A 143,382-nucleotide genomic window follows, 5' to 3' on the forward strand; every position below is an offset into this window, starting at 1 on the left:
CACTAGGTATAGAGTTAATCGGGAGTCGAAGTTGAGCTGTTGCCAGCTAATGAAATGGGGTCAGGAGTTGGGATGTCGCATGCAATCCGTGATAAGTAATTCCGAAGGACTTGGTCGGAAGATGGTATCCAACGTAACGCTGCGCAGACGCTCGGAGTAGGGAAAGTAGGGATGTCAGAACAAAGGGTTGTGGACCTTTCCCTGAGGCTCCTTTCATATTTTTGGTTTGAAGCACTAAATGCTTAACATTTCATAGGTTTGGGCACTAGGTTTTTAGGGTATAGGATAGATTCAAAGGAAGATTGTGGTTCCTAAAAATTTGAGATAATGGTCCCTCATTTATGAAAAATAATATATCTATCATCTTGGTGGGGGACCGAAATTAATCTCGACACCTTTCTGCTGATAGAGGATGAAAAAAAAATTTATGAAGTCAAGTTTGATAATCATAGTTACATATGAATTTTGAGATTTATTAATTAATTTTTTTAAAAAATATAAAATAATGACTGAAAAATATTGACCGATGTGTTGGTGTCATTTAGGACTCGTTTAGTTTGCGAAAAAAGAAGGAAAAAAATATGGTCAACAAAAAAATAAATAAATATTTCTTGTTTGGATGGAGTTTTTAAGGAAGAGGGATATAAAAGTATCATTTTCATGGAAATAAAATTTTCATGTTTCATGAGAAAGAAAAATTCATGAGAGACATGAGAAAGCTACTTTCTTACTGCTTTATTAAAATTCATGGATAAGATCTTTTTCTTTATTATGAGTATAATAAAATATTTACAACATTTACAAAAAAATTAATGCTTAACCAAATATAAGCCACTCTGAAATATGTTACTTTTTAATAATTAACCAAACATGCTAAAATCATTTTTTCAGACATCATATTTTCAAAAATTATTTTTTCAAAAAAAAATTCAGTGGGAAAAAATTATTTCCATGAATCAAATGTGAGGAGCCGTGCGGGCATGTGTTTAGTCCCACATCGGTTATTTCCTGGGTAGATCTTGGGTATTTATACATGATCAAGGAACCAAATAATACATTTTGGCTAACCATTTTAGATGAGGTCATGAGTTGTTACAAATGGTATTAGAGCGGACCTGACCCATAACCTAGGTAGACTCGAAAATACTGCAGCACAGATCCATTAGAGTGACCACGGGCCGATCCCGATATTTGTGACTAGATTTGAATGGATTTGAACTCTTAACCTAATGAGAACGTCAGAGCTTGAAGGAGGAGTATGTGAGGATATGTGCGAGCATGTGCTTAATTCCACATCGATTATTCGCTGGATCGATCTTGAGTATTTATACAGGATCAAGAAATCCTAATAATATTTTTCGGCTAGCTATTTTGGATGAGGTCCTGAGTTGTTACATCAAATAAGTTCTTAAGTTAGATATCTCGAAAAGCATCACTTTATATTGGCCGAGATGATAAGAGCCCAGATTTTATGCATATATATTATGTTTGGTGAATGCTTAGTACTAATACAAATTGAAATCATGGTTTACATTAACACTTTGGGGAAGAACCTTGAGTATTTTAAGCTTGTTTAGAATATCACTAAACTTCAGTGACCCTCCTGGAACAAGTCTTGCAACAAACGGAAGTGGGGGAATTCATGGTTTGCGTAATTATAGTCGTCATGTTGAAAAAAAAGACGAGATATAAGGGTGGCTGTCCAAAGGGGCTCCTAGCGGTGCCCATTGCTTGGTAGCGTGTGACCGGCACTTTTGGCTCTACCCTTGTAAACGTCCTTCTCACCGCGCCGTTTGAAAAAGACCACAAGGTCCAATAGGTCATGCCACTTTTAGCACGATTCCTCAAGTGTGAGTGGACGCCACAAATACTGCATTATTTGATGGCACTTCATCTTTACTATTCATTGATAGACTAAAAATAGTTCATAGGCTATGGACCGAGTTCATTTTTATACTATTTATCACAATCCAAAACTTTGCCCAAAAAAACTAGCCAAAAAATATTTTTTGAGTTTTTTAGTCATGTATAAATATTCAAATCTTTTCGGTGAATAACTGATGTAGGACTAAATATACATCCGCAAGAGTCCTCATACTACCATTCATCCGCCAGACGATCGACAGGTGTACGTATAGTTTATCCTTCTTTTATGTGAAGCATACAGCGGGCTCTCTCTTTTATTCTCAATTTTTTTAAAAAAAAATTATGTGAGGATAAGAGTCCTGTAGTCAAGGGCAAGAACAGCAATTATCTCACATCTAGTCGCATAAGCAACTTCTATGATGCCGTTCAAGTGGTGCCCTGATTTTATATCAACAAATATTTTTCTTTTTGAGAAAAGAAAGAATGAGGTTCCACATGATTCATTTAAATTACAAGAAGCAAATTACATAAAATTTTCAAGGCTATTTCTTTGCGACCAGTTTCCTCTTTCCTACAAAAACTTCTTCAGCCTGCTACTTTATCATTCTGTGGCAGAGATTGAAGCCCTTCTCGAAGGGCCTAAATCACAATTAATTTATCCAATTCATCATGGAAAAAAATTTGAAACAGAGTAATACTTTTTAGGCTAAATTCATATTTATGAGTTTTAAATCCTGAAATTATCAAAACATATAATATGTTAGAAGAGTGTGCTTCTTCTCCAAAAATATTAATCGTAACATTATGAAACAAACTATTAGGATTTTTTTTTCAGTGCATATAAAATACATGCAAGCAAAATGCATCAATATATATCTGTTGCTGGTGGTCCAAACCGAGAACGATTGACACGACGGTGTGAACGGGGTTCCGCCTGAGTTGTCTTGGTTGGTGCTGGTTGCGCTCCACCTTCCGCCAAGGAACCTGCAAACAAGCCTTGCACCACCACCAGGGTGGTGATGGCCCTCCGACGGTCAAGTCAGAGGAGATTGGAGGAGGAGAGATGATAATCCCAAGTGGGAGAGAGTGCTCTGGGAGGTATTGCTTACCCCCCCCTTCTCCCCCCAGCCGCATATATGCCTGGCTGGGAGGTCTCTCAGGGAGGTTTGTCGTCGTGGGGCACGATAGAATGGCCACTGACATGGCCGTTACGGGGCGTCGTGGAGCAGCGCCGGGTACGGTCATGGCAGGGCGTAGTGGAGCTCCGCTTTATACGGTCGATAAAGGAGATCGTGGGCAGCATCGGGTACAGCCGTTGCAGGGAGTAGTGGAGCAGGAGGCCGCGGCGTGCCTCTGGAGAATAGCCTGTCGTTATCAAAAGATCTCCGATTCGGGGTCGGAATGCTGGATCATAGGGCAGCCGACCCGAGGTCGGGCTGCGGAGCCGAGGAGGTCCGACTCGGGGTCGGAGTGCTGGATCATAGGGCAGCCGACCCGGGGTCGGGCTGCGGAGCCGAGGAGGTCCGACTCGGGGTCGGAGTGCTGGATCATAGGGCAGCCGACCCGGGGTCGGGCTGCGGAGCCGAGGAGGTCCGACTCGGGGTCGGAATGCTGGATCATAGGGCAGCTGTAGCTTTCCTGGATACGCGTGCCGATCACGTGGGGCATGGCGGCTCAATTCCCCCATAACAGTAGCCCCCCACTTCCGAGCCTGGAACCAGAAGGGGAACAGGTGAAGGGAGTGATGTTTCGAGATTGCCGCCATCCTTCGGAGAGGCGCGCGCGCTTCAAGCTTCCCGCCTTCTTTATGGCGTATGGCGGTTGCTGCTGACCTGGCAACCTGAGGATTTCGGCGGACATCCTTCCTTAATGGTGTCGATTCGCCTTTGGGGTGCGAGCGACCCTTCGGCGGCCAGGCGTCTTCTGGCGTCATCGAGGTGTCACTTGCCCTTTCGCCTATTTAATCGGGGGCCCTCCCCCGTCCGTCTTCTTCTTTACGGACATTTTCGAGTTTCTCCTTTGCGCTACCGTTGTTGCCGCCGAAACGTTCGCTTGCTTTTCCTTTGACGCTCTCGGAGCCGTTCTTCCTCCTCTTCAAGTGAGTTTCCCACTCTTCTACTTTGAGCTCTTCATACTTTTTCTTTTTGTACTAGTGCACCCCAGTCGTTCCGGCCTTTCCCTCCTTCTTGACCCCGTCCTGACCGTAGATTGGCCATTAGGGATGGGCGAAGTGGGAGCAGATAGCATCAAATCAAAACTGGTCGCCGAGGACTTAGACGGATTTGTGGCTCGGTACCACCTTCCCGAGGCCTGCAATGTCACGCTCCCAGGGCCTGAGGAGAGGATGTCTCATCCTCCCCGAGGGAAGATCGCCATCAATGAGGGCATCCTCCAAGCCGGGTTCCGCTTTCCCCCTTCAGACCTAGTCTTACAGGTGCTCCGGGGTTTAGGAATGGCACCGACGCAACTGGTGCCGAACTCGTGGCGTGCTCTGACGGTCTTCCAGGTTCTCTGTCGCTTGCATGCGATTCCCGCCACCTTGAACGTTTTCTGGGAGCTCTACGGCCTGAGCGGCCACCCCCAGGACAAAGGGTGGTGGTGCTTCGCAGCGCGGCGAGGGTGCGGCCTTGTCAAGGAGGGTCCTACCTCCATTCACCACTGGAAGGAGCGCTTCTTTTTCGTTGATGCAGACCCCTCCTGGGAAATCAGGGCAATCTGGGGGACGCCGGTGAAGTCCCCAATTGGCCTGTCGAAGTTGTCGAGGGAGGAATCCGAGGGCGTCGCCGCCTTGAAGGGGTTGGTCGCCGAGGGCCAGCTTCCCCCGGTGGGCCGCCTTATTTCTGAGGATACCTTGGTGAACGTCGGTTTGAGCTCGGTCCCCACCGACCGTGAGTCCGCCATCGTTTCTTTAGCTCTTTTCTTCTCTTTCGTTCCTTTTCCTTTCGGTTTCTCAGTCCCTGACCATCCCGTCCTTCTTGCAGAGGTCGACGACGTCATGCGGTCGGTGAAGTCGAAGGCTGTTGGTAGGGCGTCCCTGCTGGAAGCAGTCCGGAGGAGGAAACGAGCTCTTCCGAGCGGGGCCCCACCGGCGAAGAAGTCCCGTAAGGAGATACCTCCGATGCCCGACCGACGAGTCCGGGCCCACCGGTCAGGGAGATGTCGTGGGCACCGACCGGCAGCTGACGCTGTACCAGCCCTCCGGTGGTAAGGTTGCCGCTACTCCGGAGGTGCCACCTGAGCCTGCTCAAGACGGACGGGTCGGACGTGATCGGTCCCCGACCCGGCCTTCGACTCGGTCGGCTCCTGATGACTCGAGGAGGGACGCGCCGAGGCCCCGGCCGAGCGGGACCCTATCAATTCCTGGGGCGACCCCCGCCCCGAGCGCGATCAGTCGGACTCTTCCCCAGGCGATGGATAAGGGTAAGGCTGCAGAACCACCATCCGGCTCCGGGGAGAAATCGGGGTCTGCCTTCACTACCGATGGCGCCCGAAATCTCATCGAAACAGTGTTGCTGGAGAAGGACCGTCGGCGGGTCCGGGAGTTGGATGTCTCTGACGTTGGGGCCGCCAGCTGCGTCTGTCTCATGTCGGTGAGTGTTCTTCTGGCCGTCTTTCACCATTTATTGGCTCTGTTGTTCTCCGCCTGACTCCCTTATCTTTCCTATTTCTTAGCTCGCCCAGTACATGATCCGTCTGGAGGAGTGCTACAAGGAACAGGCGGGGCTTTTGGCGAAGGCCGAGGACCGGCTGAAAGCAATGGAAGAGGGAGGCCGGGCTGCGGCAGGCAGGACGACCGGGGACCTCGAGGCGAGGCTCCGGGAGGCCGAAGAGCGGGCACTCGGCTTCGCCGCCCTGGAGGAGCAACTGTCAGAGGCTCGGGAGCAACTCAAAGCGCCTCGGGCCTCGAAAGCAGGGTCAAGAAGGCGGAGGAACGGGCTGAAAAGCAGTCCCGGAAGATCGCGGACTATCGAGAGCGGTGGGAGAAGGCCCAGCGGTCTGCCGACAACGCCTGCGACCGAATCCGCTCTTTTGAAGCCAAACTAGGCGAACTGGAGTCGGCCCTGGAGAAGCCATGCACGGACGTCCAAGAGCTCCGTTCGCGCCTGAAGGAAGCCGAGGCCGCTCGGGTTGCTACCGAGGCGAAGCATAAAGAGGCTCAGGCTGATCTGCTGAGGGTCTCCTCTGAGGCCGAAGGCCGGATTGTGGCGAAGGTCTTGGAGGCCAAGGCTCAGATTATGGAGCGAGCTGAGGCGGAGCTGGCCGAGAAGAGGGCGGAAATCGGGCGTCAGGCGGTAGAGGCTTATCGCCAGTCCGCCGAGTTCGCCCATGATATGTCGGAGGCAGTGTGGACCTATCGCCAGTCTGACGAGTTTGTCCATGACGCGTCGGACGCGGGGGCCGAAGCCTTCACCTTGGGCTTCGAGGAGGGCCTGGCAAGGGTGTCGGCTAAGTATCCCGAAGTTGACCTGAGCGAGATCTCCCTCCTGGACTCCTCTCCGGCGCCATCGCCTGCTGGTTCTCCTGCTGCTTCCCTACCTCCCGCTGACGAGCCCGGCGTTCCCGACTCGGGAGTTCCTCCAAGCTGACCTCTTGTACCTTCCATTGTCTTTTTTATTTTTGTATGTCGGCGTTTTGCCCAATTGTATGGGCCTCGGCCCTGAAAATTAATGCACGTTGAATATTTCTTCATCTCGCCCTTGTCCTCTTTTTTTTTTTTTTTTTAGCTCTTGGTTGCTTCTTGCTGACTTTTGATTCCCGAAGTTCTTCCGGCGCTAGGCCAGGCATCCGAGGGTTAAACCTCAGGAAACTCTTCCGGCGCTAAGCCAGGCATCCGAGGGTTAGGCCTCAGGAAATTCTTCCGGCGCTAAGCCAGGCATCCGAGGGTTAGGCCTCAGGAAATTCTTCCGGCGCTAAGCCAGGCATCCGAGGGTTAGGCCTCAGGAAATTCTTCCGGCGCTAAGCCAGGCATCCGAGGGTTAGGCCTCAGGAAACTCTTCCGGCGCTGAGCCAGGCATCCGAGGGTTAGGCCTCAGGAAATTCTTCCGGCGCTAGCCAGGCATCCGAGGGTTAGGCCTCAGGAAACTCTTCCGGCGCTAAGCCAGGCATCCGAGGGTTAGGCCTCAGGAAACTCTTCCGGGCGCGTAGGGCCAGGCATCCGAGGGTTAGGCCTCAGGAAACTCTTCCGGCGCTAAGCCAGGCATCCGAGGGTTAGGCCTCAGGAAATTCTTCCGGCGCTAAGCCAGGCATCCGAGGGTTAGGCCTCAGGAAACTCTTCCGGCGCTGAGCCAGGCATCCGAGGGTTAGGCCTCAGGCAACTCTTCCGGCGCTAGGCCAGGCAACCGAGGGTTAGTCCTCAGGGAATTCTTCCGGCGCTAGGCCAGGCATCCGAGGGTTAGTCCTCAGGGAATTCTTCCGGCGCTAAGCCAGACATCCGAGGGTTAGGCCTCAGGAAATTCTTCCGCTCGCTGGTCGACCAAGGCTGGCGCAAGCCGAAGCGACCGGTCGGGGCTTCCGGCTAGTCTGCTCCCGGGATGATCATCGGGTTAGCCAGGCATCCGAGGCCCGAGCCTCGGGAGATTCCACTCGTTGGTCGGCCAAGGCTGGCGCAAGCCGAGGCGACCGGTCGGGGCTTCCGGCTAGTCTGCTCCCGGGATGATCATCGGGTTAGCCAGGCATCTGAGGGTTGTCAAGCCTCAGGAAAATTCCGCTCGTTGGTCGGCCAAGGCTGGCGCAAGCCGAGGCGACCGGTCGGGGCTTCCGGCTAGTCTGCTCCCGGGATGATCATCGGGTTAGCCAGGCATCTGAGGGTTATCAAGCCTCAGGGAAATTCCACTCGTTGGTCGGCCTAGGCTGGCGCAAGCCGAGGCGACCGGTCGGGGCTTCCGGCTAGTCTGCTCCCGGGATGATCATCGGGTTAGCCAGGCATCCGAGGGCCGAGCCTCGGGAGATTCCACTCGTTGGTCGGCCTAGGCTGGCGCAAGCCGAGGCGACCGGTCGGGGCTTCCGGCTAGTCTGCTCCCGGGATGATCATCGGGTTAGCCAGGCATCCGAGGGCCGAGCCTCGGGAGATTCCACTCGTTGGTCGGCCTAGGCTGGCGCAAGCCGAGGCGACCGGTCGGGGCTTCCGGCTAGTCTGCTCCCGGGATGATCATCGGGTTAGCCAGGCATCGAGGGGCCGAGCCTCGGAAGATTCCACTCGTTGGTCGGCCTAGGCTGGCGCAAGCCGAGGCGACCGGTCGGGGCTTCCGGCTAGTCTGCTCCCGGGATGATCATCGGGTTAGCCAGGCATCCGAGGGCCGAGCCTCGGGAGATTCCACTCGTTGGTCGGCCTAGGCTGGCGCAAGCCGAGGCGACCGGTCGGGGCTTCCGGCTAGTCTGCTCCCGGGATGATCATCGGGTTAGCCAGGCATCTGAGGGTTGTCAAGCCTCAGGGAAATTCCACTCGTTGGTCGGCCTAGGCTGGCGCAAGCCGAGGCGACCGGTCGGGGCTTCCGGCTAGTCTGCTCCCGGGATGATCATCGGGTTAGCCAGGCATCTGAGGGTTATCAAGCCTCAGGGAAATTCCACTCGTTGGTCGGCCTAGGCTGGCGCAAGCCGAGGCGACCGGTCGGGGCTTCCGGCTAGTCTGCTCCCGGGATGATCATCGGGTTAGCCAGGCATCCGAGGGCCGAGCCTCGGGAGATTCCACTCGTTGGTCGGCCTAGGCTGGCGCAAGCCGAGGCGACCGGTCGGGGCTTCCGGCTAGTCTGCTCCCGGGATGATCATCGGGTTAGCCAGGCATCCGAGGGCCGAGCCTCGGGAGATTCCACTCGTTGGTCGGCCTAGGCTGGCGCAAGCCGAGGCGACCGGTCGGGGCTTCCGGCTAGTCTGCTCCCGGGATGATCATCGGGTTAGCCAGGCATCCGAGGGCCGAGCCTCGGGAGATTCCACTCGTTGGTCGGCCTAGGCTGGCGCAAGCCGAGGCGACCGGTCGGGGCTTCCGGCTAGTCTGCTCCCGGGATGATCATCGGGTTAGCCAGGCATCCGAGGGCCGAGCCTCGGGACATTCCACTCGTTGGTCGGCCACTTGTCGCTCGCCGCCCATCGGGGTTTCTCTGTGCCCAGCCGCGACCGTGTTTCTCCTCTCCTCCAAGCGTTGCCTGGGGGGAACACGAGAAGGGTATTAAACGCTAATTAATGCGTTACCTGGGAAATCGGATCGCCAGTTGCTGCTGGTGAGGAGTGTTAGTTGAGCGGCCGCGATACGCGGGTTCTTCGAGGAGGATGCGGCCTGGGCGCGAGCGGAGACACGTGGACCTAGGGGTATACGTCACCCGGATCGTCCTGCACAAAGAATGCGATTTAAGGAGAATGACGCTTAGGAAATCGCGGGGAGATACGCCTCGGGAGCCGGAACGGCTCCGGATTCAGTGCGCCTGCATTTATTGGAGCCACCCGTATCGGAACTACCAGGGGGCCGCAGCTTGGCTATAAATACAGGTGCAGGTACGATGGAATTTGCTAAGCCGGAGCTGCAGGTTGCCATGGATCGCGGACCTCCTCCTTGGCATATGACTGAGAGACTCCTGTCGAAGGAAAGGGGAGGCGCTCCCCTTACAACTTCAGCCAACTAGCCGTTTCATCTGGGATCAACAAGGAGGGTCTCCCCGGCGGAACTCCGCTCTAGGCGTTTCATCCGGGATCACATCTCCCCTCCTTGAAGTTCAGCCTCCCGGTTGAGCTCTGCGCCGGACGCTCAATCCGGGACCGCGCCTCCATATACTCTTCCCCCTCGAATCCCTTCTCTTTCCTACCACTGGGGAAGATGGGAATATCCTTTGGAGGCGGCGTTCCCCTGGGGGCAGCGGGAGCTTCTTCTGCGGCGGCTCCTCCTCTTTTTGGTGAGGTGCTGGATGGCGCCTCCGGTTAGAAGCACCCACTTCTGGTGGGACTGCAGCCGCCCTGGGTTGAGGGTTTGGGTCCCCACCTCTTCTTTACTTTCTTTACTCCCTAATTCCCCTCTGGGAATTCCTTGTAATCACACGAGCACGCCACTGTAACCAGAAATTATTGAAATGAAAAGTATTGCACCTTTTTAAATTGTCTTTCTGGCCTTGTTGTTCTACTGGTAATACATCCGCAGGTTAGCGGAATTCCAGCCCCTTGGAATTTCTCGGCCATCTAGGGCTTCCAACTGGTAGGAGCCAGGTCGGTTTACCCAACGAACTTTATACGGGCCTTCCCAATTTGGCGCTAGCTTCCCACCTTCCGTAGGTTGAGATGCCTTAGCTCGCCTCAGCACCAGATCTCCAATTCTGAAAAGCTTCGGTCGGACTTTGGAGTTGTAATACCGGGCCACCCTCTGCTGATACATTGCCATCCGTACCTGAGCCATTTCCCTTGCCTCTTCCAAGAGATCCAAGTTCCCTCGGAGTTGCTCTGAATTGGCCTCGGGTCGGTGCGCGGCCACCCGAGGCGAGGGGAGTCCGAGCTCCACGGGGGCAACGGCTTCCGTGCCATAGGTTAGGCTGAAAGGCGTCTCTCCAGTAGGAGTCCGTTGTGTGGTCCGATACGCCCAAAGGACATTCTCGAGTTCCTCGACCCAAGCTTGCCCCGTCCGGCCGATCCGCGCTTTGATACCTTGGAGGATTGTCCGATTTGTGACCTCGGCCTCGCCGTTGGTTTGGGGATGCGACACGGATGTGAACCGATGCTCGATCCCGAATTCCTCGCAGAAGTCCCGGAAGTGCTTGTTATCAAACTGTCGACCGTTATCCGAGATGAGGACCCGAGGTACTCCAAATCGGACAATGATGTTCTTCTTCACGAACTTCCGGACTTGTGCCTCCGTGATGGTGGCCAGTGGCTCTGCCTCCACCCACTTGGTGAAGTAGTCGATGGCGACAATCAAAAATTTCCGCTGGGCCGAAGCGACGGGGAATGGTCCGAGGATATCCATTCCCCATTGTGCGAAGGGCCAGGGCGCGGTGATTGGCGCCAAGGGGACAGAGGGGACTCTCTGGACGTTGGCGTGGCGCTGGCAGGCGTCGCATTTCCGCACGTGGTCCTTCGAGTCCTCCATCAAGGTCGGCCAATAGTAGCCTTGCCTCATGATCTTATGCGCCAAGGACCTAGCCCCCAAGTGCGATCCGCAGATGCCTTCGTGGACTTCGCCGAGGGCGTAGGCCGCTTCCGCGGGGCGGAGGCACCTTAAGAGGGGGGCGGTAAACGAGGTCCGATACAGCCTCCCTTCATAAAGTACGTAGTGGGCGGACTTCTTTACAAGCCGCCGGGCCTGATCTTCGTCTTCAGGGAGGATTCCTTCGGCGAGGTAGGCGACGAGCGGGTTCATCCAAGACGGCTCCGGATCAATTGCCATCACCGCTCCAGCCCCGTCAATGCTCGGGGCATCCAGGGTCTCCAGGTAGATTGCCCTCGACAAGTTGTGCGCGTCTGCGTCCACTAGGCGGGACAACCTGTCGGCCCTGGCATTTTCGCTCCTCGGGACCTGCTGAATGTCAACACTGCCGAGGTCGGGAATGAGTGTTTGCACCTTCCGGACGTAGCTCTGCATGGTCGGGCTCCGCGCCTCGAACTCCCCTCGAACCTGCCCGACCACCAGCTGGGAGTCGGTGAAGACTTTCAGACGCCGGATGCCGAGCTCCTTGGCGAGTTTGAGTCCCGCGACTAGGGCCTCGTACTCCGCCTCATTGTTAGTCACTGGAAATCCGAACCTCAAGGCATACTCGGCTATCACTCCATCGGGATTGGTGAGGACCAGCCCAGCCCCTCCACCTTCAGGGTTCGACGATCCGTCAATGTGGAGCGTCCAGATCGGGAGATCGAGGCTGGGTGTCTCCGGCGGCTTAGGTTCCGCCTCCTGCACAGTGCACTCAGCGAGAAAGTCCGCGAGTACCTGGGCCTTGATGGCTGGTCGGGGCTGGTAGCGGATGTCGAACTCACCAAGTTCTACTGCCCACTTCACCAGCCGTCCCGCATTCTCTGGATTGCTGAGAATCCGCCGCAGTGGTTGATCGGTCAAAAGAGTGACAGAATGAGCCTGGAAATAGGGGCGAAGCCTCCTGGTCGCAGTCAGCAGCGCGAAGGCGATCTTCTCAGCCTTCGTGTACCGCGTCTCGGCATCCCGGAGGACTCGGCTGATGTAGTATACAGGCTTCTGAAGTCTTGCCTCTTCCCGAACCAGTACTGCGCTGACTGCGGTTGGGGAGACCGCCAGGTAAAGGTAGAGCATCTCCCCTTCTTGCGGCTTGGACAGCAGGGGAGGAGACGCCATGTACTCCTTGAGCTGGTCGAACGCCGCATGGCATTCGGCCGTCCAGAGGAAGTCTTTTGGGCGCTTCAACACCTTGAAGAATGGTTGGCAGCGTTCGGCCGACTTTGCCACAAATCGTCCGAGCGCGGCGACCCTTCCAGCGAACTCCTGAACCTCCTTCACTTTGGTCGGAGGGGACATATCTTGGATGGCTTTGATCTTGTCCGGGTTGGCCTCGATCCCGCGCTGGTTGACAATGAAACCGAGGAACCTCCCGGCCGAAGCACCAAAAGCGCACTTCGCTGGGTTTAGCTTCATGCGAAACTTTCGCAAGGTGGTGAAAGTCTCCTCCAGATCTGCAATGTGCTGGTCTGCATGGCGGCTTTTTACCAGCATATCGTCCACGTACACCTCCATATTCCGGCCGATCTGCTCCTTGAAGATTTTATTGACGAGGCGCTGGTAAGTGGCGCCAGCGTTCTTCAGACCGAAGGGCATTACCTTGTAACAGTACAGCCCCCGGTCTGTTATGAAGGCAGTTTTCTCCTCGTCCTGTGGAGCCATCATTATTTGGTTGTAGCCGGAGAAGGCGTCCATAAAAGACAGTAGCTGATATCCGGAAGTCGCGTCGACCAGTTGGTCTATCCGTGGAAGCGGAAAGCTATCCTTGGGGCACGCCTTGTTCAGGTCGGTGTAGTCGACGCACATCCTCCACTTCCCGCTCGCCTTCCGGACAAGTACGACGTTTGCCAGCCACTCGGGGTAGCTCACCTCTCTTATGAAACCTGCCTCCAAGAGTTTGTCTACCTCCTGGTCGACCACCCTGATCCGATCCGGGGCACAGTGTCTCTTCTTTTGCTTTACCGGTCGGTGGGTCGGGTCGACGTTGAGGGCGTGAGAAATGACCTCCGGGTCGATCCCAGGTACATCGGCCGCCGACCAGGCAAACACATCTGCATTGGCTCGGAGGAATTCCACTAACCGGAGCCGAGCTTCCAAGTCGAGGTTGGCACCGACCCGGACCGTGCGGTCCGGGCGGCCTTCTTCGAGGGGAACTTCGATTACGCCCTCGGCCGGCTCCCCGTGCCGCAAGGCCACTTCGTCTCTGGCGTAAAGTGACTCGACGCTTAGGGCCTCCATGGGCTTCTTCCCTTTGAGAGTTGCTAGGAAACACTGCCGTGCGGTCGGCTGGTCACCTCGGACCTCTCCAATCCCGGCCGCTGTGGGGAACCGCATGAGCAAATGGTAGGTAGAAACCACCGCGCGAAGGGCGTTCAGTCCGGGTCGTCCGAGGATAGCGTTGTAGGCCGAGGGGACACGGACGACCAAGAACCCGAGCCGCACCGTGGCTTCTGCGGGTGCAATGCCCGCAGTCACAGGCAGCTCGATGACACCTTCGGCCGAGATAGCGTCTCCAGTGAATCCTATGAGGGGGGTGGATGTTTTGTGCAACAATTGTCGGGGAAAGCCCATCTTTTGGAAGGCCTCGTAATACAAAATATCAGCTGAGCTTCCACTATCCACAAGAACACGCCTTACATCATAGTCCGCCATAGTGAGAGAGATCACCATGGCGTCATCGTGGGGAGTCTGAACCCCCTTTACATCTTCATCACAAAAAGTGATTACATTTCCGACCCGCTGCCTCTTCGCGACGGCCACTCCTGATACTTCCGCCGAGCCCCCTGCGTTCCTCACGGGCCGAGAGCAGCCCCCAGTGATGGTGTGGATCACTCCCGCAACGGGTCGATTCTGCTCCCGAGGCTCCTGAGGGGCCGGGTCGGCTGGACGCGGGTCTGCGGGGGGACGTCGGTCGTTTACATATCGACCGAGACGTCCTCGGCGAATGAGAGCCTCGATCTCGTCCCGAAGCTGGAAGCAGTCTTCGGTATCGTGGCCGTGGTCTCGGTGGTACTCACAGTACGCCCGAGAAGGCTTCCTCCCAGGGATCTTCTTCATCTGCCTCGGAACCGGGAGGTCCTCCCGCCCCTTGACCTCCATGAGGATCTGGGCCCGGGGGGCCAGGAGTGGGGTGTACCGGTTGAAGCGTCGGTGCGGAGAACGAGGGCGTGTGGCGCCGTGGTTCCTTGCTGGTGACGGGCTTCTGCGCCGGCGTTGAGGCGTCGGGCTCCTCCTCTGGGGTGCCTCTTTTCGCCTTTTCTTCCCGGGCTTTAGAGGGGCTTCGGCGGCCTCCTTGTTCCGGTGGGAGGCTGCCTCCTCGGCGTCTGCATACTGGTTTGCCCGAGACAACAGCTCCGGGAAGCTCCGCGGCAGACGTTTGTCCAGGGAGAAGGTGAGTCTGCCCTTCCGGAAGCCTCGCTTCAGGGCTGAGAGAGCCACCTCCTGGCTCAAATTCCGGACCTCCAGTGTTGCCTTGTTGAAGCGGGTGAGATAATCCCGCAGGCTCTCTCCCTCGTTCTGCCGGACATCGAAGAGGGAGTCGGAGACCAGTCTTCGCCGGCTACTGACGGCGAAATGGCTGATGAAGAGACGGGTGAACTGGTGGAAGGACTGGATGGAATTAGCCTCCAGGCCGGCGAACCACGCCCTTGCCGGGCCGCGGAGGGTCGCCGGGAAGGCCTTGCAGAGGAGAGGATCCGATGCTCCATGGAGGAGCATAAGAGTCCTGAAACTCTCCACGTGGTCCCGTGGGTCCGCCGCCCCGTCGTAGGGTTCGATCGCCGGCATTTTGAACCCCGGCGGGTTTAGGGTTCGCAGGATCCTTGAGGCAAGCGCCGGCTGGGAGGAGATTTCCAAGTCGGCGAAGGGATCTTTGGAGTGGCCCTTCAGGACCTGGAGCTGTCTGTGGAGATCGTCCACCCGCCGGTCCAGGGAGCGCGACCGGTGGGTGGGAGACAAGGAGCGGCGCGAGGGGGACCGACTGGAGTGCGGGCCCCTCGAGGACTGGGGTGTCTGAGAACGCGCCCGGGTCCGCCTCTCGTACCCCGCGCAGCTCCGATGAGAAGGTCCTGGCAGAATGGACCGCACTCGAGAATCCTCCCCGCGCCGGCGCTCCTCTCCATGGGAGAGGAAGGAGCGCGGGTTGTGAGGAAGAGGCGAGTGCTCGGGGAGCAGCGGCTCCTGAGCCCGCTGCGGCACCCGAGAGATCACACCCTGCAGATTCTGCACTGCCTCCGCGAGGGTGCGAACCTGCTGGGCTAGCTGGTCGAACTGAGCAGGTTCGACCGTCTGAATGGGAGGAGAAGCGGTGGAATGCTGCTGAGAGTGTGTTGGGGACGCAGCAGCCTCCCGGCCAGAGGCGCGAGAGGCTCCGCGACCGGAAGCATTGGAAGCTCCGCGACCACCTCGCCGTGCCATTACGACCGTTCTGAGATTCGGTGCCCTCCTTCTAGCGCCAACTGTTGCTGGTGGTCCAAACCGAGAACGATTGACACGACGGTGTGAACGGGGTTCCGCCTGAGTTGTCTTGGTTGGTGCTGGTTGCGCTCCACCTTCCGCCAAGGAACCTGCAAACAAGCCTTGCACCACCACCAGGGTGGTGATGGCCCTCCGACGGTCAAGTCAGAGGAGATTGGAGGAGGAGAGATGATAATCCCAAGTGGGAGAGAGTGCTCTGGGAGGTATTGCTTACCCCCCCTTCTCCCCCCAGCCGCATATATGCCTGGCTGGGAGGTCTCTCAGGGGGGTTTGTCGTCGTGGGGCACGATAGAATGGCCACTGACATGGCCGTTACGGGGCGTCGTGGAGCAGCGCCGGGTACGGTCATGGCAGGGCGTAGTGGAGCTCCGCTTTGTACGGTCGATACAGGAGATCGTGGGCAGCATCGGGTACAGCCGTTGCAGGGAGTAGTGGAGCAGGAGGCCGCGGCGTGCCTCTGGAGAATAGCCTGTCGTTATCAAAAGATCTCCGATTCGGGGTCGGAATGCTGGATCATAGGGCAGCCGACCCGGGGTCGGGCTGCGGAGCCGAGGAGGTCCGACTCGGGGTCGGAGTGCTGGATCATAGGGCAGCCGACCCGGGGTCGGGCTGCGGAGCCGAGGAGGTCCGACTCGGGGTCGGAGTGCTGGATCATAGGGCAGCCGACCCGGGGTCGGGCTGCGGAGCCGAGGAGGTCCGACTCGGGGTCGGAGTGCTGGATCATAGGGCAGCCGACCCGGGGTCGGGCTGCGGAGCCGAGGAGGTCCGACTCGGGGTCGGAATGCTGGATCATAGGGCAGCTGTAGCTTTCCTGGATACGCGTGCCGATCACGTGGGGCATGGCGGCTCAATTCCCCCATAACAATATCTTTTTCAATCTCAGAAGCAACTGTAAGAAGGCCTTAGCCCTATATGCTTAAAAGAAATACTAAGCATATAATGGTGGAGATCTAAAACACAAAAATGCATCAAGTGGGTCTGGGGTCGGGGGTGCGCGACTGAAAAGCAGTCGTTGCTTCACGATATTCGTCGACTACTATGGGAGTGCAGTTCCTACCTGACCGCACATATTTATCGAGAGGCAAACTGTGCTGTTGAATGGATTGTCTCCTTTGCTGCTCATCACTTGAAAGGTTTTATTTAGACGGACCACGTGTCTGCGCCGGAGCCTCTTTGCAGCCTTCTATTTTCTGACTTTCTTGGCCGCATTCACACCCATCGAGTGTGAGAAGCTGTTGTACCTAAAAAAAAAACACAAAAATGCAAGAATAATGCTAAACTTTGGTTTACATCATGCCCAATGGGCTTAAAATCACATGCCAGTGCAGCCCCTAGTCATGTTCGGGGCTTCTTTTTTTTTTTTTTTTTTTTGCTTTTGCTAAGGTGGGCAGGTCAGACTATGCGAGTACAGACACATCCAACAAAATCAAAAACAACACATCCCAGAATGCCCTGGGCAACTCATCATCCGAGATCCACAATGTGTTACCAGAATGATTAGCCACATAAGCGGCTACCCAGTCCGCCGAGCCATTGGCATTCCTAAGAACGTGCTTTGCTTGGAACGCCACTCCGTCCCAGCCATCAACTAAATATTCCGAAGCAATGGGTGGTCCCCGTTCAGACCACACGGACCCCCTGAATCCATCCTATCACTGTGGCCGAATCATCCTCCACAATGATAGAGTCAGCCCGCAAAACGCGATGAGCGTTAGCGAATGCCCGCCTAAGTCGCCCGCAACTCGGCTCCGAAAACAGTGGTGTAATAGAGCTGATATCCATCAGCAGCCATCATTCTCGTATGCGAGTCCTTGATGACAAAGCCCGCGCCCCTTCTGTCCCCGCCATCCATAGCCGACGGGTCACTTCAACCAAAGCTCAAACCTATCAAGCAACTTTGGAAGGAAAGTTCTGCGTACATCCCCCCCTCAACGGCTAGTTTTTAGAAAGAAATCCTTCCCCTATTCCAATACAGGAAAGGTGTGATTTCCAGCCATGCACCTCTCGGCCTCCAACGGTTATATTACCGTTGCACACCCCAATTCAAATCTTTTAAAAACCTCAGCACCTTTTTCTTCCCTTCCCCGCTTCCTTCTTTTAACAGGCATATTTCCCACCTATTCAGGTGAGGATGAGAACCCGTTAGATCCCTCGCCTGTTTAGCTCTTTCGTTTTCAGTCTTCTCCTTTCTCTCCGAAAAAAAAAAAGCTTCTCTTTTGCTGGTGATGATTCTTTATTTTTCTGCGTGCAATGGTTTTGTTTTCTAGGTGACCTTTTCCTCCGGCAATGGAAACCCCATCATCCATGAGAAGGGTCACATGGTCTCAGGCCTCCGCTGCCTCTCGTAAGCAAAAACCTCCCTCTTTTTATGGGAAAGACTGGTCTTGCTCTCTCTTCTTTTTGTTATACGACTTTGTGGGTAATTCTTCTTGCTGCTTCCCTCTTTTTCAAAAAAGCAGAGAAGAACAAGAAAGATGATGCCTTTGCAAGCTCAAGAAACGGTGAGAGTGCGGCACTGCTCGACATCACGAACGATTCTCCCATCGTAGGCCTTGCGACGGGGAGCCTGATCGAGAAGACTCCTTCGTCTTGGGCGGTGAAGAGCAGGGTTGGAGCCAAACGGACTCCTGGGTCGGGCGAGGCGTTGCTCCGGGGCCAGGTGAAGGCACTTCTGCAGAAGGTAGAGGAAGAAACTGAGCTTGTCAATAACCATCCTTCGGGGCATCCAACAGCATCGTTCGGGGCTCTGTCGGGCCTTGTGGATTCATCGGCGCAGCAGCTTTCGTGCCCCTACTCCAGGCTTGTTGAAGGAAGATGGTGTTCCGGATGATGCCAAGATGCCTTATGCTATTAGAGATGCCACAATTCCTCAGCAGGTCTGAATTACTTGTTCTTTTATATTTTCTTCCCTCTTTTCTTATTTGTTAGTTTGGAAATTACGGTTCTAAGTAACATTTCATTGCTTTGTTCCATGTTTGTTTGTTTTTTTGTTTTTTGAATTATTATATAACTTGGTGCTGGAAATATTCGAGCTTTCCTTCAGTTGTTTTTCCTAATGCCTAGATGGTGGGCTGCTGAAAGTAGAAGGTTATTACAATTGTTGAAAAAAAGAAGAATAAGAAAAGAGAATTGTATTTCTGTCTGTCAATTACAATGTAATATTAGAAGGTTGACGAAGTTTGATAAGGCTGACTAAGTTTGGCACACTCAATCAATCAATAAATTCTAACACTCATGTTAGTTAATTTTTTTATCTATTTCTTAATTACTCGGTAAGGTGCATCTCTAAAACTAATTTCACTTATTATGTCTATCATTTCATCTTGATCAAATTTTTACGTAGGATTTAAAATTCCTTCATCAAATTACTTAAGTACGTACTGTTTCATCTGTTTATCTGAAACAGGAGGAATCTCTCGATTTGCAAGAGTGTCTGATTAGCCGAGCATTGCTATTTGATGACTCCCCTGGGAAGTCAGAAATATCCGATGCTTCGACGATGTCGTCGTCTCTAACTTGCCGAGGGAGTGAAAGCAGCAGTAACCCAGAGAAATCACCCGAGGATGATGACATCTCTTCTATCCGGTCCCTTCAGGTCGGTGCAAGTATTGAAGAGGACGACGGCGAAGATATCGTGGAAGACGAAGAGGAAACCTACGACGAGGAAGCCGAAGAAGATGTTGTTGATGAAGAAGACGGTGAGGTTTTCAACAATTTGTGTGAAGGTCTGAGCAAGATGTCGGTGCAGGAGGTGGTGAGATTGCCTGAGTTCACTGGCAAGCACACACGGTTCATCTACAACAGCGACGACGAGATCGAAGGTCAAGAAGCGGAAGTCGGCGCAGGAGAAGGCTGTTTCGCCGAATGTTTTGGTACTGAGGGGGCTTCCTGCACCTGAGGGAAGCACATGCGCTTCCCGGAGGAAGAAGAAGACTGATATCTTGGACTTGTTGTTTTGGTTGTCTTTCCCTGACACCATTTTGACCGTCTTTTGTTTTGGTGTTTGTTAGTTCATATTCCAATTTCATTCTATTTTAGTTTTCATTCCTTCATCAAGCATTGGTGGTTCCAATTCTATTCTAATAAAGCAGCATTTTGGAGGTTTATATTTTAGACTGGAAACACAGATATTTCTCAAAAGAAAAGAAGAAACTAAAGCTGTTATTGCAATGATTTGAAGCTCACCGTATTTACCTTCCAGGAATAGGGTAAACCACCATTTTATAGATGGTTTATGTTTTTCAGGATTCTAGATTCAAAGTGGTTCAATGGTACTACTGTTCCGCTGATTGAGGTGTGAGAGGTGCTCGGAGAAGGGGGTTTGATTATGCCATTACACTATTTGAGAACTCCTAGTATTATCCTAGGGGAAGACTCAAGGACTGTCATCTGTTGGCTTACTAGAGCGCCGTTCGACCTAATTTTCTCTCATCTCACATTGGATGCCATCATGAGGGTCCCCTTGGATGTTTTGAGGGTCACCCCCATTACTAGATGTTCTTCGTACTAATGTTACATATGCTGTATCTACTCTAAAGCCGTAGAATTTAGGTTAACAGCACTTATCCCAGTTACGAGATGTTTTTCATACTGATGTCATATGTTGTATCTACTTCAAATAAGGCTACAAATGGGTTGGGTTGACCCATGACCTGACCTGACCCGATTCGGTTAGATCCGACCCGACCCATTTTAGAGGACCCGTGGGGCGGGTCGGGTTCTAAAATTGAACATGTTCTATTTTTTGGGCCAGATCTAGGTTTACTGAATATCGATCTGACCTGAACCCGATCCGTTTTTTTGGATCGTTTATCCAACGACCCGATCCAACCTAACCTGAAATCGGATTACCCATTTAGGCATGCAGGCCCACTGACGAGTACCGAAGCCCATCCACTGCTTTATTAAGCCTCCAACCAAGGCTCACCCAGAGCCATACGCCCATTCGCTCTCTCTTTCGAATCTTGATCTCTCGAGTCTTGATTCTCCCCAGAGGGCTAAGGCTGAGGAACAAGTGGCGCTCTATTCTCCCATGAGGTCGAGTCCCGATTCTCTCTTGCCCCCCTCTTTTTCTTCCCCTTCTTCGCTCTCCTCTCTCCAGATAGCTACCAACCCGATCCGATCTTCAATTGAGTTGGGTCTGGATCTAAAATTAAGACCTAACAAGAAATCGGGTCAGGTAGACCGACCCATTTGCACTTCTAACTCTAGGGCATCTACTCGTGCCACCTAAACAAAGAAAAAAAGAAGAAGTAGCGGCTCAGAGATCCCTTACATCCATTCCTCTATGTCTCCGTTTCTTGAAAGAAACTATTGCTTGAAACAAGTTATCACATAAATAAACAATAACTGGGTTTTTATCCACGGAGTCACGGAGATAGGGAGGGCCAGTATTTTGAAATACCATATTACGGGAGTGTACGTACGGACATGGCCATGGAAATGGGCCACATGGATGTACCTGACCCAGCCATTCTTCAATTCGAGTGGCTAACTAGCCTTCTTCATTGCTTTGGGCTGCTTTTAAGATAATTAGATAGTTGAATAATGATCTATTGTTGGTGTTTCTGGATATAATTAAATTTTTACGTATGCCATAAGCTAGACTTGATGTATACGGTCAATTTCAGTTTACATCAAGGAATTGGTCCAAGTAGACTATGTATGGATCAATCCTTTTCTTTTAAATGAGGGAACATGCATGGCTCAATCATGATCGAGGTTATGATTCAAGAATAAAATTATTTCTGCATGAGAGATATTCGTCAAACAATGCAGTTATAACACTGTATTATTGTATTTCTAATAAAATCTTTGAAACCCTGAAATAAGATTGCTTTAAATGTATTTTCGAGGACTAATATTACTACTTATAAAACCTAATAAATTCGCAGACAATTTCGCTGCCCTTCCCTTACAATCCATAGTCAAGTTTTAAAGGTCCAAAGACTTGCTCGTGTTGCAAAACAAGATCTAGAACGGTGAGGAAGATAAATATCATTTTTGGTTACAAAGATAATATCATTGATATTATCGAATAAGATCCATAAAAAAAGAAGAAAGAACACCACAGCCAATCTTCTTGTGTGCCTTTAATCTTATACATTTGGATTCCTCAGGTTTTAGCCATCTTTGAATGATAAAGCTCTTGAAAAAGAAGGAACTCCCATGAGCATAGTCAACTACATCGCTATCAAGAAGACTACAGATTTAGACTTTTCATGCTAATATTTGTGGTTGATGACAATGAAAATTATAGTAAATCATGATAAAAAAATCATTCTCTTTGCCGTCTAATGTAAGAACACCAATAATTTAATGACTATTATTTAGCACATCAAGTTTTTAATTTATTCCTCTAAACAGAGGTCAGATGATTTTAGAAGGAAATTTAAAGTTGCAGAAAACAATCGAGAAATAGCTAAAAACATTAAAATAATGATATTATTCAATTCTTATTGTTTAAAATTATTTTTTATGAAATGAATTATAAACTTACTTTAATTAGTTGAATAGTGAAATTTGATAAAAATCGGCTATTATAAGAAGATAATGGCCAAAAAAATCCTGTACCATCACAATAACTGCCATAATATTCTAGCAAGTGCTATCACATACCATGGTTTCAACTTCAAGACTTAGTGGAGCTACAAGTATGTGTAAGAAGTGATGGCGAGTGTTCCAATCAACACGGCAAGAATACTCGATCTCTCGAGTTCAAATGGTGTTATTGCAATGATTTGAAGCCCACTGTGTTTATATTTCCAGCTAGCCAATCTATTGGTTGTGCCTATTTTAACGTTGGATGGCGATGTGCTCAAAATCCGACAATTCAATTACAGACGGCCACATGGCACAGCAGAGGATAAGTTTCAGTTGGATTTATATTTTTGGATCAATCTATAAAAGGAAAAGCATAAATTAGCTCCTAAATTCTAAATTTTATGGAATACAAACTCTTCATTTATAAAAAGAACTCAAGCCCAGGCATGACCACAAAGCTACTAGCCCTCTGCTTCTTCTCCTTTATCCTTTTATATATCATATTCTTCAGAGCCCTATCTGACTTCATCATCGGAGGTCCTCCGGCCGGATGAACTTGGCAACCTTTTTTATTCTTCTTTTTGTATGCAGACCGGCGCTTCACCTTCCATTATAGCCAAATCGATTAGCACCCTTCTTGTCTCCCGATTATCAAACCAGATTTTGATGGCAAAAAATAGCTAGACATGTCCCATGTTAGAAATGAATTACCATTTTCCAACAAAAAAAAGATGTGGTGACATGTGGAGTAATCGAAACAATAATAATAACTCTTTTCATATAAATCTTAGTTAAATGGGATGGAGAGTATGCTAGAAATGTAGATAATATAATCATGCAAGTAACTTCTACCACTCACCTTGTCATTAAATGTTGCTTCAGATTCATGGAGACCGCCAATAGTCCATTGACAATTAATATGACATCCAATTGCTTGGAGACTAGAATCTTTGTGCCTACAAGAAGAGTGGAAATACTCTGTTGCTTCAAATGAATGCTAAGATACTATGTTTGTGATATCATTATGTACTTGCTCGTGCCTAGTCGGTCCTAGCTCATCACAGACTACAAGTAAAAGCTATCAGCATTAAGGGCTCGTTTGGTTCGCGGGAAAAGAAGGGGGGAAAGTGTGGTCAACGGGAAAGTAATGAGATGCCTCTTGTTTGGTTGGAGTTTTCAAAGGAGAGAGAAGGGAAAGTTATATTCCCATGGGAATATGATTCCCACATTTCATGGGAAAGTCTTTCCCATGAGAAACATGGGAAAGTTACTTTCCCATGAGGTGGGAATCACTCCATTTTTACTTTTTCCCAAAAAGTCCTTTCAGCATTAAAGAAGCATTAAAGAGGCATTAAAAACCTAATTTTTATTAAGGGCATAATAGGAATTATATATAACTTTCCTAGGAAAGTGGATGGCCAACCAAACATAAGTACCTTGGAAATTTGTCACTTTCCCATGGTCAACCAAACATGCCAAAATTACTTTCCTAGGCATCCTCTTCCTAGGAATTTGTTTCCCAGGAATCATATTCCTAGGAAGGAAAATGCTTCCCGCGAACCAAACGAGCCCTAAGAGACGAAGAGGAATTTCTTTTAATTCGATGTGCTCAGCAAGACAGAAGACTGCAATGAATTGTGTATCATTATGCAGCAAAACTTTATACCAAGGCTTCCAGACATTGTGCATTAGAAAAATATATCTACTTTGATCTTTTTCTTTGAAAATATTATCCGGATATCATAGGGGTCTTACTTTAGCACACCCACACTGCTAGTGGAAGATCTGCCATTGGGCCTTTTGCCACAAGAAATGCTTATATTTGGAGGAACAAGGAGCTTCTATAATTTATTTCGTTGAGGACTCATTTGATTTTCAGAAAAAAAAAATTCTTATAAAAAAATATTTTTTCTAAAAAGCTAATAGTTGAATATATTATCTGAAAAAATAGTTTTTGCATATATGATTGATAATGAAAAAGTAGTATATTTTAAAGTTACTTATATTTAGTTAAGTATCTACTTTCATGAAAAAGTTGTGTTAAATATTTATTGTGCCCTTAATAAACAAAAATATTTTATCTGATTCTATCTAAGAACTTAAAAATATTTTATAAAAAAATTATTCTAGTTTTTGACAGGCAGAAATTGGAGTTTTTATATCCAATATAATTTTTTTTGATAAAATATAAAAATTTTAATTTCATTGGATTTTTTTAAAAAATTTAAGCCAAATATATATATATATATATATATATATATATATATATATATATATATATATATATATATATATATATTATTGATCCTATTATTTTCCTTCATTCTTCCTGCAGAGCGTTAGCGGGAAGGCGTACCCATCGAGCTTCTAGATACTTTGGAGTTCTACGGAAATCCTTTGATGGGACGGGACCATGCATGGTCCCGCGGATTGATGAGGCCAAAGACCACTCCGGCATCACAGTATTTACGCCTCTTATAGTTCGATTGACCTGGAAGTCGACCCAGAACCTATGGATGCTTCTTTGGAAACCCACGACTACTCGCGTTGGAGACATTTATAAATAATGGGGGAAGTATCTTACTTCTTCCGTCTTGTCTAAAATAAAATAAAAACAATGCAAAGGCAAAATTTAGTAAAATATCTTGTCCGTATCAATACTTTAAAATAATAATAATATTTACTTCTACCAAGATATCCGATGGATTGATGGATCGAGAATTCGTATGAGCATAAATTTTGCCGTATATAATTTATTATCTAAAAAAAATTTGGATAAACAAAGAACCAAAAAAATATCTTTCGAATAGTTTTTTGGATGAGATCTTAAGTTGAAATAAATAATATCAAATCGGACCAGATCTACAGCCTATGTCCACTAGAAGACATTACAATATAGGTTTATTGAGCCTAACCGTGAACCAATCATGGTGCTTGTGATTATATTGGAATGGATTTAGGCTCTTGACATGACGAGGACGTCAAAATTTAAATAGCGGAAGTATGTGAGGATTGAGAAAGTGTAGATGCATATTCAGTCCTATTAAATTTTTTTTGGATAGATTTTTAGATGTTTATATAAAATTAAAAAATCTAAAAAAAATATGATTTTCATTTTTTGGTTAGCCTTTAACTTTAATTTCTGAGATCTCCGGACAACATGATGGGGCTCTGTCCAAATTATGGGCACCGAACATTAGGGCAGTTTGGCTTTTATTTTTAATGTTTTTTTGGTACAACGGTAGCTTATGTCAATCTAGCATGAGCACTACCAGCAAAATTAAGAAAAATAAGATGACACATGGGTGAAGAGGTGGGGATTGAAAAAATTAGTCAACAGACTTGGATTCCGGAGCTAACCAGCCTCTGTGAGCCGGCACGCATGTGCACTATTTTTCAATCGTTGCAAGTTGATCTCTAACGATATGTGGGATTCCGGCCATGAATTCAACTAACGAAACGTACAAAGGCCATTACAGCCATTGGCCAGTTTTTTAGGCTCCAAGCACATATAAAATAGGTCCTAGGAGGATTGCCTTCATGCCCTTGATACAGCCTATGACCATATGCGCCTATACTGAGATTTTTTAAGAGTTCTTTTAGCTGTTTTTTCTTATTTCTTTTTTGAAATCAAGAGGAATTTTCATTGAGGGAGTGCCCCAATTATATTTTGCACATAATCCAGGTTTTTTTGCCCGTGAAGAAATCTCATCTGCATACGAATTACTTGAATCAATTCTTTAAAGATATGTCTCTCCAGATTCAAATCTAATGCATTAAATTGCAAGCAGAGATGTATGAGCACTTAGCAGATCATTTTGACCAAAAATAATGCCCTATTTATTAAGAAAAGAATAAATGATATAAAAACAACTACACATTCGAACACATTACAACTACCTAATTGTCGGCTGACTGACCATTACACCATTCTCATCTAGCTGTCATTTGATTGTGAGAGCGCGCAGAATTTATCAGTTTTCCAAGCAACCAAGATTTATGTCAAAGAAATTTTCGAACTAGTAGAAATTTTGGGCTTTGCCAAGACTTTCTAGAATGTTAATAGTGTCAATACACTCTTCATGAAAGACCAAGACAGCAAGATATGGACCAATGATGAAGCCTCTACCACTTCTCTTTATCAACAGACAGCCAACCACTCTCAATCTTAATAAAGGGAGAAATATTAGATCAAATAACTAAAGACACTTTTGATATTGAAATATTAGATCCTAGGCATTATGTTAATTGACGAAATCATTGCCATTCATAAAAAAAATCTACCTCTTGAATCATCTCCAGCGTCTACCAAGCATGCAATTGACACCAATAGCTCAAAAGTTCCAGCTTACCATTTGGCTGGCATCAGGTGAGCTTTTTACATATAGTAGGAAGATTTTTTACCTCACATACCAATACCATATTCCACCGCCCTGTCACGAGCCAAACTCTATCCGTGCGGTGGAAATGTGGCACATAGTACGCCGCATAGGCCGTTTTCTATGAATAAATGAATGAATGAGACGACGAAGTTGGGAAATGGGAAGGTGTGAAGCAGTTTTGAATTAATGCAGTCGTAGTAGACCTCTAAAAAGGATTTCTTCTCTCTCCTCTGTTTGGCGATGATGGTGGCTGGCGTGAAGATTCCGCTTCGGGATCAGGTATCTCGAAGATCCCCTCCCCTTCAAAATTCCGACCCCGAACTTGGACCCCATCGCAACTTTCTCCCAAGAAAACGACCGCCGGGCGATTATTTAGCAAGATTCTAACCATAATTACAGATATAAAGGCAAGTGACGGCAAGATACTTACTCCACCTTATAAATATAACTAAGTATACAAGTCAAAAGTATCTGTATTAGTTTTTTTTTGGGAGGCGGAGCACAATTAAATTGGTTGCTTAAAAACTTGTCCAATTCAAAGCAGAAGTGCTTAAGTAACTCCAAAAATCACTTAGCAGAACTGTACCACATAATAAAGTAATATAAAGGCCTAGTAATTGAGTGGCTTTTTATATGTGATTTTTCTTAGTTACCATAACATTGCTGATTTCTCTATTCACAATGCACATAAAATATCTTTTCCAATACCAAACATCTACTTATTGAGGCACCATCATGGCGGCGATTCCAGCTAGAATCCAAGTAACGAATCATTCCAAATCGTTAAAAAACCGCTAGACCTTTCCACCGATGTCGTTTACTCCACACTCGCGCGAAAGAAGGATTCGCAGTGGACAGATCTCAAAGCAATCGGAAAGCTCTCATTCATTCTCCTGCACGTATCTCAAATCTAGATTCGTGCGAAGGAAGATGAATCGTTCTTTCGCGCGGAAGTTGCAACCCGAGTCCCACCCGTGACCGCGTCCCCAATTTCCGAAAAAAATTAATACATCGTATACATAAAGGGGCACCATCATAAATTCAAGTCGACTCACAAGAGATTCGCTGCCCCTGTCCTCCCATTCCTCCACGCGCCCGGCTCCTCTATATATCCGCGCCCCTCCCAATTACCCAGTGTCCTCCCAGATTCGGACCCCCAATCGAAGCCACCGGCATAAAAAAAGATGGAGGGCGGTGAAGAAAGAGAAGTAGAGAAGAGAAGTCAGTTACCGGCGGCGATGGATGGCGGGTGCGGGGCGATGACGGCGACGGTGTCGGCGATGGACGTGGAGAAGACCGCCGGCGGCGACGAGGAGGAGGTATCCCCGATCGAGCAGGTGCGGCTGACGGTGCCGACGACGGACAACCCGACGCTCCCGGTGTGGACGTTCCGGATGTGGTTCATCGGGATCCTGTCGTGCTCGCTGATGTCGTTCCTGAACCAGTTCTTCTCCTACCGGACGGAGCCGCTCATCATCACCCAGATCTCGATCCAGGTGGCGTCGCTGCCGGTGGGGCACTTCCTGGCGAGGGTGCTGCCGGCGGCGAAGTTCCGGCTCCCGGGGTTCGGCGATCGGCAGTTCAGCCTGAATCCGGGGCCCTTCAACATGAAGGAGCACGTGCTGATTTCGATCTTTGCGAACGCCGGGTATGCCTTCGGGAACGGGCCGGCGTACGGCGTCGGGATCGTGAACATCATCAGGGCCTTCTACAAGAGGACCATCTCCTTCACCGCCGGCTGGATTCTCATCATCACTACTCAGGTTAGTTTCAACTTCATCGTCCTCCCTTTTTTTCCTATTTAGAGATCGGGTTGGGGATGATGCTATCGTGCGCCCGGGGGGCGGGTTTGTTTGGCTTCTGGTGCTAACGTGAACGATTGGGTGGCCTGGTTTCAGGTGTTGGGTTACGGGTGGGCGGGGCTGATGAGGAAGTACGTGGTGGAGCCGGCGCACATGTGGTGGCCGACCACACTCGTGCAGGTCTCTCTCTTCCGGTACGTTTCTTCTCTCTCTCTCTCTCTCTCTCTCTCTCTAAATCTATTATTTTTCCATTTTCTTACTAGCTGCTTGTGTTCTTTAGAACTCGTGCTGTTCTCCTAATTTTTAAGGCATTTCAAGTTTTTTTGTTGAATTGGTTTAGTAACAGACTGTACCTTTTTCATATCATTATAGTTGATAGACAATCTGGTAGATCTGACATTTATGGGGACTCATAAAAAGTCTCACATGATATCTTTCTTTTTTTTGAAAAAAAAAATCCATTCTATGATAGGAAATCATAATAATATTTGATGGAGGTTTAATCCAGTTTTATTTATCTAAGTCTTAGAATTTTTTAAGTATCATATATATCAGATGTATTCGGTTATAATGGACTTTACATTCTAGTGTAGTTGTGGAGTACTTAAAATACAAAGTTTTGTACGGTTTTGCAACACAATATTCAACCTGAGCGGTGCAGGAGTGCTTGCTGCCGATGGCTTGGTTGGTGAGAATGTCTTTGCAAATCCTTGTAGGAGAGACCACACGTCATCAAAATGCATGGTATATCGTGATGATGTGCTATATAAATTACGGTCCAATTCACTTTATTAATCTACTCTTCTTATAATGGCGAGATAAAAAGAAATCTGAACCACAAACCAGATATCACACAAATTTCCAACCAACATGCATGGCTAGAGTCCTATCAGCCGCACCAAGGTTCCAGCAATTGCATCAGATATGACCCACCCACACCAGCCAGTTTGACTTTCAAAGACTTTACTTTTTATGGTGGCTGGCTTCGCTAGGAACCACCAGGTTACTGGTTTTTTTTCTGCCGTGTTGTTTTCTGATTTTCTTAGTCATGTCCATACTTACCAAAAAAAAAAAAAAAAAAAAAAGCGCTCCCATCCTTGGGGTCCGTCCATTCCTATCACAGGCCCAAAAGTTCTGCTGCAGGCCCACCATTTCGTCGATCATTGCATCTTATCCACCCCGATGTGTCAACTTCTCCTAAATGTCTTCTTATCTTTCTTCCTTAATGACATTTAACATCGTCTACCTAAATGTCAATTCAGAGAAAGCTGCTATAAAGTTGGGCCATGGCAGTCACCATGAGTAATCCATTCATATACAGCACTATAGTTGGTCCCCAAAATTAATAACTTATACCACACTAATCGGCCAGTCAACCTCCTGTACTAGGTGTTCCCACATAATGACAGTACCAAATTCATCTCTCTCTTCCTCCAGTCTAGGCTACTACGACACCTTGAGGCTTGCATAAGAAAACTTTATACCCTACATTTGTCCTCGTAGTCTGCGAGGTGTTCGCACATTTAACTTGTTGCGCATGGAAGTCTGCACCTTCCAATATGAGAATGCTGGGCCACGGGGTTTGTCCACGGTAGTAAGATGCAGGCTGTCCCAAATAAAATATCTCAATTCGAGTCCAGGCATATCTAACAAATTTAAAAATTGAATTTATTTGTGATAAATGGCTTCATTCGTAAATAAGAATCAAAATTTGTAAAATAACTAATATTGTATAGATTAGTTTTTAGACAGTTATTTAGATATAGAATTCAACATCCTTCTATGAAGGCTGGCAGGCGCAAGCGCGCTTGGCATTGGATGAAGTATAACTTGCTAACTTTTATATTCGGACAGCAAAGCTTTGGAAGCATATAAGGCCAGCAATGTAGATTATGTCATTCTTTGGTGAAAGAGTGCCACATAACCAAGGGGCTTAGATGACATGACACTACTAAATATTACCAACTTTAAAATTCTTAGAATTAGAAAAGGTCAATGTATCAAAACATGCAGGTCAGGTTTTAAGTTGCATTTGAAACATTCAAATCCATCTAATAATTAATAGAGCACGTTAAAAGTATTCAACATGTCAGAAATATTTGAATCTATTTAAAGATTTATATAATAAAACTTCTAATTTTAAACTGCTCTCTCTGTTCATGTATCTCACCTCCACTGTATTAAACTGTGTCTAGTGCCGACTTCATCTGTTCCGCATCTAATGCTACATAAACATTTCTTTTAATTCTTTTCTCAATTAAAATAGATTCACGAAGTGATCGCTATACAATCAAGGAGTTCCTGTTTACCACAATAAATCCTGAAGGTTTAAGGATATTAACTTGGAGTTTCTGTGTAGGTTTTTCCGGTTTTTCAGGTTTTCATTGTCAATTTTGGTAATAATATTGTTGATGTCAAATTCATGCACACGGCAGTCAGGTAACTTTTTGATTAGACAATGTTGCACATAACATCATCACAAGCATTAAATAAATCATCAAATGAGATTCTGCTAGCCAATTTAGTTGATACTTGAGACATCACCAATCACCACAAAGTGAAAATTAATAATTTTTACATATATACCATATTTGCAAATTCAATTTCTAAGATCACTATAGTGCATATGAACAAGTGTAAGATTTCAACGGATCCATAATTTACTTGGGAACAAACTTAACATTATTTAATAAGAAAGGGTCTTACAATCATGAATGAATCTACAGGCTTAAAATAATAGCTGCGTTTATCTGATATACAATGACCCATATTAAGCCTGTTTACTTTTAGTAGCAGAGAACTTTGTTCTTTCAGCTGATTTAATGATAAAACATATTGTATAAAATTCATAAACAATTCTCAGTAACATGAAGAATACAACTTGGGATCTGCAGGGCGTTGCATGAAAAGGAAGATCGCCGCATGACAAGAGCCAAATTTTTTGTCATTGCACTCGCTTGCAGCTTCGCATGGTATGCTGTTCCAGGGTACTTGTTCTCGACCGTCACCAGCATGTCATGGGTCTGCTGGGTGTTCTCCAAGTCCGTCACGGCCCAGCAGCTTGGATCTGGCATGCACGGCCTGGGCCTCGGCGCATTCACCCTGGACTGGACAGTGGTGTCCTCCTTCCTGTTCAGCCCGCTCGTCTGCCCCTTCTTTGCCATCGCCAATGTATTTATTGGTTATGCCTTCACGGTCTACATTATCACCCCGGTGGCCTATTGGGGTCTGAACTTGTACAATGCCCAGACATTCCCCATCTTCTCCTCAAATTTGTTTACCTCTACCGGCCAACCATATGATATCACTTCTATTGTGAATGACAAGTTTGAAATCGACATGGAAGCCTATGAGAAGCATGGAAGGATCAATCTGAGTGTTTTCTTTGCCGTGACTTATGGTCTTGGTTTCGCTACCATTGCTTCTACAATCACACATGTCGCCCTTTTCTATGGAAGGTACGTTTCCATATAGGAGATTATAATAATTTACCCTGCCTTTATGTGATTCGGATGATACTTTCATCATACTTTCATCGTTCACCTTCTAATTGCTCTGTGGAGGCATAATCATCCTGGCATGCCTGACATGCCTGAGAGTTTCAATAATCTAGCCTGTAAAATATCTTTTGAAAGTTTCGGAAGACACCATATTTGTCAATGGCAACGCAACATATTACATAAAATTATTGAAGGTCATATGACAAAAAAATCAAATATTTTCTAAGACAAGTAACTACTTGATGGTTTTTCCAAAAAACATGCTGACAAAGCCAATTTTGACCACAGTTGGTTCAGCACAAATGTGATAAACTCTCATAGAACTGCTATTGTGTATATAGAGTTTAAAGCCATCATATACTTATGCAAGATGCAAATATAATCACTCGTTGACTGAGAATGGAGAAAGGCATGAGAAACAAAAACATCTGTGAGTAGAACAAAATCTTTGGACGGTGATTCATGGTAACTGCTGTCATCATGTCCTATTTAAAAAAGCAAGCTGCTGCATATTCTGTCCATGCTTTTTTGCATCCGTAAAATTCTGAAGGAACAAGATATTAGAAATCATGATTTAAATCCTACCACTACCTTTGAGTGGGAGACGAAATGTCTAAGAGATGTCAGATGCAAAAGATTGTTAAGCCATTCTGCATCCTCTCATCTCTGAAGCACATCTTTTCAGTGTTTTGGCTGTATTTAAATGAATAGTGTTTTTCTTCACAAGTAAACTTGATTACCGTGTAGGGAGATTTATGACCGTTTTCGTGCTTCATATAATGGCAAGCCTGACATTCACACCAAGTTAATGAGGAAATATGAGGATATACCTGGGTGGTGGTTTCACTTGTTGCTAGTATTGACAATTGTAGTCTCTCTAATCCTCTGCACTGTGCTAAAGGACGAAATTCAGCTCCCATGGTGGGGGCTCCTCTTTGCCTGCGGTATGGCTTTCTTTTTCACTCTTCCGATCAGCATCATAAGTGCAACTACAAACCAGGTAAAAGTTAATGCCCATCAAACTTCCTAACAATTTACATGTGATTCATGCATTGCTGAAAGAAGCATTCAAATGACATCTTTGTTCGAGCAAAATTCATTCAAAATGATATCAGCCACCACCTTTACATACAACCTGTATTATTATTTGATCTCTACTGCCCTAGTGTTTACTGTTTCTTGCTTTGCTCTGTTTTCAAAAGACCCCAGGTCTCAACATTATTACAGAATATGTCATTGGTCTGATCTTACCGGGGAAGCCGATTGCTAATGTCTGCTTCAAAGTTTATGGTTATATGAGCATGTCTCAAGCTGTCTCTTTCCTCGCTGATTTCAAGCTCGGCCATTACATGAAGATTCCACCCAGATCAATGTTCCTAGTTCAGGTACATTCTTCAAATTCATTACGTAGTCGCCCTTCTTTATTATATTTTGCTATCGCAGCAATCTCCAAAACATTTCATATCCACCCAACTCCTCTCTCAACAGTTCATTGGAACTATCATAGCAGGTACATTCTTCAAATTCATTACGTAGTCGACCCTCTTTATTATATTTTGCTATCGCAGCAATCTCCAAAACATTTCATATCCACCCAACTAACTCTTCTCTCAACAGTTTATTGGAACTATCATAGCAGGAACGATCAACCTTGCTGTAGCATGGTGGTTGCTGGGGTCCATCACAAATATATGCCAATCTGACCTCCTTCCAGAAAACAGCCCCTGGACATGCCCAAGTGATAGAGTCTTCTTTGATGCTTCAGTCATCTGGGGTCTGGTTGGACCCAGGCGTATCTTTGGGCCACTGGGCAACTATGCAGCACTCAATTGGTTCTTCGCTGTTGGAGCTTTGGGGCCCATTATCGTGTGGATCTTCCATAGGTTATTCCCAAGCCAAACTTGGATCCCCCTGATAAATCTCCCAGTGTTGTTTGGAGCCACAGCTTATATGCCTCCAGCCACAGCACTGAACTACACTGCTTGGGTTACAGTTGGAACTGTGTTCAACTTCTTCGTCTTCCGCTACCGAAAAAAATGGTGGGAGAGGTACAACTACATTCTCTCTGCTGCACTGGATGCCGGCGTCGCATTCATGGGGGTACTCCTCTACTTCACGCTGAACTTGGAGAACACAAGTCTCAACTGGTGGGGAACTGGCGGGGAGCACTGTGACCTTGCTACTTGTCCCACTGCTAAAGGGGTGCGAGTCGATGGCTGTCCCGTCTTCTAGTCCGCTATTTCCTTTATCCATAAATTTCCTGGTGAAAATGTCTTGCTATAGTTCATTATTGCAATTCACGCCACTCATGCTTACCTACTGGAAAGCAAGCTCAGATCTTATTATTTTGGCTCCAAAGTGAAACTGCAACCGAAAGTATGTATATAATATGTTTAATATTGGTTGCTTTTGGATCGGTTTAAACTGGATTGTAGTGTCGGCTTTTTATCTACAATGTTACGCACATGCTCCTCAAATTTCAGTTTTTAATAGAACAGTACACTGGTGGAAACATGGGGACTTCTAGCGGCACACTTCTATCTCGCTGCTCATGTTCATGATTCCCTAAAATGTTTGTACTTTGGTTGCCGATTCTTGGCGAGCAAAACCAGCAGTTGCCACATCAAATCAAATTTCTTGCTTGTGTTCCCCCAAGTTACAAAAGCATGAGTTTTTATCTATTCTCTATTATGACTCTTCAAAACAACAATGAGCTCCTCGAACCTTGCTTAGATTTTCATTGCATAGGCTCCCATTATCAAGTGATTGACCGTTACAACTGCAATTACTGCTATTACACTTCCTCTAATTTGCTTGGTTTCAATTCTAAGCACCTATATCATGAACCTTGGGGGAAGTGACACACTTCCTCCATATTACCTCAAAAAATTCTAACCACCTATAGTAGTTATACCTTGTTTACACACTACCCCTAAAGAGGGGCAAAAATCTCCTGCTGAGGCTCCTTTTGTGTATCATATGAGGAGGGCCTACTGGCATGCCACATGCCCCATTTCATAGCTTCTGAAGCACTATCTCTTTTCTTTAAAACCCATTAATGGAATAGAGAGCCATTTGTTTCCTCCTATTCCTTTTCTCTCTCCCGTTTCGACTTTTCTCTCTTCAACATATCAGCCTACCTTCAATGACATTGAGAACTCCACCGACTCGTTATAACTCATTATCACTTTTATTCTCTTCCTATCAAATCCAAACCTCCAATCTACTCAAACTTTAAGTCTTTGTCTCGCCGTCTGCCTCACCACATAGCATCACCATCTTTTCCTATCAAGAATGATACCACGAGCAATAAGCTGAGCTCGTTGTGGGAAACCTTGAGAAGGTACCCAAAGTCAAACTAGCATGGTTGAGATATTAAGGGAACTTAGGTAATATCATCTGGAGTTCTAGACATATACGATGTATTAATAAAATAACCGTCTGTATTACCTTGGTTTGAAGTGTGCATTGATAAAATATAAAATACATATCAACAAAATGAGTAATGCATATCAATGAACTGTCGAATATGTATCAGCACACTGAGAAAGCTTCAATACGAGATGTGTATCAATAAACCATAAGATATATATTAACAATACAGTGGGCTTGTGTCGATAGAATATTATGTACATATCAGTATAGCAAAAAATCTGCATTAGAGACAACAAAGAAGGCAAATAGATATAGAGTAATTATTCAGTTTCTCCATCGACCAGCTAGTTGGTGAAGGTCTTGCCGTTGCTCTTGATCTTGATCTAACCATGGATGACGCTAGATTCAACCAGACTACTTGCATAATACCAAATAAAGTTTCAACCAGACTACTTAAAATTATATTTCTGTGGCTAGATTCTCCATAACCTTATAGTTTAACGACATTAGATTGTTCACAGATCAGCCATTAAAAAGTTTACAAAGGATTGAAATCTTTACAAAGGGTTGAAATATTCATGTGACAAATTAACAGTTATTTCTATCAGATTCAAGATGTTGATCAATGCTTCTTTTCTACATTTTTGGGCAAAGGCTGATGGTCCACCAATTTTTTAATAAAAAATTAAAGCTATTAGATTTTTCATAGAACAGTCATTGAAAAGTTTACAAAGGGTTGAATTATTCATTTGACAAATAAAGAGTTATTTTATCAGATTCAATACATTGATGCTTTCCATGTATTTTTTTTAGTAAGGTCGATGGTCCACCAAATTCTTAATACAAAATTAAAGCTAACCTTATAAACCATAATGTTGATCTTCTGGAGGTAGCATTAAACTAGATAAGATTCCAAGAATCAATTATCAACTTTAAGTTTGTCCAAGTCTTCCACTACCATGCTCTGAATTCTGAACACCAGACAAAGGCACAGCCTAGAAAAATTTAAGGCATCAGGTTCTCCTAAATATGTCTTTTATTCTCATGAAACTCCTTCCTAAGAACTATATCACTGCATGAGATTTTTTTGACAAAATCATCACCACATACAATTTGGTCTTTACATCTTCATTTTTCCTGCTGCAATCATCAAACTTTGAAGAGCTCCAGAATCAGATCTAGAAATGCCCATTGAACACCACATAATCCAACCCTATGCACCAAATATCCATGGGACGCATTAATCATGCGTATAATGAGTACATAAATATAGGTACAAAAACAGGATACTAATCCATTAGCAACTTCTTTAACCCTCTTCTAAACAAGCACCAGGGCTTCATGCCCCCTAGCAGTGTACCTCAAGGTCCACATGTTGAATGAGACATTAGAAGAGACCAAACTTTCCTTTTTAAAGAATCATATACCAGCATTGTCCATTAAGTTGTGTAAGCATCTGAAGTAGAGTTCCGTGCCCCTAAATATCCTAACTCAGATACCATCCTCTGAGAAGCTCAAGGCAAGCTGTAATCATCACACCCCTGTACACTGCCATCTGAAGCAATAGCCACTAATCTTTTTTGCGATCCTTTACTTCAACATGTCCTAAATCACATACCTTCGTCTGAGTAGCTTAAGAGAATACAATTGTTTTGCTCCTGTGCATTCCCATCTGAAGTGAGAACAAAGACTAATCTTTTTTTATGCAAAACTGTTATCCGCAGGGCACATTTAAAACAGACTTTTTTTTATAAAAAGAAAGAACATATTTATCAAAGGCCAAACTGAGCTAACTACTTAGTATTGTTTATTCATGCTATCTTTCATTAATAAAGTAGAAAATGGTGTAACAATTTTATTAAGGTGTCAAAGACACATGCACTCTCTTCTTTATTGTATGTGTATATACATAAGCAATATGGGATCAAGTTTAATTCAAATAATTTGTGCCTATCTATTCTTTCATCATGTTCTGAAAGTATGTTAAATGTACCACATACAACCACCAAATAGTTTCTGCACTTTATGATATTCTTTTATATTTTTGTTGAAAAACTACCACTTCCTTTTCTTGTTTTTTTATGACAGCAACTTCCTTTCTCTCACTTATAAATATGCTTTTGCACCCTCGTGCATTTCATAATATTAAAGTGCCATTAACTGCATCATGCAATTCACCACCCTCTGCCATTTTAAGGAATAATAAGAGGAACAAGATTTTAGAATCTTTAAGGGCAGTATGAGAACAAGGTAAATAATAGGACAAGGATTTTAATGTATGGCCAACTTCCAGTCATCACGGACCTGTCTAGCAATCTTACCTGGACATGTCCAAGGTTTGCAATCCATTATTTTTGATCAAACAACACTAACCCTTATCTTTTCCAAGTGTTGTTCCCTTTCACAAAAGTCAGAGCCCTGGTTATTTCAGGATTTATGTAGAATGAGAAAGAATCTTGTTTCTTCCAGGTTATTCTGCATTGTGGCCCATTTTATCCCATTAGCAAAAGGGGTATGTGTAAAAATAAGCTGCCACCTTTTCCTACCTAATCAGGATAAACCAGGATAAAGCTACACTATCAGAAAAGTAGGATTAAGGGTGTTAAGTAATCTATTCCAGGCTTACTCATTTAATCTGGGTCTGTTGAATCATAACCAAACAGGATCTAGGGATGCACAACAGTTCAAACTAACTTTTTAAGCTTAAATGAATTATCCAGCCCTATCAAGTTTATATCAAGAAGCATCTCTCAATTGTTGGGCACCTGAATTGTCCAATGAGCATCAACACGACCAGCCCCCTCATATCAACTTGGTAAGATGAGAAAGCTCTTTTATCAACTTCATATGTTTCTGTATCTCTGGCATTTTTAAACTCGTCAAACCAATATCATAATCTTTATAGATAAACTTCACCTAGTAAAATTTCTATGAGTGCATCACACGATCACAGATCACATAATTAAAATTTTCAAAAATCCTTGGATCAAAAAGAGCATCCTTCAATCTTTAGAATAATGGAGCCCAACATGAGCCAGTCTTAAGACTAATTCAATTCCTAAAATGCATTCCTTCTCCTCTGTCCACATGAAGGAATGTTGTTAGCACCACTGGCATCAGTTCTTACAACAATATAATTGATCTTCTATTACTAAAGCTCTTTGAAGCATATCTCCTCCATTATGAGCATGTGGACTAGAATACCTCATAGCTTCATTCTATCCACTTTTATCATTTGATGAACTGACCAACTAAAAATGTGCAATAGAAACCAAAAAAAAAAACAACACCTGAGCTAAGGTGATTATGGAAGAAGCAGTCACATAGCATGCATGGGAGAATAGTTGATGAGTTTGTGTGCCCAAGAAATTAAATAATATGTATCTACTGCAGCATCATGTCTACCATATGCACCTAAAATAGCTTTGTTGGGTGAAGCCTCTCTCTTTGGTAAATATGTAATTTATTAGAGATGCACTTCCTTTAGTCCATGACACTTCAATGCTTGAGAGAGACAGAGAGCTCAACTTATTAAAGCATAGATTTATAAGTACAAAACCTTTTAATGTGTATACTTCTGCTCCCTAGCAAGTGCAGTAGACTAATCTATACTAAACAGTATCCTTTGTTGACACATCTAACATGACTTTATCAATTCTCTTCTTCAGGGACATACTAATGTTATTACATGTATTAACTGTTGCAAACATGATGCTTGCTCCGTTGCGACTCTCTTTTCTTGTAGGGCCATGTTTTACTTGCAAATTACCATCAACAATCAACTATCTCATAAAAGTGAAGCCCTTTAATGCTCAATTTTCTTTTTTTTAAAAAAAAGCATTCTCAAGTAAGAATCATCATAATGTCACCTTCCACAATGCATAAAACCCCAAACCATAACATGCTGGGCATTAAATCTTGATCTTGGAGGTTACTCACTCCTTACAATAAAAAGTGAAAGAAAATAAGATCTAAAGAGAGAGTCATGATGGAAGAGAGAAGGAATGGAAATTCTTTGGATCGATAGGATCGAGTCAAAAGGTAAAAGCTTCCATACCTATCATTTGGCTGCTCCTACATCGCACTTTCCATTCTAGCAATTACCTACTGCACCAAAACATAAGCATGTTGTTTACAACAAGGCACCCTTAAATCTTTAACTAAAATGCTTTTAAATATTCTTTAGAAAGATAAGATTGAGGAATCGCGGTCATACATTTCTTCCAGCTCTAGACAACCAACTGTCTACCTGCATAACCTCTGCCAACCCCACCTAGATACATAAAAGAATATGCATACATGTAACTTCAACTCCACCAAGCCCAACAACCTACAACACAAAAGTAAGTTGAAGAGACTCTTGTTTACATTTCTGAAAAAGATTTTCTTGCTTACCTAGTTTGTTCAGCAGAAAGTAGAATCTGAAAAATATTAAAGAAACAAAATAAGTTCAGCTTAGCAGTTATATTTGCCATTTAACTCCAACAAAATGCTTACCTGATGTGCCTTTTCAATGCCCCCATTCCCTCGCAAGCTTAAACAGTTTCAACACACGCTACCATCCACTGGTCTATGGCCTAACCAAGTCCAATATATTTTAATAGTCTACCTGCATAATTACTGTCATCCCCCCATGCACGCACATATGCATGCATGCTCGCAGGCAAATGCAAGATAAGAAAAGGAGGGATAAAAGAAAAAAAAAAGAAAACTTTTGATCTAGCTAGTTTAAGATCCTCCAACCATGAGAGGAAGACTTTCTCTTTTTCCCGATACCCCTTCCACAAAAAACCTAATCTGATTGCCCTAGAAAGAAGCTGACCACTATATTGTTGGAGGAACTAGTTGGACCAAATCTAATAGGTTGGAAAAACTTAAATTACAACCCAATAAGCATATTGAGCATGCATAAGAGCACTTAGATTAAAATGCGACATAACATAATCAAATTCTAACACATTTAGTCCCATTATTGCAAGGACCATTATCATCAGAGCGCACCCTCAGCTCACGTTGAAGGCATGGTTTGATTTCCTTCATCTTCCATTCAATTGAATGATCACAAGATCAATAACCTCAAAAGAAAGACAAGACCGAAACTACTCTTTACCGAAATCTTGGAGAAAGTGAGAAAACTTCATTAAACAGAGACATCAGGAAACCTTTACAAAATTCAGTAACAGAATGTCTCCGTGAAAGCTTTCAGCAATCATCACAAACATTCTCAAAGACCGTTATTGTGCAGAAATACAGGCATCCCAATATTAGCATCTAAATCGACATTTCGCTTCCAGATTCACCATATAATGCATGGAATAAAACCAAGCAAACTTCAAAGACATAAAAATGAAATGCGAAAGATGGAAAACTCGCAAGAGATGTATACCTTTACGGAAGGCGTCCCTTCTTAAGAATGGAGAGTGAGTACTCCGCAGCATCGATGAGATCCGCAATGTTGTGGAGGGATCGCTCCTCAGATCCGAACAAGAAGATGGTGCGAACCTCTGCTTTCTTGGCAAGGCGGGCAGCAGGGGTGAGCGGGAGATCCGGGGAGTTGAGGCTTCTCAGAATTTGACGGTATAATGACAGCACCTTCCCTCGATTCCTTGCCAAATCCTCAGCAGTCGCCCATATCACTCCCTTCGCCATTGCTGTACACGAAGCAAACGAGATATGCGACATTAAGTCTCCGGAATCAAGAAGCAAAGAATTCAAAAAACGATCGGCCTATGGGATTTTAGCTTAAGTTTCGTGAGCAGGATCGTAATATTTTTCGGAACCTCAAGCAAAAAACTCCAAGGTAAAATTAATCAAACAAGAAGAGAAGCTCATGGGTCAGATTAGAAAAAAAACTAGGGCTTATATTAATTCCAGACGATCCCTAACTCATTTGATCTTCGAGGTATTTTGCCCCAAATCCAAGGTCAGGTCAGAAGACGGGAAATAATTATTATAGTTCTATTCTAAAAGAGAGGGCGAGGAAAGGGGCTTGCCTTTGCCGAGAGCGCCGGTGGACCGGCCGAGAGCGAGGAGGACGTCGAAATCGAGAGATCAGAGAGGAGCCGGAAAAAATTCTCAGGTCCACGCTAAATAGAGAAACGGGTTCAGGCCGCCGACAACGGCACCTGGTTGAGTCGTGCTGACGCAGCCAAAGCCGGAACCCGCTCCTGGCCTGAACCGTACTGGCTGATCAAAATGACACAAAATTTTATAGACTAATATATAAATCTACAAGAAATATTTCTGTAAGAAAAATAAAAGTTGCCCCTTGTTGTAAACTGGTGATAGAGCAATTTTTTTCTAGCACCTACAAAGCAAGATTTTAAAACTTATAGCAATCTTAAAAGGAGAAGAATAGTTGAACTTTTAACGACTTGAACAAATTTAAATAATTGTATACAATGCACTTGGGCAAACTAGTTATGCCTAATTTGAACTTGATTATAACGAAGAATTATATCCTAGTCCAAACCATTAACTATTTAGATGGTCGTGGATGAGGTTGCCAATTGAACAATTTTTCAGAATATTCCCCATTGAATAGGAGGCTCGATTTTCGCTCATCAAAGATAAAGAGAGAGGCTAACTCCTACCAGGCCATGCACGTATATCGAAAGACGAACGGTGCTGCAGATTGGGTTGCTTCCTTCGTGGCTCATCACTCAGAAGGTTTTTTTTGAATAGACCACGGAGCTGTGCCTATGTCTTTGCACAGCATTTTGTTTTCTAATTTTGTTGGTCGTTTTCACACTCATCAGGTGTGAGCCGCTGATGTTCCAAAAAAAAAAATATAGAGAAAGAAGATGGGAGAGTAAGGAGGAGAAACTTCACAGAAATAATGACCACAACGAAAATGGTTATAACAACTGCATATAGCAGCAGAATCACTCTTTTGTTAAAACAGTCGGTTTCTCAGATAATGGTGGATACCATGTATGCCTAGAGTTTGAAAGGGAGCAGATGAAGAGAAAGAAACCTCTTCTACTTTTTCTCTTTTTGCCCCCCAATTTTGGCACACCCAAATCTTACGCCATTTCTGTTCATTTTTCTATATGTTTTAAACTGGCTTCTACACTAGTATCAAACATGCTGCATGCTATTCTTAGGACTAGGGTTATCCCCTATAGTAGTAATGTAAATAATAAGCCTTCCATTACCTCAACACTTTACGAAATCAGCAAACCTGGTCCCTTCTACAGAATGTGTTATTTAGGTTCTTAAATATTCATTTAGGTGCCTAAAGATATCCTTTCCCCCTCAACATCAAATTGGTAGAATATGTCAACTTAATGGGGTACTTGTAGAATAGAGACCAATATGTGAATCTACTTGGAGACTTCTTGATAATTTTTCATTTAGCAACTCATCCTAACTTATATCAAAGCAAATTTAATACAATCTTGAAAGAAAATTTAGTACAACCCTTTAGTTTATGTCATTTACTCCCGATCTTCATACATATAGTCTTGCACAAAATTACACTAGTATTTCACACACTTGTATCTATTTACATACTATGCCAGTTTTGCACACCGTATACCAGTATTGCACATCCATTTTGTACATACATATTCACGGTGCACAAGGATAGGGACCTAAAACTAAACGATTGCATAATTATTATCTACTCAGGGACCTAAAAATATATTTTCCCACCTCTTACTTTTGCACATTAATTAGTTTGCACTCGCAATGTGAAACTTGTAGCTCAAAGGCTGGTAAGTAATTACCAGTTCAAAGAGGAATCTCTACATGATATTTCCGCTACTTAAGATATGTTCAGCTCCAATGAGACGGTTGGCCTTCTCCTCCCGTCCCGTCTTCCTGCTTCTTCTAGGCCTTTAAACCGCAGATCATGCATTATCCGGACCCACTGCCATCTTCACTGACTCCTTCCAAACCCAAACCCTACACCGGCCACCAGCGATTACACTGGCCCCCTTCCCTCCTCAGAGCCAACACACACACACACACACACACACACACACACACACGCAGAGAGAGAGAGAGAGAGAGAGAGATCAGATGTTGCCATGTCCAGGTGCAATCAGTATTCGATATGATTCTCTCCGGGACCAAACCGGGCTATCGATTCATTCCCCTGGTACAGGAGGTCCTCTCATAACAAAAACCGAGGAGAGGAATCGAAGTAAGGGAAATAATTAAAGACCCAACATAAATGGTCATAATAATTCCAGAAGCATTAAGACCCCAACTACCAATCCAACTTGACAGGAAGGAAGCAACTTGGAACCAGCCAAAATAGTTACGGCAAGCCAAACTAAAAGGGTAAGCTACAGCCTACAGAGGCTGTCAGCAAGCAAAAAAGAAGTCAATTCCCGAACCAACACCCTCGTTCCCTGGTGAGACCAGATCGCACAATATGAAATCCTTGGATCTCACCAGAGAGCAAGGGTCACGGCTGGTGCGCTCTTGACTCCCCTCCACCACCTCTCTTCTTCTTCTTCTACTTAACTATATCCCAACTAAAACTACTATGCCTCTCGTTCTGTCTCTTTATTACATGGACTCCTACATTCAATGTTCTCATGGCAGTTCTCTTCCCTGCCCTAAGCTGGCGATAACCCGAGCCCTTCCGTTCCGCACTGTAAAGACCACAATGCCCTCCTGAAATAACTAGATTAAAAGTCCACAAGCGAAGATTTGACAAAACCCACAGATAAATGGCCAGAATGCCCTTAAAATCTTAAGGGCATTCCAGTCATTTTCTACTGGGTTCAAGTCATTGTAATCCTTCTCGTGACTACTGCTGCAGCAAGGCGATGACCGGCTCGGCCTTGGCCCCAGCACCGAGAGCGGCGCTGATCTGTTCCACTGCGTTGCAGAGATGGTTGTTGATGGCGGCGACGCTCGACAGGTTAAGCTTCGCAGACGGGACTGTGCTCGCCAGCACCTGAACGGCGACTGTAAGGAGGCATCCGGTGGCAGACCCATCGCTGCCGCAGCTGGCGGCACCGGCGTCGGTGGAAGGAGAGGGGAGCGCATCGGTGGCACCGGTGGTGGGTGGGTCGGCGGGCGAGATGATAAAGCCGGTGGGGAGGAGGGGGATGAAGGATGGGTCCTCGCCGCTCATCGCAACTTGGACAGCATCAACATCAATGGTCGCGTACACCACATGACTGCCGCCGGAAGGATGGGTGCTGCTTTCTTGCAGCAGGAGCTCCATGTTCTGAGATGAGTTGCTTGCAGCCTGCAATCCACGCAATTGCGTGCATGCAAGAATGCAGGAATTAGAAACATATCAAGTTTAGATTAATGGAAGGTGTACGAGTGTATGGTGTTGGCTTCCAGGTGGAAGAAATCGTCTTTGCATGGGTGTAAAGATAATTAGGGAAGAATATGTAAACTGATTCATATTTACGAATAGTCTACTCTTTCACGTGGAAGTATACATGGAGTAATGATCGCTTGCAAAGAATAGAAACAAAACAAATAAGATTAACATTGATAAAACTCTAATCAATTATATGCATCCAAGAAAAGTTAAGACTTGAGATATCAAAGAAAAAGGGAAAACATACGGCACATACGAAAAAAGAAAATAAGTAAAAAGATATCAAGCCTTCTTCTTTTTTTCCTCCCCCCTTACTTTTGAGGATAATTTTTTTTGCTTCCAAGGGACTTGAATTTTTATGGTCGACACTTTCAATGACATATACTGATGATGGCACCAGCCATTTAAGCATCTACAAGACTAGAATCTAACTTTTCAACTTCATACTTTCTCCCTAAGGTTAGCAATTGAAGTTCCTTATAGGCACGTTATGTTATATTATGCAAAACTACCATTAAACTAGCAAAATTATGTGTTATTGTGGAGATCATAAAGGAAACTGTGGACTCTCTTTTTCTCCCTCTTCTTAGACCAAGAAACAGCATAACAATATACATTATCAAAACCATCTAACTACGAACTATATTTCTCCTATTACTAGTTACCCATTTCCGAGCCTTAAACATGATAGATCCAAGTAAAGATGATTTAGAGATGACTAAAGCAAGAATTGGACCTTATATGATGTAGAAGATTTGAAGGCACATTAAGATCATTAGGTAGGACAATATAGTCAATCTCATTTTATGGAATAAAGCTTAGGTAATTGTCTTATTTTATGTTCTAAGAAGCCTATACTTTGTTGGCAAAATAACCTAGTTACAATGGCAATGTGTTGTCTGAGGAATATGCAAACTCACATCTATGCGCAGAAGAGTAACACAATTTCTTGGATGTAAGCCATTTGCAATGTGAGCCACCTCATGGAATGAGTTTCCACTGGAAAGAGCAAGCTGCAATGCAAACCCATGCCTTAAAACAAACAAATGTAATCCTACATAATTTAAATTGAAACCAAACCAGGGAGATCATAATCTTTATACCTGAGATCTGCGCTGCTCATCCGCCAAAAGATCAAAGACTTGCTGGTGTGGAAATGGAAGCCACGTTGTGGAAGCTGCACTAAGAATTACTCCATTTGGTTGGCCTGGTTCTGTGTTCTTCCTAGTGGTCACCCTAATGGTGTCATCAGAAGAATCAGACAGCGCTGTCCAGGATTGGACTCCAGAGGCACAGATACTAGCACAGAAGATTCTTATCATTCTTTGTGATAGCTTCATCATATTCTTTCTTGCCTCCGGGGAGGGAACAACTGAAATGATCAAGGACATGGATGAGATGGACATAATATAGTTTATCTCATAATACTAGAAGATCCACATATTATCACATATCAAGATAAATATCTAATCAAAGATTAGGCCTTAGAGGATGAGTACCTCCAAGATCAGAGATGTTTCTTGCCATGAGGCTTGCAAGCCACTCGCATTGTCGTTGCAAGATTGAGACCCACCGTGTTGCTCCGAATGCCATCCCACTGCTAACAAATTGATTGAAAACCTGATGCAGTGGCTTATCCTCCACCTCCGCATGTTCTACCCATATCACCTGTCCAATAAAGATGAATAATTAAGCAGTGTTGCAAGAGATACCTTCCAATACCTCTTATGCTTTCATAATGTACTGCAGGAAGAAAATAGCATTGGAGTTCTGTTACCAAAACAAATAAATAGCATTAGGTTTGATATTCTCTGGTTGTTTAATTGTACTCCGATTTCACGTATAGTAAGCATATCGAATTCTTTGGGTGAAAAGAAGAAAAAAAAAAAAGGTAAACATCGCCTAAGCATGCTTAACTGCAGAATTCTGATGGGATCTGATGCATCAGTGCTAGTATGATTGCATCCTCAAAACACCACCCCAAAAAAAAAGTAACAAATACAAAATGGCATAAAAAGGATGAAAGATGAGGTAAATCTCGGTTGATGATTCAATAGTGTCACAAATTGCCAGTCCAGGTGAAAAGCTATCATACCATAAGTCGCACATCTCTATTGGAAATTATTGGTATATATGACTTTGATTCCTTAGAATCAATCTAACTAAGTCGTAACCATAAATGAGAAGCCCGACGTTATTCTAGAGATTTAAAACCGGTCTTTGAAGTGAACAGATCATGTGTTTATAAATAATCTTTCTCCAATTACAGAAACTTACATCATTTCGCTCAATGAATGGAAAAACTTCCTGTCGATGGTTTTTAACATCAATGATCATTGTTGATGACACGTTTCCTTCAACTTCAACTGAATCGAGGGATGTATACATGCACGTAACTGTGTTAGATTTATTTATTTATTTGTTCTTTGTTGGGGCTTAGTTAGCGGGAAACACCTAGTTCCATATAAAAACTAGAAATTCACATTCAAGAGGTCCTCAAAAGAAGAAAAAAAAAGTTCGATAGCCAATTTATGGAACAAAATAACGAAATTTATTTTTCAGATTATTGCAATTGAAATTTCATTTTTATATTAGACAAGTTTAACTATTCCTACAAATCAAAAACTTCAGCCTAACAATATTAGATATACCACTAGCAAACTATAGGCTTTAGATAACCATAAGAAAAGCTTTTTATCATCTTTGATGTGAAGAATAATTTGCCTAAAAAATTGAATTCCCCCTTCAAAAAAATCAGTATGCACTGCAGTTATGCCAGATTAAGCCAAGTATCATACTTAATATGATATTAATATACCTCTTAGATAGTTAGACATAGCCATTATCATGTTTGTGTCGAGATTTCATAAAAAAGGAAAAACGGTCTTTACTCCTCCATTTGCAACATTTCATGTATTCTGCTGAGTACTGTTACATGCATTTCTACTTTCTACTTGGTATAGAAACATATCCACCAATAACATTGGTGTTCAATAACTATAGTGCAAAAAATAAAGGATGAGCTCTATACTGGGGAGAAATGGAGAATTTGAGTCCAACCAAGAAAAGACCTCGATATGCAAGTCAGAACCTAATTCAACTTAAACGCTTGAATTAATGGTTAATTTTTGAGCTCAATGATCCATACTAATCCATCAACCTCCTACTAAGTATTCCATATGGGACTAAATTTTACATGTGATCCTAGAATCTCGACATTCTCCAACCAGTTGAACTCTCCTAGAGTTCGTTCCACTACAACTCTCCAATCAAGCTTTGCCCCCCATTACTCTTGCATAGACGATGTGTTACTACTCCAAGTCAAGAGTCTACACTTCAAGAGCCAAACTTCAACCATCGTGTATTACCACTTAGACCCATAAGAGTTACCACTCTAGCTCACTATAAGACCAAAACTTCATTGTAGTCTCTTATCGTTTAAACCCAAGAGTCATCTGCTCTCTAAGAGCCATATTTAACTGCACCCTGCAAAATTCTGCTTTTTCGATAACCATTCTCAAGCCCATGTTTAAATCCACTGCCTTACTCTATTGAGTCCACTTGCCGCACCCACTCAGCATATTGTGACCACCATGACTTATCTCTATCAACTCAAATATTGTCGTTCTTCACAAGAGCTACCAATTCTTGCAATAACGCAGGACGTCATCCAAAAAAGCTAGTTGAAATATAGTCTTTTGGTTCCTTATTCTCGCACGAGTATTCAGATCTTTCCAGTGCACAATTGATATGGGACCAAATTCATGCTTACACATACTCTCACATACTCCCTCCAATTTAAGACTTGGCATTCTTGCTAGGCCAAGGTGTTAGATGTATGCCCTAGAAGCCAATTTGGCTGACACATTGTTGATTCTAGGGACATAATTTTGTACTTGACTATTTATTATTGAATAAATAAAAGGCATCTTTTCATTCATATTATTTATGTGTCTATGAATCGTCCAAGGAATTAATAAGATGATGATACATATTCTCAAGAGTTGAGAATTTAAGGCATGTATCATTGGTGATTAATTTCTAAATGCTCCTGATCAATGGATCATCACGAGGACGGTGATCGATCCGATCAGTGCACAGATCACTTTTCTTCTGGATGGACGAGACTTGAGTCCACAGTGTAGGGACACTGAAGTGATAGTGCAGGTGCTTGTTAGAGAACAAGGGTACTGAGCGTGACCAAGACAAGAAGTCACTTGGATGTCTATCCACTCGTCAGTGACTTGCTTGATGTTGCAGTAGTGTGACTGGTCCTTTGACCTGCGGTGCTTCGGCTACTCACAGTGAGGTTATTGTAGTTTGACTGCACACATACATGGTCTCTAGCCATATGGGTCCATGCAGTGTAGATTGGCTGTAGTAAGTTCACTGTAGGAGTAGGGTATGCACCTATAAGGAATCTATCGACCTTGATAGAAGAGGAGTGATCCTATGTGATTTGTTAGACTGAGTTCTAAGACCTTGGCCAGGGCAGTAATATAAAGTGGAAAAAGAGTTTTCCATTAGCGAACTCAAGTCGAATAAATCTTGACATATGACAGACGATGGGGTTTGACGAGTTGTCCATGACCTCCGCCCTGTAGGGATCCACGATAGTAGGACTGTATCACACGTTAACTGCACCTAGAGGTTCATCATTCCATTCTGCTGGGTAGCCACTACATGCTGCTAGGTGTCACTGGTGGATGGTGGGACTCATAGGGATTATCTTGATGATCGATAAACCCTAACGAGTTGAGTTGGAATCGTTCCAACCCATTGAAAGGAGTTTTCAATAATATTGAGATAGAGATCACAATATATCTCACTACCAGTCAGAATAGAACCTATGGGGTCACACACACTAGAAGTATTGATCGATCCGATGGTTGAAATCGTGATTAGGAATCACAAGTAATCAATTTGATTGATAAGAAGTTGAAGAATGAACAAAGGGAATTAATTAATTGGACTTAAACACAAATCCTACTTCGGGTAGGATTCCTAGAGTCCTAATTGGATTAGGACTGGGAATCCTAGTTGGAGTAGGACTGGAATTCCTACTTAGAATAGGATTCCTACAATCCTAATGAGATTAGAAATTTTGAATTAAAATTGGATTCCTACTTGGAGTAGGATTCCTACAAATTCTAATTGGATTAGGACTTCGGATTCAAATAAAGTCCTAATTGGATTAGGACTAAAATTAAATACATCCTAATTGGATTAGGATTCCTTAAGTCTAAATTAATTATTAATCTAATGAATCAACATGACTCCTAATTGGATTAGGATTGAAGAGTTCAATTGAGTCATGGTTCATTCAAGTCCTAATTGGATTCGGACTAGCCTAGATTGGATCCAAATTGGTTCACCCTTGGGCTAAGCCTAATTGGATTAAGGCTAAACCACATTAGGGCCTCCCAATCCTCATTAGATGAGGATTAGGGCAACATGAGAGGGAGGGGCTCACGCCCCTCCTCCTTGGATCTCTTGGTGCGGCAACAAGAGGGGCCGGCGCCCCTCTTGGTAATACATCAAGGGCTCCTAACTTGTAGGAGCCCTAGATGTTATAAAAGGAGGACTCTTGGGGGCTGACCTAATTGATAGATGAATCCCCCTCCTCTCCATCACGTGGCCACCCTCTCCCTCTCCTCCCTTGGTTCAGCCGCCATCAGCAAAGGGAAAAGAAGAGGAGGCGTCTCCCTCCTCTTGGTCTTCTTCCTTGGCTCCAACGCATGAAAAGAGAAGAAGGCTGCAGGGGCTTTTGATCTTCTTCCCATCTTCATCCTTCTTCTTTCTCCTCTCAAGTGCAATCAAGAGTTGATTGAAAGAGAGGACATCAGCCATCAAAGCTATCTCTGCAAGGGAGCTAGCACCCCGGTGAGATAGAGAGCTTGGATCGGATCCTGCTTCGTGTGGATACCCGTAGAGGCCGGACATTTGAACGGCTTCAAGCGAACCCTCTTCCAAAAACCACGAATTCAGATTTGCGGTGATCATCTACCCGCGCAAGGTGAAGATCTGATCTTCCTAATAGTTTTAAAGGTTTTAATTCTTACCTAATTATGAAAGGTCTCGAAACAACGTTCATGCGATGAACGTCGATCCCGCACATGCCTCTTCCGCTGCCACCTGATTTAATTTTTGAAATATCAGCGGCATGGGCGGGTTCCCAACACAAGGATCGAGTCGCAAACACCACGATTAGTTTATGGTCCATTCTACAATAAGGCCATTCTAAAAATTTTTCTAATCCACATAGACAATAAGCTGATTCGCTTTAATATATTTATAACAACTAAGGATCTCATTTAAAAAGGCTAGCCAGAATGTATTATTTGAGTTCATTAGTCCTACATAAGTATCCAAATTCTTCTCAGTGCACAACCAATGTGGGACTAAATACATGCCTATACGGGCTCTGACATACTCCCCTCGTTTCGGCCTTAGCATCCTTACTAAGGTGAAAGGTTTGAATCCAATAACATCTAGTTACAAACACCACGATCAGATAAGCCCTAAATGGGCCCGTATTGCAATTCTCCCTAATCTATAAGAGATATGAGTAGATATTTTTGGATACCATTTGGATTCTTTGATTTTATATAAATATTCAAGATCTTTCCCAATGCATAATTAATGATCAATATAAGATTAAATACATGCCCATATAGGAAAGTTCACTTGCCACACTCACTCAGCATATTGGATCGTCATTCAGTGGCTTTGATACCACATGCTAGGAGAAAATGAAAAATTTGAATCCAACTAAGAGTAAGGCTTTGATATACAAGTCAAAATCATTTCAACCTAGCTAAAAGCTTAAACTATTCAGTTTTGGACTCAATCTATATCAATCCATCAACCTCCCACTAATTATCCTACATGGGACAAAATCTCACACATGATCCTCAACACTCTATGCACGTATATAAACATTGTCAATGTCTATAGCAAAATCAAATATTTCATTGTTTACGGTCACATTGATACGAGACTTTCAACTGACTATATTTCACATATTCTATCTTAAGCCTTAATTCTCCAAAGTTTTATATTATCCCTTTTGAAATTAAGAATAAGTTTCTATGATCAACTATCAATAGAAACAAGCTGGGAGACATACCCGAGAGTACCCATTGGGCAGATCTTGAATGACGCAGCCGGAGGGCCTTCTCCTGTACTGAGGGAAGGACATACCATGGCCATCATGGAAGCCATCGACAGGGAAGTCAACAATCATCCATGTCCCCCCCTCTGAATTCTGTTGGCAATACCGGAAGAAGTAAGCCTCCGCGTGCAGGCACCAAGGGAGAAAGGAATTGCAGCTCTGCTTGCATCTGCCCATAAGTACAAGATACAAGCACATAGAACGGATAATTAGCACGGAAGGCTTTTCATTAAGTATAAATTCATGAAGTCTGTAATGGGAGCTTGCCAGATGAAGGGATCCATCGCCATGGGCAGAGATACCAGGAGTTATAACCTGAACTGTTTTGGCCTTTGAAACAATGTAAGGAAATAGTTCCATCCATTTGTTCTAAAAGACGTCATGTAGCAGAGAAAATTAGACATCATATCACATGATACTGAATACATTAAGAGAAAAACAATGAAAAGAAACAGCTGTGGAGGTTCAACTTACAGCATCTAAGAAGGCATCCACCAATGCGATGCTATTCATTACAACTAATGCGGTGTCCCTGGTAGCTTCGGTCCTAAAATCTCCATGGAGTTGCTTCAAATCCATTGGCCAGGGAAACATCCTCGAGTGCTCTTCCAAGTCGAGGACCTCGTTAGCAGTGCTGCCATTTCGAACCCAGAGCGGCTCGTTGGTGTGGCACTTTCTAAGGAGTTGGTCGGCGGCAGTCATTGCAAGATCGAGCACCAATGGCTTGTCATGGTCCATGATGAGGATGCCAGAGAAAGGCTGGTGGCCGTCAGAGATTGCAGGCGCAGGGATTCTATCGGTGCAACTCGCGATGGGGTGCCCGTTGAAGTGCCTCGAGGATATGCCCATGTCGAGGTCCAGGGACGATGGCAGGTGAGATGGCGCCGGTCCGAATGGCTGCACTGCCCGGCTCCCATATCGTGATATGATGCAAGATACACGTTCCAGCTGCAGTAAAAGTAAGTAAAACTTATCATCTAAAGCATATATAATCTGTACCAAAAAAAACCCCATATATAATCATATATACTTTAATAACTTATTATTCGTGGAATTCGGACTTTTTGGGGCATTAGTTTTTAGAAGTTAAAGAAATTGAATAATGAAGAATAAGCGGTGAAGTATTGATATTGCTGGGATTATCGGAAGAAATTTCACACCAATAATCATCGAATGCTACTATAGATGGATCATTCCACTTAGGGGTGAAAGTAGATCAAATAATATCCATTCGAATCTGTTTTCATATCCAAAACTATCCATATATGGATAAAAATTTGAACATTATATCCATATCCATATCCCTCGTAGAAAAATGGACATGGATAGATAACTATCCGATTTGCATCTTAATATTTGATTCCATTTGTAACCCTATTTATTTTTATATAGCACTCATAAACTAAGAAAGATAAATGATCATACTAGCATGCTATTAACTTAATTTATTATCCACTTAGTAATATATTTGATTCTCTGATTATAAAATTTAATTATCTAATTTGTATCCGTATCCATTTAAAATAAATATGGATATAAATTTTTGCACCTGACTAACATCCATGTCTGTATTTATATTCATCAAATAAAATAAATATGTATATATATATATACTAATATTCAATCTAATTTCAGCCCTAATTTCATCATTAGAATATGTTGGGAGAAACCTATGTATTACAAGTGCTAAATTTAATTTGTTTATTCTTTTGGAGCTATAAAAAAAAAAACTATCACTATTACTCGTTTATCTTTCTCTCTCTCTCTTACTGGTTTTAAGGTCAAATGGTGAGTTGGTGACATAGATTAAACAAATTAATGAGGTTACGGTACGAAGAACATAGATGTTGTTTACTAGAAGTGATGTTGATTGAAGTAAGGTCTGTTCGCACGCGTCTCAGTTGGTGCACATGCCGAGCACACGTGTGCAAGCTGTGAGGTTTGGGATCGCGTTGGAACCGCATCGGGCACTTCACACGCGACGGCATTGGGGTGGGGTAATTCCGGGGTTTGGTCATTACCTCCTCCTTGAGGCGGGCGTTCTCAATCCGGAGGTGGTGCTCGTCGAAGGACATCTCGCCGAGGATGGCCGGTCCGCCGCAGTTGGGGCAGGCCACGTTCCGGATCGCGGCCTGGAGCCGGAAGTTCTCGTCCCTCAGGCTCTCGTTCTCCGCCCGGAGCATCACATTGCCCTGCCGATCTTGTTGCGCCTTTTTGGTTTTGCACAAAACACGACCATCAGCGATTAAAAAACCAAACAAAAATAAGACACCTTTTATTTCTCACGTGGGGGACGCCCGTGCGTGTGAATATTTTGGATATAGAAATAATAATAATAATAAAAACGCGTATGATGGAATAATTCTGTGCGAAGGGGTTGGTAAATTGCGTACCTTCATCTGGGTCCGGCGGTTTTGGAACCAGAATTTGACTTGGCGGGGTTTGAGGCCAAGTTCGTGGCTTAGTTTCAGCCGCTGCCTGTCGTCCGGGTGTGGACATTCTTTAAATAACCTATTTTTAACGTCATTCCAAGTCTTTAGGAAAACTTGAGACATAACCACACTTCTTCCTCTCTATTTTATTTAAAGAAAGCAAAACGAAAGGAATAAAAAAGCTTCTGAAATCTGTAGAAGGGGAGAAATCAGAGAGAGAGACAGAGAGAGACAGAGAGAGGAGATGGAGAAGGTGGTGGTGGAAATCTCACGCTTCCATTTCTTGAATCTGGTGAGCGGTGTGACGGTGGTACCGGCTTCTTCTTCTTCGCCGGCGGCGGCGCCGGCTGCTGCTCGTTGTCTTGCTCCTCGCCACAGCTCACTCCGTCCACGTGTCCGCTCCCGGACCCACTCTCCATCTCCTCTTCCTTCCTCCCTCCCCGTCGCATCACCATCACCTCCTCCTCCTCCTTCTGCACCGCACCAAAAACCACCACGAGCTTACACTCCCCTCCCTCGCCACGTCTTACCATTTTAGAAGATTATAAAAGAAAAAAAATATGGAAAATATTTAAAGGAAGAGTACTGACCGGGACTATAGAGGAGAAGGGGTGGAAGGAGGGCATGTTGCTCAAAAACCCGAGGCTGGGGTTTTGGATCGGTGATGAGAAGAGCGAATCGGGGGAGACGACGTTCGCTCCGGCGCCGCCTCCAACCATCGACGACAGCACCTGACAATCTCCATACATCCTTACTTCCCTCCCTCCAGATCCCAACTCCTCTCCTCCTCTTCCTCCCCCTTAAAATAATACTGAAAAAAAAAATCGAGATGATCCAAAATATCAATCACTCTCCTTATCCCATGACCGCCGCTGCATCCGAGACTTGAACTAAATCACAGAAAAGAAATATACAGAAGAAGCGATCATGAAATAAGTGAAAAGAGAGAAAAAGAGAAGGGAGATCTGGGAGCCGCTGTCAAGAGAGAAAAGAAAATAGAAGGAGAGAAGGAAGAGAGAAAAAAAAGTGGGGACAGGAGAAACAAAGGAAAAAGTTAATGGAAAATAAATACCTCTGTTGGCGTTTTTCGGGAAAAGGGTGGGGAGGGGAAGCCCTTCTTCTTATCTTCTTCTCTCCCAAGGTTTTTTCTTTTTTATAATTCTTCTCTCCGGCCCACAGTTGTTGCTTTGCTTGCTTGCTTGCAGACCGGCCCTTTGGTTTCTTTCCTTCTTCCCTCCCTGTCACACCCTTAACTATTTCTCCTCCTCTCAAAGGCAAAGGCAATGGCCTGCCTTTCTCTCTCTATTTTTCTTCTCTTTCTCTCTCACTTTGCCCACCACATTTACTAGGTTATTACTAGTTTTTACCGTACGGGGTAAATGCGACGTGAACAGGACGGGGCAAGAAACCGATCACCCGCCCGAGAATCCGCCCCCGAGATTAACCGCCACGTGCCAGCGGGCAGGGGGCCGTTTTCTCCGGTCACCCACCACTGGAGCACCCAAAGTCAAAACCCCCTTGCGTGCGTTACTTCCAGCTTTGCTGTCGGGACTTTCTTCGCATGGTCTTCTAATCCACCGCATGCCACGCGGATAGGCTCACCCGGAAACCGCCACCCTAGAGATTGAACAGCTCTCTTGATTGAACGGACAAGATTTGTTTGATTGGACTCCGCGCACCGCATCAGCGGATAGATAAGATGAAGGTGGAGGACCCATGGAGACTATCGTCTAATATAAACGGGTTGATTGATTAAAAAAGTCAGCTTCAGATCCCCAAGTAACCGACTGGTATATGTTTTGATTTTTTTTTTTAATGAAATGTATGGTCATAGTCTTCAGAGCTTTGACCGTTGAAAAGTTAACTGATTGGCTGCTAAGTTTTACCGTCATGATCATGCAAAATGGCCCTCTTTTTTTTTTTCCCTCCAACCCGGAGAAACACAATCTTGAGGGGCAAAGACAATGAATCATGCATGTTTTGCAAAACTGGAGTATGATATTGTTGCATTCTTACCATTTATGTGTGACTCCAATTTTGAAGCCTACCATCCGACTTAACGTGTTTTTGCCGGATTATTACCACTGTAATCATAAAAAAGCGAATTTTTCGAAAATTTTAGATCAAGCTTCCAATAAACTCAGATTGTCGGCCTCGCAATATATTTTTCTTTTTCCGATACGGCTCGCGACCTAAAAAAAATCCAGCCCACTCGCCACGGTCCACTCGTTCACTCACTGCTTCAAGTAAACCACTCGATGCTCTTTCGCAATCGATTAGTCTCCTGACCATCCAAAATTCTCCGGCTCGACAACATTGAAGCGGTTTTCATCCTATAGCCGACTTTCCTGTTGAGTTTTGTCTTTCGAATTTAGCTTACAATTGAGGTCAGTGAGAAGCTTGTAAGTTTTGCCTTAAGCTATAGGGCTTCCTAGGGATCATAGCATGTCGGGAATCGGGGGGGACATACTGGACATAACTTCCAAAAGCAGGTAATTTATTACATGCTTAATTTGCTGGCAAAGTTTATGAAATCTGGAGATATTGAATACTGATTCTTGAGCTCATGCATAGTTGCCTTAACATGCTGGGGGTGAGGGGTAAGCTAGTTATCTCTGATGATATAAGATCATTATATTTGATATTGATTAAAAATCTCCAAATATCTACTCCGTTTAGTATTTCATAAGAATCCAAAATCACTAACCATAATATCAAAACTACCTCTTATATATTCCATCAAATATATTTATTAATTTTATTAAAAAATACATTAATTATTATGATAAAATTAATAATAATTCTATAATATAAATATAAAATATAATCATATATATATTTATTATAATAAATAATAATATGAAAATAATATGATTAATAATACATTATAATATAATATATAGCATAAATATAATATATGTAATATCTATATAATATTGTACTCTTTTTTACTGGATAGAGATATTTTTATTTCCAAGTTCTAGCCCAAAATTATTGTCCGACAATGATCTTGGATAGCCAACCTCAAAGACAAGTTTCCCATGCCACTAAAGTGGTAGCCTAGTGGAACGGAGCCTTACTTCCAACCAAGTAGTTCCGAGATCGAAACGCGCGGGCGTCGATTAAATTGTGGAGACCGGATGCTCCTTACTCGGACACGGGGTCTATAAGGCTACTGGTCCGCTGGTAGTCTCGGTGGTGCCGAATCTGACGTACTCACACGAAGGGTCCGTGCCGGAGCCTAGAAGGATAACCGAGCCGGGCCCACGGGTGGGGAGGGTATGAGTAAAATCGGCTGAGGTACCCAACATATGGTCATTTTTGCCCGCATCGAACATTCTCATGATGAGATGAGGGCCCAGTGGGGGCTGCTACGTTAGGGTGGGCTTGTCCCTCCCCCCCCCCCCCCCCCCCCTTTCAGCAAAAAAAAAAAAAAAAAAGAGACAAGTTTTCCACTATTAGATTGGACAGTGATTTGGAAAACAAAAGTAATTTGAAATCACTACAACATATAATCATCATGATGCAAAGAAACAGATCTTATCACCTCCACCAACGTTACCTCTATCTACATCATCCTTAATTTTGAAATGATCACTCCATATCAAACAAACCCCACATGTTTAAATGCCTTACTGTGAGCATAGATTGGTGGACCTTGGAGACTTGGCTCTATCCTGGTAGTATGGGATAGGATGGAGGGTGAGGAATTGTCCCTCCCACTTTTCAATTTTTTATTTTTTTTATTGTATTCTACCTACCTACGCTATGTTATTTATTTATTTATAGAGAGACCCATACAAAAACTACACATAACTTTTACGGAACGATATCTCAACCATATCAATAAGTAGCCAATGCCGAGGCAAACCGATGTATCGGTTTATCTCGATTGAGATTTATCCCATCTAAAACTGCACAAAATCCAGCTTACTCAGCATAATATGCTTAAAATAAAAAATTATGCCCCGATTTAACCTCTCATTGTTCCCGTTCGCGACTGCTCTCCCTAATGCATCTCTCCCTTGCTGCAAGCGAAAGGCGTTGCTCGCTGCTGACGCTTCTCGCTGATGATCTACCGTCATCCATCCACCGTCGCCGCCCCTTGCCTGCGTCCTTTTCTTCTCTCTCTCCCCATCACTTATATCTCCACTAGCCGCCACCAAACCCATCTTCATCGGACGGGTTGGGGAGCATTTAAGAAATATTTGCCAATATATTCGTACCATATTGATCGATATCTCTGGATATTTAGGTTTATAATGGCCAAAAACAAAAAAAAAAAAAAAAGAGGCAATATTTTTAACTTGTATACTACTAATACAAACCCGCATGCCAGAACGGCTGAACAAGTCGAATATGCAGTCCTACCGGAACGAGTCATGTATGAATTCCCACCAGGAGACATCTGCCTGAACGACGGTAGAAGTCGAAGCAGCGGCCCGGACCGCCTGAGATGAGCAACTGCGTTCCTCTAAATACAAATCCTCCACATCTTAAAGAAACAAACCAAGCCGCCCCATGTACCACAATCAGGCCCTGATTAGTTTTGTCGCAAATGAGATACTGTTGTTTCTGTCATTCTGCGAAAAAGACCGCACCTAGTATGGGAACGTCACAACCCTAAAACAACTTAATAGTTTATGGAATATACACCAAAACCATTTAGAAATGGTGCATTTCTTTCAGAATATGTACAATTTATCATGTAAATACTTCGGAGAGCATCCTTTTAAACACTATCTCCACTGACAAGGGATCTACATCGAAACCAAAACTTGCTCCTCCATACTGCAGATACAGGTAATCCTTTGAAGACACTGGAGGAGGCAGAAGTTGAGACATCCCAGTTAGATCCAAGGCCGGTGGCGAAGGTACATCCTTCTTATTCACGGAGTAGTATACATCAGCTAGAAGAAGCCAAATAAGGTCAGAATCCATGTGGGCAAGTCCTGATAACGCCTTTATAGAAGCATCACGGAGACCTGTCCCACCACAGTAAGCAACCCCAACTACAAGGCCGCTAACCTTCTTGAGAACTGTTCCTAATGCCGAGGCACTCCTTTTATTTAAAGATATCTTTGGCAATCATGTCCAGAACTGCTACCTGGATTTTCTGATTGGAGATCTCAGCCATTGGCTCTTCTGAGGACCCAGATCTACTTCTATATGGAAGAAGTAATGAATTTTCATCTTTTGCTTGTATGGGTTTTCTCCGAAATGGTGAACACATCAGCAGTTTCCAAATGATAGGTCCATCGCTATGGAATCGGCGAATGAAGAAATCTCCACCAGCTATCTCAACTGCTTCGCTCAGCACAATTGTGCATCGCCTGATGACAGCCTGAAGACAGTAACAGATTCCGGTTGTACTAAATCTTGCGGAAAGAAAATGGAAGAAACACCTAACAGATCAGCTGTATATATGGCATTTGAGGAACAACAAACAAGCATACAGGAAATTTCCATCATTCCCCATTAAATATTAGCTCATGCATTACAGAGATCAAACAAAAGCTCCAATAGCACAAACATCCTGTAGAAAGAACTGACTGTTTGATGTTTAACCATAATTAAAGGGTGCCCATATATCTCACTTATTTTCACAGCTTGCGTCAATCATCAACCCTATATACCACTACTAAGTCTGTTTTATCTCGATTACAACAGCTTGCAAATACCTGTTATCCCAGTCCTTTGAGACACGTGAATAGCCTGTCCTTGTCCCTCCCCAAATACTTCTCACAGAATTTTAAACAATAATTATATTTTAGGATATAGTTTTAAAAAGGGAGTTTTGCAGGAAACATCCCCTATTTTCATTTTCACAAAAAAGGCTCACCTTTTATCTTCTCCGGAAACAGTCCATATTTTGAACTTTACTGGACCATCATATTCCTACAGACATGAGTACTAATAACATTTTCCATGTTCATCACCCAGTATTGCATGCATCTGTCACAATATGTTCATGCCCATTGGACTAAACGTGTGCATTCATTTGAAGAAATGGCAACAGACCATTTTTTTAAAAATAAATAATAGAGGCAATGTATATTGGTAAAAATAGCAATCAATCGTACTTTTCTGCAAAATACCCTTTTATAAGTTATTATCTATGTTTTCTAATTTCTATTTCTCTTATATTCTTTCTATTTCTTTACAATCTTTTAACAATTTCTAAAAGGAGTCAAACTGCTGCTACCATATATGATAAACCTGTAGTTTCCAAACAATACAAGATGCTCTAATTGCTATCAATATTTTGCTTTAATTTCTATGTATTTTATGATTTTTAACCTTTTTCCCTCTTTTTTTTTGAAGGGGGGTTCCAAGCAAACAAAATTGCCGCAAGTGCTATTATAGAAACTCCTGGCCCAGCCAAAACCAAAAACATAACCAAGTTTCAAAATTTGCAAACATGATATACATTGTTCATAAACATTTATCTTCAGTCTCGATGAAGGCAATCATGTAAAAGTTTCGTAGAATCTGCTTCACACTATGGCAGTCAGAGTTTAAATGAATTATGACGTTGGCAACGTGTAACTACAACTGGACAAGGCTGAAAAACTCCATTAACCAAGTAAATTCTTAGTCAATGAACTGGAAAAAGAAGTAATTCCAGCAAAAAAGTTCAAGGCTACAGAATAATTACTGATTGGGAGCAAGAGATATGGGAATGCTTAATGAACAGCAGGCGAGTATTTTTCACACATTGCAAAAATGACTGGACCGAGATCAAGAGCATTTAGAGCCAAAGGGCCAAAACCACATATAGAAAGTTGATGCAAGACAGAGCACCAAGAAATTAACTAAAAAAGGGCTAAAAGTAAACATACGATAAGTCAAAAGAATTAACTTAGATTAAAATTGTTAGGTGTACCCAAGGTTCGCTATACCAGTACCGGACCCCGTACTGGTGCCACACTAGCATAGTATCGGTATGGTACAGTATAGAATTTTTTTGGCGTACCAAGGATTGGTACGCCACCAGTACTGAACCGGTACTGTATGCCCGGTACTGTCCGGTTCGGTACGTTACGACATACCATGGGTGTACCATAAGGACAATATATCATTACAAAAAACACATTATATTCTAAATGTTCCTCAATCATGCCACTGTCCCTATGAACAAAACAATTAATAATGTCATTATGATTTACCTGTGTATTTTAAGTGTTCATTAATCATGCAATCTTCTATATGAGCAAAATATCCAAAATACTCTTTATTGATTAATAGTCTACCAATTATGTTATTATGAATTTGCTGTGTACTTTAAGTTCACAAATCTTCCATATCAGCAACACATGATCATTGAGATTATGATCTTCTACATGAGTGCCTTATTCAGTAATAGTCTACTTCGAGAAAAGATGGGGTCAAGGTGGATGATAAATGTGCAAGAACCCATAGTCTAACAGTCATATAGTGCTGAAGAACTTTTGTATGGAATAAAAAGCAAAGTGCAAGGATGAGCACATTCTATCCAGCTATGCAAGTGTGTAAATAACCCCATATTTCTCGAAACAATGAAAGTGTGTACTGCTTTAGACAAACATAACCGAACAAACTGTGACCATCTCAACAAAAGTTGGGCACTGGTGAAATAGAAATTAAAGTGCAATAGTTTTTTATTGAAAATATTCACAACAATAAAGTACAAGATAACTCACCACCGATATCTTATTTTTGAGGCAAAGAATGAAGTAAGGCCAGATCTTGTTCATTGCTGGAAGCAATCTGTTTTCATCTTCTTCATCTGCAGCATCAACAGTGTCTTGAAGATCATTTAATAACAATAATTGCATTGCTTCCTCAATTGCTGCTTTTGTTTGTTTCTCATGCTCATAAGCTTCCTCCACTTTTGCAAGGGATATAGTAACATCCTGCAAAAAGATTCTTATTTTAAATTAGTAACTCAAACACTAAGCAACGAACTACTGAAATCTAAAAAGAGAGAATAAATGATAAGGATGTATTGTCCAAACAATGTTACATAAGGTACGAGTTTGTCAGAAATTAACAAAGATATTCACATTTTGCACACATTAAAAAGAAGTTTCAGATTACAACAAGAGTCATCATTACATTATATAGTTTAATAATTCCATAAATTTTATCTTACAATCACTAACCCCAAATTCAATACAACTCTTTCATCATATTAATATTTAGGGAAAATTACAGTTTGACCCCCCAACTTCGCCAGAGTTCCACTCATGCCACCTCGAGTTTAAAACTTTTTAATTGGGTCCCCTCAAGTTACTCGTTTGGCCCAATCTCATCCTTTGCCCAATTAGCCACCTAATGCTATTACAACAAGATTCCAAATGACATAAATACCCTTTCTCTCTTAAACCCCAAAATTTTCCTTAAAACCCAAGCTCCTCTCTCCCCCTTGCCAACCAGTGAAGCCTACCGCCATGGCTGCCAAGCTTCGCCTCTAGCTGCTCCCAAAGCCCACCACCCATCTTGTTGGAATTCGCTGCTACCCTGCTGGATTTCCCCACCCCACCTCCATGACCCTTCATCCCACCACCGCCGCTGCCACCCTCGAGCAGTTTGGAAACAACCATGGATCTCTATTCCTTTTTCATTAAAATCTTATCTATTCCCTTACCTCCTCCACGCCAAACCCCCCACCACCTCCCTTCCCCTCATCCTTGCACGAGTCTGATAACCATCGAAGTGGAAGTGGTGCCTATTATCGATGATGATGGTGGTGACAGTGATGAGGTGGAGAGGGTGAATGTGGGGAAGGGTGTGAAGATGAAGGGTAGGGTGATTTGCTAGGACGACTCCCACAATTCCTCGACTGTGTGCAACTCACGCTTCCCAAAACACCACGTTGGCACTGTCATCCTGCATCCTCCACCACCACCGTGAACACCACTGCAAGCTCGCTGCTGTCCCCCTCAGCAAGTTTCTCACAACCACCACTGCCCTGGCCATGATCTCTGCCTTAGCTCCTCATCCCCCCTTGAAACCTTCCACCACTCGATTACCTCTATTCCACCCAATCCATCTTCCCTTTCCCTAGCTTAGAGCCCTCCATGTAAACCATTGACTTTGCTTGCTAGGCCACCGAGTACCCATTGGTTGTTCAAGCAAAGTTGCTTCCCATCATGTGCCATGAGATTGGAAAGCATGTTAGAGAGATGGTGGCGCCAAGCCTGCTCCTCTTGTTGCAGTGCTCATAATATGTTTGATGAAGTTAGTGAAAGAAGGCTTGATTAACGTGATTTTTATTCAGAAGGCATTTCATTGTTCTATAAATAAGAATTTATCTATTATGATACCTAAACAAGATTGTTCTTTTAATATTCTCAATTCTTTTTCCTCAATTTTATTACAATTATTATGTTGTATTTGGAGAGGTTACATGACTTAACTACAGTTTTTCGGCTTCTAAAATAAGCTCTAGTCTATATAAATGTACCATAAACTATAGTTCATGGATCCTTGTAGGATGAATTTGGTTGCTTTTACGAAGTGGGTAGGAATAGAGACCATTCAGTAGCAACAGGTTTTGTTTTCAATTTCATTTTCCTTCAATGTGCTATCTAGGCACATACTTCTATTTGCTCTCTCTTAATATTTGCCATCAGTTAGTGTTGCTGAAATCTTATTACCTTTCTGTTCAGAAGCATAGCTTTAGACCATTATCTATACCATGTATCATATATCATTAGTTCAAACAGACAAATCACACACACTCCATTTTCTGTTTACTTCTCAAGTTCTGTTATGTTTGTAATTCATTGTACCAACCTTCTGATTTTGATTTAGTGTTGGTAGTAACCTTCCTGTCTCTCCACCAGCATTCCCAAGGCAGTGGGCATAGAGGGCGCAGCCTTGGAGGGGTTAGGCCATGAGTTTGGAGGAGCAGGTGAAAGTGTTGGGGATGACGGCAACGGAGAGCATCTAGGAGAGGAGGGTAGTGAGGTGGAGGCCATGGAGGGCATAGGCGTGGATGGTGGCAATCTAGAAGAAGATGATGGGTCAGGGTTGGAGGATGTTGTGGCAGTCGAGGAGGCCAAGAGAGGAGTAGGAGCATTGGAGCTTGAAGTTGAAATGGGGTGGTTGTGGAGGCCAGCACAAAGGACGGTGGTGTGGATCTTGAGGTGGCGGCGGATAGTCCGACACTGCTCAATCAGGGAGGCGGCATGTTCGAGAGGGAGGGGTGGGTGGGGTGTAGGGGGTGGGTGAAGGTGGCTGAGAGAAATGGGTGGTGGTAGCAGAGGCGGTGGTGGTAGAGGTGAATGTTGTGGCGGACATGGTTTGGGGGGGGGGGGGTGGGAGAGAGTTTTTTTTTTTTCTCTTTTCTGATCCATTTCGGTCACGTGATTTCGGTTCCCCTATGCCAAGGGTGTTTTGGTCCAAAAAAAGTCAGAAGAATATCACATGATAGACACATGATACAATTCCTAAAGACCATGCTAACAGAGATGGACGGAAGGATGACAGTGGTTCAAACAAGTAACTTGAGGAACCCAATTAAAGAATTTTAAACTAGAGTGGGTCTACGTGGACTTCGGGCTAAGTCGAGGCAGGAAAACTATAATTTTCTCTAATCTTTATCACTTGTCTCAATTTTAAACACAGTCACACACTTCTTAAAGATGCATTAACAAGTAAAGAAGATAGCTAGAGCCTGCATGATTAAAGTCAACAAGCAACATCCAAGTTAGCAACTCCAGAGTCTGCATTGAACAGACAAATAAACTATAATGGGACTAATAACTGAAACACAAACAGTTGGCTGAACCTAATCCAAATTCAAGACCAGTTCAGAGGTTTCAATCAGTTCGTGACAATTTTAGTCAATTCTAAACAGAACTGGCAATAAAGTATACCAATCCGTCTTAGCTAGATTTACTTATTTTTCAATTTTTCATGTCAACAATGAAATTGTTCCAAAGAAAATGTAAAAGCTCATTATTTAAAGTTCAATTTTCACACATTCAAGGATTTTAGGAGGGAACCAGTTTTTCTCTACAAGCAAGACTTCCTCCTAACTAAAACAAAAAAAAAATGAAGCATGACAAAAACATATCCAGCTAGAGAAGATTCCCTGAGCTCATGTCTTAAAGGTCCATAATCTGCATTTTTTCTAGCGTACTTAATCCATCAACAACTAATAAATATTTACTACTTCAGGACTGTGAATGCCACCTCCTTTCCCTCATACTATCCAGCCTCAGCTACTAGTAATAACAATGAACTTCAGGAATTTCATAAGAAAAGTTAGCTCACACTATCTACCATTGTACAAGTTAATTTTGGCATCATATCTCACCTTGAACAACACCCAACTGAGAAATGCCCATGCCCCAAAATGCCTCTAGGACCTCATGACCAAGTTATTTATTTGCCTGTTCGATCTACCTTCATATATTTGATATGATCTCCTGGTGACCACTTACTGTAATACCTCATCATCACCATCTGACCTTGTACTTATTTGCATGAAGTAACACTGAATTTATACCCACTCAAAGTAAAGAAGCAAAACCACTCTATCCATAAGTTGATGTGCAATGCCAGTAAACTTACTTGAACCTCAACTTTCTCCAAAATGCAATGGCTTGTACCTTTTAAGACAAAAGGATAATTCACCAGCAATAAGATAACACTATTTTAACCAGAATAGCTATAGCTCTAGACAACAGAGCTTGCCAAACAAATGGAGGGAAGCATGACTTGAGGGAACAGCTACTCCCTTCTGTATCTCTGAATTGTGCCTATTGAAAGGTTTCCTCTTTGTTTTACATCTTACGAGTGTCCCTATAGGCTGTGGATTACATCTTACGAGTAATTAAACATACCGGACAAAAAATTAATCAGACTGCTGAACACTGCAGACACCATAAGTCAACTAATAAATAGGATTTTAAACATGCAAGCATACATTAATTGAATAAAAGTTTTACAGGTCATTTTTTCTTATAGCATGGAGCCTTATGCAGATAGAAGCTTAGCACCAGATTGCAGTACTGATAGTTAAAGAAACATATACCATATGCTGCAAGTGGAAAAGAATCAATTATGAAATGGAATAAATGAAACACTTTATTTACACATGAGCGCCCTTGGAGACATTACACAAATTTCAGTCCAATTTTACTGTGCAGGAGATATTTTGCACCATTCAAATTAAGTTACCTATAGAGAATATCCTCAAGAAAATACCTCCACAATGTCCAGTGCCGCCAGACAAGCTGACTTTTCTGAGAAGAAAGAAGTGGGGTTGCAGCTTTTAAGCATGATCCAACAAGAGATCCAACCGTTCGTCTGTATCTTTTCATCTCATTCAGCTTAAAGAGAAATTCCTCCCAGTATTCTACACTGAGACTGACATTCACCTTATCTGATTCCATTACAAGGTATAGCTAAGAAGGCACTCATAAAAAAAACCGTAAACTTGGGACACAATGAAAGTAAGAAAGCTAAGATAAATGGCATTTTCGAAGTAGAAAATGAAGAGAGAAGTGTAAAAGACTGTACAGCCAGCACTCAAAAGAAACATCACCATATTATGGCGTATAAAATGAACAAAGCAGGTATGGGAAAATAGAACAAGGTCCCAGAATCATCACAAAAGTGGAACCACCTGAAGAATGCAACTGGATGCATTAAAAAAATAGTAACATGTCAAAGAAGTAAATAGATCATGCGAAAGAAAAAACTGTAACAGTGACTGTGTGCAACCAGATGCAAATAAAAAGTAGGAACTTGTCAACCAACACCATGATTAATTTACAAAAAGGAAATCTATAATGTGCATAGGGTGCATCGGCGGTACCTTACATGCCGTACTAAATTCAATAATGGTGATTGCAACATGAAAAACTAAATCATCAGATGTGATATGCAAGGCCTAGAATATCTGTTAAAAAAAATCATGTGTTTTGGATGTATCTTGCCTATCCATCAAAGGGTCCCTAGTTAGCAGTTCTAATGGCACAATATGGTCTTTTCACTTTGCATTGGCTTAGTGTTTTTGCAAAGGCATCACCCGATGATATAATTTTTTTAGGCATTTTAGATCATGACAATGATATCTGACACTCTAGAGATTTATCATGCAGCCCACAGTTCGATTTTTGTAGTGGGTTAAAGACATCTATTTGCACCTTGCATATATTATAAACAACCCCAAATATGCACACCTTGTGAAGAGAATAATAACATGACAGCAAAGATATGGGGCTGAAGGAGAAACTACTGCAATGATATGGGCATGTGCACAAAAACTAAACAAGGCCTCAGTACTTGTATTGTCCCTGAGCAGATGATGAACTCATTTAAGGACCACAAATAAAGGATTCATCAAGCTAACATCAAGTAGATTGGATAAGGGGCTTGTTTGCATGGTTTCATTAAGTAAATTAAATGGAACATATTACCACTCAGCTTTAAGTTCAGCTAGCCTTTTTCAACATCTTTGGTTCATGAACTTTATATAGTGGAACTATTAGACAATACATATGCCGTACTAATCCAATATGCTTCTATGTTGTATCCCAAAATTTTCATCTAGACAAATCAGCTACTATAACAGTTTATTTTAGTTGTTAAATTAATGAAAATGCTTGGCATTGATGCTTCAAATAATGTAGATGATGTCTAAGACCATTTCCTTTTATTAATCTATGAATTATTACAATTTTTCACAATATTATTAACACATATGGCTTTCATGTACTGAATGAAAATCAATACTTTTTTAGACTTTGAAGATAATATTTTAAACCTTAACATTGCCACAAAAGAAAAGTAGCCATGCAAAGTAATTCTTTCCAGGAGATCACCATGAATAATGGTTCCACTTCCCATGTATCTGAGTACATAAGTTAGATGCTCCTACAAATTCAAAGTCTTCACGAACCAATAAACTCATTAAAATGAACTAATCTTACAAGTGAATAAGAAGGGAACAAAATTATCAAGGCTCTAAATAAACTTACATGTAAATGGCATTTCCCAAGTATAAGTCCGGTTAACTTGGGTGATTGAATACCAATAAGAGTCCACAAATGATTTGCCTAAATAATTAGCAGTTAAATATCAAGAGCATCAAAGTTAGAGATGAGGAACACATTTTTCTAATTGCAATTTCACATGTATTGGGTCAAAGGGACATGCCTATGTAAATTTGGTTGGGCTATCACGAAATTTCCTTTTCCCCCAATAATAAAGCTTAACTTTGTCAAGGTTATTATTTCAACTGGAGATAATCTAAACTAGACTCCATATTGTTTAGACATGACGAATGCAGTTTTAGACAAAATGTACAGAAATCAACTCGACTGAACACCACTTCAAAAACAGTATTTCATTAACTAAAAGTTTATCTATAACTTTATTACTTTATCTATCACATTTAAATTGAACATTTCTTTTTTTTCTTTCTGAAATCATGTCTTGATCAGATGGGATGGAAAATCCAACCGATGTCACCCTCCCAGGGGTACATCCATAGGTCTCTAAATATTGGGACTCTCCCTCTCAGAGGGCATATCTTCTCTCTCTCTCTCTCTCTCCCTCCCCCCCCCCCCCCTCTCAACTTTCTGTTATGGTACTCTGTTTAGATAAAAACCCAAAAAAAGAGATTTTTTTCCTGTTTATCTTTTGATTTTGAAAGAGTTTTTAGAGTGACTAGAGGCTGCCCTTTTGAAGCGTTTCTAATCTTTGCTCATGCACACTTTGGGTTCTGACAGATTGTAGTCACATCTCTAGAGGGAGCAAGCACTATAAACCCTATGCACCTAGAGGGGGTCGATTTACTTCAGAGACAGTGTTATAAATCTGTAAATAAAAATCCTAGAAAAATCCTAGAGTTACTACTTTAGGGAGAACAACTACATTGCAAACTGAACAAAATCCCCCTCGGCATGGTTTTGGGAAGCAGGATTTTCCCATTCGTCTATGTGATCTCGCTGTTATTGATAGGGTACCACATTGAGTACTACTCTATGTAATCAAGTATTCCGTCAAAAAAAAAAAAAACTCCATATAATCAAGTAATACTCTATGTAATCAAGAAAAAAGGGAAAGCTTATCTTAATTTTCATTTTTTCTCTCGTCCTCTCCTCAGGGCACAAAAGGAGTAGATTCTGCCCTTGATCCTCTATGCTCACTCAATACATAGCTTTCACATGTAGTTACACAATGACCACATGGGTTCATCCTGATGGGGTAAAAAAGTTGGAAATTTGATGGAAGCAAAGATATAGGCAGGTTGAAGTTTGTCCTAGGGGAAGAAGCTCATTCCTAGATCCATTTGTGTATTATGTGACAGGTCTTCCAATAGAAATTAGAATTCTAGGTTTCTATAATAGCTCGCATTGAATCAGGGGAAACTTCTGAAAACCAATGAAGCAGTCGAATAGTGTAGAGCAAACTACTCCATCTCACCTTTGCAAGTCCATTTGACATATGGTCTCTGTTATTAGCCATTTCATGCATGCCTCTACTAAGCACTTAGAACACCTCAAGAAAGGCACTCCAAGCAAATAATTTACACAAGCAGAATGATCATCCGGTGTAGTCAATGGAGATCCAGTGTAGGCTAATGAACATTGACAAGAGGCAAAGAGTAGTTTGACAGATTAAGAAGCACATGCTGTTACAAGGTAGACTGTCAAAGCTGGATCTCGAGCAATGGCTCCTATTTTACGTGATCCCATATGGGTGAACCCACTTTTGTTTGAACTTCTAACTTGAAGGTCGTGATCTGCAATATTATGCTCCATGGTTCATGCCCTATCATCATTTTTTTACTTTTTTATTCCCTTCACTTGCTTCTTCATCGAGGCTTCCCACGGATATTGTTTAATTATATTCTTGCTTTGCTTTTCCATTTTATCTTTTACGGACGGTATGTCAATCAGAATTCCAAAGACGGGTGTGCACATTTTTAACATCACATTTCAAGTCTTCTTTTGATTGTAACCAGAAACCCCATTGTAAGCCCTTAACGACTAAAGCACTGCATAGTCGCGTATTGCACTCACGCTACCTGAGATGGACCATGACCTATCTAATTTAATATGTTCAGTTAATGCCCACTTTACAAATCATCGCACAATATATGCCCTTCAATAATTCTTGAAGTTATGTATCTCTCACATAGTCAAGATTAAGATGAAATAATTATATAAAATTCTTCATACAGAAGCATATGACAAACTCAAATGTCATATTTTCCTTCTTGCAAAAATATATGATGTTACATAGGAAAAGATATTATTTTTTTTTTACAAATAAAATCATACTCACTTAGCTATATAATGCACAATGCTTTAAATGCATTAAAGCATTCATCCCAGCCGGCTCGCTACAGCTAGGTGACTTTTTTGATGAGCGCGAGCCGCCACTCCTTTACCGTAGGTTACCCCCTCTAAGAAAGGGAAGTAGGCATGCCAAGGATGAACGACGGTGGCTCCATACGGGGGAAGACGGTTCTTAGGGCAAAGACAGAAGGTGGCATGGGACACTTTTTCATCTTTTCCGCACTTGTCCGCTATTTAGAGTTGAAAAGCACTTCCTCTTATTAGCGACAACGGAAAAAGAAGATAGAAGGCTTTCGGGCGTAGAAGGTTTTGTTTTTTTCACAGTTTTGACTGCGGGATCGTTTCGCCATTGTGGTTCAATAGAGGGATTCCCCTCTCCTTAGGGAAGCTTTCCCCCCTATGAAGCAAGCATTTGAAGGACACAACCAAGAAAATAGAAATTTCTGTAATTATTTGTGTAACCCACTATAACTAGATAAAATTACAAATTAAATGCTTAATTAGAAATTAAAATAAAAATATTTACTAAAGTAAAAAATAAATATGCACCACATCATACTTAATGTATTTCAGCAACAAGTTTTTTTTAATTTAGTAACTTGCAAACAATAATTAAGAACTATCCATAAAAATTATAAAACTCATTATTTAAATTACAATTACAATTTACTAAATTATGCTTGGGCTTCTTGGTCGCAGCCAAATCCTCCACAAAAGTGCATTTAATGCAAATTAAATGCAATTCTAAGGGAAAGTTTTTCTTAAATGTAGTGAAAGAAATTACCTGATGCCACAGAACCAACATATGGTTCTCTATTTTCTCTGCATTCCTCTTTGATCATTTTTCGCAATACAAGAACCTCAGGATTGACATGCGATTTTAATGACTCTGCTTCACTGGGCAACTTACAAGCCTCGCGCCTGGATGCCTTGGTGATCTCACCCACCGCCTAAAGTAAAGGAATTGTAATAAGCAATGCTGGAAGAAGTGCAAATCATAGTCAAACAGAAACTGCATTGTACAAAGTTTAGTAACACAATGTGTGTTTGGAAAACTAATCCGAACATAACTCTTTAGATGCAACATGCATATGCATAACACGGGTAAAAATTCAATTAATTCTAATTGGAGTAGGAAGATGCAGCTGAAAATGATAGCTATGTGAAAGCCTTAAGTACGTATGAGACCAAAATTTCCTCACTACTCACTCATAATTCATTTGCAGAGGAATGCTCATGGGGGGTTGTGCACAGGCAATTTTTAACATTCTGACACATTAATGTGCTAGAGGATGTGCATTGATAAGTTTGGTATTAAGAGTTATCTTACAAAAGATTAGAAGTATGGAGGCCAAATTTGCAAGTTACATGATGGTACTAGATTGCAAATGTTAGATGGAAAGTGAATTCCACAAAAAGATTCCTAGTGGCATTGTTTGTTTTGTATACAAGGGGACCAAACTGGAGGCCAAGCTAATATTCAGACAAAAGCAGAATTAGTAATTTGCTTCAGAAATAGAAGCTATGCCAGGGGCCTGATTGCACATGCACGCGTGCACATATAGACATACACAAGCACACACACATGCACATGGGCGAAAAGACCTGACACACCTATAACCTGACCCGACTCGATAACCCAAACTCTACCCAACCCAATTGCCTTCAGGTCCAACATGATCTAACTTGACGACGACTTGACAAAAATTGTTTTCTTCCCTATTCTCCTCTCTTCCTCACATGGCCACACCTCCAACATGACCAATCCAAGTTTGTTGTCTAGGAGAGATGGTGAGAAGTACCATGCACTTATTAAGTAGTCAACAAAGATTAGTTTGAGCTATAGTACAACTATGACTTATATTTCCCAGTGGTCTTGTGCTTTGACAGGTCTTATGATAATGGGTTTTTTGCATGTATACCTTCCAAAATATATAAAATTGTATGAATACCCTCATAAAATTGCTATTTGCATGTATACCTTTCTTTTTTTTTTATATGTACCCATACCATCTAACACCGTTAAAAAATAAACGATTTAAATTTCAAATGATTGAAATACTCTTATAGGTAGATGCGCAAAAAAAAACTTTATAAGGATGCACATGCAAATAGCAACTTTGCAAGGATATTCTTACAATTACACATATTTAGGAGGGTATACACTTAAAAAAATTCAATAAAAAATGGACAAAATTCAGCAAAGATAATTCAATTGTTCTTAATAAAAAAAGGGCAAAAAAAGATTAATAGTATCATGTCACATGATCTCATGTTAATATCAAGTCTTATAGAATGAATCATATTGCTTTTACAAAATTCTCGCCTCAAAAACAAATAACTCGATATTTACAAATCACCAAAAAATATTTTACTAATCTAAGCATCTATAATTAATTTAAATTTGATTGCTTTAATCTTTTAAAAATAATGAAGAACATATAGACGTCATAGATTCAATAATGATAATTATATTAAAATTAAATGGAGAATAGCATTACCAAAATGAACACCTAATATTCCAACTTGACCGAGTCATGATCGTAAAAAAGAAAATTGACAATGTGGCTCAATCTTTTTTTGACTTGTCGATCCAACTAAATCATAAAAGACTTAGCAAGTTCCAGCCGAGTTTTGATCTTTTTTTAATAGATTTTTTGAATGTATACCCTTCTAAATCTAAGAAATTGTACGAATATTCTTATAAAGTTGCTATTCGCATGTATACTGTTACAACTTACAACTTGTTTTTGCATATCTACCCATAAGGGTACTTCAGTCATTTTAGTTTTTATGCCGTTTATTTTTTAACAGTGTTAGATGGTACGAGTACATATGCAAAAAAGAAAAAAAAAAGAAGGATATACATGCAAATAATAATTTTACGAAGGTATGCATGCAATTTCATAAATTTAGGAGGGTATACATGCAAAAAAAAAAACCCTATGATAATAGTGAAAATTAAACTGAATCAAAGCCTCAAACTTTTATTTTTTACAAAAAACATGAATTAAAATATTAGTCTAAAATTTTTGAATAACTAATTGAGGAGGTAGAAACCATATATATATGCATGCATATATGTGTATCTAGATGCATCCTTTAATAGCATGTTAATGGTAAGTTGGTGCATGATCCCTGGCCCACAAACACCATGCTGTTGCATCTGGAATTTGCATGTTAGTTGTGTACGAGAGGGACATCCACATACTTGTCAATCACATCATTGATAAACACTAAACAGTGTTGCACTAGGTGAAGAATAGGGTAGAGAAATTTAATAGCAAAATGGTTGAAAACTAAATGGATATAATTATGGGAAATTTTAACTCTTTATGTCTGCCTCCTTTGACCATACAAATAATGAGATGCCGTTGAGAATATCCAGCATTCTCCAAACATGCACATGATTAATTTATGTATAATGGCACTAATGTGGTCCAGAGTTAATCGTCATATTAATTGATATGCTTCTTCGTCTAACTAGAATGGATAATGTAAAGAAAGCAAAAATTGATTATTAAAACGCAAATGAGTACAACCTTTAGAAATGGAATAGTTAAATTTGGGTGTTGGTGCCTACCAAGGACCTCCAGTTCTGATGAAACAGCACGCATCTGTGGTAATTTACAACACCAATTAAACAAAGACAATAAAATAGACATGAACATTTGTGTGCAAGCATCTTTGTTTAACATAGCATGAAAAGGAAATGAAATTAACAGAACAATAAAGACATTCATGGCAATTGTCATGGTTCAAATTTTAATCTACTCAAACTCGTGAAATGAACCTAGACAAACAGCATGTAAATCATAACTGTATACATACATGCAAATGTATGCAAGAATTTTTTCAGGCAAGTATTAAAGTGCCCATACTTTCTACAATATACCTAAGAAATATACTTGCAAGTTGCAACCACCCATATTCGATATAATATACCTACAGCAAACTACAAACTTTAGCTGCCATATGCTGATATCTTAAAAAAGCACTATAGGGCACCATACTTGCATACCATCAATTGCTAGCCTGTATCATTCTGTATCAAATTGTATCAATATGTATCAAAACAATGCACATCAGTACTGACCTATGTGTGACTGTACAAGGTTGTAGCCTAATTTCAATTTAAGCATTGCCCAATCATCATAAACAAACTTGTTTTATTCAAGATGGTCTAGAGCTCCTTCAGATTGATTTTTTACCATTTTGCTATTTCATTCCTACAATAATCACTGGTATTAGTATTGGAAAACAATTGAAGAAAAAAATTGATTACAATTGAATAAAACAGGGCATCTTAGCATGCCTGATGCCAGTAGCAAACCTTGTTACAGACTTCTGTAACATGCCAGTCTGTGACAACTGTCAGCATATCACTTGTATGATGCCAACTCCAGACAAGCTAGGGCATCATATGTAATACTTTAATCCTTGAATTAATGATAGCAAGCACTTGGCACTAGTGCAAGTATCCCAAAGTGTCTGATATTTCCAACTTCCAAAACTACCTAATTTAGCAACAATTCCATAAAGTACGAGGAATATATGTGGCATCGACATCATCATCCGAGGCTTTTCCCTTCATAATGAAATTTTGAGCAACTCAAAGCTGATAAGGCTCCAAAGAAGGATTGGGCAGATCTTTAAGAATTGTTGTAAAATTACTAGACAAAGCAACTTTGGGCAAGAAGGGGGACCTCCATAAAATCTAAAAGGCCTGCTGCATATTAAGTTCATAAAATAATGCAGCAACCCTCCTAGAATTTTCTATACTGAAAAATTTTAGATAAGAGAAAAGATGACAAAGTTTAATATAAGGAATTGTATTCATCTCTACAACACAATCATTACGAAAACATTTAAATTTTATAAAAATCCCATATAGGAAAACATATACATAAACAAACAAATATTATTAACAATTTTACTTGTTTGGCTAGACAATGTTCACATTTGAAAAATTGTATTAATGATATGGCATCACATTAATCAAAAAAAAAAGAAAAAAGAAAAAGTTCGTCCGCATAACTAGATATGTTCAGTTTAAATCAGTCTTAACTGGCACCAGAAATAGTTGATTAAGAATCTATATTTGCATTAGAAAGTCCTTTAGCAGGACTGTTAGCAGGAGACTACAAATTCTATGCCAAGTGTTGAATCTTCTGATGGAAGTAAGCAGGATGGCCCATTCCCAGAGTACCAGATGTGTTAATGCTGGATTGCATCTAATTTAAGGGAACAAAAGTGCTGGTGCAGTTGTGTTCTAGCTTAGGTTGCAGGCATACACTTAATGCAAACACCTATTTTAAGGATTGGTGTAGTTTGTCTTTCAGTCACCACTTTTTTTGGCCCTAAAATTCAAACATCTGTCTCCAATAAAATAGTCCAAGATGGTCAGGAAAAAAATGAAGAAGAACACTAAACAGTGATTCAGACACATGCAAATGAATAAATAAAGTGGCATATTGACAAATAACAAGACATAAAGGTACTGATCATTTGTACGAAATGTTATACCGGCTCCTCCAATAATGGCAAAATATCATGAGCAGCTCCAATATAGGAAAGCATAGCAGCAATTACATCAGGAACATGTGGATTGAGATCCAAATGACGCAGCTGTCGACAAAGAGAGTCAACAATATAGTCTGCATTTGCCACAACTAAATGCCCTACCTGTTACAAAAACAAATAACATGTATCAGAATCCTAAAAAAGTTGATTTCAAGGATAAATTACAGCTGTACTCACTGTAGGATAGCTACAAGATGCAGCAACCGCTCTTAAGACAGCATCTGATGCATTTCTTATCTGGTTGTTTGAGCAAATCAAATTTTGAAGTAATAAATAAATAGAAGAGTGCATAAATCCACTACACACAAAATCTTTTCCGAGAACTATACTGAAAATGCCTATCCCATCTATGATAACCTGAAAAACAGGAGAAAAAAAAAGAATAATATTCAATATGGAACAAAATGCAACACACATCCTTTTAATCAAAATAATCCTACAGGACAAGAAACAATAATCAAAGTCGTGCTTAAGATGGTAACAATATATTTCCTGATGAAGCATTGTCGCATCACGAAAAAAATGCAACGAAATATCTGTTTCTATTTCATCTTCTAGCAGAGGTGACTTCTGATCTATTGGAAGATCCCAAACTTCAGGAGACATATATTCATGTAGAATGCTACCAACACAATGGATTACATGGTCTCTGGTATCCTTTCCCTGTCGAACCTTCCAAGCTGACCCATCATTTCTAAATCCACTAGGCTGATCATTATTGCGTGTAAATTCCACTCCTTGTGCCTCTTCTACTTCTGCTCCATTCTTCATGAAAAGTTTAGAATTCAAACTAACCGATTGGTCTGATAACCCATATATCATTTCGTTTAGCATACAAACTGCAACGCTTGTCTGACGCAGTAACTTTCCTGAACCACTTCGATAATACCAGCTTTGCCAACTTTCTTTATTATATGCCCTAATACGAAGCTCTGAAATCAACTTATGAAAATAATCTAGCAGTATATCCACAAGAACTGAAAGAGATACATCACTCTTGTGCCCTAACAATAAGACAAACATAGGGGGAATTAATTATTAGAGCCAAAAAAGTCACAGGCATAGCCAGCATGCTACCTTCAGTAGACTTGCTTGTAAGAGAGAATAAAAGGGAAAAATGCAACTGACTAAAGCAAAGCACCGAAAAAAAAAAAAAAAAAATATATATATATATATATATATATATATATATGAAAAGAACAAATCTAAACAGCTTAGAGTACCTGCAGTCATGGATAAACCTATAAGTCGGAGTATTCCAGAAAGAGCAGCGTACAATCTGTGACTACCAATATGTGAAAACCAAGGAGGCATATGAGGAAATTCATGGCTGTTGCTTACATTTTCTACCAGATTCTGAAAATCCTTATCTTGCACTAGAGAGATCTTGGAGTTGATAGAAGCAGAAGCATTGTCAATACTATGACTTGCACCACTCATGAGAATGCCAGTTTTTAACTCAGCAACTGATAGCAGGTATCCAACTGATAGTGGCTTTGATGAGATAATCTTATCAACAGAACCAGCAAATTGTGAATTATGGCTCAAGGATAAGCTCAAACAATCAAGGAAGCGTGCAGCTTTGATCTGCTAATTCCAATTAAAATAGGATATTAGCAAGTAGTTTTCAGTCCAAGAAACATGATTCTGATAGCTAAATTTGCATTTTGGATAAGATCAGAAAATATGAAATAGTATTCAAGAGAAACATTTCCATCCTCATCAAGAGCATGAACGACATCAGCAGCATTTATACTGAAAGTATGACCCACTTATCAAACCAATCAAAAGGAACTAAATGACTTGGGTGGACAAAATGAGGCGGAAGAGGCACAGTAAATTGACAACTAATATGATAGGCTAACACAGGAATAGAAGGTTCACGGCTCGATAGATAATTTGATAAGCCAATGATTTTTTTTCCGTGTTTCATAATACGGTTAACCAACATGTTAACTAATCGATTACGATAAATTGGATCGGATTTTGCAGCTAGCTAATGAATGAACTAACCCATGTTAGGTACTGCTGTTAGACAATTGACACCACATAGAAAATTATAGGAGTCTTATGAACCAAATCACATTACCATTTTTTTAGGCCATATGTTGCAATCATGTGAATCACATTTCAAAAAATCAGATGTTTTCTTTTAGTGTTTGGCTAACCCACTAGTTTACTTTGTCACAACTTGTAAATGAGGGCACACAGCATATTTAAGAAGCACAAAAATCAAATTTAAGAATGTAAATGATCTCAAAATAGGGTTCATGTGAATTTATAAATCAATGGATCAATGTGCATGCTCCTTTCCCCAGTTAACCATAACCATGGTCACTTTTTAAGTCAAAGTTTATCATCACATCCAGCAATAAAATCATACCATATTGCAATGAATGCCACCACCTTGTCATCATGACTTTCTCTCAAAACCACCCCGTTGTTAATCTTCCATAATCATACCCTAGGTCTATGTTTTCCATGATGTTTTAGAAAATGGTCATCTAGATGCCCCCTTAAGGTTTTGCATCATGTTTGATTACGGAAAATGAGACCAACTTGTCAATTAGTATCATATGTTGCCAAGTTGGTATTTCTCATTACCTTACTGAATCTTAGGCATGTTATGCCTCTCTTTTTTTTGGACTATAACTATGCTGTAGATTTCTTTTTATTTGTTTTAGTTTTTCTAAGTTTTTCTTTTGGGCCTCGCTGGTATCTAAGCATAAAATCTAAAGATGTTTCTCAATAAAGATGTTTCAACTAGCTAGTGCACTATATCTCAAGTATCCAAATTGGAGATTTCAAACGATATAAATCGAATAGCTGTCCAAAACGTACACAAGGATTTCCTTGGGGAGTAAAGATGCATTAACCGCATGCCAGATTTTTGGTTTATGAAGGATGCTATCCTTTAGATGAACTTTCAGAATAACAAGGACTCAAAATAATTCATGCATCTGCCCCAGACACGACTAGAGTAGAATAGTCAAGCAGAGAGAGAAAAAAGGTTATGATGCTGAATCCTAGAAAGTTTCAAAATTCAAAATTAATTCCCAAAGTCATGACTTTTGCATCAGGTTGGTAGGTCAAGAAATTGACTCCTCACACACAGGACCACTAAAAATAGGAAAGGGTTGAATATGCATGCAAACCTTTCAGATAATATAAGGATTGAAAGTGGGGCCTTATGCCAATAACTTCAGCCATTGTGTTATTCAAAATAAAAATTTAATATAAAAAACAGCATGCTTCATTTAGATTCAATATGGCCCAAGATTTACTTGTATCCATATTCTTCATGACTTGTTTTTACTAATTTATAGTTATTATATTTCAATTCTCTCACATTTGAAGACCAAAGTCTCAAACTGTTATGTTTTGATTTAGAGTCCTAGCCAAAACATGTTCAAAATCAAGAATTTAAATTGTAAACATAATAGTAATATGTCTATGACAAGTGAGCACAATTTTTTGGTGCAACGCCAGCTTCAAAAAAAAAATCCTAATTGCGCTTGATTCATCTTTTTAGTTACAAAAAAGTTTGGGATGATCAAGATGTGTCCAGTAATTATCTGTTAGCATACTCGGCAATTAATGGGAAAACCCTCAAGGACAGAAAATAACGCTTCAAGTTGTTCCATCCGGCCAAACAAATAAGAATTGTAGACTTCGAGTTGCATCAGCATCATGCTCAAATGATATGAAAATTTTGGAAAAAATTATATTAATGCAACAAAAACAACATTGAGAACTTTTAGGAGAGAAAATATTCAGAGGATAATATCTTGGAGACCATGATCCAAAACAGCAATTTCATGGTGTACACGAGACAAGATGAAAGATTCTGATCCATGCTAGCAGAAATTACTCCAAAGGATAGAGCATGTTAATAAATAATCTACACTTACAGGAGAACGAAGAAGGTGATTTGTTACAAGCTCGGGACCTGCATAATACATTAGAGCAAGTAGTCTCCGGGCATGTGACAATGCAACTGTCTCCTCACTTCCAAGAATCATTCGTGGAAGCCTTTCAATGAGGCTGTTTTAAGAAAAAGAATTAGGTCTATTCCAGCTGCAATTGAGTAACTGCAACCTCACAACCTAATGAAAGAACAGACCTGGTAAATATCTCGGAAACCTCATTTTCTGTCAAAAATTTCTCACCCACCCTGAACAAAGATTCAAGGGACCCTTGTGCAGCTACAGATACAACAACTGAATCATCACAAACCAGCACACATAAACACTCCTGCAATTATTATAGCCAAATACAAGAATTAACCAAAAATCAGTGCCAGTACATCTAAACCACGAACACACTTGACAGGAAACAATCTTAGAAATAGTAACCTAACAATACACGAGTCAACTAGACCACAACTTTAATGTTATAAATGAAGATTTATATTTCTGTTTTAATATCCCATGCAGAAGAAAAATCTGCAGAAAAAATCCATACAAGCAAAAAGGAAGAGCTGCATGAGGAGTGATAAAGGAAAAGAAACACAAAATGAACAAGTTAATGTAGTGTAACCAATATGCAACTGCTTATCTGAATTGAAAGTTCCTTGTCATGACATATCCAAGTTGGATAAAAATATTGTTATACTCTTAAGCAGTCAGCAAGTTATTTTACCTCATTGGAGTTGCATGTTTTCTTAATCATTATCGTCATGCATCACAAGAGTTCGGTAGGTAGGGCAGCTAATAGAAAATTCAAATTAATCACAGAAGAACAAAATACTCTTTGTCAGGTTGAACTACAAGTTCAACAAATTCAGAATTCACATATAAACAAACAATCAACAAAAATTTTAAGTTCTGTATGATGAGAATTAATGAGAAATTATCTCATCCCCTCTCTCATAAGTAATAAAGGCTTATAGATATTAGACAAAAATGGAAATGAGAAGGAACCCAAATCATGAAAACATAAGATGGCAGAAGCAATCAATGTGTTACACAACAGGAAACAGAATTAAGTGTAACTAGCGGTGGTGAAATTATTAAAAGAACGGATGAAAGTAATTATTAAAAGAAGCTTATATTGAATGCATGCATCAAAGTATAAAAGAAATGAGGCCTTGGCTAAAATTGGAGTCTAACAATTTGCCAAAGGTCACTACTTTGTAATACAATGCATTTCATATGGATTGCATAGAACGGATGCATTGGGAACATGATAAAAGTGCATCATGATAGTTGCAGGCATATTAAGTTTATGAGGAAAACATTAGGGGAAAGAAAGGTCGCCAATGTCGTATTTATCAAAATGCAGATCACATACTAATAATACTTAACCACATCTGGGGAACTAGTTGTGCCAGCAGAGAACAAAGCGATGAAGAACTTAATATGTTACTGTGACATGTTACAGAGACTAAACAGCCACATTCAAGAAGAAGAATCAAGTGTTTTTAGGGTTAGAAAAAGAGTTCTAAGAAGCTTAGATGGAAGTTGTAAAGAAGGATTTATAAGCCCATAACAGATGGAAGCATATGCTAACCAAGCACTAAAGCCATAATGGAGCTAAGAGTGAAGAAAAGTTCATCTCGAATAGACAAGAATACAGATCATTGATTTTGATTTTTTTAATTATATTTAAGACAGCAACATGATTAATTACACCTACCCCAACAAACTTTTTACGTACAATGTAGAACCAGCAACTTATATCTGATTAGCCATTTTTGATTGATGCATATTGCTAACAAATTTTTTTCAAGAATTGTACTACACTAAAGAAAGAAATGAGCATCATAAGTTTGAACAAGTTATTATATATAACCAAAAGCAGGATTGCAATGAGAAAAATTAATTCGCCAAAGAATGCTGATTCAGAAGGAGCAATAACTAAAAGGAAAGATAAAAATCCGTTTTATTTCAAAATAAATCGCAAAGTGACCATGAAATCAAAAGGAGACAAAGATTTGGAACGCACTAAAAGCATTAACTTGCTCTTCTTCAGGGTGTAACTGCAATTTGACAATAGCCCTGCTATACCATCCACAAGCGCCTTCCTCACTTTCTCTGCAGGGTGAACAGAAAGCTGAAAAACAACAGACAATATTCTCAGGGAAACATATTGAAGATCGGATTATGTGTTTGTTCGGAGCTTTAAAGGTATTACAGTAATGCAATAAATAGCCAGGAAGGATAGAAACATACATGAGGAAACGTAGCAGACAACAGTTTATCAACATTTGCAGAAGTTTCATCAATCCACTCCTTTGTGCGATGTACATATAAAGATCTTGTACCATGCCCATAATGATCACTCTTCTCCTTAAGTTCATCTTTGGAAGAAAGGACCATGATTGATTGATTAGATGATTCTCCAGCTAGATTTTTTGATTGATTTTGAGAACTGACTGGTAAATGACGAAGGACCTCCAGGACAGATTGGGTGGATCTGCTCTCCTTAAGGCAGAAGCCAGAAATATCATTTATTGACATCTCAAGGCCACAGAGATTTGCCTCATCATTTAAAACTATCATCAAGAACTCAGTTAACCCACAAACAGCATGCTCAATGCTGGCTGTACTTCCAGCAGCACCACTTATCATGCTCTTTGATACATATAAAGCTTTTGCAAAGCGGCTGACAATGCCAGGTAGAAAAAAGGCAAGTGCATCAGCAGTGCCAACCTAAAGGAACATCAAATGGACAATAAAAATGTTATTTATTTACATGAAGTGGACAATAAAAATGTTATTTATTAACATCAAATGGACAATAAAAATGTTATTTATTTAATTTAAAAAAAACAAGAAGGATGGAAGATATATCCAATATTTACGAGCTTGAGACTTATAATAATATAGGAGCCTCCAAATCAGATTAACCATGCATTTACCTTCAAATGATCTACCATGTTTAAACAACTAAACAAGCTTATAGAGTTTAATAAAGGAAAGGTTCCAGCAAACACGACAACCAATTAGTATACAATACTTATTCTGATAAGATGCTATTGACACTTTGTCCCAATGATGTAATTATCATGTAGATTTTCAAGCGAATTGAATTGGAAATAATGAAATACCGACACCAGGAACTAAATTCTAAAAACAACTCAAACTGTCTACAAAATGCCCATTATACTGCATAACATGATTCTATCATCAATATACTTAAACACTAAGCATTTTACTTCTCATGAATTTGCTGGCGCTTGACAAACTACTAATTACTTTCTGCTGAATAATGATTTCACAACTGGATGTCATTTATTTTCATATTTCAACACATGAGAAATTGTTAAACATCCTGTTTATCTCAAAGTCATCAGGTTACAATTTTGTGCTATGTTCACCCATCATCAACAGAAAGATTTCAATTTCTTTTGGATGGACCACCTTGCTTACTTTCTAAAAGCACTTGAAAACATATGAACAAGTTCTTAAAGGGCATGTCATGTGTTGCATCTGTCCCCCCCCCTCTTCAACACACATACACACACACACAAAAAAAAATCCTTTTCATAAAACATTTACATAACTTTACAGGCTTATTTGGTTTCAATAGGGTGGGATCTAACTCTGGTCGATCTAAATCCATGGAGTCTGGGTTGTGTTCATGACTGGTGTACTAAATCAGACTAAAGATAGTCCATCTCCACTTCCAAAATACATCTCGTGTCTGGTACTGCAAGGTTCTACTCTACAAGGACTCCAAAGCATTCTATATTGCATTTATACTTGCAAAACACATGCTCTTAATTAATGCATACTCAACATTTTAATGGTAATGAAGTAGATGGTCAAAATAAGCATAAGAGAGAAGCCAGTTTTCTAGCTTCTCCTAAAAGAAGCTTGTTAATTTCTACTTATACAGGAAGCATTTTTTTATTGGTCATTTTTTTTCATTCCCTTTACACATTTCCTTTTTCCTTTCTTTAAAATGCATAAGAGTGCTTTTCAAGCAATGACATACTCGCCCAAAAGAGTCTAATAGCTTGTGAGGCGCTGCATATTCATAAGAAGATTTGACAACAAATGCTACAGACAGGCCAGGAAATCATGCAGATAATTTTTTTTTTCATGGTAGCTTCATGTCAATTATTTAGGAGACACATTTGAGCATTATTCTTATGTCAATCATATTTGCATTGACTACCAACCATGAAAGAGATGATCAAATTCAATTTCATGAGAACTATTACAAATACATTTAAAGCAAGATACGGTATCACATATAGAACTACTTTTGTTATCAGTTGTAGCAAACCATAAAAAACATAAGCCTTGGTATGTGTGAGGGATCTAAGATTAAAAATTAAACTGTCAAGGACACATAAGCTTAACAACTACTGGATAAAATAATGAAAAGCAATGCTTGACTCATAGACTATTAAAAGTTAGAGATGCAACCTTCCAACATGTGTACATGAACAATATGTCAATTGTAATGTCACTCCATCCTGTTAGCAGCTTCATGTAATTGAAGGAATAGACAGAAGAGGTAATAAAAGTAATGACAGAGAACTGCTAAAGGGGGAAATGTCACAGAGCTTCTGTAAACCTATATGCTTGTAAAAATGGATTATTGGTAATTTGCCGTTTTGACCAAAAAAAAAAAAGGATTATTGGCACCATAATCATTCTCTTCTCAAAATATCTCAGAACCAGTTAGCGAGACTGATCGGGAACACAACTAATAAATCAATAACTGGAAGTTAGCCTTAATATTTCGACGTGACTTCCCTTGTGTTGAGCTATGGTGTGTTGTGAACATCAGACAATAGTAGTTTTACCATATAGTTGCATTATCATTCAGCATAATGCTAGAATCTAGAGTTAAAGGTGGCTGGTGGCTGGCTACACACATGAATAAGCAACAACCTTTCTAAAAGTGTGTTGCAGATACTGTATACATGTATAGGAAATTGATGTTAAGGTTATAAACTTACCTTCGCAACAAGTACACGGAGCGTAAAAAATGCTTCCTTCCGGAGACTTGCACTTCCACGATGTCCTCTTGAGGCCTCAAGTTCTGCGGTCTTTACACAGCAAAATCAATCAAAAAAGGAATTTTAACGAGAAGGCACAAATAGCCATGGAAAATATCTAAAAATACAAAAGAAACACATAGGTGAAAGGAAAAAATAGCCACACTGAAAAACTGCACTGTAATTTAAGTTTCCAACCTGGAGAAGAAGTGACAGCCAGTGCCCCACTGCAGCAGAAGCATTTTGAGACCGGAGAAATGCAAGCAAACATTCTTCAGGTTCCGAAAAGTACTTCATGGAAGTAGCATGCTCAATTTGCAGAGTACCAAAGGATACAATTGTGGGCAAGCAAACCATTTGCTTGCATGAGCATGAGCTATTGGAGCAGGGTTGTAACCTGAGAAGCACTGACCTAAAGCATTTAACAATTCCTTCACGAAATTCTTCAGATGCCTCAGAAGGTGAAAGCAAAGCCCCAGAAGTTAGCTTCTTCAGCACCACAACCATCTGAAATTGATGTCCTCATAATATAGTCTCAACAACTAATGCCCATGAAGGCAATGAGAAGATAAACTTCCATCAAAAACCAGAAGAAGACAACAGCATATGTACACATCATTTTCAAGGATTTTTTTTTTTTATATTCCAAGATTAGAACCCATGATGAAGTACTAAAGGTGGTGAACATCAGGTAAGAAAAGTAGTAGTGAATTCCAAGCAGGGATATTCGGTTATCTTGCACTACTTTGGGAAAAAAAAAAAACACACACACACAAAGATAGAGAGAGAGAGGATTCTTATAGATGATTATATGGTAGAAACAACTAACTTATTTCATAATAAGGGTATATTTTTGGCACCACTGCATTTACAAGCACAGTGATAGTCAAGAACCAAGCTTTCCAGGAAAGTGCATCTACAATTGCATGACCAAAAACTAAAAACTAGAAGTTTGGGATTATTAGCATACTCGCTTCAGTTACTGATACCAAAGAAATGTATTCACAAGGGCTCTAGAGACAGTCCACAGATAACTAATATAAAGGCCAACAAGGTATCTTAACCCAAAGTGTTCACTACCCTCAAGAAAAAGAAAGGCCCTACTCCAATCCGCCAACTTCCTAGAAACCTTTTTCCCATCTAGGTCCTAATTATGCATCATAGGTTTCTTCAACATCAAGAAAATACTTTCTCAATTATGCGACCCATCAGTCCATGCTTTTACCCAACTTTCAAATGCACCAGTAGATGTAAGTAAAGTTCACCAAATTCTGAGATTAACATCAAAAAAAGTACATGATCATTAGCATTAGCATGACCTCTAGGTTCAATCCCTAATGATGGCTTCAAAAGCTACAATTAAACCCTCCTCCCTTTGAAATATTATATACTGGATATCTAAATCAACCGACATGCTCCAATTTATCACTTTATTAGATCACTGGCTTGAGTTAACATTGTCCTCTGTAAGTTCATCATAAGTTCTCAAAGAGGTGCAAACCCTCAGATAATGTTAAGAAGTCCTATCCGAGGTTAAGGCCATATCAAGATTCTGCATACATTTTAGCATAAAACATATTACAGTCTCCGCACTTTGAATCACACCTAACTATTACACCCCAGTTATAGAAACGCGAAATGTTTATCACCACTGTAAACAAAGGAGGAATAATAATGAAAAAGGACCACTAAACAGTGAAGATTAAAAACTTCTTTCACAAGTTTAAATCATATCAAGATTCTGTACACAATTTACCGAATTACATAATATAGTCCCCACACTTGAACTTGCACCAAAGAATTCTCACTCAGATTTAGAAACACAGAGTGTTTATCACCATTATAAACAAAGGAGCAGAGAACTACTGAACAAAGAAAACATCATATGTAGAACCACTTGAGGAAAAAAAAAAAGGCTACGGAGCATGCACCTGATTCACAGATCCCAGATGGCATTTCTTTAGAAGTTCCTCAAGGCATATCAGAACACCCTCCGCCACTCTATCACTGATCTCAAGACCTCTCAATGGTGCACTGCCGTTCCCCAAACTCCCATCTGAATCAGCCTTCTGCTCCTTTCTACACTCCACCGCCGCGTCCAGCAAAAGAAGAAGGGGAAACAATGTATAGCTGACAAAACGAAAAGAAAACGATCAGATGCTAAAATCAATCAAGAACGAGTCTCCAACTTTGAAATCGTGGACTCAGGCCCTAGAATTAGCTAATACTGCAGATATTACTGAGAAAAGGAAGTAGAAAGAGAAGACTTAGATGTCAAAATAGATCAAGAACGAGTCTTTAACTTAAAATCTTGGACTCAAACCATAGAAATAGCCAGTTTACATAGACAGTACTGAGAAAAGAGAGTAGAAAGAGACGACTCGGATGTCAAAACCGATCAAGAACGAGTCGAGTCTTTAACTTCAAAATCTCGGACTCAAAGCGTAGAAATAACTACTTTGCAGAAAATAGAGCCGAAAGAGAAACCTCGGATGTGGAAATCGATCAAGAACGAATCTCTAAAGTGGGAACCTTGAATTCAGAGCCCCTAGAGATGGCTAGTTGACAAGAACGAAAGATTCTTGGAATGGTCGGCAAGAGGAGGGACCCGGGGGGCGCGGCGGGGGCGGGGGGGTGGGCGGGGGTGGTTTGTTCTTGGAGGACGAAGAGGGAGAGCTTACTCGAGACAGGGCTGCAAGGCGTCGGGAGGCGCGCGGCGGAGGAAGTCGTTCATCTCCAGGAGGAAGGAGGCGTTCTTCCTGGGGTTCCGGACGAGATCGAGGAGATCGATGCAGTAGGGCTTGAGGCGAGAGAAGACTCTCTCTAGGGTTTCGTCGCCGGGGATTCCGCCCTCCTCTCGGAGCTCCGCCATGCCGTTCTCCTCCTCCTCCTCCCTCCGGGGTTCTGGCCTTCTGGGTTTTGGCCGCAAAGGGTTTATACATGATACGGTTTTCGCGAGAGCGGCCGAAGCTACGAGAGGAGATCGAACCCGGGTTCTTGGGTCGTGGATTGGGTTCGTGGATTGGGTTCATGGGTCGTGGATTGGGTTCGCTGAGGCACGGACCCTTAAGGCAAAGGGGCCGGCTCATCAGCCCAATTTTGTCAACTGAAGTGCAGACATGATCCTCAGCCCAGCCCGGCCTCTTTCCCTATAAACATGAAAATACCTAATATAATGTTCATATAAATATGACCTCGTTTTTTTTTTTTTTTTTTTTGCTAAAAAGGATATTTTATACATTACGAGCATGGATATACATAATAAAATTAGAAAACAATAAGTCTTGAAGTGTCTTAGATAACTCTCCCTTTTTAGTCCATAGGATGCCTCTGGAATGGTAGGCCATATAAGAAGCTACTCAGTCTACAACGCCATTGGCTCTAAACAAATACTTAGTCTGAAATGCTACTTCATCTTTTACCATCGTGCAAATATTCCGAAGCAGGGGTATCCCTCTCGACCACTGCTCAAGCCACCCTCAATTTAGCTGATCATGGTGGCCAAGTCATCATCAATATTATTAGTTCATATAAATATAATATGTAATATAATTGACTCTAGTTTGTTATTAGTTCGCATAAATATAACAATACGTAATATATTGTTGCCTTAACCTGATCTGGATACTTGGATTAATATGGGAGTCGGATAGATCGACCAAGACACAAAACATTTTTTTTTTTTAACATTGAAATGCTGTATTTGAGATTGTTACGTCCTAATTATTGACTGTACATTCGTATGCTTTACAACGAGTGCGGAGAGGAAACGGCCCGAGCTGCAAGCGGGTCACCGGCTTGGATTGAGATGAATCTGCTTGGCCCAATTTAAATGTTGCTTTGGGCTGTCAACATTTCAAGGCCCCAAAGGTTAAAAGCCGGTGCATCTATTACAGCCCAATCAAAACAATATTTATAGGGGATTTGGAGGAAGCAAGTTCCCCAAATTCTAGCGGATATTATGATCAGGTATGATCTTGTTTAAAAAATTATATCCCACTCTTGAATTATGGACTATGACAAAGAGACTAGAATTTTTATATGAATGTTTTGCAATATTTTTTACAAATGTATCCTACCCTTCAATGACTTTTTCCGAAGAATTGTGAATCAGTGAATTTAAATCTGCTCCTCTAGATCGATAAGTATAAGTAAACAATATGATCGGCCAGTTTCTTGATAAGCCTCAAGCAAAAATGTTGCCAATAGTAGAGAAATTTGAGTCGAGCCTATGTCGGATGAATCATATAGGAGATCCCTCCTTCTTGTAAATAACTTTTTTCTTTCAATAAAGTTTGGGGGAAGTTCCTCACTCCCTCCATTTTGCATCGGAAAAAAAAAAAAAAGAATCATGTGGGAGATGGAGCAGATACACTTCAGGATCTTGTATGAGTGGTTAAAGTTGATATTTTTCAAATATTGGATTTTGTTATTCGACGATGACGGTGGAACTATCATCAATCAGTCCATACGAATAATATAAGAATATACATGTCATGCACTAAAGGAAAAAACTTAACCAAACACCAAATAGATTGCAGCCATTAGTTGATAGCTTTCTTTGCTTTATGCATCATGTACAAGTGTTTTGGGAAGCAAGAATCATTGCAAGAAATTGATGAATCGCAGGATCTTCAGCGTCCCCAAAGGATTCTTCACTCTTTCAAAGAAGAGCAAACTCGGATCTTATTAGCTTGGTAAATTCAAGTACTCTCGTCTCCAAACCCTTTCAAGACTTTGATGTAATCCCAAGACTAATTATTTGGTCTAACTGTTTACTTTGATATCCTACTTCGGAACCAAGATTTATATCCCAAACAAAGGCCTTCAAGATTGGATACATTCCTGGAGTTTTTTTTTCAAGAAAAAAAAAAGGAAAAGCAATCAAAGAGGGGATTAAGGAATACCCAAAGGTACAAGAAATAGCTACCAATTAAAAAATGAAAAGAAGATACTTTCTTGAAATTAATTATAATGATTCTTTTTAAAAAAAATATACATTTTATGATTGCCTTTGATGTTTAACTAGAGAGATTTTGAAAATCTTTTTTAATATGTTGGCATTTTTTATTCAGAAAAAATAGGTAGCTTGGTTCGAGACAATTTTGATTCATAAGAAATATTGATAAATTATCTTTTTTTTTTTATAGCCTGCACTTTTCGCAACAACTGTCCATATTGTAATTAGCCCCATGCACGCACGTACCTATGTTAGGGCTGAGCCATATCTCATCATGTTAAGATCCAACTCATCTTGATGGATCCAAAGCAATGATTAACGACCCAATTCATCTCAGCTTGTCTCAACAACACTGTATCAGATCAAAGGAAGATCTCATCCTAGTCTGTCTTTGCCAAGACATTCACATCCCAACTATCAGCATGGGCATCCCACAATACTATTTTAATTTAATTTAATTTTTAATTTTTTTTAATTCTTATTTGCTTGTTCTTTTCTTACTTGAGATTTAGACCTTTCAACTCAACGAATTAAATTTTGGCCGGCAGATATTGTTTGAGGCATGACTGGCTTCAATTCAACATGTTTATAAGGCCTTCTTTGTAGCTTGTGAAAAGAGCTGGAAAAAATGTTTTTTTTTTCTTCATTTACATTGAGGACTTGTTTGGTTCGCGAAAGAAAGTAGAGAATAGTATGGTCAATAGAAATTTGGAAAAATATCTTATATTTGATTGAAGTTTTCAAAAAAGAAAAATAGAAAAATAGTGTTTTTATGAGAATAATATTTCCACATTTCATAACAAAGAAAAACTTATATGGAATATGGAAAAATCCAATTCCCACCAGTTGGTAATTAAGATTTTTTTTTAAAAAAAGTACTATTAAGCTTTTAGATAAAATGGATTAAGGTCTTTTCTTTTATTAAAAACATAACATGTATTTTACTTAATTTTTTGAAAAAAGTAGGTGCTCAACCAAACTTAAGTCGGTATGTAATGTATCACTTTTTTATGGTTAACCAAACATACACCAACCAAATTCTCAAGCATTATATATCTAGACATTGGCTTTCTAGTAAAAAACATTTTAATAAGAAAACATTCCTTTCGTGGGGGCCAAACGAGTCAAAAAAAAAAAAAAAAAACACACATAATGACAATAGATGGATATAAAAATACATAGGAACACGATAATGACCATCGTAGTTGGATGGTGTAATGGATGGTGATAAAGGAAACTTTCACGCAAGGTTCCTTTTGAGAAAGGTTTAACACAAGGTTCAAAAGGTCGTCCATGCTCCGTATATTCTCTGTTTCTTCCTCCATGTATCCTCTGTTTCTTCCTCTGTCAACTCTGACCTTGTAAATAATTCCATTTGAATAAATTTTGGATGGTTAAGCCTCTCTTTTCATCAAAAAAAAAAAAATCCTTTGTATGTTCAAAAAGAAGAGAGTGCTAACTGATTGCGATGGAGTTTGGTGCAGCTCCAAAATGACAAAGGCGATGGGGCATGGATCAAATGTTTCCAAAGAACACTTGGAATTGACTGCCCGGAGTCCTTTCAACTTGCATAAAAAGTGGGTGGAAGTTTGGAGATTCTCTTTTGCCTCCTTCCGGCTCCTTGGCTCGTACATCTTTTTCTCCTTTTAGTCGCAGAGTCTACTAATTGATGCGCATGTTCTTCCGAGCTCGTGCTTCGTGTGGATTCCAAAGTAGGTTGCTTTCATGCCAATAGAAATAACAAAAATTTCAGTGACTACAGATGCCAGCCAGCCAGCCAGCCCTCATCGACTTCCAAATTACGCAAGCAATATTTGAACATCCATGAGCATGATCATAAGTCCAACATCTTAAATCTTTAGCACAAATTTTTCAAGCAGGAAATAATTTAAGCAGAAGCAGACTTATGCATGAATCGGGTAGCAGTGCTCGGAATATATTAATTCACGATCTTGTCTTTAAATACATGACCATGGTAATTAGTATACTAAGTAGATCGTACAAAGCATGGAGTTACATAATTCGGCGTCCTCCAGTGAGGAAAAGACAATAAAAGAACAAAGATTCAAAGCTGACGGCATGATGACAAAAAGAAAGGTAGGAGTGACATCTTCTTAGTATTAAAACTCTAATTTCAGCACCTTTGTCTCTTTAATGAAAGGTTAGAAATGTGTCCAAATACCCACGGCCTTTAAAGACATACATACGCCTTTTGTTGTGCGAGATAACCTACTCCTTAGTTCATGACAGGCAGTGTATTAGGACACCTTCAAGTCATGAAGATCCAAAGGAGAGGGGGAAGAGGGTCCCTTTTGAAAATAAGAGGACACAGGATCTCCCTCCATCTCGGGCCAGGGACCCATGAGGCACTCCTGGTTGTCATCCATCGCTCCCCCCAAGCCAAGCTCTTTCTCCAAGTACTCCAACCAAATTATGCTCCCTTCTTCTCTGCTCGATTCCTCATGCAAGCCTGTTGGATTCCCACGAACTCCAGGCTCCTCCATGGCCCCCTCCATCCCCGGGCTAAACAATCCAGCATCGCCGTCCTCGATCATGCTCCAGAGCTCCGGTTCGATAGGTGCATCGTCAAGCGCTTGCACTCCTCCTCCTCCTCCACCACCACCACCACCGGTATTGCAGTTCGTTGCGAAGGAATGCGACGGAGACGAGCATGGCGACACCTTGAAAGAATTTGGCTCTAATGGCGGCTCCCACATGTTCCTCTCCTCGGTGTCGGTTTTTTGTGGCGAGCTCGGGAGAGCATCTTCTAGCATGAGCCACAAGTCCATGCCGGGCTCGGTGGGAATCTCGATCTTATCCTCGGAGGGATTGGTAGAATCTACACTCGGATTGGTGTGCTCGCTGTCGCTCTTGCCTTCACCTTGATCAGAGCTTGAGTGGGTCGGGGTGGAAGAAGACGAGCTCGGTGTCTCTCCAAGCTTGTCGGTCTGCTGGCTTTGGCCTCTGTGCAAGAGCCTCTTCTTCAAGTGTGTGTTCCAAACATTCTTGATCTCATTGTCAGTTCTTCCTGGCAGACAAGAAGCTATTTTCGACCATCTAAAAGCAACATTGGATCAAGTTAGGCCTCGGAAAGCAAACTACTACTGCAGAAGCAAGTAATGCTTGGTTCCTTCAACATAAAGCATACTAATTAAACCGGGTCAAGGTTAACCTCATACTTGTTTCCAAGCAATCCGTGTAGCTTAATTATGGTTTCCTCTTCTTCCCTGGTGAAGTTTCCACGCTTTATGTCAGGCCGAAGGTAGTTAATCCACCTCAAACGGCAACTCTTCCCACATCGCAGCAAACCTATCAAAGCTCAAAACAGAGACTCGTGTCAGTTCTCCACATGTTACTACTGTTCCATTGTGTGTGAGATTTATATTCATCTAAGAAGAATTGATCGAATACTACACTTCTTATCTTTATCATCGCATAGAAAATTATTGTTCGATTCAATGGAAATGGAGGGGAAGAGACACCTGCTTTTTTGGGAAGAGCACGCCAATTCCCATGCCCATACTTCTGAATGTAGGCCATCAGTCTCATATCCTCCTCCGGCGTCCATGAGCCTTTGTTCAGGCCGACCTTCTCGCAGCACGGCGCTCGGCCTCGACCCATCTCTCTCTCTCTCTCTCTCTCTCTCTCTCTCTCGTCTACAACTTCCCCAGTTGCAGACAAAAGAGCGAGCAAGTATTTATATATATAGATGTGGGGGAGGTGATGTGCTGAAAAGAGCTGTTTCACCGGTCCACTATAGATTCTCTCCTTACCAAACCTTATTACACAGGGATACATGAAAGGGCCATCTACAAGAAGACTTTGTGTCAAATTTTTCCTCCTCCTTTTTTTTTTTTTTCTGATGTAAGACTTTGTGTAACTTTGATTTAAAACATTCTACCCTGTTTTAAAGCCGCCTCTGAACAAATGCTGCTACAAGTATAGAACTCAGTGGATGGAAATATCATCACATATTTTTTTTCACAGGGCAGGAAAAGGGCCGTTATCCGCAAATGGGTCCATTTGATTGTGGAGCCGTCCAATCAGGACTGGGTAGCCGTTAGGCACAGGCCCACGACGCTCTGGTGGTGGAGGTGGTGGTGCAACCAGGCCCAGGTGGCACTAATATGTGGGCCCATATCTTTATGCTGTCGGATGGCTATTGGATGGCTGATAGGGACTCCGCACTAAGTTTCCCCTGTTGCCTTGGTTATGTAATATTACTCTTTAATTATATCATTCGTTTGTCATATATTTAAAATAATGGCAAATAAAGCAGGACCTTTGTGGCTGGGGGGAGGAGAGAGAGATAAAGTTTCCTTAGTAGAAGAGGTTGTATAAAGTTAATTATAGATGGCTAACTAATCTCCTTACCTATCCATATCCATCCTAGCAAGTTGTTACTAGACTCTAAGAATTAGGCATTTGGAGATTGGACCTCGATTAGGTTTCCGTCAAGTAGTTTGGGCTTGACTTTCGGCATTGATCCAAAACCAGGTCTAAATTATATAAATATTATCAGTCTGATAGTTGTATTATTTACTGCAAATTAAAAAAAATCTAGAATTATGAGCCTCTCATTTAATTTTAATGGATCCTGCTGATCATGCGCTAGTCCAGCATCCTCCATCCGGATGGGTGGCACTAGATTTTATTTTTTTTTAATCAGAGATGAAAATAAAGTTTCAAGATGATTTTTTTTCTTTATTATTTTTTAAACTAAAAACTAAGTCAAATTATTCACTACTGAGAGTTATATTTTAGTTTTATGATTTTCTCGAGCTTCTGTTCTGCTGCATATTCATAATTTTATGTCAAAGAAAATAATCGCAATCTTTTGCTCTACATATTCTTCTTGATATGCCAAAGTTGCGGTGGACCGTCGTCGACCAGCATTTGCCCTTGATCACACTCCAAATTGACATTTTCAGTATAAAATAACAAAGAAAGGTTAAATTTGTGATTTAAAATGATTTTAGATGGAATTTCAATAGGAATAATTTGTAATTAGATGTCAGAAAAGCTCAAGAAAGCATCCAAAATTAAGAGACGAAGCAAGAAACAACATATTTGTGGCACCAAAAATTGAATCTCTAAATAGTAATAATCAACTATTAATCTTCAAACCTGAGCATATGCACGCACTTAGCGGCTTATGAAAGAGTATCCAACTTGTCCTTGTTTGCATGGACTTAGGTTTGGACCTTGTAGCCGATGCATTAATATGCTTAGAGCCACAGCACACCAAGCAAAATGGAAACTGACAAAAAAAAGAAAATTTTATTTTGTGCTAAGTTTTGGTTTTGGTCGCATGTTGACAAAACATTAATTATGTCATAAAGTCGAGTAGTACTGTAGAAATTCTTTTGTGCTAAGTTTCAATTCTGGTCTCATGTCCAATAAAATCTTTGGTGTCCTTTAAACTTGGCCTTTAAAAAAAAAACCAAGAGGGGATCATTTGACCAAAACAAGTACTACCATGCACACGACTGTGACCTCAGCTCTTGGTGCCAATGTTTTAGGTCACCAGCCCCCTCAAAAGTTTCACATCATCTTAGAAAAGAAGAAATCTCCACTTTTGGCCGAATCGCATCCCTTCAACAACCCTTTTAACCCTTCAAACTTCTATTTAAATACTGCATCTCCATTGTAGTCTTTGAGTTAGAGTAACCAACATTCAATGCCCTGTTACCATACCAATACCTAACTTTGGACATCTTGCTTGGTTCATTGAATTCTACGTTATGATTTGGGGGACTTTAGGGGACCTAAACCTCAGTGGTCTGAATCGTTTTGGGTCTAAAATATGACTTTCTCTAGTTTTCCACCTATGGGTCACTGACATTTTAGCTACCCCTTTGTCTTTGTAGTGCTAAGTCACTAAGGAAAAAGACAGCAATATAAGACATATATTTGGTCCAACCCAACCCGAACTACATGCAAAAATAACTTGTTAGAATTTTTTTTTGATAAAATCGGATTTATTAAACCAATCTAGTAAAAATACATCCGTATGAAAAGATGACGCCTAGTTCAAGGTGTAGGGGAAAAGTAGGGATGGTGGAGATGGAGTTAACAGACTTTGTACATTTGGGAATGATGAGCACATTATTTTAATAACAAATTATATTGCTGATGCTTTTGCGACATTTTAGAAAGCATCAGTGCCAAAATTTTCGACGCTTATAAGTGTTGGTATAAGCTTTAAAAAGCATTGGAATAGATAAGTTTTTTTATAGCGAAAGATCTCATTTCCTTCAAAGTTTGTTCTCTTATCGGGCTTACTCTTTGGTCTCGTCTCCTTCATTTACGTACTCTAGAGTGGTCAACCCATCTCTTGCTTCACATGTGAAACTAAGAAGTGCCGGACCCAGACCACTTCGCCCTTGAGGTGAGTTATTATGGACCACAAGGCTCGTTTAGGCTTGATGCTCGCTGGTATTGGCGAGCTTCACCATGCTTCATTATCGAATGCAAGATAGCTAATAAGTTTAGAATAGCTCATAAGTTGAAATTTTACCATGCGCCGCTTCATATCAAGTGTTATAACCACCAACCAATTCATTCTTAAATAGATAGTCAAGCCATCATCAGGCTTCGAAATTGAGATTCATGAAGCATGGTGGTTTTTGTATTTTGGAACTTGTTCGAGTGGTCGCATTTCTCTATCAATTTGAGGTTTGAGGTTTGATTTCTGAAGTGGTTGAAAAATCTGAACCTGAGTAATTATATTGATGTAGATAGATCTCTCTTTCTTTCAACAAAAAAAAAATGTTGATTTTTTGAAGAAATTTATGTTGAAATTGAATATATAGATGAGCATTAACATTATCCTTGCAACACATATCATTAAGTTTGGCTATATATTGAAGAGGTCAAATAATTTTTTTTTCCCATGGTTTTTTGTGAAATGGGTTTAATTTATAAGCAAATTGCTTGGATGATCTACAAAAGGTAGGTAGAAGTAATGACATAAACCACATGAGCTGCTCAAGTCACAGGCTCACATAAATGTCTAATGCTAAACTAATAGACAACTTTAGGAAATACTGCTCAAAACCTATTGATTAAAAAAAAAACTCTCCAAACTCTCCATGAGTGGTCAGAACAATAAGAGTCAGAAGCAGACCAAGCTACCATTGACCAAAAAGACTAGATAGGCAAATGTTAGATTGCTTATCCATGACAAGTTATTGATATGGCTTTATTCCTTTTATTCCGACGAAAATCACTAGAGGAACGACAAGAACAAGGATAAGAAAAGATTTCCAAGCAAGTTTCTCCAAATTGAATTCCCTGTGGGAAGAAAAGTTTCTTAATCTCGAGCATTTCCAAATTGACAGAGATACAAAATGATATAGGTATTGCTTTGATACAACATCAATTTGTTATTTGCAATTTTCTAATCACTCCTTTAAAATCTTAAATAAATGTTTAATATTTTCCTAATTATCAGAATTGACGCCTTGAAGGGTTAATCGATCTTGATTTTTGTAAATTTTATATCGAACATTTTGCTTTTTGAATCTGCTAAATGTTGACGGAGATATCACAATAAACCTGAGATCTCATTTTCTTTCCATTTTTCTTCTTTTAATGTACTATCTGAGTCCTTTCTTAAGGAAGAGATGTCGTTCATTTTAGTATCATCTACCAACCAAAATGGCCGCGATCTCGTAGATGAGGCAGGGAAAGGGTCATGTAACTACCCAAATTAAAAAGGAACATTTTCTACTCTTTCTAACGCTCCACATAATATATTAGTATTACATCTTCATTCCGCGAATTTGAATCACTGCAAAAATCACTACATTTGAATGAAGGATATGCCACCAATATCTGCTTTAATAAAGACGAAAAAGATCGGGAGGAATAATTTTGGTCCAAACCATAGTATGCCGTATCGTACTATACTGGCTCGCTACCGATATTCAGTACGTAAGGCGTACCGACACTCAGTATGCCACCGTACCATACCGATACTATGCTGGTAGGTACCGGTATGGAATCTGATATCGAGACGGCGAATCTTGGTTCAAACTGATTCCAACTGTTTCATAGCAGCAAAATTGGCCCGATGATTTGCTGCTTGGTTGGCTTCACACAGAACACGGTGACATTAAAGGTTAAGCATGGAGGAGCAAATAGACTTGATGTTTCGAAGTGCCGTATGGATGGTGGGAGGTGTCTAGGCCACTGATCCATGGCATCACAATCACTGAGTCTCCCTCCAGAAGAAACCTATCTTGCAGTTGCTGAATTTAGCCCAAACCAAGCAGCCTTAAGTTCAGCAATGGGAAACTGAAGAAACTAGCAGTATCGTTTCAAGAACTTGTCAACGACTCAAATGCCTTGAATGAGGAAAGAGCCAACCCAGGCCATGCCATTAGTTAGGTACTTAGGTTCTACTGTATAACACCCAAATTGCCTTTCGGCCATCGTCGAGAATCTGATGCAAAACTCAGGAACAGTCCATTTTCATCCTAAAAAGAATAAAAATCCATTCAATAGCAAAGGTTTAAATTAATCACTTTTATAATGCTGTAAGTGCTCGTTCCGCGCCCCTTCCATTACTAAAATAGCAAAGAAACATATAATTTGTGTTTTTCGCATGGCACTGTTTCTATAACTACTAGTCTACGATATATATATAAAAGAGAGATAGATAGATAGATAGATAGACAGATAAATAGATAGATAGAGATATAGATATATATAAATTTACACAAATTTAAAAGAGTTTTTGAACCTTTAAAAAAAAAAAAATGATGTGAAAAAATAACAATTGCTATCCTTTAAGTATTATCATTTTAATACTAAAAAATCGAAATCATATGTTGCAGAGCAAAGAGCAGTCAAATGATGACCAAACACTAGCTAAACACTCGAGTCAATACCAATGCCAACAAGAACACACTCGTGCGTGCGGCGAATTTTACTTGCCTCTTTTCACACTCTTCTGACTTGCTAAGGAAATTCTGAGGCAGCTAACTCGTATGGCATCAAAAATTTTATGCTGAGGCAGCTAATATCGTCATATGCTTGGTTCATGCTTTCCCATAAGTCAAGAGAGCGTCGTATCAGTAGCATTGACAAAAGAAGATAAAATAAATCAAAATGACAGTAGAAGATCATCAGGAGGACATAAGCTTAAAAGAACAGGGGAAAAATTTCTCAGAGCATACCTTAGACAAAGAGTCTTAAGCCTTCCACCAACACTGGGGCATAATTTAGTTGGCCAACTGCAAGGCATCATAAAATGACAGCAAGCTGAGACATGCAAGTTGGATCATACCATAATAAACAAATCTAAGAACAAGTTTTAATGAATTAAGAAAGATTGGCGAGCATGAGTCTTAGTTGAGCTTCAACTGCCACAATAGTGACATATTGGACGTTTTGTTGCACTTATGAGAAGGCTATGTTTGCTAAGCACAAGATGAAAAATTATCGTGATGCTTAACTTAGGTTTGGGTTCTTAATTTGTATTTCGAAACTTTAATATAAACCCTTCAAATAAAGGGGTGGGGTAAATGGTTCCATGCGCTTGCTTCCATTTTGATATCAAGGGTGCTGTCATGAGTAGACTAATGACAACTTCCATGATTTAAACGAAGATTTTGAATTCTCTGGAGATGAACTTGAAAATAACAGGGTGCGATTTTGACTAGTACTTGCCTCCGCTAAAGCATTTTGATATGAAAGCAACTCGGCTCTTTAAATCAATAGAGTGATTGCCACTTGTACAAGTATCACTTTCTTGAACGGGAGTAAATAATCACTAGTCATTGTATTATGAACACATTATTAGGTCACAAAACAACGAGAGGAAAATAAGTGGGAAATGCATCACCCGGAAGAATTTGGAAAACGAATCATTTGAATTGGAAAAAGAGTATCAAATAGGATTGCGAGCTATCCTTTATTTTCTCCCCAAGGAATTGGTTTTCTTTTTTTTTTTTTTGTTTGCTAGGACGGGTGGATCATACTAAGGAATTGGTTTTCTCGCTGATTAAAGCCCTGGCCTGTGAACTCATGCAAACTTCATCAAGCTATTTGTTTGGTCATCTTCTTTCAAAGGATATTGGAATAATGTGGGAAATAAAATCAACATATGGATAGCATATCAAAGACCCAGACTTGTCAGCCTGTTGAGTATGTCTCGAGTTTACAAGTTTTAGAGAGCAAAGAAGATATCTTCTTTTTTTTTCCGGAGTGGAGATCACGAACCGCCACATACATTTTGTTTGGGTCACATGGATAGTTAGCCAGCAGAGCCTCGCCGGTTGGACTAACCTAACTATTATAGGACACAAGTTCGAGTCTAAAATTATTCAATTATATATCTTTTGTAGGCCTAATGAAAGACAGCAATCGAGTGTTCTAGGGATTGAATGTATTGGGGGCCAGAATCTGTAAAAAAAAATTGTACTTTGTAATCTCTAGTTTTTATGGTGAAGCTTTTGCGGCATTTTTATCCGTGTACTCTTATTCTTTTTTTATTTTTTCTTCTAACATATTTTGTTATTTTTCTTTCATGTTGCAACACAACCCATTCTACGAAGTATGATTTTTGCTGAGGCCGGCCCATCAGAATCCATGAAACCTATCCTTTTCTTTCCACGGGTATCCATTTCAGGCTACAGCCTAGTAATCGACGCATGTTTGCTGCTACTGTGATGACCACCATGAGATCTGTCGTTTGTGCAAAAGGTGTTTTAAGACAGGCTACGAGGCACCAACCAAAAGACCTCCTTTTCAGAGAAATGGGGACGGTCTTGTTGAGAAAAGGAGAACAAGGCCCCAATATTAACTTTAGTTGGTGAAGGATGGGCATCAAGTATTTAGGACAAGGGAGACAAGCAATTGCTGTCATTAACTGATCTCTGAAATGATTTCTCGATCCCTATCCAAGGCCCAAGAACAGAAAGCAGTGCCCATGACATAATTGGTGACCCCCAAGAACATTTGGTGCATAATTTAAATGGTGGATTCCTTCTAAAAACTTATGAGACACAATATATGAGGGGGAAAAAAAAAGACCTTCCTTCATTGGAGAAGGCTTCTCAATCATGGGAAAAAAAAGTAGAAGCTATAATTGTTGCTGGTGGTCAGGTGTTTATAACATCTATTAAAGGCTAATCATGTCAAACTTTCAATGGTGTCCTCTCTTTTTTTCTTTTTTTTTTTCTCGAGTGTAGTTGTCATTGGGTTTGGGTAGGTTTGGACTGATTAGTCCATCATTTCCATCATTGTTGGGTGTTTGGTAGGGTTCAGTTTGTTCATTTGTATGACATGCTAATGGTGTAAGCCCAACGTAAGGCTAGGAGCATCCATCTAAAAGCATGTGATAATTGTTATTTCTTTCTTTTGCCTTTCCACATGGTTAGCTTTAAGGTAAAGCATGAACTGTTATTTGTCAAAAGATTCGCTCTTTCCCCATTCCTATGGTGATAGGGAATGGCCAACAAGAGGGCATTACCAACTTATCTTATGATCATCAATCCTTTTAGGTCTGATTGAGTGTGAGGGCTTGCTGCTGGTGAGTCATGTAAGGACCCAAGAATTGTGATTCTTTCGAGTGAGTCCAGAAGGGAAATAATAAAAACTTGGCTCATGCTACGTGAATCATGGTGTTGATAAAAATGAAGTAGGCGGCAGGAGACTAATTATCGAAAGACTAGCTCTAGGCATGCATATTAATTGTTGCGCATGAGTGAAAGTATGAATGGGTGCGATGAAATGAGAACAAACAAAAATTGGTGGCTATGATTCTTGTATGATGTGTACTCTCACTTCTTCTTGATGCACATCTATTGTTTGTCTCTCCTAAATTGTATTCTAATTTTTCAACAAAAAAATATATATGCATGCACATATATATATACATGTATAAAGCATGATCAATGATAGTGCACCATCACTAATGCAAGGGAAATGTGTTTTTTTAGGGGTATAAAAGAGTTCGAAGCTAAAGGTACAACCTGATGGCACAACTAAACATGTCTTATGAACAAAAAACATGCAAGATACAACAAAATTAAAGTATCAAATAGAAAAGTTTTCAAAAATGCAATACTGTTTCAACTACGATGCGAAATATGTATATAAGTATTCGTTTTGGTGAGTACTTTCTCTTGGATGAACCATAATCATCTTGCTTAATATGTAGTAGACCTATGTGCATTTAACACGGGCCCATTATGAGTACTAAATTGAAAACATATTTGTTGTTGTTGAAGTGCCAATACACATCCTACTCCAATTCCTAAATGAGATAAATATATTTCACATGGTCCTGGGGTCAATACAATCTTGATTTCTTTTTTAAAAAAAACATAGGGATGGGACTAGCAGAAGGATTAGGGGTGGCAATCGAGCCAGATACGTATGGATCAAAAAGCTATCAATTCAAATCTGGCCAGTTTTTGAAGGGATCAAAAATCTTATCCCGAACCTGATCATTTTATTAAATAGATAAACTAATCCGACATACAATGGGTTTGAAATAAATGGTTAAGCATTGCCACCACTAAGTAGAATGGCATATTCATCTTCATTTTTTCTTTTTGTATTAAATAGATAAAGAATGATTTCTTTATGCTGTTCTTGCTTGTATGCATGTATCCATAGAACTTGTTATTTGAATCACAGTCGAAAGACCTATGAATTATGATCCTTAAATGGTATAGTAAATTTATATTGTAGGATATAAAATTTTATAAATTTTTTATTGTCTCGAACACACGACCTCCAGGGGAAGGAAGTACCAACTACCAACTACCAACTACCACCCGTTTAGATGGCCCTCGATGTTCGGAAAAATGACAGCCCGTCTCCCCCCACATCAGGATGATCCAAGCAGGCCAGAACAATATGCCATTGTTGAAGCCTACCAAACTGGCCCATATATATATAAAAAAGAAAAAAAAAAGTTGAGAGTACTGTGTCTGCTTTGGGTTGCATGGTTACTTGAGTTTGAGCTTCCCACCTTTGCCTTCTTCTCCTCTCCTATATATTTTTTTCCCGTCTTTTTCTGCCTTTTTCCCATTTTGTCTTCAGCCTATACTTTTCATTTATGGACGCAATATCATGGTAGATTTCTGCTTTCCACTGTTTTGCTCAAAAAAGGGACAATAAAAAATATTTTTTCCTTATACCTTGTGATCAATGCCTTACATAATATTGGATCATCAGCAAGAACCCACTGATAGGGTGCTTAACCTACCTCTATGGTATTCACTCGTCTACGGTGAGTTTCACAAGTTGATGTTAACCTGTCTCTGGTCTTCCAGTGCTCTTGGAACATGCCTTGTTCACCATTGGATGCATGTTTGCTTAGCCGGCAAATGGGCCGGGACCAGGCCAACAATTTTGGGTGAGGCCCACTTGACAAGCCATAGGCTGCAAAATATTAGGCCCCTGGGCCAGTCCCCACAAGTCATGTCATCTGGCAAAAAAAAAAAAAAAAAAAAAAAGAAGAAAGAAAAAGAAGTAAAGAATTAGAATTCTACCCGGAATCTTCATCAAAGGATGTCCATAGATGCTGAAGCTCTTGGAGCTACAACATTTATGGGCTAGTCAGCCATAATAGCTTTGGTCTTTTGAGATGCATCTCAATTTATACACCAAGCTCGAATATATCTGAACCACATAAGCATTATCCATACAAAAAACCTCTCCTGACAATTTACTACTAATTATCCCTTTGCTAATTAAATTATTATTCATGTAGATTCTAAGGTAACAGGGGGTGCTTTTAGTTATTAGTGAAAATTCCTTTTAGATGTAGCAGTGGGCGTTTGTATTTGCATTAATAAAATTTAAACTTCCTTTTGCCAGTTAAAAAAATGGAAGGAATTGGATGAAGAGAGCATATTACCATCCTAATCTTTGAGTGTTATTAATGGATGATATTTGTGTCTTGCTGGGTGTAAATCTAATACGTGAATCATAAATCATGTACGGATTTGTATATTTTGAAACTTTCTGAAGTAGTTTAAGATAATGGTTGGAGCACTGTCTATTAAATGGGGAACATTATTACTTAAAATTTGAACTTAGAACACGCCTGAAGTGGTGCAGCCAATCGGCTACCGCTCGGAGTGCCCCATAATCAATTTAAAAGCAAACAAAAAAAAAAAAATCAAAGCCAACTACAGATTATCGTCCAGCAAAATTTCAACTGGGGCAATGATATAACATTCGGTGTTTGATTTGAGACTGAATCATGATTCTAAGAATTCACTACTATGCTTTTAATGGTGACATTAGCATCTATTTAAATAGACATAATATTTAAAATATAATGCCTAAGAAGAAAAGATAATTTCATTTCTTAATTCTATGGCTTTTCTGTTGCTGTCGAGAACTTCATAAATCAAGGGAGTACATATCAAACTTCACAAGATATCTGCTTCACCATGTAAGGTGTTTGATTTGTCTTTTTCTTTGAGTGAAGGAGTCTGATTTCTCAACATCATAGAGAAGTTGCCTTGGCAATACAAACTTCTTGAAAGAAAAAAAAAAAAGAGAGAAAAACGGCAATACAATCCCCAGAGTTTTCTTTTATTCTTTTCCCTAAGGTTTTTCCTAATCTATTTTATAATAATTTCATTGAAAAAAAAATAAAATCAGTGGACTGAAAACTAAGCCTCAAAGCTGTCCCATCTCTCACCAGCCTAACCAAATGCATCCTGAACAAAAGTAAGTGGTTAGTGGTGCGGGTGAGTGCCACCCCTTGGTCCGAGACATTCGAGCCATGATATGTGGTGGGGTTGCCTTTCGGGCTATACATATTTACAGAGAGACCAACGGAGCTGTAGATTGGGTGGCTCCGTACGTAGCCAATCACTCCATAGACACCCTTTGGGTTGGAAAGAGCGAGCTGCCTGATGCGCTCTAAAATATGCTGTATTTTGACTTTTTTGAATATATTCGTACTAAAATTATATGAATCATCCATTCAAATAAAAGAAAAAATAGAAGTAAGTGGTGGGTTGGCTGATTTTTTCGCTCCAGCTTTCAGAGAGAAAATGAACAATTTACCCCCTTTTGATATCCTGTCCGGACCAAGATTGCCACTCCGCACTTTCAGTAATTGGTAGGTCTATGTACATTTGGAAGTGAAAAAGAAGTAAAACTATGTTTCTGAAGCAGGAATTAGAGGTGGTTATATAAAAATAGTGGAGACCTGTATGAAGCATATGAGAAACCATAAAGAAACAATTTAAAAACAAGTTGGCAACGCCCTTATTTTTCATGCATCTCCTTAGCTTGACCAGCTATTTTACAGTCGCATCTACTATAGAAGTCACTTATGCATCTCCTTTTGAAAATGAAACATTTCAAAAAGTAGAATCTAGCATTGTAAACTATTATGCACTATAGAAGTCATCCATGGAAACAAAGAGAGAAGGGAATGCATGCTTGCAAACACTGTTGAAAGCCAAACAAGAAAACCTCCTTTAAATATGCACAGTCGGAGGCTAAAGGATTCAGGTCCTTACGTTCGCAGTCACAATTACTCGCAGGACTTCACAAAAAGGAGGAGATTCCATGCGAATGGTTTATTTCCTCTACTCAAAAAGATGCTTTTATCCCTCACAATATTGCACAGCTAGATGCTGCATAGATGCACTCGCTTTCAAGAATGAGGTCAGGGTTCAAGTCTTGAAGTGGTGTTATCCCTCACATTCACATTGATGCAGCATGCCTCAGCCACAGATCCCTCATGGTGAGACTTCAAATAGATTGGTTCTTCTGACAAAGTAAGATGTACCATGTCCAAATGATGCTTGGGCTTTTAATAATGTTACTTTATCCATGTCCTCATGGAAGTATCTTTTGTGCCAATGAAAACTTTACCAGCATAAGATTGATGCGGCTTAAGATTTTTCTTCAGTACATAAACCTAAATTACAGATAAAATCGTGATCACGGTGTCAGAGTGTTTCCTATACCTTCTACAAAAGAAAGATCCATCAAAATTTCTTGGCCATTTAAAATAAATTGCACATTCACTGAAATGCAAATATTACCTACGACTAGGCTTTTAATTTTGAATGCAGCATTACAATACTAGCAGATGTCAGTTGGTGATGTCAACCAAGTGTGTTAACATATGCATGTCGCTAGAAAGAAAACATTTCCATAAAAGATATGAAGAGAAGAAAAGCATGCATCTCCACTATGGTTCAAAGTTACAAGACAGGTTATCTAAATTTTCTCACAACAAATGAACCTGTCTGGAATTAAAGTAGAGAGTTTACTTTTGATATCCATTTTGGAGGACGGGGGATGGTACAAAAACAGGTTGCACAAAAATGATCAAATCTCTCACATGACAACCTGTAATGTGAATGGTTTCGTAGTTCAAAGAGTAAGAACACCAACTGATGCTGTAATACTAAATGAGCCACCAATATGACATCTACATATCAAGAGGCTTGGCAGAGTAGGAAAGGTATTTCTCGGCCATATCACAGGCAAATCCCCCACAGTAGCAGCAATTTTCTAGAAAAAAAAAAAAAAAACCCCAACGGGACAAAATTACATACTACACTGTACCAATCCGAATTAGATAGTACGAAACGTACTGTACAGTATAGATTCGTTATCAATATTCAGTACGGATGGCGTACCGATACTCCGTATGAAAAAAAATATTGTACAATATCGTACCGACACAATACTAGAGCAGCACCAATATGAAATTCGGTACCGAGACGACCAACCTTGCTGCAGAGTCTATTAATGTGAGAGCTTAGGAATTTAATTAGGTATGATATTAGTTTATAACATTATTTCTACCAACTACATTGTAAATATTGCATACCAACTAACAGTTTTCTATAGTTCTCTTCATTTCAGATTATTTTTAATTCTCACAAACTGCAAAGCAAAAGCAAAAATCACAAGATGCGATCTTTTCAAATGGAAATCTGAAAGAATTATGAAGAAAATTACCCTTTTCCCTATACCACCTGGGAACAATTCAACATCAATGCCCATCCTCACGGATTTCACTCACTCCAATTCTCATTCAACGCCATCCAACTCCATTTGCATGTATACATAGAGAGGAAAAGCGAAACAGAGCAAGAAGGATCTAGAGGTGACGGAACGGAGGCCTACCGGAAGAAGAAGTCGAAGGATCAAGCCCAGGAATTGTCGAAGGCGGCGGAGGTGATGGCCTGGGAGAACTCCGGGAAGCTGATCCGGCCGTCGCCGTCGGTGTCGGCCTCCTTGATCATGCCGGTGAGCTCCTTGGCGGTGAGGGCGTGGCCGAGCCTGGCCATGGAGTGGGCGAGCTCGGCGGCCGTGATGAAGCCGTTGCCGTCCCGGTCGAACATCTTGAACAGCTGCCGGAGCTGCTCCTCCGTGTAGGGGGACTTGGCCCGGAGGAGCTCCGGTGCGACGAGAGCCACGAACTCGGAGAACTCCACCAGTCCATTGTTATTGGTGTCCGCCTTCTGGATCAAAGACTCCAGCTGATCCGGGCTGGACGTCAGACCTAGAGACCGGAGAAGGGAGCCGAGCTCCAGCTGGGTGAGGCTGCCGTCGTTGTTTCGGTCAAACGACCGGAAGATCTCCCGGAGCTCCGCCAGCTGCTCGTCGTCCAGCTTCACCGCCTCCTCCCTGCCACCGCCTCCGCTGCTCATCTTGGATGGTATTCGTATTCGATCTCCTCCGATTCCCGCACTCGGATCGCCTCTCAGAGGAGCCGGATCTGATGAATTCGGCACATTTCCATCACGCTGTTGAATCCCTGTTTTTTGTCTCATTCAATCGGAATTGATTGCTGGATTCTTTTTTCCCTTCAAGAAACCGATCCAATTTGCTTCTGCAACCTACCAAGATTGGATCTTTGAATCTGGGATGCGATTAGATGATCGAATTCCAGTGGATTTCGTCCGAATTTTGAGTGGATAAGGAGGCTGATGAGGTCCCCCTCGGATCCCGTTTTCCTCTCCTCTGCTTTCGAGACTCGGCGCCCCTTCTTGGCGGATCTGGAGGAGGAGCCCGAGGTCTCGAGCGCCTGGAGGAGGACGGATCGGATCCAAGGGAAGGAGAAAAAGAACGCGTGTAAAGGGGAGGGTTTGGTTTGGGATTCGGCCTCCTTGTTTTGACGATGGAATCGGTCGGCATCAAACTCCTTAACCGTGGAACAAAGAGAAACATAAAGAAAAATAGTAAAGAAAGAGTCTTCAACCGTGGGCGGGACGGCACGTCGCCGCCACCCTGTCGGCGGACTCCGTCATCCGCCCTGGAGAACTCCGAAATCCCCGCGGCCCTTGGGCTCTGCTAACCTGCGCCGGCCGGCAGTTCGGCTGCTCTCCGCCGTCCGATCTGAGTGGGCACCGCTGATCGTAAGATGAGAGTGATGGACTGTCATCCGCTTATCCAAGATGGTAGCTGCTCGGCTGTGCATATCAAACAGGAAAGAGCAAACTGGGACGAATGTTCTGCCGAGGTGGAAATCATCCCAATCGGTCCTGATGCGCTCCAGGCTTGTCATGCAAATTACTAGGGGCTGATTGATTCTCTGTCTTTTTTTTTATAATTAATTTGGGTTCTCCCACTTAACATTTGGATGATATAAGCTGAAGTCTGGAGTCGAGATTTCAGAAGTCAAAGTACTCAGACTCAAAATTCTATTTGAAATCAATAAAGTCTCAGTATCCAAGCACAAACTCGAGTTTGATAAAAAAAAAAAAAAAAGTAGTACTCAATACAAACTTGATTTAGACAAAGCTGGTTCAGAATTATTTTTTATTCCAAAACATAAGCTTCATGTTAGCCTGAAGTTCGCTCCCAACAATATAGCCATCCCTATCCTATCACGTCATTCCCACAAGCCTCTTATTCATTGTCGTTTGATTATGGCGCGAGAGCAAGTAAAAATAAAAAAAAAAACTCCCATTAAGTTTAGGGATAATCAAGCTCGAATATCAACTAAGCTAGACTCGAGTTCAAGCTCAAATTCAAGCCTTAGCCATAATTAAAAAATATAGTTAAAAATTAGAAGTTAAGTCAAAATAAAAAATATAAATATTATATTTTTAAAATATTAAATAAATAATATATATTATAATTAAAATATTATATTATATTATATATATATATATATATATATATATATATATATATATATATATATATATATATATTGCAAATATTTTGCTAGTTAAGCTCGATGGGAAAAGCTGTTCGAACTACTTGAGCTCTATTCTAGCTCGATAACAATCGAGCTGAGTTGAGTTTTGATTCAACTCAAGCTCAAGCAACTCAGGGGCTATTAGGCTCATTTAGTCATTTTCATCCATAGGTCAGCCAATTGAATCACAGATGGTAAAAACTATATGAGCATTACTCATACATTAAATTGAACAAATATGTTAGGTGAAGAGGTTCATTGTAGCATTTAGTGTGAACAAATTGAAAATTACCATTTTGAAATGCCATGAATCGTTTTTTTTAATATACTTACACTCCAATTCCGCTGACATTTTTGGGAAAAAATGGTACCAACTAAATTACATCTGAAGGAAGAATAATTGGATGTGACTCTTATTTGATTAATTTTTTATTATTTATATTAGTTGCAGATATACTCGTCTTTTTAATTTGCTTCTCTTGTTTCTATCCTGGAGCTGAAGAAAAACTAAACGAAGTGTGTTTATATTACATCAAAGATTTATTATATATAGGGTGTAAAGACTGGAGATGCCAAAAGGGATTACAGGCTTGTAAAACTATGTGCAGAATAGCATGGGGAAAAAAAATTGCTACAACGAGAGTTGAAGCAAGTCAACTTGCTCTTTTGATATAGAACTAGCTTAATTGATAAAGTTATCGAGTGTTGGATACAGAGAGATTGGATTTGAGTGCCACCCTCACCCCTTTTTCAGCCAAATTCTTTTGATTGTGTCGACCTTCTCAAGTTCATTCAACCTCTACAATTCAAATATTATCAAGTTGTGTAGAATAAGGTACATGATTCAAATCCTAGCTACTACTGAAAAACATCATGAGAAAGGGGCAAGCGCAGAAAATTCTAAATGATGAGAATGACTTGATCCACCGACTAGTTTAGCCCAGGCATAATTAATACTCCATTATTACAATTGCCATAGGCTTGATTCATATCAAGATACACTGGGATCCTTTACCTATAATGGCCCTGTGCTGATCCAGTACCTTTCATCTATCTACTTTAGTATCCTTTTTTTTCCCACAAAGAAAAAAAGCTAGTAGTACTCATGACCTCCTAGAATTTTATTAAAATTAGCTGAATAATATATTGTATAAGTTGCTCAAGCGACATATTTTATTACAATAAGAAAATCTCACATTAAGATAATACCATTTGGCATCATTTTCATTTTTTATTTTAAAAATAAATAATAGAAATTCTATTTCAATTCTTGTTTTTTTTAAAATATAAATATAAATATATTGCGTGCCTGGTATTGTATCCATGCCCTTGCAACCCCTGCACTCAACTCTTTCATTGACTTCACCGATCTTTACGTCTCTCGACCTTTTAGGCCTTTGACTTCTATGCTCACCTTGTTGTCTTCTGGTTCCTTCTCTCGAGCCTCTACCTCTCTCTCCTCTTCGTTGCTCGCTAGCCCTAGGCAAAGATCAAGTTCTTCCTCGTGTGGGATTGGCACCAGAGGAAGATTCGCCATTTGTTTGCTATCCCAACATGGTCCCAATTCATTAAATTTTGTATTTTTAGTTGATAAAAATGGTTGATTGGGCTGGATACCAAGGATTTCTTGTTATGGGTTTTTAGCTTCTTTTGTTCAGATTTTTTGCTCTGGTTGGATCTTAGTGTGGTTTCTAATGTCATAAATTGCATGGTTTTTCTTTGGTTTAGTAGGATCTTATGTGCCTATTTTTAAAAATGATTTTTTTGAGCTTCTGTTGGTTGAATTTGACTTTAACCCATTTTTTGGTGGATAAATTTTATGGGAAGGTTGGTCAACTTTTTCATTGACCAACTTACCCATATACTCATGCTTATGTAGGCGACTAAGTTATTTTTCCACCAGCGGAAAAAATAACGTTTATTTGTTCCTAAAATACTCCTAACTCTATAATAATATAATATAATATAATATAATATATTATTATAAAATATATAATATAATATATTATATATATATTGTTTACATATAATATAATCTAATATTTATATAATAAATAGTATTATAAAAAATATAGATATATCTTAGCAACTTATCTAGAAAAGTAGTAATGCAAGAGAATACGAGCTATAGATTTTGGAGCTATTTTATATTGTATAAAGAACACAAGTAAATTATTTTTCTATTTAAATATTGCTTAAAAAATATCTATTCAAAAAAATATAGATTGCTAGATAAGTTTTTTATCCTCTAAAGAGCGGGCCCTAAACAAAGCCCAGTAAGATTGCTCGCTTGTGTTATAGATTTCTTAGATGTGCTTCATTATTTTAGTTTATTCTCTTACCATTAAGTATTTCTTTGAATTGTTTATTGATGATTAATGTTTTCTTTGTTATTTGATGAGTTTTTGTTGTAAGGAAAAAAAAAAAAAAGGTGATTCTTTTTTTTTTGCTGATTTTTGTTTGATATCTTTAGAAATATAGATCAAGTGTAAGAGGCGAAAAGTAATTAAAAGGGATAACTTTTCTAGCAGTGGTCAGTGGAGTAGAATTATACCCTTGGACGTCCACTTGTAGTACCTCCCGGATGCGTACACGACAAGTCCACCGAAGATTCGGAGAGCGTCACGTCACATTATATAAGTGGGTCCCACACGTTTCCAAGCTCCCCCACGCTCCGCTGAATCGCTCTTTTGCCGCAGCGTAACTAATCGCAGCGATCACATGTTCCTACTCCTTTCGGAGTACGCGATACCGTGACTGATTACCACATCCAACACGTCATCACAGCCGTCCATCCGCCGATCAATGGCTCCCTTCGAAGCCAAAGAAACTGTTATGCCGTCCGCGTCCTCTCCGAGTCCAACCGAACCTTCTACGCGGGGCTGACCTCGACGGAACCCAGTCAATCGTCGCCCAAATTAACACCCATTCCCCAAAATAAATATCGAATATTAAAACTTGTGATTAATTAAATAACCAAACCTAAAATTCCAGCTAAGTAAATCTCGTCCTTTGAAAACTTTCCGTTTTATGTTCCCGAGATAAGCTTGCCGTCTTATTTCGCATTTCATTCTATATAAGAGAAGAAATACTAAAAAGGAATTTTATTTCGCTTCGTTACGCACAGAGCACCAACCCCTTTTCCTCTCTTCCTCTCTTTCGATCTCTCTCGCGGGATAACAGCATGCAGCGGCAATCGCTCGGGGCGCCGGGGGCCAAGCTCCAGGTGAACGGGAACAGTGACGGAGGGGAGAGGGAAGAGAGGCGGAAGAGCAGCGCCGGAGTTGGGGCGGCGGCGGCGGCGGCGGCGGCGGCGGCGGCGGTGGCGGGGGAGGAGGAGGATATCAAAGTGGAGAAGCTGATCCGATCGAGCTCGAGGATGGAGAGATCCATCCACCTCATCCCGGTCCTCACCGTTCTTTGCTTGCTCCTCCTCTACCTCATCTCCCACGACCCCTCTCCGAATGGTTCGGTTCAGCTCTATCCACCGACAAGATCTCTTTTTTGTTCTCTCCATCTGCCCATTTTCTCACCTCTTTTGCCTCTTTCTTTCCAGAATTGGAAAAACTCGGCGGCGACGCCCATCTTCTGTTCCAGAACGGTACAATGCCAACTCCCAGAACCTTCCGATCGGATACCTTTTTTTTCCGGCTAACTTTTTTAAAATTCGTTGTCGTTTTTGTAGCGGGATCGGCGACGGAGATCGGGCGAAATATCGGGGTGGGAATCGGCGGCGGCGGCGGCCGTAACGGCGATTCGGAGCCATCGGGGACTGAAGGAGGCGAGAAAACTCCGGCACCGGAAGCTATTCTAGGAACGGCCCCGCGATGGCCTCGCACGTGCGACGGCGGTCGGCCGGGGGCTCCGCACGTGAATATCCCTGGCTTCGCTTCCGCGGGGACCGGCCGGAGAAGGATGGATGGTGGATTAATTTACCGTCGATATGAAATTTTTGCTTTTTTTTTTTAAAAAAAATAAAGATATGCCGCCGAGGAGGCGTGGATCCCTTTTTTTCCGTAACATATTTTTTAATTCCATTTTTCAGTTTAAATAATATTGATTTTAGTTCCGTTAGGGTCTTGCTTAGTAAAAAAATGTGCCGCAGGTACTGGGATCCATCTAATTATTCGAATCCGTAGGGGTGACAGCTGGCGTGCATCTATGTAAGCGCACGGGTGGCTCGGCTCGCACGCGTGGGAGCCGGCGACCGGTTCCGGAGTGCCGCCGGAGCAACCTACGGCTCGTTACTATCCAGCTGCATGCGTGGTGGGTGATGGGATTTGGTCGGTTAGTCCGTTGCTTAAGCACTAAACAAATTGGAATAATAATGGCAGGCAGCACGCTTCTTAAAGGAAGACAACTAATAGTTGTCTTGGCGAATCTTTTGCTAATAGTTGTCTTCACCCCATGTACTATTAAAAGTTTGGATTCATGATACATGCACCGGAAAACTTTGGCTTTCATAAATATAGATTTAACTTAGTTTGTAACCATGGTGGGCGAAGTGCAATTCGTCCTCCACGTCCTTTTTCTAGATTTTTAACTACAGGGGTTTAAGGGGTTTAAGAGAGATTATTTGCAAAATGCGACCGGTAAGTGGCTCAAATCAGCTGGAGATTATAGTGTTAGATTGTTGAAATAATGCGAAATATTAAAAGCTGATGTGAAACAATGAACAAGCGGAGCATGGTGATGCAAGAATTGTGAGTGTAATAGTCAAGGATGATGAGGGGTTGTGGAGAAAGTGTGGAGGCCATAGAAATATAGGATCCAAAAAGATTACGCCACATTGGTTGATCAAAAAGAAGAATAAAATTATTAAGTGGACCAAATTCATCGTAAATTTAGAATGATATTATTAATGTAATAGCAACAAAAAAAAAAGAAAAAATGGAGTAATTTCATCTTAGATCTACGGTGGACCTCATGGCATCTGGTTCACATGCAGCCTTCCTCATCAAGATGATAAGCTCAAAGCATGATATTACTAAAGACTGTCATAGCAATTTCAAAATTCCAGATGAAATGTCCTCCGAGCTAATATTGCCGCTCGGGGGGGCCTCTTTGTTGAATTTAAGTTTGTCGCTCTCTTGGTGCCTTTGTGGTCGCCACCGCAAGGAAACCACCCACTTTCACGTCAGTGTTCGCTTTAAATAAATAAATGGGTCAGCATTTTATATTTTATTCCGAATAAAACATGATCACTTGGTCTTATCCTAAAATAGGCAGCTTCCTCATTTTAGAAAGAAACAAAAGGGAAGAGATGAAGAGGGTAGAAAATAAAACAAGAGCAATTGGCTGATACAAAAATCATTTTCAAGGATCCTCTTTTAACTAAGAGTTATGGTGGTAGTTCACTAATTTGGGATCCTTTAGCAGCGATCCATGTACTGCAAAATGCCATCAATCTATAGATGGCTGTTAGAAGATTGACAGATATAACGATGATGACCATCAAATAATATGCTTTGGAGGCTCAGAGCATTATTTTGGAGGGATATTCAGTGAAGATGATTGAGTAGATTTTACACGAGAGGTCGGGGTGCTCGACCACCTGCTTTTAGAAGACATTCGATGGAGAATAAGAGAGTGTGATGTTTTTTAGGTTGTGCATATATTTTGGAAGGCGAACAGAGCTGCTAATTGGATCACCTCATTTATTGCTCATTATTTTAGAGATATTCTATGAATCTGCTTTGTATCTGTTTCTCTATCTCTATGGAATATTTTGTCCTTTGATTCAGATGGCAGTGTTCACGTAAGACTAGTATAAGTTGCCGATGTACCAAAAAAAAATAATAATAATATGCTTCATCCATAGCTTGTAGAGTGTTTTATTTGATGGCCATCCATTTTTTGACAATGGCACATACAGCTAATCCAACGGATAGACGAGCCCCATCACTCCCATCTTAACGAACGCTTGTTCAACTCCACTGCACTTTTGGCTAGGCGCCAGCGAGGAGGCTCTGTGTATTCAGATATCTCTCCATGCTCGTTAAAAAAGGGACTTTGGCGTACGTGATTTCCCTTTTGTTTGGTCGTTACATTGTCGCGACCGAGATGCTAAATTTTTGCAAATGGATCAGAACAAAGTGACCAAGTGGATCACTTTCCGGAGCCACTTTTTCTAGTCTAATCGATGAGAGATGAGGCACGTCCCAACCCCACGCGCAACCACCGCTACGAGTATTGGTTCTGAGTTAGAAGGAGACAGAATATAAAAAGGGAAAAGACAAACGCTCATGAATATATGATTCAGACGATGCCGTCAAGTTAGCGAGTTCATGGCTTCGAAGTGGACATGGATTTCCAATTGCAGTGTAATAAACAAAACCATTTGAGGATAAGGTCTTTGGTTTTATGGCATGAGGCTTTTAATGCTTCTATTTGGATCTATCAAATGTGCTGAATCATGCCGAAGTTGTACATATTGTCTGCTTAATGAGTTCATCGTTTGCCATCTAGGCATGCAGCCCTTCGCACCCTTTACAATCTCTAATTTTGACCTTCTGGGCTTGAATATGATTTCATCGCACAAAGGCTGTTGATACAAGAACATAAAAATTGCAGGTGTATGAGGATTTTACTTTTCTTCAAAAGATTATATAAAGAGCAAATTTGGCCATTTGGCCACTGCGGCAAGTATTTGTAATAACCTCCCCAATACATGAAGTGCCAATATCTAATTAAGTTCATGGAATCTATCTCTCATAGATGATTACGACGACGTCACTGTACTTAGTAGCCCAATATGGTGCACCACTTGGTAAGGATGCACAAACTTCGTCTCATTAAACAAATTTTGTAGCTTAGGACAATCCATGATAAGGGTATGAGGTCAGTAGAGGGTGCATTCCAATCTGTTTATAAACAAATTTTGTACCTAAACTCTTGAACATGTCTTCGACCTGACAATGATAGCAAAGAGCTCTTAACAACATTATCCAACTCGAATACCGATTCTATGTTCACTGCTAGGAACTGAATTCACAAACCATGTCATTTTCCATTAAGCACAAAATTTCACAGGATCAATCCTTGGGCAGGCTTGTTAGAATGGTCGCCTGATGCAGCTGTGGGAGTCTCAGAGAGATGAACCTTCGCAAAGTCATTCTCCAAACCCTCGTGTTCCTGCTCAGCAGCAACTTTCTCCTTCGTCTTCGATCCCACATCACTTGCAGCCTTGGCTACCCTGTTGAAGGCACCAGTCACCCATGATGCCCCGGTGAAAACATACCTGTTCTTCATGATGGCTGACCCAGCAGTGCTGACCTTCTGCTCAGCAGCGGCAAAGGCCGACTTTGTCTTCTCAGAGACCTGAAATTTCTGATCCATTTCCCTGACCTTTTCACTGACGGCAGCAGTTCCCATGCTGATTTTCTCGCTCAGCCCAATCTTCTTGTCAAGGGACGAGACTTTGGCACTCGCTGTAGATGTGACCTGGTGTTTCTCATCAAAAGCCTTTGCTTTGTTCAGAGCATCTTTGCCTAAGATGAAGCCTTTGGCGAGCATGGTGCTGACAACGTCTTCAGCCTTTCGAACAGCAGATTCAGCACCATCAACAGCATTAGCATCTTTTGGCTGCAAAGGTTGAGAGTTATGGTTGAGTACATTACAGAATGCCCAGATCATCTCAATATGGACGGACGAAAATATTGGAAGCATGGAACATATACCACAGGTGAAGCTGAGGCAGCAGCAGGCAGTTGGTACTCTGCAGCCGGAGTAATGATGACCGACATATCAACTATTGTTGCACCCTATGCCACCACCAAAGAAGTAAATATATATATATATATATATATATATATATATATATATATATATATATATATATATATATATATATATATATATATATATATATATATATATATATTTATATAGAAGAGAAAAAAATTAAGAAGAAAACTGTAAGTCATTAATTTGTTCAAATTTTCGGGCATCCAAGTTGAAGAATGGACATTCATCTTCCTTTAAAGACAATGAAAAAAAAAATGCAAGCTGAATTTTTATAGTTAGAAGGGTACAGGGAAGACAAAAGAATGATCCACTCTATATATTCTGATGCATCTAAAGAAGAATATTTAATTTGTGCACCTATCATTTTCTTTTTTGGACCAAATAACATCGCCCGAACAAAAAATAGGCAAATATGCATGCCAGATACATATTACATAAACTAAGTCAAGGTTGAGAGCAAATCAGCAGCCACCCACAGACAAGCATAGATAGACCAGTATACATTAAAGATAAAAAAGTATGAATTCAAGTCTTCAGCAACAAATAACTGTGTAAATATAGGTAACACATGACAATATTTGTTTTCACTTCGCCAAGAAAATGGCTACAAACTGTCAGATGATAAGGGATTCATCATATCAAACAAAAAGGCAATAATAAGAGAGAAAAAACTCTGCATTGAAGTCTTCCCAAACATTTAACTATAGGAATATAGGTAACACAACAGAATTTGTTTTAATTTCTCCACCAAGAACATATAGTACAAACAGGCAAATGACAAGGTCAAACATGAAGCTACAAGAACGCACCGAAAGAAGAACTGCAGTCTCTACTCCTTGTGGTTCTTTAAAGGTGACATAAGCAACCTGAGACCACTCATCACCACTGTAAAAGAGACAGCAAAATTAATGTGCACACATCCAAGAAAATCAAAATAAAAAGTGAAAATAGAAGTACGACTGCAAATCCAAACACAGACCTTTGTATTTCAACATATTCAACGTTACCGGAAAAGGAAAAGAATTCCTTGATATCTTGTTCAGATGCACTTAAGGAAACATTGCTGACCTTGACCGTCCTTACCTGCAACAATGTCAAAAAAATAAACTGGGATCAGAAAATTTTCTTGATAATGTTTATAGATGTATACTCACAAAAATTTGTAGCAGCAAAACCACAAAAATCTAATTTCAGGTTTCGTAGAAGTCAGAGCAACGATTGAATAAAAATAAAATCCTGGGTCAAATGAATCTACATATTCAAAAGTCAACATTCATTCACGATTTCCTACAAGGATTCATATAATATATATCAATAAACAAGTACCCTCCAACATTCAGCCAGTCATACCATTTATCTATACATATATAAAGATGCTGTTTGGTCTCAGGTTTTACAAGAACAGGTTTACAAAATCTAAAACAGATGAATTTAGCAAAAGTGCTTGTTTGGTCACTATCCATAAACTTGGTTGGTAAAAACTGGCAGGTCAAAAAACCTGAACATGAGCTTTATGAAAAACAAGTCTCCCCCTCTTTTTCATAAACCCAGGAAACCAGATTTTATGATTCTGTCCCAGACAACTAAACAGCCCCAAAAGGAAGACTAATACACAGAGAACAAGGTGGTCAGAAATCCTTCAATACTCTCAACAGAATAGTCATTCTCTAATGCAAGGCCAAATTCTGATGAAGTTACTTCTGAGTAAACTAAAAGTTGCCTGCAGAGTTCAGCATTCACTGCATCACAGAGATGAATAGTAAGCTTTATAAGATGATAATCAGACTTCCTAAATAGAAGGTTGCATGAGGTTGATAAACTGGATCAGTACTTCAGACAACAAGATGAAAGAAAACTCCACAACAAGCACTTCCAGGGGAAACAAAAGTGTCAACTTTCTGAAATAAAGTTATAGGACTGATCAATATAATCCATGCACAATCAAGATAGAATCTAACAGAGAAAAAGATGTGGCTGGAATTTGGACAAACTAAAGCAAATAATTGAGGAAATAAGACTCACAAACACAGCCCTGTATTTCTACAATAAGCTACATTATGATTTAATGGCAACAGAGCGTCAGAATGAAATTCAACCTTCCAAAAAAATATACTGACAAGGTTCACGGGTATCAGTTTATCCAATCAATTGGGTGTTCTAGCGTACACCTATTTCTACCTATTTATCACACTTTGTTCCATCATTAGAAGGCTAGAAGTACTGAAACAAATGGTTCAATAACTAAAGAAGGGGGGGGGGGGGGGTTCACTATAGTTGATTAAATCTATCTAATTGGAACTGTCTGACTATTCAGACACAGGATGGGTTTTTTTCTATTTCATGACAACCTTAAGGTGACAGGGTTGTCAACTAAGTCGCAAAAGAAGTGGGGAGAGAAGGGGAAAAAAATGACACACATCTTGTTGATGAAACCTAAAATTAAATATGACACTATCTCATTATAATATGATGCCACCAATAGAAAGTAGCGACTGTTACTTATGGTTCTCCTAATTCTAACATATAAATTAAATGTGCTGTCATCTTTCCTATGACATGAGACAACATGCGAGACTGTTCTCTTTGTTTTTCTTATTCTAATCAATATATGCTCTAGGATTTGCACATCATGATAAAAAATGCAGTGTCTCACAACTTAGACATGATGATCAATTCACTGTTCCTTTTTCCAGAAACTCCAGCTTCCAAACATATAACATGATTATCAATTCATTGTAATTTCTCCTCAAGCAATCCTATAGATCTAAGAATTAAGGTAGTGCGTAGTTCCTGAAGACATTCCATAATTAAGCCATTATGATCTCTAGGTTTAGGCAATGACTAACTGTGATTACGAGCGTCACTCTGGATATAAGAGCATCCCTGTTGTGTTATATGGGTTGGGTATGGATGTTGCATGTGATATGTGTATTTTGTTTGAATTTAGTTTATGATGGACATCTTATTCATATTTATCCCTTATATCTATCTTTTCTAGTATAGATAGTTACATCTATTTTATACAACTAATTTCTTGTTTTATACACCAGTCGGACTAAAAATAAATTTTCATCAAGGGATTAAGAGCAAAGATTTGCATCAACAAGTCCTACATGATAAATTTCCTATAAAACATGGACTGAAACTTAAATTTTCCATTGAGTGGATCAATCACACCCATCCATCTCTCACCTTAATATCCACGTGTACTGTTAGATCCCACATGACACCTTGCTCACACTAAACCTGAGGCACAACGAGAAAAGTTTTATCAACAATACAACCTTCCAACTGGACTGTGTTGGCCCACCATAATTCTCCTCCAAAAATAGTACTATAGTAGAGCCTTTTAAGAGAATGTATATTTTCATGCTTATATCTTTGAAGCTACTATCTTAGATAGACTTCTCGAGTAAATCATTTGTTGGTTTGAGGCTGCAACAACCCTTCATTGTCTGACCTACCTTTTATATTGTGCCACATGTTACTTTTCAATTTCATGTTTTAAAATTTAGCGGTGCTTATCTCTTTGTGAAGTCCATAAGGCTTATCCATCTTTCCCTTCTCTCTCCAGTGATAAGAAACATGGGAGAATGATAGGATCGTGATCCCTTGAACAACTCCATGGGAAGCAAACCAGTCAGCTCCTCACACCATTCACTAACCCAACAACTTCCCCCGTCTAATTTAAAGTGAGATTCCGAGGGTGTTATAACATGTCTAGAACTAGTTTTCTCTCTGTTTTTACCCCTTCTTTCTGTATGAAGCTAAAAAATTGAAATTAGACATTGTTACTGTATTGGCTAATATGCTTGTGGTAGCTAGACGAGAGTATAAGTGTTTTTGACATATAGAATCCAGCTCTTCTGGTAAAAAATATATTGTCCATAATTGGTAATGAAGGAATAAGGAATTACAGTATTATGGTCATTTGGAACTTTGTTTAACTTCTAAAATATTTAACTATAGAAAGTTATAAATGTTATGACTTTATAAGTGTATGTTGACTTACAGAATTCAGCTCTTTTGTTGAACATATAGGCTCTAATTGGTAATGAAAGGAATGGTAGTGTTATGGTCATTCATAAGTCATAACTTTGGTTGACTACTTAATTATTCACTTATAGATCAGTTATAGTTATGTAATGAGTGATCTTGAAAGCAAATTCACGTCACCTTTATTACTTCTAATTATGTCTATTAACTTAGAATTAACAGATCTCGAAGTCTGAAGTTTTTCTTTAAAATTAAGATGTCTAAACCTCTGGAATATCTTCAATGATTTTACAGGCATTCTTTCCCTTCAAATGTCATGCTTTGATTCAATTTTCAACAACAGCATCTTTTCCTTCATGTCATGCAAATCATTTTGAAGGTCTCGATATGACTAGCCATCATATAATATGTCTTGCCTGTGACAGTAACCATGGTCTCAGGAAATATGTCACCCAATGAAACAACTGGATGTATATTTCAAAGTCCCATGTTCATTACTACAGACTAAGAGGAGAAATATGCCAAGATGAGTTTCTCATATGAAACAAAGACTTTCTTATTTATTTTCCGAAGCAAGAACTTCTGCCTTTCACCGATTGACCGAATCCTGATTTCTTAACTTACTATGTAATCGTCTTACCCATGCTATGGTCTTAAAGTCATCAAGAACGAAATGATATCTTCTAACCGTGCATTACAGCCATATCCTTGTTGATATCTGGGAAACCATGGTCTAACACTTTGTAGTTCAAATGTCTATCAGCATACCAGGCAAGCAATTAAGTATAAAGTCTTGCATGAACATGAGGTCTAGCAAGATATTGCATAATAAGATGGATGTATAAAAACACATGAATACAGGTAGCAGCCCAAAATAAAAGTTTTCTTTCACCAATCCTTAGAGCCCTATTATCTCAACACAACATGAAATCTATTCGATTCTGAGGCACAACCCAAGATCCAATTATATCACTCACTATGGATGAATGGATGCATATGCTAAATCTAACATCATTCATAAAATTGACTGCAAGGATATCTTTTGTCCATAACGTTTTCAATCATTCTTCCATATCTTCTGAAACTAAGGGCTTAGTATTTGCTTTCAATTCCATGTATCAAATCAAAACACACAAATCCACATATTCTATGCCATAAAACTTATTTTCAACTCAAGAGATCAAGATGTAGAGGTTTATTTGGCTTAAGTGAAATTTAGAGTATAATTGAGTCTACCTTCCTCATACAATACATCGCTTTAAACAAACCACAAAGAAGTGATCTACCAGTAGGTATGCTCATTACTCACCAGATTGTTGAAATATATTTGTAATATCCACAGTGCAACTGCATTGAAGATACCTGATTAAACTGATTAATGATGTATTCATACATGGTACTCCTCATGGATTTTTTTTTATAAATGCACCAAATGAGAATCGGTGAACATTTGATATGCTAGGTAACCGAGGAATAGTTGTCCTTTAAGTTTCTACAAAACATGGGTGACCAAAAGTAAGTCTCCTGGTCCCCATATCAAGAGAAAATTTTAAAGAGTAAATCTCCTGTGTTCACACAATCAGAAACATGTAGAAATAAGACCCAGCTAATAAGTGTGATTTAAAGAAAAAATTAAAGCATTTACATGCCAAAAGAACCAATCATGGCCACTCCTGTACCCATACATGAACTTTTAGATGAGCGAATACTAAAACACATCCATATAACTTCATCCCAAGAAGCAGCATCATTTCTAAACTGCAGTACTCATGGCCACTCCTGGACCTATATACAGCTCTGCCAACTGGACCAAGAACTACTTCTAATGCAATTCTTAAAATTTAAATTTTATATTTGAACCATATCATAAACACAATAAGCTGCCACAATTATAACAATCGCACACCACAAAATCTAGTCACATAGATCGCACGCTTCAGTTACTATAAAGTTTCAGTTTCCTGCATCAATCTTTAATTTCTCGAGTAAAAGATAAAATCGAAGAAACATCATCAACAAATCTGAACCAGACCCCGGAATCATAACCAGCCCATTTATACTTTCATGAATCCAACAGATTCTTGTATCAAATAATCACAACAGAGGCAGACCATATTTCCTCAAAAAAAGGGGAAAAAAAATCAAGCAATGCCAAGAAGGAAGAAGACAAAACAACAGCAGAGTCCAAAAGTCCACAAATATCCTTTCCAGGCCTAAAGAAAACCGAAATCAAGGCGAGAGAACCAGTGCTCACCGACATGGCTGTCGACTCGGAAACCCTAATGGCTTAGCAATGAAGGAACAGAAAAGGATCGAGGTTTGAAGAGACGCGGAGATTTCTCTTTTTTCCAGTCGTGTATGGATGGATGAATCGGGGGGTATTTAGAGGTCGGTTGGGTCGGGCGTGAGAGCCGTGGCACCGCGGAGAGCCGTTTGAACTGCCGTCACGTCCCGCAGCACTGGGGACAAACGGCTTACGGTGCTGACGTCTCCTGCCGTGTAGGTAACGGTAACCTTTTTTTTTTCTTTTTTTCTTTTTTTCTTTTCTTCCAGGTGGTACTTGTTTCGTTCCTCGGAAAGCCAAAACCAGCGGGCTTCGAGGCTGTACCTTTGAAGAACGGTTGTCACTCGTTGGATCGCATCTTAAATTATAATTGTTTTTTTTAATAAAAGCGGCTACTCATCCTGTATAATTCTAACGTGGGTATAATGCCAGATCGTAGAAAAGTAAAAAAATACAAAGAAGGAAAAACGTCTGATACGGACATCCAAAGAAAAGCTTCGGAATGCCAGGCAATAAAGAAGGCGACCCAAGACCCAATCTGTTGTCCTGTTCGCCTTCCTAAACACGTGTCCAATCTCAACATCACCCATCAACTGAGCCATTCTAAGGATCTTCCGGATGAGGGAATGACCATCCCCAAACCGATCTGCCCCTCGGAGCCAGTCGATAACAACAGATGAGTTTTCCTCGAGGCAGACCCACTCCACACCCAGTACCTGCCACACATATACTTCAACCATCAAGTGCTTCGAGTCAATTCCAATCTTTGTGCCTAAATCACATTAGATCGTGACAGAGCTTTCTAGTGCACTATAGTTATTTATGCCATTTGGCTGTATGCTAAATTATGATATTAATTGGAGAATAATAATAATCATAATCAATGAGCCTGATCTCATCTATAAAAAGAGTCATACTTCATAAGATCCCTTGAGATCATTTCAATCAAGGAAATCATTCTCCCATAATGCAAGTTAGACTAAAACAATTACACTAGTAATCTAAGTAGCTATTTGGAGAGGAAATGGAGAAAAAGGAGGGTGGATTTGAAGATCTCATAAATTTCTTAAATGATAAAAAATTAGCATTATGGTTTTAGCTGCCTGCTAAATTAGAGGTTATTTGACAGGAAAAGGAGAAAAAGGAGGGTATGATTTGAAGATCTCATAAAATCCTTACATGATCAAATTTTAGCATTATGGTCTTAGCTACCCGATCAATTAGAGTTAGTAACTAAATACTAAGACATATTGACATGACCCTGTTTTCTGATCTCCCCAATCACATTAGAATGCGCAGTTCTTCGTCATTCCAAACGGACTTGCTAAATCATTCGAATAATGAACTTGATTTGCTTATTTTCTAAATCAATTTAACAATTTTCCACCTTTCCATCATATTATTATTTTTACTTTATAGCCTTTTATCATCCACAGCCAAAAAGGCCAAACAGAAGAAAATAGGGAGCCCCCATCTACTCCATCATTATCAACTCTTAATGCTGATGACAGCAGTTGTGCCAATACCAACAACAACGGTGATCCCAATGCTGATAATAATGGTGATCACAGTGTTAATAACAATAGTGATCTAGATGCTGATGACAATGTTGTTCATGCAGAGTTGCCAGAACCAGTATCATGGAGGAATCATGCAAGAAAACAAAAGATGCCTTCTAAATCACCATTTAATTAGGATCATTTAATTTCAGCGATCAGCATCATGATGTCACTCCCATATATTTGGGTGATCAATTTCATGATGCCACTCCCATATATTTAAGTGATCAATTTCATGATGTCACTTCCATTACCTGCTCTACACAAACAATGATGGTGCCTATGGTAAACCTGGCATGTAAAGGCAGCATCTGCTCTCAAGCATTGGTTATTCTATAAGCCAAACAGACCGAGGGGCCATATAAAGCATGAGATGTTAGAAAGAAAATTCTTTATTCAATTTATTTATTTATTTGGGTGGTGTTCCATTTGGTGATGTAATGCCCGTATAATTGGGGATGCTGTGTCCCAAAAGAAGTCCATGTTTCTCTTGTTATAGCTTCAAACAGTTGATTCTTTTAATTTATTAAGCATGAAGATAACTTCATCAACCCACAATGAGCAGACATAGAGCTTTGCACCAACAGGACCTAATATTTCCCTTGTCAGGAAGAACTTGATTTCCAAATGAAAGTGAAAACAATGCAAGGTTAATGGACCTCAACAACAATAACATAGGTAGGTATAACTGATGATAATACACTCACAAGCTCAATGTGACCAAATTCTGCAAGAAGCAATCTCCAAGGATCAATCCCAGTGTCACTATAAAATGGAGCAGCATATGCAGTAGCATTCATGATTCGATGTCCTCAACATGTGTATTTAATCACTCACAAAAAAAGTTATCATAGCTGCACTGTGTAATTAAAATACATGCATATACAAAACGATGTCGGGGGCTGGATGTCAAAGTAGTCGCATATCTAGCAGGCCACATGAAGAGTGGCTCTCAGAGGACCCAAAACACTAGGGGCATTAGTTGGTCCAATAATTTTAGTGAAAAGCGAAAACAACAGCAACTGATGTACAAGATCAAAGATAGTGAGATCACTAAAGTTCTGAGAGCCCAAATTGCAGAAATTTAATGGTCAATAAATATAATGTTAGCGGCAACAACAATGGCCTTTTGCAGCAGTCTGAAACTATGCCGACCATTACAAAATTAGAATGTTCATAAGTCAGTCTACACAGGGAAAAATGAAAAAAGAATAAGGGTATACAAGAAGCAGGGAAAATAAGCTGAACAGGGATAAGAACAAAAGTTCTTAAGCTCTAACAAATTCGATGACTTATAGTATTGTTCCAGTAGAAAGTCTGATATGACTAGAACTATTCCTGTCCCTGTATGATGACTGTGAACTAAGATGCCTCCGTTGCTCAACTTAGTACCTGATTATTTTGAGGCCGCGCTCTTAAAATTCACCACTATATGTCTCTGGTTTGCTTGAATAGGTGGTTCACATTTCCATCTCTTCCCGTAAACTTGTGTTGATGCCCACCTAGAAGACAGTTAATAAAATAATTTACTGGTTACTCATCAAATAAATCCAAACTTAGATGAGCCAAATGAACATGAACATCGCCTAAATTTAACAAATTATGGAATGTTGAATAGCACATGATCATAGCAACGTCACATAACATCTTGAAAATTATTGTTCTATTGTACCATTTAACAACATATAGTGAAACATTAACATTACATATTATAATCTCAATGTATAGAATCTCAAAATTTCTCCACTTGGAATTTGGTATAATTTTAAGTTGGAAATTAAATGTCTTGGCATGCTATTTGAGTAAACAGGAAAGCCATATAGTGAAATTACCTTACATTTATACCATGGCAAAAAGTTAATAGAGCCACTAACATTCTTTCCCAATAAAATTTAGCCATTAAAAAATCAATTGATTCATGATTGCCAGTCACCAATAATTACTTCACAAAACTCAAAGATTTTTCCTAGTGGCTGTTTTTGATATGCATGGAAAATCATGAGCTTCCATTACCACCCAAGCACAGCTGCAACAGAGGGAACAGATCCTGAAGGCCACCAGCAAGATGACAACTCATTTTAGTTGCCTGTAAGAAAACACGCACCTTGCAGAACTGATGTATGATCAATTGGAATGGTAATTGGCATGCAGCAGAGATAACTCTTGTCAGCTATTAACGGCAAACAACATCACAAACATTCATGCAGAAGGAGACAGCAGCAGCCTAATAGCCATGATAACAATGATTCCAAAATTAGCAGGATTTGAATGATGGTGCCAATTCCAGTACATGGATCTTTCATGCTTCTGAAAACAAAGTAATGATTTTTATTCTAAATTTAGAAGCCTTATATTTCTAGTCTTATAATTATATCTGCTCCCCTAGAAGTATATTTATCCGGAACTTTTGAAAATACCACTGTTTAATGAAACTAGAAGCAAAAATGTATTATTTAATTTCATATACATTAGCTCGTTGCAGTTGATAGTTCCTCCCTGCCTTAGAAGAAGCCAAACGATATGGAACCATAGTGTTTCGCATGCCTCTGGAGTTTTAATTGTAAAAAATACAACCCACTCTTCAATTCTGGCAGTTGGGAAAACAATCTACGAAAAGAATTTTTACATGTGATCACTCTAAAAATATGTTATCTGAGTCTCCTACAAACTCAAGGTTCCACTATTTCGAATGACTTTGTTGATGTCGAGCATCCAAACCATAGAACATACATAACTTTAAAAAAAAAAGGAAGAAAACCGTCCATTTTTATTGAAACGAAAACCTAGAAATCAGATACAATCAAGATATGATCTGGCAGTCAAAATCCTGTCAACTATATTTCTTCATCAGGATTAGACAATTCATATTACACCAATCAGTAAATATTACAATTAGCAATACAAAGTCCAACCGATATAATAGATCAAAGATGAGTAGAAAAGGTGAACATTCCCCAAGTCAAAACACAATATATCAAGAAAAGCACAGAGCAAAAGCTCATTTAATTTTTCCACTATATATAGATAGATAGATATGTATGTATGCATAGCAGGAAAATTTATCTCATCCAAATGGATCTAGCGGAATTCTCCTACCACCATTGAAGAGCTAAATTTTGATCCTTTTATTGTGATTGACAGAACATTCATTATAGAATCAGTCAATAACAGGGTATGAAGTACCCGGTCTCGAAATAAGGTGGATTTGGGAGCGAGGGCGGGCAAACTTCCAACTGTCTTCGTCCAAAGATTTTACCTCCTTCTGAAGTGCGGCCATCAATTCCGATTTCAAAGCTGTAATGCCCCAGCAAATGAATCAAATCAGAAAAGCAATCACAAAAATTCAAGAAAAATGCATTGAAAAATTCAAGAAATGAGAGCACCCGCTCGATTCAAGAAGTGTGAACAGAGAGAGGAAACGGGAAAATCCCTAAAGATACAAACTTTACGGAAAAGGAAAAGGAGGGTTGCGGGATTAGGGCTGGCAGCGACCGGATTGGATGATTACCGGCGAGGGCTTCCCCCTTGCGGTCATGGGCGGACATGACGTCGGTGGGGAAGTGGTAAGAGGAGGTCTCGTCGCCGAACCCAGCGTTGCCGCTAACACCACCGCCCTGACCTCCGGCGCTCGTCGCCGACGCCGATGATCTCGCCGGAGAGCTCATTCGCCGCGACTGGAGAGCGAACCCGATCCCCGTGGAATGGGAGCCTCCTTCGGATTGCTGTGTACGGTTAACGATGGCCGGGCAAACGGCATTCTGATGACGCACACAAACTACGGGACTTAGGCCCTGTTTGGGGAGCTTTTGGACCTCCAAAAGTATTTTTAGATGAAAACCTATGTTTGGTAAATTTTTCAAAAAGCTCTTTCAGCTTTTGCGGGAAGCTGAAAACAGCTTTTGGGAGGAAGCTCCAATTTGGAGCTTTTGGAAGGATGCTGTTTCAGTTTTTTCGGAAAGCTATATTTTTGACAAAAATGCCCATATTAAAATAACATAATTACATAGTTTATCCCTGTATAAACCTAAAAATCTGCTGGAGCCAAGAACCCAAGCCGTCAGACTCCCTTCCGTAAGAAAAGGTATTTTTCTTTTCAATTTTTGTATGCATCTCTTGAACCACATTTTAGAAGAAAAAAATTTTAATCCTTTTCTATACCTTCCAAAATCAATCTATTGTTTTTTTTTTTATCATCAACCTCGTGGCGCACGCTGAGGTCCTCCTCGAGCGTGGACCATGAAGAAGAGCCCCTGGACCGCGGAAAATTATTTTATGAAAAATTATTATGGGAAATTATTTTATACTAATAATTATAATATTTTATATCTTTATTTTTATATTATACTATAAATATAATATAATATTATATTATATCATAATACATTAATATGTTATGTTAAATAATTTAATATTATATTATATTATGGAAAATTAATTTATACTAATAATTATAATATTTTATACCTTTATTTTGTATTATACTATAAATATAATATCATATTATATTATATCATAATACATTAATATGTTATGTTAAATAATTTAATATTATGTTATATTATGAAAAATTAATTTATACTAATAATTATAATATTTTATACCTTTATTATTGTATTATACTATAAATATTGTATTATATTACATTACATTATAATACATTAATATGTTATTTTAAATAATTTAATATTATGGTATATTAATTTATAATATTAATTATAATATTTTATACCTTTATTTTTGTATTAAACTATAAATATAATATCATATTATATTATATCATAATACATTAATATGTTATGTTAAATAATTTAATATTATGTTATATTATGAAAAATTAATTTATACTAATAATTATAATATTTTATACCTTTATTTTTGTATTATACTATAAATATAATATCATATTATATTATATCATAATACATTAATATGGTATGTTAAATAATTTAATATTATGTTATATTATGAAAAATTAATTTATACTAATAATTATAATATTTTATACCTTTATTATTGTATTATACTATAAATATTGTATTATATTACATTACATTATAATACATTAATATGTTATTTTAAATAATTTAATATTATGTTATATTATGAAAAATTAATTTATAATATTAATTATAATATTTTATACCTTTATTATTGTATTATACTATAAATATTGTATTATATTACATTACATTATAATACATTAATATGTTATTTTAAATAATTTAATATTATGTTATATTATGAGAAATTAATTTATACTAATAATTATAATATTTTATACTTTTATTATTGTATTATATTATAAATATAATATATATTACATTATATCATAATACATTAATATGTTATGTTAAATAATTTAATATTATGTTATATTATCAAATATTAATTTACTCTAATAATTATATTACTATTATGCTATATTAACATAATATTATTTTATATTACAATAATATTATACTATATCGTATATTTATATATTAATTTATGTTATATTTTATTATGTTGTGTTGTATAATACTATGCTAAAGGAAATTTTGTCATATAAAAGTACTTTCTCAGTTTGTTTACCAAACACAAAACAAAGTACCACAGCACTTTACGAATGTAGTTACCAAACAGCTTTTTATAACAGCTCTACTTCAGACAGCTCTACTTCCAACAGCTCTACTTCCAACAGCTCTACTGCCAACAGCTCCCCCAAACAGGGCTTTAAGCTACGGGCACGTCGCAATCAGAAATACTGCAATTAAATGCCAAATTTCCAAATGAATTGATTGCATAGAATTGCAATTTGAACTCTAAAAAATCTAAATCTTTATAATCAGGATGATAAATAAAATTAATCATATTTCCAATTGCAAGATTTGTTGTATTTAGAAGAAGCCTTCAGAGTCACCACTCTCCAATGAAATTTAACATTACATAATTATGACATATTAAATGTATATTATTTATTTTACCAAATATATATAACAATGGAGACTTACTATAATAATATATAATTAATATATTATCAAATAAATTTTATAGTATTATATTACTATGATTATTATAAAATAATCTAATCATTGTTTAGTAATATTGTTATTTTTATTAAGATTATAAAAATAATATGCTAATTACTATGTTATAATAAAAATATGTTATTATAATAATTATTGTTATAGTATTATAGTAATCAGTTAATATATCATCTAATAGATTGACTATTATTCTCAGACATAATATACTTATTTAACTATTATTATTACATCATAATGATTCTTAGTATAATATATAAATAATATTCTAACTAATAATTTTTATAGTAGTAGTATTATAATAACGATAATCTATATAATATAATATAATAATATCATATTATTAAGTATCCTGTCTCTTTTAGGCGGAACCAAGGGCAAGAGGAAGAAGTTTGGCATGGTTCGATGGCCATAGAGGGAGAAGTGCTGCTGCTGCACAACATATGACGACTACTGAGGGAGTGTTGTGCATTCTAGGCCGTGTACGTGCTTCGTGAGTCGAATAGAGCTGCTAATTGGGTTGTCTTTTTTGCTGCCCATCATTTAGAGAAGTTCTTCTGGATTGGGCATGCTTCTGTTCCTCCACCACTGTATAGCCTACTTTATAGTGATGCAGCTGGCTGTGCTCATGTGAGAATAATGTGAATAGCTGATGTACCAAAAAAAAAAGAACTGTCACTTGCTTTTGAATCAGTTATGATCTATGATCATGAAACTATATGCAATAGCTATGAGAATGCTTGCATCCTTACTGTTAACAGAGAATAATCAAGCAACTACAAAGGCCCATAATCACTTTTCGATCAGGGCTAGCCACCGCCCAGAACCCAAGTCAGAAGAAGGATCATGCAAGGCAGGGGACGTGAAGCAAGCCCAATCGCATCCAGCAGTGGAAGCAGGGTGAAATTCTCCAACCTAGGAGGAGCTAATGCAGGCCATAGATGTTCAACCCTATGGTTTGGCAATTCTAGCTCCAATTATATTAGGTTGTATATTCTAGAACTTCCAAGATGCAAAATGAAAAGTTTGATAACGTGAGCCAAACTCTGATCCAACGGTAATAAGTTCATTGTTTCACCATCGAATTGGTAATGGTCACAAGTTCTGTTGCTGGAAACTGGACCCGAAGATGACCGTGGACCGAAGATGAGGAGCTCCGGCAGGAGATACGGCAGTGGACAGCTTTTTTCGGAGGACCTGCAAGAAGCCGGTAGCCGGAAGTTCCGGCGCCGACCCTCCGATGTTTAAGTCAGAGGGTTTTTTTTTGTGTGTGGAACAAGCAGAGAGATTACGTAAAAGAAAAGATCCCCCTTCAGAAGGAAAAAGTCCTCCTTTTTATAAGAGGGGTGTATGGATTACTTGTAACGTGACTGTGCGAATTAATGAGTTACCGTAGTGATTAGACGTGATCGTGCGAATTAATGAGTTATCGTAGACGACCCAAGATTTTGAATTGGCTAGCGGTCCGTTGAGATCGTGCGCATTTAATCGTTGCCAGTCGTTGAGGCGAAGATCGCGGGATTGAACTCCGGATGAGGAGAAGGGGGACTTGATTTTCGGTGGAGTGGAGGGGTCTGCTTCTTCCTTTAACTGGGTCTTCTTTGGGCTTGAAGTCGATCGGGCTCAACTTAATCGAGACCAAGGATGTAAGCTCTGAGGCCGGGCGCGTTGAGGTGGGGCGCCTTGGAGTCGGGCGCCTTGAGGGTTGCCGTTGTCGTGCTCGCCATTAAGTGCCGACGATATATCCACGTGTTTTGAGCAATCCAGTTTTCCCCCAACAAGTTCATCATGAGATTCAGGAGGATTCGAATCCCACCAATATTATTTTGATGGTGCCACTACTACTATCATAAGCCAATGGCCTTCACAAGGAACTTTCTAGAAGGCTAACTTGCATGGTAGCTAAACCCAAAATGGATTTCATCACCAATCTAGAAGGCTAACCCATGAAGGGAAATATGATTTTTTTTTTTTGTCATTCTAATCGTTTATTTTTTGTGTCCACATGATGCATATGCAGGAGACCATCAAAACTAGTAATTTTTGATTTTTAGGTATTTTCAATAATATAGGTCATGATGAATAATATATATCTTCGATTTGGATATTCTATTAAATTAATTTTGGAGTTAAGAGGAGCACATGCTCTTTTATCTGAAAAGAAACAAAATCTATTTTTTAATAGTTCCACTTTCAAAAAAGATGGTAAACAATAAAAATCTTAGCAATGCATTTATCGATTTGAATAAAAGTAGCATATAACCCGCTTGATATGCAAGATATATTTTTTCCCCTCATTTTTCCAACTATTTTTAAAATATAATTTAGGAGTATAATAAATTATAATAAGTAGAAAGCTCTTCAATAATTAAATTTTCATTACATATTAATACCAGCCCTAAACGATGGAAAAGGTATGGTTTGTTCTTATTTATTTAATAATTTTTGAAATGCAACACAACAGTGTAACCGATTATAATAAATAGAAATTTAAATAACTAAATTCTGATTGCATATTAAGTAATAAATTTTAATATTAGTAGAGTATAAACTCATGTTATCAATAGCGGTGACTATATAATGAATGGAGAACTCTTCATAAGCTAAATCTATGTGTAAAAATTTCTATTATCAATAGCGACATCCATATCATGATCGAAAAAGTTTACAAATCGAGCAATATTAAATTATGAACTTTAATAATGGCCAAGCAAAAACTTCTGTTATTACTACCTGTATTCATAGGCAAACGAAGAACTCTATGTAAGAGCTTTTGTATGGAAACTTTAATCATTAATACTGGTATCATATTGGCATGCAATCTACATGGTCCAATTTTTTTTTCTTTTTTTACTAATTATTTTTGAAATACATGGCAAGTGGAGAATTTTGCACAAATTTATCCATTGTACATATTAAGTAATGAATATCAATGATGAATTAGCGCTTTAATAATGGCATCTTTAATATTAATATATATGGATAGAAAATTATATGCTTGATGAAACTTTATTTTAGATATATATAAAATAGAGTGGCGTTATATAAAATGAACGATTGGGATAGACGGAGTGCCGATTTATCAAGGGAGAGAGAAGAGGAGAGAGAGAGAGAGAGGGGAGGAGGAGGAGATGGGGCGGAAGGCGAAGGTGGAGTTTGATGAGAGGCCGCCGGACGGCTTCGATCCGAGCAACCCGTACGGGGATCCGGTGGCGATGCTGGACTACAGGGAGCACCTGGTGAGGGAGAAGTGGATCCAAATCGAGACGGCCAAGATCATCCGCGAGCGCCTCCGCTGGTGCTACCGCATCGAGGGCGTCAACCACCTCCAGAAGTGCCGCCACCTCGTCCAGGAGTACCTCGACGCCACTCGCGGCGTCGGATGGGGCAAGGACGCCCGCCCACCCGAGCTCCATGGTGCCCCCTACTCCCTTTTTCCTTTCTTCTTCTCTTCTTCTTCTTCTTCTTCTTTTCCGATCCTTTCTTTTCTTTCCTTTCTTTCTCCTCATCAATTGAGTGATTCTATTTGTCGTTTTAACTATATTTTAATCTGAGCTTGGTGTGTTCTACAGGTCCCAAGAAGGAGTCTGATTAGTTCTGATTGTGGGCCTCGAGGTGAGCGACTGTGCTTCTCATGGATATTGATTCTATTTCTTCTTTCGTGGATTTTTTCTATTTGTTTCCTGTTTTTATGGTTTAACTGTAGATCTACTGGTTTTACTTCGACAAATTTGGTTTAGGGTTTTTTCCGCATTATAAAGACTGTATCTTGGGCGTCTAAATTTTATGTAGTCGATGCCTGAGGCATGTAGGATTTGTTTTTCTCGCGTTGGTTCATTAAAAATGAGTTCTTTCTTCCTAATCGTGGAAGCCTGTGAAAGCAAACCTCGACTCTGCTGCTATTAAGCAAACATTATTGACACCCTAAATCCCCGTCTCTTTCTTATATTTCTTCATATGAGGGTAATCGTGTGACAAATTCTTGAAGAGTGAATGATTTTTCTTTTTCTTTCTTTTTATATCAAACGCCCTTATTAGCTCCTGTCTGGACATACAAGGAGCCGTCAGGTTTCTTTTGCTTTTAAGTGGAATAATCTTGCATCGCTTGCCATCTTGTCCTATGACCCTGTTATCATCTTGCATAGTAAGCACTCTTGTATCATTATTATTCTTATCACTTAATTTATCTCTTGAGATCTCAACTTAATAGGCTTCTAATGTCAGTCAGACTATGATTTCTAATTTCTATCCTCTTCCGCCGACAACTCACTTATGAACTGTTATCTTGTCCTATGACCCTGTTATCATCTTGCATGGTAAGCACTCTTGTATCATTATTATTCTTATCACTTAATTTATCTCTTGAGATCTCAACTTAATAGGCTTCTAATGTCAGTCAGACTATGATTTCTAATTTCTATACTCTGCCGCCAACAACTCACTTATGAACTGTTTGTCAAGGCACAAGATAAGTCCAGTAAAATAAAATGGTGATGATGGCAATAGGTCTGTATGATTCATATAAACATAAATATCAGCAGTCCTCTTTAGCTCTGAACATGATCAGCTTCTAATGTGAGATTTACTCAGTCCTGTAGCATGAGCTGCTTACAACTTAAGTTTAACAGCACTTTATTCAGTAAAATCCTCACAAAAGATAATTTCCATCAAGCTGTACATGGTCAGTTAGTCAATAACAATTCCTGGTCCATACATGCTGTGTAAGCAGCCCAAGAGATCATGGTAAATGAACAACTGGTCATGGATATATTATTATGACTTGCCTTTTCTCTTTCCGTTGTAAAATGCTGCTCATATCTAGCAAAGCAGCAAAGTAGTTTATCACAAAGGAGACTTCTAATCTCATTAAATTAAATCATGGAGAATGGGTGTCATATATATTTAGGATTTTTGACATACTTAAACTTATCTCCCAATGAAGCATCACATCCTAGGCAGGGGCGGCCCAATACATTTGGGGGCCTAAGGCGAATCCAATAGATGAGGCCTTTTTTTTAATAATAAAATTTTAAATAAGTATAAAATATTTTTTAAAAATGATATAAAAATAGATAGTAATCAAGTATAATATTCCAATAAAGGTACACGAATTTAATAAGAATAGATAAGAAGTCTTTTCAATTTAATATAATTTTTGAATGAAAATATAGAAAAGTAATTAACCTAAGAAAAGAGCCATGAAACTGATTAAATAACTGAGATAATGCTTAATAATACTTGTATTCTGTCAAGTAAGAGTAGAATAGGAAAAGATCATCCTATGGCACTTCATGGTCAAGATAAAGAAATTATGGGAATTATGGTAAAGCAAGAGCAGAATTTGTCCAGGCCTTTTCTAGAAAAGAAAGTAGGGGCATTATGGAAAATTCACTCGATCTAATTAATAAAAATCCCATCCCACCATCTCCCTTTCAAAGTGAGTACCCTTACTTGGTGAGTACCGAAGCAGCTACTGCAGCATCACAGCACAGCAGCCATTCAACACACCCCCCCCCTCTTCCCTCCTTTTCTCTCTCTACCCTCCAAGAAGTCCATCTCCAATCCCCCTATCTTTCTTCCCGATGGCCCAGGTGGATCAAGAGTATTGTGAGGGAAGGAAAACCAAGACCAAAACCAAAAAAGAGAAGGGATGAAAGATAAGAGTGGCTTCAGGCGGGTATCAAGCCAACCAAATCCCTCTTCTCTCTCTCTCTCTCTCTCTCTCTCTCTCTCCCCCTCCACCCAAAACAAAACTACTGTCCCCAACTTCCCAAATTGCTCCTCTGCAGGCCAGAAAACTCTCCACCTCCCTTCCATCAAGGGGGAAGACTCGTAGCCAGCTCCTGTTTCTGTTTTAAAAGGGGCCTTTGCTTCCTTTTGATCACGGTGCCAAAAACTTCCCCCTCTCTCTCTCAATTTCTTTTCTCCCTTCACCTCCCGGGGCCTTCCATTGGCCCGGGGCCTTAGGCGACCGCCTCGATCGCCTAAGGCTCGGGCCGGCTCTGATCCTAGGATACCTCGATCCTTCAGTTTAACCTGAACTACCTGCACCATCATCTTAAACACCAATATCAGTATGACATTGACATGGCTCTTTGAGGGGAAATTCTTAGATATTGGAAGGTTCCAATACTTAGACATGAACAGGCTCCTGCCACATGAACCTGAGTCCGTATAACATAGGTCACATTCGTCATACATCAAATTTGTGCATCTAGCATGGGACTTTTTTTCGATGTGACCATGTTAATTGACCAATGGCTAAATATTATTTTACAATGGTTTAACCAATTAGTCTCTTACACCAATGTGCTTGCATTTGCTTTTACAAAAGTTTTGATATTGAGTAAATTCTCTTAATAATTTCCTTCATGAACACTAAATTCGTGACCACCTTTAGTGAACTGAAATTACCGGCTCTTTCAGACCTGTTTGCTCTTTTGCTGGTTCCACAGATACGATTTTCATTTGTTCTCTAAGATTATGTTCTTTGATTCACTCACCGTATGATAGTCACTTTTAATTGTTCTTCAAATATCAGAAGGGGGGAAACTATATTTTGTTATTGATTGTGAAATAAGTTAGAACTTCATCACATTGCCTCCTTTCAACCAATAAATTATAAAAGTGTTCTGCCATTCATACATTGAGAAATCACAGATATAAATATTTCATCTGCCCATGGAACAAATACGGTCGAGTACAATCGGAGGTAACTTTTGTGAAAATGTGGTGCACAAAGAATACGTTGAGGCATCATACATGCATCAGTGTTTAGTTAGCCAGTGACGTGTAGTTGTTTCTGGTAAGACAGGTTTTCTTATTGTTATGGGCCTCCACTTCAAATTGGCATCATTTTTCATATTCTTCCATGTCAACTGGAGGCCTCACGAAGTGCAGTACATGCAGATGATAGCAATGCTGATTGATGAAACACTGATTAGGTTAAATGATAGATTTGAACTATTTGGGAGAGCTTTGGTGCATTCTGATCTGGTTTAGTGCTGGATTTAAACTATTTGGAAAGCTTTAGTGGATATAATCAGGTCAAGTACTAGATTTGAACAATTTGGAATGGTTTGGTGGATAATGCCCTAAAATCAGTTAATGTTGTAGTCTGAAAGCATAAGTGTAAGAATAAAAGACTGCATTTGATGGTCTGTGACGATGACAAGTCCAGCAACAATTTAGGAATAGAAAAGACCGCTGTTATGGTGCTTGCTTGTTCTTCTGGTCATCTTCTTAATCAAAATGTGTGTGCGTTTTGTGTCTTGGAATGCTTGTAGAGTTGAAGATTATTTATACTTAAGAAAGAATAGTTTTTACAATTTATTGGGCAATCCATCCACATGCATCAATTTGGGTTCATGTCTTTCCCCACTTTCTTTTATGTGGAAGGCTAAACAGATTACATCTTACAAAAGATCCTGGAAGAACTCGACCTCACAACATTGATTTATTCAAATGCGGGTATAGTTAGCAGGTCTTAGCATTCTTTTGTTCAACATGGTTATGTCGTACATAAGGAAGAACCTGCTTGTTTGGTTTGTTATTTACCAAACATGAAGGTGATATGTTATCATTGTGCATCATCTTTTCCACATCTAATGCAGTCTATTCCTGGACTTCAATCTGATATGGAATTATGGGTTTGAGGTATATGAGATTCTCTGTGAGGATCACTTTTGCTTATGCTGGAGGTATTAGACAAACAAACGAGAATGATTGACAAGGATGTCTCCAATAGAATTGAAGCAAGATGGATGAAGTGAGAATGCACTGTTAAAGTGCTTTACCATCAAGACTTGACATATTACATGATTTTGATAAGACCAGCTTTATTTTATTGGGATTTGAATGTTTGAAGATGAGGAAGCCAGATAAGCATGAGCTCGCTAGAGAGCAAGATGTTGAGGAAGATGATAAACTTGGTGAAGGTTGGGAGCATCACCGATATGGATGAAGGTTATTATCTTTAGATTGCATACACATGTTTAACATAGGCTTCGAGGCCTTTTGAAAAGGGTGGTCTCGTTTATATGCTGGAAACTTAGGGAAAAGTGGGTGCCCAGTGAAAACTTGATGATAGCTGCAAAACAGCAAAAGTCATGGTCCATGTCAATGGACTTAGCTTTGGATGAGAATTTATGGTTGTAATCAATCCTGAATGAATGGGTTAGGCTTGTGTATGCATACACACCATGCGGACATCTGACCATGATTATAACAAACATTGTATCTGATAGCGGGACCAATAGCCAATGCATAGTACTTCTAGGTCCAAGTTCCTTGACTGTCGAAGTTGCCCCAGCCATTTAAATGGACTGTCTCTTTGATGTATCTGTCTGTTGCCAACGTATTTTAAGGCAATTTCTCATGATTGAGTTTTTATGCCTGCATCAGAACTGTTGATTCCACTGCAGTAATTGTTACATCTATTATCAGTTTTAATTGGAAAATATTCTAATGTAGTATTTACTGTTGAAATGGAAAGGGATATTACGCTACCACTTGCCTCAAAATTAAACACGAAGCAAGTTTGCGGTGGGACATAAATGAGAAGATAATTCTTGTGGGTTTGTGCTTGCAGGTGATGCAGTCTCAGGGTAAATTGAAAATGAGAGAGCTAAGCTTTCCATTGCCTACTCATCGTTAGCTGGTTTGCTTTTATTCAAATTATGCACCTGCAGTCCCTCTGCAGATGTCACTTCTTGATTTTTCAATAATGAATGTTATGGAGAATATAAAGTGTTCTCTTATGTACCTTTGTTCCCTGATGTTTAAAAAATCAGCTATTCACAGATGAAGGTTGCTTTATACCTGCAACTCCATGTATTCTGCTTGTATGTTTTAAGCTACCGGCCAGGTTCCTTTAATGCTTTGATCATGCCAGTCTCACTGTCGTAGGGGTGAGAGCAGCAATTGATTGACCTAATCGGATGAATCAGGAAAATGGCAACCCTTTGATGTTACTCCGGTATCCGTCACCTAAGTGTGTGGAAGTGGCACAGCTGATGCACAAAATGTCAGGTAGATCTAATAACAAGTGAATCCTGCACAAATAGAAACCTTGTCAATTCATGGATTTTGGTTCCTTCTTTATGGCCAAACAGTGGCACCTCTGTCTTTATCCATTTGGGTTCCATGAGAACATAGCCTGCTCGGTTACATGTCTGACTTGGAGCTGATGTCGTGTCGTAACCCATGAATGACCAAATCCAATTTTAATTGCACCAATCTCCTACCATTTTTCCCTCAAAAAATTTGCGCCAATGTCCTGCCACATTGGATGTGTAAATGAGAGGGTGAGGCAGTGGTTCTCCCCGGCATTAACTGGCTCCAGTTCGGTGCATACAGAAAGCCAGAATGCTATGAATCGGATCCACTAATTGAGTACGCGTACAATTATTAGCTCTTATCTTAGTCATTGGAATTTTTTCCCGAGAGCACTATTGTTTAACTGATCTTTGGAGTGGATTCAATTAAACAGGGGTCATCACCAGATTTTTCATATTACATATCTCCACAACATCTGCGTTCGCCTTCTCTCCATTAGATCTCTGATAACACCATGCATGTGTGACACGTTAGGAGAAATAGTGCATGCTTATATATTCTGAAAAGGATTTAGCAATTTTAGTATCTGAGATTACAACTGAATAGAAAGATTTGGATATCTAATTCTATCAAACATATAACAAACGGAAACATGGATCCATATATTAACTATCTGATCACAAAATAGCTGTAACTGATAGGATATCCAGAAAAAAACACATACTGGCTCATGACCTGTTATGCAAAACATAATCCTAGTTGGAAATCTATTTGCCTTCATTGGCCTAGGCAAAAATTGTTACGACTAATGGAAAAATAAACATTCTGCATGTTTATCTATCAGCCATATCAATTGCTGTCACACTTGCATTGTGGAAAAAGAATTAGAATACTAATGTCCAGCCCAGTAGAAAAGCCCAAGCAGCCCAAAGGTTCCTACCACCTTCACTATGTATGGAAAGTATCCTCAACTAGGCCTTCTGTGGAACAGCACTTGGCGACAAAAGGGTGGCTTAGGAGCTCCCCCACCGTCCCTCTCTTCCTCCAGTCCTTCTCCAAGCACCTTCCCAAAAAGCTCCGGAACTCCGGCGAGGCAGCATCCGGCACCGCCGGTGGGCCACCAAAGCAAACGACGCACATCAAGGTGGCCCAATCTGGTCGCTCCCCTGCGTCCACCAGCGGAAACCTGCCTACAAAGCACTCCAACAGCACAACCCCAAGGGCCCATATATCACCGGCGAACCCTCCGCTGTCGCCGAACCCCTCCGAGTCGAACCGTTCTGGGCTCATATATGCGCATGTGCCTGCGCAGGCATCATCGCCACCACCGGATGAAGGCCCCATTGCTGCTGCCACCACCCGGCTCGCCCCGAAGTCGGCAATCTTCACCTCGCCATGGCTGCCGATTAAAAGGTTTGAGGGCTTGATGTCACGGTGCACGACACCCATCCCGTGGAGGTAGCGCAGGCCCTCCAGCACCCGCCCTGCCACCCCGGCGATGAGCCCCTCCGGCAGCCTCCGGCGAGCTCGGAGAACGTCGTGGAGGGAGCCGCCGGCCATGTACTCCATGACAAGGCAGAGACGGTCCTCACCGCCTCCCTCGAGCACGCCGTGGCAGCGGACGACTAAGGGAGAGTCGACGCGCGTCAGGATGTCGGCCTCCCGGGCTGCTTGGCGCCGGGCGTCGGCGGCGTTGGGGCCGAAGCGAAGGACCTTGAGAGCGAAGAGGGAGTTCGTGCGGAGGTGGCGGACCTTGTAGACGGTTCCGCTGCTGCCATGGCCGACGACCGAGAGCTTCTCGAGGTCCGAGAGGCGGTCTACGGTCCCTGGGGAGTCAGAGAAGTGGTAGGGAAATTCCGGCACCGCCACCGGTGGGGGTGGCAAGGGAAGTCTCAGTGCTTGTTGGTGCCTCCTCTCTCTCACCATTGTCATCTCTCTCTCGCCTCCCTTCCCGTTTGGGTGCATGGCGTGCAGAAATATATAGCTAAAAGCGAGTAGAAAGCGCACGTGCGGAGGGGGAGGAGTGTTTGGTTGGCGACACGTGTGAGGGAGATCCGAGGTTGGTGGGACGGGCGAGCGCTTGGTGGTGACGTAAGCGGAGATCTTGGCTGAGGTCTTTCTTGTCGTTATCTTTGTTACCCACACGACAACGTGGGTGTCGCAGGATTAGAAGTCCGTTAGCAACATCGCCCATCCAATCAACTAGTGCCACGTATCAGTTCTGAAAGTTTTGAAGGTCCCACTTAAAATCCTAAATGATTCATTAAATGGTTTCAGAATACAAGTGTTTTAATTAAAAAAAAAAACATATGCGTACCATTCTGCTACAGTTTGTACAGTGTTGGATGAACAAAATAATGATTGCATGGAATTCCAGCCTACTAACAAAACAACACAAATATCAGAAAGTGACACACATTCTTCCCCAGAACCTAGTATAAATGCATTAGGCTTCTCCGGATAAAACCCTCGAAATTTATTAACATTGAGTTTTTGTGAAGAAAAAGATAGAATCTCTCCACTTCTAGGGCTGATTTTTACTATTAGAACATACAAAAATTAGCCATATTTAATTTTGGTGGCCTGTGGTCCGGCTTGTGGTGACTGGCAATCGATGAGTTCGCATACAAGATGAATAAATGATAAATTACCTATAAAAATGATCTTCGAACTCTAATTTTGCACCTAAAATTTGTCTCAAGAGGGTGGAAATATTTGCCTGCATCTTTTAAATGAATGGTTGAACCATAAATATGTGCCGATTAGTTTAACTCAAAGGTTTCCTTCTAGACAGATTACATGAGATGAAGATGACCGTCTCGGTGGAGCTTTTCATTGCAGGGAAATAATCCCAAGACATGCAGACTGAAACAACTTTAATCAATCATAATGGGAGTATCATAACTCTGGCCTCCTGCACTATCAACTACTGGAGATGGGATTTCCCCGCGGAGGATCCGCACTTGGAACTTCATATTCTTATGGTCTGTGAGTTCAAAGACGCAACCATCTCCAATCTTTAGATTGTTGTCGATGGCAAACTTCTTCCACCCTCGGTCAAATCGCTTCAAGGAACTACTCCCACAATATCTCATCTCCCAAGTCCTCCTCTCGCAAGAGAGGAACACAGAAACAGATTCGGATGGAAGTAACGAACAGAACCTCCTTGGAACGGCCTACATAACAAAGGACAACGTCAAACTGAAGTACATCAAAACTGAAGGAAACAGGTGCTTAGAAAATGCCTGCATAATTGTCAAACCATACCAACAAAACCTTACCCCATAAACATTTTTTTTTATTTTTATATACAGCAACAAGTTCAGGACTTAGGGCCTAAGAAATTGTTAAGTTTTGGAACAACGAATATATGAGAAAATTTAGCCAGAAACTGAGAAGTCAGAATAAATTGAAAGGGCTTAGTAAATAAACTTGATGATAGATGAAGATGGAAGGCGCAGCAAGAGCAGAAAACAGGTCAGAGCAACAAGGAAAAAAATGATAGCAATGAAAAGCAACAATTAACAGAAACAGAAACAAAAATGCAGCAACCATTCAGGGCGCATTTGAGTGTGCTTCTCATTTTTCCAAAAACAGAAAATTAGTGTCCAAATGTACTTCTGTTGACATTGTTTCTTTCTTCTTCTTGTTGTTGCCTTTTAAAGCCAGTGACAAAATTTTAGAAGGTTCAAGTGCTAGAAGCTTTTTACAATTCAAAAAAGTTCAAATAGAAACAAAATACAAAAGGGGAAC

The 143,382-nt window shown here is 40.4% G+C and overlaps 11 protein-coding genes, 1 non-coding gene and 1 pseudogene across 20 annotated transcripts in view; 4 read left to right on the forward strand and 9 right to left on the reverse strand.

Annotated features, from left to right (window-relative positions):
- The first annotated feature begins 17,577 nt into the window (after nt 1-17,577).
- LOC103717103 lies at nt 17,578-19,609 on the forward strand. Of its 4 annotated transcripts, none has more exons than XM_017845194.3 (4): nt 17,578-17,621; nt 17,764-17,840; nt 17,953-18,372; nt 18,903-19,609. In XM_017845194.3, the coding sequence occupies exons 3-4, from the start codon at nt 18,334-18,336 to the stop codon at nt 19,392-19,394; spliced, it is 531 nt and encodes a 176-aa protein (XP_017700683.2). In that variant the 5' UTR covers nt 17,578-17,621; nt 17,764-17,840; nt 17,953-18,333; the 3' UTR covers nt 19,395-19,609. The 4 variants fall into 4 exon arrangements, with proteins under 4 accessions (XP_017700683.2, XP_008803588.2, XP_038982316.1 ...); XM_008805366.4 differs by having other exon boundaries at nt 17,956-18,372; XM_039126388.1 differs by lacking the exon at nt 17,578-17,621 and having other exon boundaries at nt 17,628-17,840.
- A 7,871-nt stretch (nt 19,610-27,480) lies between these two features.
- LOC103717100 (oligopeptide transporter 4-like) lies at nt 27,481-34,218 on the forward strand. Of its 3 annotated transcripts, none has more exons than XM_008805351.4 (6): nt 27,481-28,184; nt 28,320-28,417; nt 31,118-31,681; nt 32,471-32,723; nt 32,926-33,108; nt 33,234-33,731. In XM_008805351.4, exons 1-6 carry the CDS (start codon nt 27,606-27,608, stop codon nt 33,357-33,359), a joined length of 1,803 nt encoding a protein of 600 aa, XP_008803573.1. In that variant the 5' UTR covers nt 27,481-27,605; the 3' UTR covers nt 33,360-33,731. The 3 variants fall into 3 exon arrangements, with proteins under 3 accessions (XP_008803573.1, XP_008803572.1, XP_008803571.1); XM_008805350.4 differs by having other exon boundaries at nt 32,926-33,233; nt 33,341-33,520; XM_008805349.4 differs by having other exon boundaries at nt 27,483-28,184; nt 33,341-34,218.
- LOC103717101 lies at nt 31,695-39,524 on the reverse strand. Of its 2 annotated transcripts, none has more exons than XR_001879981.2 (5): nt 39,494-39,524; nt 39,315-39,428; nt 39,156-39,205; nt 32,554-32,712; nt 31,695-31,815 (listed from the first exon to the last, which is right to left on the reverse strand). It is a non-coding gene; the product is annotated as an uncharacterized LOC103717101 (transcript). The 2 variants fall into 2 exon arrangements; XR_003387528.2 differs by lacking the exon at nt 31,695-31,815 and adding an exon at nt 31,846-32,267.
- Nucleotides 39,525-43,134: 3,610 nt separating this feature from the next.
- On the reverse strand, nt 43,135-55,043 carry LOC103717099 (annotated as a pseudogene).
- A 3,503-nt stretch (nt 55,044-58,546) lies between these two features.
- LOC103717130 lies at nt 58,547-87,781 on the reverse strand. Its single transcript, XM_039126389.1, is given in 19 exon segments — nt 58,547-59,081; nt 59,083-59,343; nt 61,682-61,894; nt 66,201-66,235; nt 66,238-66,378; nt 71,091-71,256; nt 73,849-73,923; nt 75,833-75,991; nt 76,067-76,246; nt 76,382-76,893; nt 77,113-77,479; nt 79,801-79,933; nt 80,013-80,143; nt 81,836-81,943; nt 82,063-82,542; nt 84,807-84,896; nt 85,044-85,352; nt 86,777-86,975; nt 87,527-87,781. Coding segments are annotated over 19 exon segments (4,128 nt in total). The 5' UTR covers nt 87,718-87,781; the 3' UTR covers nt 58,547-58,703.
- A 3,935-nt stretch (nt 87,782-91,716) lies between these two features.
- LOC103696754 (myb-related protein Zm1-like) lies at nt 91,717-93,474 on the reverse strand. The gene is made up of 3 exons (XM_008778468.3): nt 93,288-93,474; nt 92,985-93,114; nt 91,717-92,862 (listed from the first exon to the last, which is right to left on the reverse strand). The coding sequence occupies exons 1-3, from the start codon at nt 93,424-93,426 to the stop codon at nt 92,064-92,066; spliced, it is 1,068 nt and encodes a 355-aa protein (XP_008776690.1). The 5' UTR covers nt 93,427-93,474; the 3' UTR covers nt 91,717-92,063.
- A 9,463-nt stretch (nt 93,475-102,937) lies between these two features.
- Nucleotides 102,938-108,428, reverse strand: LOC103696753 (probable calcium-binding protein CML18). 2 transcript variants are annotated; one of them, XM_008778465.4, is made up of 2 exons: nt 106,942-108,428; nt 102,938-103,255 (listed from the first exon to the last, which is right to left on the reverse strand). In XM_008778465.4, the coding sequence occupies exon 1, from the start codon at nt 107,589-107,591 to the stop codon at nt 106,962-106,964; it is 630 nt and encodes a 209-aa protein (XP_008776687.1). In that variant the 5' UTR covers nt 107,592-108,428; the 3' UTR covers nt 102,938-103,255; nt 106,942-106,961. The 2 variants fall into 2 exon arrangements, with proteins under 2 accessions (XP_008776687.1, XP_008776688.1); XM_008778466.4 differs by lacking the exon at nt 102,938-103,255 and adding an exon at nt 105,155-105,718 and having other exon boundaries at nt 106,942-108,425.
- A 3,612-nt stretch (nt 108,429-112,040) lies between these two features.
- On the forward strand, nt 112,041-113,038 carry LOC120110790. The gene is made up of 3 exons (XM_039126390.1): nt 112,041-112,431; nt 112,521-112,565; nt 112,650-113,038. Exons 1-3 carry the CDS (start codon nt 112,149-112,151, stop codon nt 112,931-112,933), a joined length of 612 nt encoding a protein of 203 aa, XP_038982318.1. The 5' UTR covers nt 112,041-112,148; the 3' UTR covers nt 112,934-113,038.
- A 2,688-nt stretch (nt 113,039-115,726) lies between these two features.
- LOC120110791 (binding partner of ACD11 1-like) lies at nt 115,727-123,049 on the reverse strand. The gene is made up of 5 exons (XM_039126391.1): nt 122,961-123,049; nt 117,690-117,793; nt 117,520-117,595; nt 116,644-116,727; nt 115,727-116,548 (listed from the first exon to the last, which is right to left on the reverse strand). Exons 1-5 carry the CDS (start codon nt 122,964-122,966, stop codon nt 115,991-115,993), a joined length of 828 nt encoding a protein of 275 aa, XP_038982319.1. The 5' UTR covers nt 122,967-123,049; the 3' UTR covers nt 115,727-115,990.
- A 2,562-nt stretch (nt 123,050-125,611) lies between these two features.
- Nucleotides 125,612-128,267, reverse strand: LOC120110792 (protein SAMBA-like). Its single transcript, XM_039126392.1, has 3 exons — nt 128,058-128,267; nt 127,733-127,843; nt 125,612-126,051 (listed from the first exon to the last, which is right to left on the reverse strand). The coding sequence occupies exons 1-3, from the start codon at nt 128,212-128,214 to the stop codon at nt 125,978-125,980; spliced, it is 342 nt and encodes a 113-aa protein (XP_038982320.1). The 5' UTR covers nt 128,215-128,267; the 3' UTR covers nt 125,612-125,977.
- A 5,391-nt stretch (nt 128,268-133,658) lies between these two features.
- LOC120110794 (NADH dehydrogenase [ubiquinone] 1 beta subcomplex subunit 10-B-like) lies at nt 133,659-139,445 on the forward strand. Of its 2 annotated transcripts, none has more exons than XM_039126394.1 (3): nt 133,659-133,989; nt 134,145-134,187; nt 139,163-139,445. In XM_039126394.1, the coding sequence occupies exons 1-2, from the start codon at nt 133,704-133,706 to the stop codon at nt 134,165-134,167; spliced, it is 309 nt and encodes a 102-aa protein (XP_038982322.1). In that variant the 5' UTR covers nt 133,659-133,703; the 3' UTR covers nt 134,168-134,187; nt 139,163-139,445. The 2 variants fall into 2 exon arrangements, with proteins under 2 accessions (XP_038982322.1, XP_038982323.1); XM_039126395.1 differs by lacking the exon at nt 139,163-139,445 and adding an exon at nt 134,630-135,204.
- Nucleotides 139,288-141,561, reverse strand: LOC120110793 (mitogen-activated protein kinase kinase 10-like). The gene has a single exon (XM_039126393.1). The coding sequence runs from the start codon at nt 141,559-141,561 to the stop codon at nt 140,578-140,580; it is 984 nt and encodes a 327-aa protein (XP_038982321.1). The 3' UTR covers nt 139,288-140,577.
- Nucleotides 141,562-142,352: 791 nt separating this feature from the next.
- The window catches only part of LOC103696763 (B3 domain-containing protein Os04g0386900-like), a 5,823-nt gene continuing 4,793 nt past the window's right edge, over nt 142,353-143,382 (reverse strand). The window contains exon 3 of the mRNA XM_039126962.1: nt 142,353-142,805. Coding sequence (XP_038982890.1) covers nt 142,506-142,805 — 300 coding nt within the window. The 3' untranslated portion in view covers nt 142,353-142,505. The remainder of the gene's footprint in view (nt 142,806-143,382) is intronic.

Source organism: Phoenix dactylifera, chromosome 5 (genome assembly GCF_009389715.1).
Source record: "Phoenix dactylifera cultivar Barhee BC4 chromosome 5, palm_55x_up_171113_PBpolish2nd_filt_p, whole genome shotgun sequence".
Classification (NCBI taxonomy): domain Eukaryota; kingdom Viridiplantae; phylum Streptophyta; class Magnoliopsida; order Arecales; family Arecaceae; genus Phoenix; species Phoenix dactylifera.

What these genes read in the sequence shown, in the direction of transcription:
- LOC103696753 (XM_008778465.4), bottom strand. Translation starts at nt 107,591, where the DNA reads ATGAGACAAAAAACAGGGATTCAACAGCGTGATGGAAATGTGCCGAAT.
- LOC120110792 (XM_039126392.1), bottom strand. Translation starts at nt 128,214, where the DNA reads ATGAGCTCTCCGGCGAGATCATCGGCGTCGGCGACGAGCGCCGGAGGT. An exon ending in CAAGGGGGAAGCCCTCGCCG is followed by an intron (nt 127,844 to 128,057) that starts GTAATCATCCAA and finishes GGGGCATTACAG; the next exon opens with CTTTGAAATCGGAATTGATG. An exon ending in CCACCTTATTTCGAGACCGG is followed by an intron (nt 126,052 to 127,732) that starts GTACTTCATACC and finishes ACTGTCTTCTAG; the next exon opens with GTGGGCATCAACACAAGTTT.
- LOC120110793 (XM_039126393.1), bottom strand. Translation starts at nt 141,561, where the DNA reads ATGACAATGGTGAGAGAGAGGAGGCACCAACAAGCACTGAGACTTCCC.
- LOC120110790 (XM_039126390.1), top strand. Translation starts at nt 112,149, where the DNA reads ATGCAGCGGCAATCGCTCGGGGCGCCGGGGGCCAAGCTCCAGGTGAAC. An exon ending in CCACGACCCCTCTCCGAATG is followed by an intron (nt 112,432 to 112,520) that starts GTTCGGTTCAGC and finishes CTTTCTTTCCAG; the next exon opens with AATTGGAAAAACTCGGCGGC. An exon ending in CCATCTTCTGTTCCAGAACG is followed by an intron (nt 112,566 to 112,649) that starts GTACAATGCCAA and finishes TCGTTTTTGTAG; the next exon opens with CGGGATCGGCGACGGAGATC.
- LOC120110794 (XM_039126394.1), top strand. Translation starts at nt 133,704, where the DNA reads ATGGGGCGGAAGGCGAAGGTGGAGTTTGATGAGAGGCCGCCGGACGGC. An exon ending in CCGCCCACCCGAGCTCCATG is followed by an intron (nt 133,990 to 134,144) that starts GTGCCCCCTACT and finishes TGTGTTCTACAG; the next exon opens with GTCCCAAGAAGGAGTCTGAT.
- LOC103717100 (XM_008805349.4), top strand. Translation starts at nt 27,606, where the DNA reads ATGGAGGGCGGTGAAGAAAGAGAAGTAGAGAAGAGAAGTCAGTTACCG. An exon ending in GTCGCCCTTTTCTATGGAAG is followed by an intron (nt 31,682 to 32,470) that starts GTACGTTTCCAT and finishes ATTACCGTGTAG; the next exon opens with GGAGATTTATGACCGTTTTC. An exon ending in GATCAATGTTCCTAGTTCAG is followed by an intron (nt 33,109 to 33,340) that starts GTACATTCTTCA and finishes TTCTCTCAACAG; the next exon opens with TTTATTGGAACTATCATAGC.
- LOC103696754 (XM_008778468.3), bottom strand. Translation starts at nt 93,426, where the DNA reads ATGGGTCGAGGCCGAGCGCCGTGCTGCGAGAAGGTCGGCCTGAACAAA. An exon ending in TGCTCTTCCCAAAAAAGCAG is followed by an intron (nt 93,115 to 93,287) that starts GTGTCTCTTCCC and finishes GAGCTTTGATAG; the next exon opens with GTTTGCTGCGATGTGGGAAG. An exon ending in CACGGATTGCTTGGAAACAA is followed by an intron (nt 92,863 to 92,984) that starts GTATGAGGTTAA and finishes TGTTGCTTTTAG; the next exon opens with ATGGTCGAAAATAGCTTCTT.
- LOC103717103 (XM_017845194.3), top strand. Translation starts at nt 18,334, where the DNA reads ATGCCTTATGCTATTAGAGATGCCACAATTCCTCAGCAG. An exon ending in ATGCCACAATTCCTCAGCAG is followed by an intron (nt 18,373 to 18,902) that starts GTCTGAATTACT and finishes TATCTGAAACAG; the next exon opens with GAGGAATCTCTCGATTTGCA.
- LOC120110791 (XM_039126391.1), bottom strand. An exon ending in GAATATGTTGAAATACAAAG is followed by an intron (nt 117,596 to 117,689) that starts GTCTGTGTTTGG and finishes TCTCTTTTACAG; the next exon opens with TGGTGATGAGTGGTCTCAGG. An exon ending in AGACTGCAGTTCTTCTTTCG is followed by an intron (nt 116,728 to 117,519) that starts GTGCGTTCTTGT and finishes GTGGTGGCATAG; the next exon opens with GGTGCAACAATAGTTGATAT.